The sequence below is a fragment of the Myzus persicae genome, unplaced genomic scaffold (genome assembly GCF_001856785.1).
Source record: "Myzus persicae strain clone G006 unplaced genomic scaffold, MPER_G0061.0, whole genome shotgun sequence".
Classification (NCBI taxonomy): domain Eukaryota; kingdom Metazoa; phylum Arthropoda; class Insecta; order Hemiptera; family Aphididae; genus Myzus; species Myzus persicae.
In genome coordinates, this window is record NW_019102414.1 from 652,157 (window position 1) to 776,128 (window position 123,972).

Consider the following 123,972-nt stretch of genomic DNA (forward strand, 5'->3'; position numbering starts at 1 on the left):
CATCGTAGTTATTCGTGTGTTGTTATGCGATCCCGTTTGGTGTGAGGACCGATTTCTGACCGCGACGACATCGCAGTCGTCCGATTTCCACCCGACGTGCGATGTGTGCGCCTCGCGAGGACAGCGACGACGACGACGACGACGTGAAACCGTTGAATTTTTTATGTCAAACGACCTTTTCGTCGTATATACACTTGAGCCACACCGCGCACATTATACGCATGTACATATAAGTATACGAACACGTACACGTGTATATACTTATTAGTCATTACTCGCCTATTAGTACACTATATATCTGTTATACTATATATATATATATATATACCCATAGCCTACACACGTACATATACGTGCACATATGTTTTTATAACCTGCCCACACGTGGTCGGGCTGGTATTGCATGAAAAAAATACGAACACGGAGGCACGCGTTTCCGACGGTGTCTTCTCTCGTCACACGTTTCCTCAAATCCGCACTACGTGCGCGGCGAAATTTAATATTGTACGCAGTGGTGGTAAGCAGTCCTTCGAAACGCAATTGCGGTGTTCCTATATCCTCGCAGGTCCTTCGGATACGGAGGTCCTTCCCGGTAGTTCTGCCGAAGCGTCGTACATGTCGCAATAATAGCATAAAGTGTGTGTTTGTGTGTGTGTGTGTGTGTGTGTGTGTGTGTGTGTGTGTGTGTGTGTGTGTGTGTGTGTGTGTGTGTGTGNGTGTGTGTGTGTGTGTGCGTGTGTGTGTGATGATTCCGTGGTCGCTTGAACCTGCAGCAGGCGAGACGTCTCGGCAAATAATTAGTCAAGACACGTTCATAATTTCATATGGTTTTGGAAATTGTTTAACATTTCAGTTTCTGTTCGTTCTCGGGATTCGAGGAAAGCAAATCGAAAAGCGCCTCGAATTTCTTGAAATATTGCCGGCAGGTTATATAGCTACAAAAGTGTGCCCTCCCCCTCCGCGTATTATGCTCTCAGCCCTACCACGCATTTTTCGGGAACCATAAAAAACGAAATAATTTTGTCACACGTCGAAATCGATTTATTCGTATTTGTATATAGCTTGTGACAAGACGTAAAAATAAATAATATTATAATACGATGACTTTCATGTGTCAATATTATACAGTAAGAAACTAAGAAACGTACTCGTCGCGTCGGTCTGTATAAAAAATAATGTCACGAATCCTGTTTAAATTCTAAAAAAACGTTTTCCTTGTACAAATGTTTTAATAAAAAAATTAGAATTTTTAAATATTATAGTTTCAATCAAATTTATGACATTTTCAATGCGATTAGCCGACTCAATACTTCTACATATATATTAATTTCCATATTACCTATATTTATTTGTAATAATAGTCTGAGTATAACAATTAAACTTGCTATAGGTATACCTATAGTAAATATTTCAGCCATTTTATGTTTTATGGTAAAACCGTCATCAAAGAGTATTATTCTTAAAACATAAAAAAAACTACTCAAATTTCGATTTAGATGCATTGATATTTTCAAAAAAATCAACTCGTTAACAATAACGTTCAAGATGGTATACCTATAATAGAGGTTTGTAAAAGTAATAGTTAGAGTCTCCACGGCCCACGGCCCACCGGATACTCCCCTTAAATGGCCTACGAAATCCAAGTACCTGTATATTTGAAAACATTCCGAAAATCCGAAATTAAATAATCGCAAATGATAAAATGATGGGAGGGTTGGGGGAGGGGGTGCCCTATGAATCGCCGCGGTCGTAATTATAGTATCATATTATACTTGCGTTCAAAAGTAGACCTTATTATGGATTATGCACAATACGCGTCTAAACTCGTCGATCGATCTCCGTCGATTTCTCATCCACTCGGCTCCGAACAATCGCATCATTTTGCCGAAAAACATAATATTTATCAACGTATATCGTTTATAATAGCCTATAGCGTTTTTATATTATATTATTGTATATATACTCGCAAATAATATGGCCTAGTCGTCTTATCCCATTTACATCCTTTTGGATCTCGTTTCGGATCACATCGAAGTCGGCGAATCCATCTCATGTGCTGCACGCGCGCCTCAAACGGAATAATAATATATTGTTATATTATTGAAAATGATCCCCGCTCCTCCCACTAGCTCTCTCTCTCTCTCTCTCGATACATAAATTACGCTTTGTGAGCTGTGCGTATAAGACTTTTTCGCTTCCGCGGAATTGTGGAAACGATTTGGCGAATTTTGGCCCACGAAAACGTTCAAAGGCAGCTGACGTTCATTACACGCCGATTTAAATAACATTTATTTCGAATTCTTTCGGAAAGCGTTCGCGTGTTTTACGACGCGCAATAACCACTTGTTTTCGAGGCCCCGAGACTATTCGATACGTGTTAAAGTTTTTGTATACAGATATAATATACTGTGTGCGCACAATATGTATAAACAGCTAGTACAATGCGCATTATAATATTCTACGCAGTGGCGATTACACGAAATGGATGACAACTCATAATGGATAGTGTGATTTGTGTTTTTATACTATTTTTTCCCCCACCAAACTATTATATTTACAATGTATAATGTTATACGAACAGTACGACATGTACAAACGTTAAAAAAAAACGTTACAGTAAAAACATTCGGTACCTCAACTAAGATCACGACAATATGAAATCACGTGAGGAGGGAGGCCTGCCAGTGTGGAAACCCTCTGACTGGGGAGGAATGTTTTTATACCACGCACGCGTGCATTCAATAAATAAAAAAATCGACTCAGATAAAGTAAAAACATTTAGCTCGACTAAGATCACAACAGTATGAAAAAAAAAACGTGAGGAGGGAGGCCCGCCAGTGTGGAAACTCTCTGACTAGGCAGGAATGTTTTTATACCACACACGCGTGCATTTAATAAATAAAAAATCTACTCCGGTACTGCACTATTAGACCCGCGTCATAACGCGTGCAATGTGCCCGTGACGGGGAACTCGTAAAATTAATTGAAAACTATTATTCAATATTATAGGCGGGACTTGGTCCATCCGCGTTCACTTAACATCACCATGTACAATTTGCGAACTTTATGCGTAATATTCCGTGCGAATCAAAACGCCATCCATTATTGTCAATGTGCAAATTGAATAATATAAGTTGACGTTGGCTCGCGGTACAATATTATAATACCATTTACGCATTTGCAATGCAAATTTCACTTTATTTCAATTTTAGAAATAAATTCAATTCCACGTAGTTATAGTTATCACAATATTATTAAGTTAACCACCGCACACTTCGTCGTTTTGTCATTACATCTAACGATATGTCGCAAAACAGTTGCAAAGTACGCGCCATATTTCAGACTTCCATATCTATCTATTTATCTGTCTATCGCCTAAATTAAATTTAAATTACTATACACGTAGAATAGCGTAATAAATAAGAACAATTTTTGTACTCTAAACAACGACTACCTGTATAAATACACGCATACTTGTCGACTTTTCGAGTGATTACTCATAAAATAAAAACGTTAAAATACGAATTCGCAAATAGACAATATTATTGCGCTGGGCCGATAGTGAAAATCGTTTACATTTATTTTAATAATACCGTCGAGTGTTCGATGCCAAATTAAAAAAAAAAAAACAATTTGAAATATTCAATATACCCTGCATCGAGCGGAATCCCATCACTCTGACAATAATAATATAATATATGGCATGCGCATTGAATGTTTATAATTGTATAAATATTATACACTATAAACCAATGCGATGTACAAACAACGAATATTAAAAACGTAAACATTAATGGTTATCGCCCTTGGCAAAAACAAACAAATATTCATGTGACGAGGGTGTTTTAAGAAGCGATCGAAATCTATATCGAAGTTTGCTCGACACTGTCACGATGCGATAGTATTAAACGTATATAATATTATATGCATAATAATACATAGTCTACTGTCGCTATATTTCTATGAGTATAATATGTCCTCGAAATCGCTAACATTTAGTTATTGAGTTTAAGCCCGGAATTAATATAGTTCCGTTTTCGAGAATGCCCGGGACCAACGATAACAAAATATAAAAGAGCGACGTAATAATAGCGACAAAAAAAAGTTTATAATTGAAAAAATGGATCAATCATTTGGAAGATTGGACTTTTTACGCTTTTATCGTTACGCGCGGTAACCCGCGTGGGATATCGTTTTGAGAGTTTTGTTATTTCGTTGTTGTTGTTATGACAGACGTATAGATGTTACGCGCTATTAATAAGAACAATGATCATAATTTTTTTTTTTTTTTTTATTTGCACCAAAGTAAAATATTATTTTAATATGTAATAGCTTGGGTTCAAACATTTATTTTCTTAATGTATTTCGGGAATACCGCCGTCATATAATACTGTCTCAGTTGGTTATTATTTTGTTGACTCACACTTCGGGTTTTATTTTTCTCTTTGAAATTAAAATAATAATAAAAAAAAAATATTTGAATAGAAGCGATATTTTCGTTTATACAAATTGACCCCCTCGGTCATTATCTTAACTGTGTCCACGAGTGCGGTTATAAAATTAAAACGAAACGAGAATTGCCCAGAGATCTTCTCAGAGCAAATCAAATTTAAAGTGTACGTTATTATTTCTCCCTAAGATTACCTGCACTCGTGTTCAGGCATTTCTAAACTCAATGTTCTTTATTTTCACCTCTTCATTTTGTATTCCACTCGTCTACATATACCGTCGTACTCGTCAGCTGTATAGATTGTAAATGTCCATAAAGTAAACGAATCTAAAAATTCAAATTCAAACGGTCCACAGTACACTCATCGAATTCCACCTGTACACAGCAGGTACCCCAACCCCGTTTCATTTAGGTATTATCTATGACCAATCCGTATCTTATGATATGATGTCATATCGTGGGACATTGCCAAAAACAAATATTTTACCGACACATCACCACAGTGTCTTCGGCGCGATTGTGCACGAAAACATAAAATATGTATCTTATCGTGCACATTTCGAAGTAAAGAGGGATTTTGATTTTTGCCGATTTTCTAAGAATACAATGTATCAATATCATATTATATATTATTATTATAAAGATAAAATAGTAATAATACGTTGATACGATATACTATTCGCCTCGTTTCTCGCATATATGTCGTAGGTACTATAAACCCACCTAATACAAGTGCGAGCTTGCAGTAGCAGTGTTATATATTATTGTTATTATTATTATTATTATTATTATCTATCACTATGAACTTGAAAGCAATGATCAATCATCGGATTCGAAAAACGAATCTGAGCAGCTCGGTTTGCTGTGTATAATGATATCATGTATTAGGTATGTGTATATTCCGTTGGACATTTTTCAAGTCTTGAGTGCTCGTAAACAAAATTTATGAATAAAGATTCCCAAAATGTATCGAATAATTTACACATGTCGTGTGATATGAGTAGATATTTGTGAGATTAAAATATAGAATATAGGTAAAATAGAGCCGTAAAATAATAAAAAACCGTAGTAGGTACGCGCCCTCTCTGTTGTACCTATACATTATAGGTACTATAAATGTACTCACTGCGCTCAGTATTAATAATAATCGGTGTAAATTAATGTGCACTGAAAATGATTGAAAAATGTATTATACAAAAAAAAATAAATAAATACATTATTAAACGCATACTGATATCGAAGTGATTTGGTAGGAATTTAAATAAAATGAACAAGTTTTACAATTCAATAATAATAGTCGGATGTACATTGTACGTGTTCCATGCGAGTATAATAATATAGTAAATAACTGGATAAATATAGCACATTACTGTGCCGATAAAAGTATTATTACATTAAACCATTTTTACGTTTTTTGATGAATATAATATTTGGTTCGCTGTTGTTTTGATACACATGGAAAGAAAAAAATATGTAGCATAAGCGATTTATTTTCTTATTTTTTTTTTTTATTCAAAAAATGTTCAGCAAAACATTGATTTTTAAACTTTGGTATAAAGTAATATTCTGTGTGTAATAATTTATTTCAACCGTTGCTATAGCTAGTCGACTTTAATTCGTTTTAATATTAAATACACAATTTTAGTTTTTATACATTTACGTTCATTAACTTTATTATCCGTGTAGTGTACGTGTATACATTATTATTCCACCATACGCACCATGTTAACTTTGCGCATAGTTAATAAAATCATAATATATAATGAAAGTTTGTTAGTCGGCGTTATTAATTGGAAATTTCACACTTCACGGAGACGGAGAGCGTTAAAACAACTTGAATGGCTTACTGTACGCGTATACCTCTCAGAACATTATAAAAACTAAAATAATATTAATCACTTAATTATAATTTTTTTTTTTTTTTTGTACCCGACTCGACACTTTTGAGTCACAAATGTGTGTACATATATGATATATTATATATACATATATACACGCATTTGCACTGCAGGATATAAATAATATCCTGCCGTTAAAAAAGTAAATACGTATTTATTCTCCCGCATAAAATAACACGTATACGCGTCACGAGAAATAAACGTACCCCATACTTGAGCAGTGCCTATAAAACAGAACTTAATTCATAATTTACGGTTCAAAGTTGGAATTGCATAGCGTAAGTATGATAAATACAACTGTATATAAATGTGAATTTTGTTTCGTCGTCGTGTACGGAGGAGCGAAAGTATATTATTTATAATTACAATCGAAAATAAACTTTGGACATTAATTTATTAGGCGTATATAGATGAAGACGTTTACACGGTGGCCGCGCGTATATAATCACAAGCTATAACATTGTTTATTCAACGTGGCCATTTAGTTATATTTACCTACGTCACGTGATGATTCGTATGCGTTTAAGTGAACATGGCGCGCAGTTTAATGATCGTAAACGTATTGCACATATTATGTCTTTCGCCTAAAATAACAGCTAATTATATGGTAATAATTGATGAATTATGTAATACGCATTATATGATATAAATATTGTAAACGGACAACATGTGTGAGTACACTGCAGCGTGTTCGTGCATATGACATGGCATATATTATATCACAAAATCTTAAATAATTAATAAGTGTAACACGCATAGCGTGATTACACCTACTTGTTGCACGCTGCAATACGCGTACCTATACCGCTATTGCTAGTTGAAAGAGTTATTATATTTTCTGTCGTCGGACTTGCAAGCATTTTGTGATCGATTGTTATTATTACAAAGTTTTGGGCTTGACGATTGTTATACACCTAATATAGTTTCGGCGCAGTGAGATCGGTTCGATCGTAGGACAGTTCGTCCTGAGGAATTTCCAAACTATATGTGCGAGCATATTTACGGGAACGGCGTGTTAACTATATTCACAAAAAATAATTTAATAAATGTACATTTTTACTATACCAAGAGGGTGGCGAGACCTGTTGCTGGCCATGTTCGTGTAATTTATGTATTTTTGATTTGAAGTAAATTTCAAAACTCGGTTTAAAAATCTCAGGGCTGGTAAGTTAAATATCCGCATAAAAAAGATTTTAAAAATGTAAATTTTTACTAAAGAATGATTAGTAAGACTTGTTTTTGACACCCTCGACGGCTGCATGTGATTTTGATTTTGAGGTGAAAGGGATGACGTGCGAATTTCAAAACTTGGCTTGCACGTCCACGAGTGTGGTTTAATAAATATTCACAAAAAATAATTTCAATAGTATTCATTTTTAATTATAGAGGTCCACCTGATTTGAATCCTCGGCCACGAAAAAAAAAAATGAATACATTTATTTGAGTTTAAAGTACACGACGGTGTTTAAGTGAATTTATAATATTATATGCATACCCACGTTAAAGTTTTGAACGTGGTCAATTTGGTACGCGGATTACAAAGGTAAAACTATAAGCTCGGGCGTGTAGGATAATGAGAACCAATATTAATGACTTGATTCTATTATAATTCATGTAATTGGAATTATTAATTGAATATTTATAAGATTGCAGTTGAGTAATAAACATATAGAATATAGATATATTTTTGTATAATAACATAATTTGCTGTACAGCTTTTGGTGCACTTGTGCATCTGAACATTAAGCATACGCATATAATAATATATTCTATAGTAAAATCGCATTTTTTTGTTCGGACTTCATCACGTGGAAGTATTCATATACTGATATAATATCATACGACATAATACAGGTATAAATATTATTATAGTATTTGTAATATTATGAATTATAACAAAGACTGGATGAAATTAATAAAACACATCCGGTGCATCTACATAGTGGTATGAAGGTCGTAAGTACTTATAGATAGTGCAATTTTTAAAAATTATTCCGAAAATCAGGTTGTTAGTACATGGATACGACTGTTTTTTTTTTTTTTAATAATAAAAACTCAATACTTTAATGATATATTTAATTTCGTATGTACCTACATGCATTCTAACAAATGCATTTGCCTGTATAAAATAAAACAAGTTTATTCATTTGAATGTCCATTCTCCGAGAAAAGTTGAAAAAAGTTTGATACGACATTCTTCGTGGCAGCATTTTCTGATTCGTTAATTATTTCGATAGTGAAAAAGGTTGAGCAGACGCTTAGGTAGTCAATTTTATACTGATGAAAGGACTGTTGGAAATGAGGTTTTCTTGCTCTTATCGCGAATTCGAATAAATTGTTAGGACGGCGTGTGGCAAGCAAATAATAATAATATAATAGTGAAAAGAACCTTTTTGACGTTATTTTCCAAGTAACTAACGGATAATATATATATACTATAGTCTATATTGTATGACAATTGACAGTACGTATTTAAAGAATAGAAGTCCGACGGAATGCAAATCAGAATAAATAAGGAGAAGAAGAAAAAGAAGAAGAAGAAGCGATGAACAAGAAGAAAAATATACAAAAGACTGCAATAGGGATATATTTACACAGTTGGACAAAAAAAAACTGAAGAACGACTGAAAGACTATCAAAACGTCAACGCTGAATTGAACTTTTAGCAGTATAATATATACACATCGCTTTGTACAAAACGCCCAACAATAATATTAATATAACGTATGCAATACTCTGTGTAGGTATACTGTTGTCGGTTTAATAATAGAAATAAAAGATATTACTCAAACACAGATTTATAACATTGTGTACTTTTAAATGTTCAAATCGCTGTGTAATTTTTCATTTAATCGTTATTAATGGTCAAATATCAGACAATTTCAATTTCAATGTCTATAAGGAATTATGCGCATTATATGTTTTCGATATTTTTTATTTTAATAATACAAATAATACAATACAATGTTCTTTTTATAAGAGCAACTTATGAACGATTTCGTATTACATTTCCAAGCATAAAGGCTGGGAAAACAATTATTTAGACGGGTACGAGAAAGACGCGAAAAGCGCTTGCGTATTATTATTATTATAGCAGCAGGTGGCCGAGCAGAATATTTATTGTTGGAAATCGTTTAATTTTAATAATTGTTTGATTAATCAAATCCATTTCCTCGAGAAAAAACCAACCGTGTTCAAGTGCATATAAAAATCTTCGAACCACTTGAACGTCAGTATGTGGGATGTTGATTCAGAGGGATATTTCGATTTTCGACTAAATAACTCGGCAGGAGGGGGGGGGGCTATATGGCCTCCAGGTTTCAGAGGATAAGTGATAATAGAAAGATACATTAAAATGTCGGCTTCTTTTTACATTTCTAGTCGGTCTAATGGTTCAAAGCATTGGAAAAGCAATGAGCATTTAGCCCGTTTCGTATCGGATTAATCGGTTATAGGTAAAGACCGGATTTAGCATATTATGCATATTCATATTTTTATAAGCTATTACATGCAGTAAATAGATTTTCATCAATCATAGTTAAACAAATAATGTTACAAATTTTTATTTTGCATATTTTTGCATATTTTGGGTACAAGTGCATATTTTCCATAAAAATGCATGTTTTTGCATATTACGTATATATTTAAATATTTTTATTTAATTTTATAACTGTATGTACCATTATTACCTGATATAACTGATATACCTGATGAAAGTACCCTAAGAAAGAATTATGTAATCAAATGTAACACAGATATTTTAACAAAAATACGAGAAAACATAGGAAGTTCATTCATATATTTTTGTATCGATGAAACTACTGACCCACGAGGCAAATATGTTGCGAATTTTATTGTTGGAAAGTTAAATGTTGATTCACCATCAAAATCTTATCTTTTAGCATCTAAAGTTCTTGAAAAAACAAACAATAATAATATAGCAAAATTTGTAAATGATTGTCTTAGAATATTATGGCCAGAGGGAGGTAATGACGAAAAAGTTTTGTTGATGTTATCCGATGCAGCCCCATATATGGTTAAGGCTGCCAAAAATTTAAAACCATTTTATTCCAATCTTATTCATGTGACTTGTACTGCTCACGGGATTCATCGGATTGCAGAAAATATTATGGATATTTTTCATGAAATAAACGATTTAATTAACAACGGAAAAAAGATTTTTTTGAAAGCTCCTTATAGAATTCAATTATATCATGAAATGCTACCTAATAAACCATTACCGCCCCAACCTATAATAACACGATGGGGTGCTTGGTTAGAATCAGCAATATTTTATGCAGATAATTTCGAAAATTTTAAAAATGTTGTACAAAGCCTACCAGAAGACGATGTAAAAAGCATTAAAAACTGTAAGCAAATTCTAACTAAATCAAATATAATTAACGATTTAACTTATATTAAAACAAATTTTTCGGTTATTGTTGAAAGTATTAAAAAGCTTGAGACTTCAGGTTTGCTACTCATAAATGCTTTAGAAATATTTGAACAAGTTACAAATGCTATCAATAATCTTTCAGAAAATGAAAATAGCGTATTAATTAAAAAAAAATGTTCCGACATTATTAAAAAAAACAAAGGCCTGCTAATTTCAAAAGAAATTTCTAAAATACACCAAGGTGAGAATGTTGACTTAAGTTCTTCTATCAAACACTTTTCCCCGGAAATGTTGTCAAGTTTTAAATATGCACCCATAACAAGTGTTGATGTGGAACGAAGTTTTTCTGCATACAAACATATTGTCACAAATCGCCGTCATAATTTAACTGAGATCAATATGGAACATATTATTGTTACTTATTGTTTTTCCAATAACAAATAAATTATATATTTTTTATCACAATCATAAATTCATAAAATATATTGTATATAATATTGTAGTTTATTATTTTTTTTTCATCATAAATGTTTTGATTTTATAAATTTTCCATAAATAAAAAGCTGTAATAGGTAATAAAAATTTATTTTGCATGTTTTGTGATATTTAAGTGCATATTTTCGTCATAAATGTTTTGATTTTATAATTTTACCATAAATAAAAAGCTGTAATAATCAAAAATTATTTTGCATGTTTTATGATTTTTAAGTGCATATTCAGAACTTTTTAAGTGCATATTTTAACATTTTAAATGCATATAAATCCGGTCTTTAGTTATAGGTAACAGCTGATAATTGTATTTCGTGGCTCAATGCTCGCACTGCAGATAAGATCTTTTTCGCTTATTTAAATATTAAGTACAAATTTATTGATCTCAGATATTATTATGTGTAACGTTAAATTGATCAAAGTTCCACACGCACTTATTTCATACTTGCGTGAATAGTAAAATATGAATTGTTCGCATTTTAGTATTTTACCCATTTCACGAAATAGAATCGTATTAAATTTGTTAATGCTATTTTTCTGACTTGAAAACTCTACAGTATATTGTTGTATCAATTTCAACATTAGTTGGGTTAATTAAATGAAACGTTTAATTAAAATGAAAAAATACAACTCGCTGTACAGAAGATTTCGAGTGTACCTTGTTGACTCGTCATTGGGTTCCTGTACCGCCTACGTGTCACTGTGATGGATGTGTTAAATTCGAGTCCAATACTAATTAATTTTACATGAAAAACGATTCTGCCGATTGGATATTGCGTGCGTCAGCCTCTAATTATCTATATAGAGATATTACTATTGGCAAATTTATTTTTTGTTAATGACACGTTACATTGAACTATTTTTCATCAAAAAATCACATCATGCTGTTTTTGAATTCTAGTCGATACCAGCTTGGTTACCGTGTAAAACCGTGTAGAACCGTGTAAAACCGTGTAAAAATTATAGCCATGCGATAAACAATTTATCTGAGTATTTTTTAAATTGAATTTCGTTTAGAATGTATAGGTAATAAAGTGCGGTGTTGGCCGTTGGGTACAATTTCTGTTTTCCCTCTGAATAGTTTTTCCTGGGTTATTTAGAAAAGTAATTTTGACCTTCCAATCTTTGAATCGAATTTTCTACCCTCATAGCTATCCTCATAGGTCAAAATCGATGCATCAAAAATATGTGCAACATTTCAAGTCGAATCTAAAATTAAAGCAATATACTGATATCGAGGCGCGAATAATGTTATATTTGGACTATCGACGTATATTATACGACCGCGACGTACAGACACTAAGAGCATAGAACAAATCTGATGGGACGTGTGGCGCGGAGACAATATAATATATACGACGACATTATGTCACAGCATACGCGTACGGAGCCCTAACTACTCGAAAATTGGGTCAAGTATAGGTATACTATTATATTTTCTACGATGGATAATACAAACGTATCACAGCTGAGGTTCTAAGGGAGCGAATGCGTGTGCTGCCAAATGCTGTACCGTCCGTTATATTTAATAATAATAATAATCTGCAACGAGGTAAACACATCAAACGCTGAAGGGCTTATAAATTTCAGAGATGTAGGTATGCTGGTAGGGATCATGAAATCTGGTAATGGCCAAGGGAATTAAGAATCATCTCAATATTTGATTACAAACCGGAAGATGTGACATTTGTTTAATAATTAAGTATTGTTATTTATACCACCATAGCTATGTCTATATATGTTATTATGTACGCATAATATAAGATTGTTATTCATCACACCGCGCCTATAATAATACTAACGAGTTAATTATAATAATTATATATACGGAGAGGGTTTTTTGAAGGTGAGCGGGCGGGTTTTCTCAAAATATCTTATGGTTTTTGATAATATTTTTGCAGGCGGTTTAAATAAATAGTGATTACACGACTGCATATAACCATAATCAATTTTGAAAAAAAATAATTGTTTTGTAAATAATAACCTTTTAAATTCGTTACACCTTTCAGCCGTTCGAACGACACCAAATTTCAAATCTTCAATTCCGTATTCTAAATCTGAATAATTTTCTGATACCTTCAATACCTGAAATATAAAAACAACATTTTGAACAAGTGCATCGGGTTTTTGTAATAATAGTTGTATACTTATTGTACGTGTCTATGAGTAGTCTACAGGTTTACTAATATCTGCAGTAATCGTTGTGTATAGTAGATGTAACAATCGTTTTTTTGTTTTAAAATATTGTACATATTAATAAAGTTGTTGAATTCTTCTGGGGGAAATTTTCGCCTATCATAATCAATAAAATCCGAATGTCAAAAATCTGTATGGATACGAAACACACTTCACGAGTTCGTAAGTTGTGTTACAGTTAAGGCTGTACAATCGTATAATACATGTACGAAAAAAAAGGAGCATAAGAGTAACTCTTAATATCTGCACACGGAGTTGGCGTAAAACATTAAAATATTCGTTTACGTCCGATCGTCGTAATGAAAAACGCGTCGCATCGGTTCTAATTACTATTATCGTGATCTCCTGCACACCGGTTCGTCCGCGAGAAATGTCATCGTTTAGATGCGGCTTTCACGTGAGCCGTGTGGTTTTTTACGACACGCGAAGGTATAATATTCCATATTATTATTATTATTATTATTATTATTATTTTGCGTATTATTATTATTATAGGTATGCGGAGCGCGGCATCGATCGGGACCGGGAAAAATTCCAAACGGGCCCAAGTCGATGAGCGTCGTGTGCGTGCGTGCTTGAGTATACCGTTTTGGGTCCTGTATACCATAACCTGGGTAGGTATAATACATACCTGCGTCATAAATCGTTATCGTGATTGTGTTTGCGGGACGACGAAGCGACGACGACGAGAGAGGACAGTGTGCGTGCGTGTGGGGGGAGGGGGGGCGCTCTGGTGTGTTCCACGTCGCGGAAACACCCGTCGTAATATTTTACCGTCCACGCGTTATGTGTGTGCGGTGATATTGTTGACGAGGCTAACCGAAATAACTGACTGAAAGTCTGCGCACTTGCGATCGCCGTCCCTCGTAAATTCACACCGAATATATATAATATAGTGTACGAGCTGCGATTAATTGTTGTTGATTTTCAATTCCTCGTTCCAAATCAGAGTATTTTTCGGAATACCTACTTTGTTCTTCGGTACATAGAAACGGAATTTCGAACTAGTTGCTTATAAGTCTCGGGCAAAGGTGGTATTTAAAGTTACGACGAGTGGAGTGGTAACAGAGTTCCCTCTAAATGCGAGTCCACTGCTCCGGCCGCTTGTATACAAACTCTAAACGCTTTTAACCAACGAGCTGACTGTCCGAAATTCGATTTTTATAAATCGAAACACTCCGAATAATATTCATGTTGTTTTGTAACTTCTTAAAATCATCTAAAAGAAATACATTGAATTACAGTGGCGTTTACAGAAATAATTATTAGTGTCTTGCACTCTTCTTACGTTGAAATCGTTGAACGGATCACCCCGAATATATAGTATTATGTGCTCAGCTATTACTCCATATCAGCGTTTCCCAACCCATGGGCCGCGGCCCACTTGTGGGCCTCGAGCAACATGGTACTGGACCGAGAACCATATAAATATATAATATTTAATATTATATGTATATTTAAAATAATATTATTAAATAGGTGCTTTTCGCATATATTTAATAATATTTCTGGTTTCAATAATATTTTTATCAAAATTATCTACACTCTGTAGTATCAAATTAGTGTATAATTAACGCTAAATATGGGAATAAACTGAATGTTGAAAGTGATTTAATTCTAATACTATCCAGTTTTCTTCCCGATTTTGATTCTCTCGCGAAAGACAAGTAATAATGTCAAAATCACATTAAACTGTTTAACTTGTGATTAAGTTTATTGAGTTGTTTTTCATGATAAACAATTGATTTTTTTGATTTTTTTTTAGTTCCAACAAGTAACAACTGATGTTCGTATGAGCTATTTGTGAGCGTCAGAGGTTTTTTTTTACAAAGTTGGTGGTCTGCAAAGCTAAAAAGGTCGGGAACCGCTGCTTTATTTAATATAATACTATCTCATTGCGATTATGCACACGTATTATTTCAATCGTTGTCATCGACGTGTATGTGCCTACAATTATATAATATATATAACAACTTTCGGATGTGTATATTATATAATACATTATTATTATGCACTGCAGAAAGCACCGGGGTGCGCTTAAGAGTCGTGCTCCAGTTGTCGGTATAGACGTTTTAAAAACACGAGCACAGGCCTGCAAACGCCCCACAGTGTGTGCATATTATTATTATTTTGTACCTATACCTCTACGCCCAGTCGTCGAGCTTGTTCGGTAAAAATTATTTCGATCACGTGTTCGCATTATATAAATCTATATAATGTGTACACAATATATACAATATACATCTCAAATAACTTGTGACCCGTTCCCTACGAGTCTGTGAATTTATGTGCATAATACATATATATATATACATATATGGGTATATATTATTATTATTATTATTATTATAGTGCCTATAAATATTAATAATATTCGAAAGCAAAGGGAATGAGTTTATGCGCTGTATAATATACGCTTTTGGTTCTCATTCGAAGATATTATGCGTAGGAGGTATACGTATAGGTATATGTGTAATGTATATTTTATAATATGTGTGTGTGTGTGTGTGTGTGTACGCCTAGCCAAAGTAAAAATAATTTTTAAATTAGACATTAGTCTGACGACGTTTAGGCGTTGTGTATTAGAATATCGTGAGTGTTACAAAAATATTAAATTTAGTCTGCAGTTGACTAATGTAATCCTTGTTGCGTATATGCGTATAATGCAACAAATATACAGAAACGAGCATATTGTATTGTCTCATGAAAACGAATGGCGTGATGTATGTAGGCACTATATATATATGATCATTATGATTATTACTAAAACTAAATCCTATAGTTGTAAATTATAAATGTAAATCGATTAATAGCTAAATGCGTATAATTAAGGCGCGAACCGTGTACAACACGACTTCGCCGTCCGTTTAACATATTTATCGAACACAACACTTGTACGTTTAAACTAGAATTTATACACAAACTATATTACTATATATTATACAAGATGATTTGACAAATATTATATCGACCCCCGTTTTTTCTTTTGATTATACATTCATTATTGATTACATTACATGATTTTTGGATTTTTTACGTATAGTTTAAAGAGCCATGTTTTAAAATGTGTTCTCTGTCTATTTATATATTATGTTCTGTTAAAAAAACAATTCCATCGAAGAAAGAAATAAGAACTGCGTAGGTGTACAAAAATTGTGTTACGTCAACACAGCAAACGAGATGATGATATTCTATTCTGATCAACAATATAATATATTATGCTCTACACATTATTAGGTACGTCGTGCATTCAGGGATATATGTGCACGACTATAACGCGGAGAACGAAACAATAACGAGACAAGGTTTCTAACCTTTGTGATTTCCCTGCAGGGTATACGTCATAACATTATCTAACTATATAGAGCAGCACTACACACGAAAGCAGACAACCTGTACACAGTCGGACGACATAATTATTACGTTTAATTAAAATGACTCGACTGCAATATAACTATGACGGCTAGACAGACGAGACAGACGAAATGTGTACATAAAAAAATATGTCCGAGAGGAAAACCGAATGGTTGAACGGTTTTCTAACAAACAGATGCTGCAATAACGGAGAAATAACGACGACTTCGATGTCACCGTAAATGTTTGACGGAGATAAATTGATGAAAAAATCAAGTCGAAATTCATTAATATTGTCTTATATTGTACACAGCAGCGTGTCCAATTATTATGTCCATAATGATACTGTCTCTCGGTGATCGCTATTCGACTTAAATTTGATTTGGAAATGGAAATAAAAACATTAGTAGTCGCATTGCTCCTTCTGTAATGAACAATAGGTAATTACTATAGTTGTACAAATAATAATAATAATAATAATAATAATACAGTGGTGTGCATTGCGACAAAATTCAAGCAAAACGAGTATTGTACCGTCGTTACCAATGAGACATTAAAGTCCATAGATATATTACGAAATAAAAATATCTGCATAGTTTGTTCGTCTAGGGTCATGGCTAGCAAACGATTTTTTCGGAGGAGGGGGTTTAGAGTGCCTATAAATATGTTTTTTACTAGCAAATTTTCAAATTTCAAATGTCATTTGTTAATTTCGAGTGAGGGTTTGAACCCTAAACCTCCCCCTGGCTACAGCATTTACAACTTGAAACTATAATTTAAACTTAATTAAATAGCTTTTTTTTTACTCATTGGTAACCAAGGTTATAGAAAATATGGCATATAGAAAATTCAGTACTAGTGAACGTGGTATTAGTAGTGCGTTCATTAATCTCGTATATTTTATACGATTGTTTATATGACTTTAGCATAAATTTTATTTCGATCGTACAACAAACGAACTAAACCGTTCAAGACAATAATGGCGTTGTTATGTTAAAAATGTCCAACTTACATACAATTTTTTGGACTTTCAAAACAGATGAAAGCAAATAATGAAAATCATAACCATGAACCTCTCGGTAGACCGAAATGATTCAGAGCACACAATTGTTGTCGACGACAGCTTTGAGAAAAGCAACTAAAAACCCACACAAAAGTCGAAAAACCAAGTAAAGTTTTAATTAAAAGTTTAGATGGTCAGTCTACTAGTCAATTAGAAACCACTGATTTGAAACATGCTAAAATAAATGTGTATAATGTCAAAGAATTTAAAATCCTTAACTAACAAATACAAACTGTTAACAAGAAGCTCTAGAAGCTTATATAAACCATAAATAGTTTCTAAAATAATGAAATAAAATTACAACAAAAGTTAACTTATGGAAAACTATACAATTATTGTGAAACTTAATGAAAATATCAATATGATTTTAATAATAACAAAAACAATGCGATGATAAATAAATTCAACCTGATTTTATAAGTTATAGAAAATTCAAAATACAAAATACAAATAGATATAAGAAAATATACATAGGAGACCAAAATAACCGTCTCCGAGAGGTCTAGTCTGAAAAGTAATACAAAATGGTGGGTGGGACTCTTTTCGCCCAAAAATTACCTTTCGTTTTTCGCCCAAATATTTTAAAACTACTTCCCCTTTTAGACGAAAAATATTATAGCACTTTTTGATCACATTTTTATAATATATAATTTAGAAAAAACTTACTTGCAGTTATTTAGCATTACCCAGAGAGTATAACGAGGAGGCGACTTTTATTACTCTCCGAAAATGTATTGTGTATCTTGTGCATTTAGTGAATTAAATGTACATTAAAATAGTTCTCATTTATAAGGTCGTTAAAAAAATTGTTTATAATTGTATCGAAATTGTGTTACCAAAAGTGACATTACAAAAATTGTGACACCAAATGGTCCTATACTATATATCATATAAGTACCTATACATATGAATGTCTTATAAGTTATAAGTAATATAAAATATAGGAAATTCGCTATTTCAGATTTTAAGAGTGATTTACAATAAGGCAGTGGCTGTGTACTAGTATACACAGTTATTCATACTATATATATATATACGCTTTTATTATTGATTTTAATGATGAGAATAATGATTAAATATAAGCTAGGATAATAATAAGGGTTATAAATTACAATATAATATTATGATATTGTAATATTTTATTATACATGAATGTGTGTGTGTGTAATTTATTATTATAATAATAATAATTATGAACGCAAGTATGTTCATGTACAAAAAATCCACGCCTCCCCTAATCCATCAAAAAAAAAGTCCTACCTAAAAATGTCTCTGGAATTACTTGATTAATTAAAAAAAATTGTTGTAGGTATCTAATAATGACATTAATAAGATCTTACATGTTATAATTACTATTTAATTACTTTGGAAAACTTTACGGTAGTGGACGGTGCACGCCGGAAGTGTTTAATTAATACACGAAGTAAGAAAGAGGATCCCTAACCAAACTACTAACAATTAGTTAAGTTGGTAAACGCTGGCTTACGAAACATAGTTTGGAAAGTTGAAGTAAATAATAAAGGATAATAATGGAATAATTAGAACCGGGGTGAAAGAGAAAATCAGTTTGACGCGAATAATAATAATAGTCTTTCATCAATATATTTATAATAATATAGTACCTAACCTATGTTAAAATATACGACTTCAAAAAGATTTTAAAGTACAGGTAAAAGTGTAAAACTTACGACAAGTTGACAAAAAAAGTTTTGGTCTCATGTACGAATAACGAAACGCACACAGTTGTGATTCGAGTCGCGCTTTTATTTTAAGTTGTCTCAGCACGTTCCGTTCGACGGACAGAAATGTCGTTGCTGTTCTGCGAAAACGTCGGTGTTGTGCCCTCGTCTGAGACAATCCGATGTGATGGGTAATGGATCAATTATTCAATAACTTATGGTATTTATTCTGGTATATTATCTGTAAAAAGACGTCATGGTTTACTGGTCATTTTTATAAATGAAATTGATGAGTCGTCTGTGGAAAAGATGTTTTCGTTTTTCTTAACAATATAAAATAGCTGTATGTACATCACCAGCAAAATGTGTTAACTTAATACATTTCAATATAAACTAGTTGTAATTAAGCACTCTCAAAAAAAATAGGGGGTCATAGTAAACCAAATTTAAACATAATATACTAAAAAACAACTAAAATGTGTGTAGCTCAGACGTGGCGGCCATAATACTCTCCCTTACAAAAATATAAATTATTCATAAAAAATTTTTAAAAAAAATCAATGAAATAGACTAATATACTATTGTGTATCAATTATTAAGTGCACTTTAAATGTAGATAATATAATATTGAGTATTAATACATTTAAACATTGATATCTGGTACAGTAGTAACTATAAGACAATTTATTAAAATCGATTTCTTTTATTATGTTTCATTATTTCCGAATATTATAATCAGTCGATCGAAATATTTCGCCGCCGCACAACGACTGCAAACTATAATATTATATCTATTAAGCGTATAATACTCGAGCATCGTGAAACGTATGATAATTTTGAAATATAAGTATATTGTTAGAAAACGGGAATCCAGGGTGATGGGAAATTAATACGATGGCGGTGTGTGTGTTGCGTGGGCGATAGTGGCAGCTGAATCAATCAAGGTAAGTTTGTCGTTGTTGACGTCGATGGTTAAATTAAATTATATTCAATTTGAGCGAGCATCGAACATTAAAAAGTTACAACACTGATAAAGGATATAGTTATAACGAAACTGATAATGGATATTGTTGTAATTATTATATTATATAAAAAACAAATTACAAGCAGACCAGTCTGCAGTCGTAGTAGTTGTTATTTATTTTATGATTGAGAAAAAAATATACGATAAGTGCTTACGATAACATTGTCTCATTAGCATATAAAAGAACGCCACAGAAAAACAGTATTCAGTTCGCTTATTGATATTTACAAGTAACATTTCATACAACAGTTTTTTAAATTTTAATTAATTTTATATTTCAAGAAATCATGAACAAAAGACAGTACAGTGGTGACAGTTCATCTATCGCAGACGAGAGACTTTTCTGGGACAAGTGGTTTGAGGCGGTCTGGAAACGAAAAGAAGTCAGCAGTACCAGAAAAAATGACAATTTAAATGATGAAACGACTATTGGCCCCGAAAGCAGCGGATCTGGAAGTGGGATGTTTGAAGGGAATGATCAACAACATATCGATCGAGACAGATCTGCAGTGGGTCGGATTTTGAGAGGTAATTTAGAACCAAAAACGAAGGGACGTCCAATGTGATTTGTCTAATTTTGATTATTCAGGTGCACTGTCCGTCACAATCGGTGGAGACGGTGACGACGCATCCGAAAAAATGGTCGGTGGAGGACATACAAGCGAAACCGAACGAAACCATGGCACCAACGGCGATGACGGCGATTTTGACTCGTTCGGTGACGACTTTGACGACGTCATGATCAGACTTGCGCGCACTATGCACACGAAACCTATTACTGGCCAACACCGATTTATCAGTTCCGTCATTGCGCCGGATGGACTTCACACAGTTCGCGAGTGTTTGCAGGAACTGGACAACCTTATCGACCGATACCCGCCGCGGCATTGGCACATCGTCGCCAGTCACGGAGACCACGTTCACGTCGCACACGCGTGTGCCTACAACAACGGTTCCTGTCGATGTCCTTGGCTCCTTCGAAGTACTTTCTGGGCCAAGGACGAAATACGTCGGCTTCGGAGCATTACCAGAGGAGTTGAGTTGCGGCCAATCGACTACGTTAACGTACTGCGGAACCTGTCTGAGGGCACTAAATTCCTCCACAGGATTGGTGGCTTCGCAGAAGACGGAGAATTATGTGATCGATATAAATGTCTATCGGTGTGTAAACTAAAAAAAATATTTGATAAAATTATCTACACGTCGTGGTTTTTATAAATCACCGACGAAATTATATTAATTATATTCGACCTTTAACTCGTACTAATAATAGGTACCGATAAAATTTTAACGACATAGAAATCGAACAACCAATACAGATTATTACATATGTATATAATTGTCTTATCGATATTGAAGTACAAACATATTTACACATCGATCAATCAAAGTCCATTTTTTTATGTAAATTATTAGTTGCGACTCCAGAAACTTTTTTGTTGGCTGATAATTTAAAATTCTTAGAAAACACTATTAAAAAATCATTTAACGAAAAATACGACGGTAACTCTGTTCGCACTTTCGCAGTGATAAATGCACATATCATAACGAAAGCAAATTAAAAGATAAAACCTAACCAAACCTTTTAAGAGTTGAAAAACACTATTCTTTACTAACACTTAATCAACGTAGCCAACATACTAAATGATAAATTGTTGTTACACAGGAAAGGAGATATGAGCGACAGAGAAAAGGAGGACTACTGGACGGGAGCAGACGTGAGGACTCGTGTGACTTTCAGAGCAAAGAACCTGTTCGTCAACCTGGGCAACTATATGGCGAAAAAGATGGCAGCGGGAATAGCAACGTCAAAAAACGCCAAAAAATTACGCAAGACTCTCAATTTCAGCGGCCGGCAAACTGGCCGTTAACGATAACACAATTACTTTATGAGTATCCTACGTGTCCCCCGGAAGATTTTCATTACATCAAAGAATTTTATCTGAATGATACCTTAAAAAATACACTTACTAACAATAAATACGTGAAACAAGACTTACGAAATTGGTGCGCAAAATTAGGTTTGTGGAAATTGTCAGATTTTAATAACTACTACAACGATCCCAATGTCAAACCATATTTTAACGGGTACAGTACAAACAACGACAACGTGTATTACGATGTAGATACTTCTGTAAAAATTGCCAATCAATTGCTACTGCATCAATACGAAAACGATACTGAACAGGTTCGTAATTTTTTAATCGATTTATTAAATGTAATAGACAAACGAGTTCCAAAATTAAATACACTTGCAATACACGGCGAGACAAATGCCGGGAAAAATTATTTTTTTGATGCTGTAGTGGCTTACTTTATAAATTATGGGTATCTTGGAACTATTCACAAAAACAACAATTTTGCATTCATGGACGCCGCCGATCGACGAATTATTTTATGGAACGGACCGCAATATGAGGCTAATCACGTAAGACAGGTAAAGGAATTATTAGCTGGTGAAACCACTAGAGTACGTGTGAAATATCGAGACTACGTTTCTGTACAAGGTACACCAATTATAATGTTGACGGACAAAATGTTATCTATATTTGAAATGTCTGAGCTCCGAAGTAGTATTAGGTTGCATCGATGGAAACGAGCATGTTTCCTTCAAGACTATAATAAAAAAATTGATCCTCGGTTTTTATTGAAAATGTTTTATAAATATAATATCCATGTATAATAATATATAATATTGCGTAATTTAATTCTTCACTAGTTTGTATTGCATCATCACGGTCGACGTCGATGTTTTTAACAACGTCACTTCTATATTCAATTTCCTTTTGATTATTTACTAAACGTTGTAAAACGATATCAGCCGGATTAATAAATGGGCCCTATTATCCTCTTGAGCAACGGCCTCTGTTGATTGCCGTGCATTTGAAACCGGTGCCGGAGCAATGAACTGATTATTGAAAGTTGATAACTCTTCGTAATATAAATCGGTAGGTTTTAAATTTTCCACTGCCATATTTGTATTTTCTAGTTCCACACGAGAAGCGTTGGAACGAGAATATGCAACCCGCACTCAAAGGCCGTTTCAGTTTCAATGTCCCATGTACATTCTGTATCGGTGAATTTGTCTGGTACAAAGTTGCATTTCATAATCGTCTTCTTTATACGGGGGAGGCAAAGCCGTAGTTGCAGTGAAAGTCCAAGAAAGTCTGGAATCCACCTCCCCCTTGTATGCAGTATTATAGTTAAACAATATAGTATCTATATTGACGTACACGGACTATACGGTTAGTCTAAGTATACAGATACCACGAGAGTTTTCAATAAGAAGGTACCTATTTTTTAATTCAATTAATTCCCTCAAAAACAACGAAATAGAAAACACAATCCAAACATATCTAACTTTTAAAATAATTTATTTCACTAAGGTTCCATTCGTCTTTTGATGTTAGTGCGAACAATTTTGGTGCATTCGTATAATTTTAGATTAATTTGCAATGAGCTAGTATATTATTACCAATGATAAATTATTAGTGGCATATAAATAGTGTAAATAGAATAAAAATATGAAACACGCATTTTTTGTACATATATTAAGCTAAATAAAACTTTAACGCGACTTACATATTTTTAACTTCGTTCAATAATATTATCCTTCATGGTCGTATAATAATTAGGTATGCTGAGATAGAATTACCCCTACTAAAATTATTCTTCACACTCAATGAAAAACTCCTGCGTCCGCCAATGAATACATCAAATACACGCGGGTTTATTATGTATATATAAGACTCAGCATTTCAAAATTGAGTTAGTAGTTATTTTCAAAACTTTTAACTTTTAAGGTAGGTAGTTGTTGTAGTTACTTTATTCAGAAATCCGAACCAATTAACTTATAGCGAGTGGCTTTTCACAACAAAGTATAACGGTAGGTGTACTTACAAGTTATTTTTCAATATGTAATTAAATTAATTGAAAAAGTTTATATTTTATTAAAGTTTGTCTTTTTTCGGTAGGTACGATAAAAATGTGTTTTTAAATTTGAAATACATCGAGCCCATAATTGTTCAGTTATTCTTAAAGTACTATTAATTTAATTATTATGATAAATATATGTTTGGCTGATTGGCTATATGCCCGTTGGCCATGATATTATAGACTTTAAATAAAAAATTTATAATATGAATAAATATTTTCTGTAATAAATAATAATATACATATTTGTAATTTGTATGTGGCAATGAATTAAAGATTTTTTGTTTAAGGCTTAGATTTTTATTGAAAAATACAGTTATATGTATAGCGTAAACTCTGAACCTCGAAAGTAACGAATTAAATATTAAAAACCTTACGTACCTACATCCGTTTTATATTTTTATAAACACTATATAATTACATTTTAACAACTCAAAAATTACTTGAATATTAATTTTGAAATTTCAAAAAGTCATCTAATTAACAGTTTATTTGAAGAAAAGCTGGCAAGTGGATGTCGCTCTGCTATACATTAGGTGTCTAGAAGGTCGCTGTTTATGGATGGTATTAAATTTGAATATAATATCGATATGTATATTGTACATAAACTTGTTTATGAAAAATGATTCTGAGCGAATATGGTGTATCAGTCTAGAATATTTTATATGGTTAATAGTCATTATTAATACGGTAGCCGGTAAGTTGAAATAATATTATTCTTAAATTATCAGTGATGCTGGAAAAATATTATGTACCTATACTTATGTAAAATTGAGCTTCGAAACCGAATTATAACAAAATGACTAAAATCGTTATTTTTGTCTTAATATGTTATTTTGTCTAAATTTTAACTTAAAATAACTATAAAAAATGCTGTGTCTGTTTATTTTTTATATTTTTTGGTTACAGAATAAACTACTTACGCAGAACCTTGTTTTAAATTTTCAATCTTTAGCTATAAAAGTTGAACATTTAATACATTTTTTACTACAAAATCATTTATCAATTTTTAATTTGAGAAATGTTATCAAAATTTGAACTTTAAAAGATTATTAACCTAAAACTTACTAATGTATTTTTCAACTGATATTGTAACAATATATCAAGAGTCTTTTATTCAATTTTCATGCTTCATGACCTAATCAATACAATTTTATTGACATTTATAGAAAAAAGATTCTATGAAAACGTCCTTAAACAGCTCAAAACGAGTAAAAAAAATATTTTGAAAATTGTATCAAGTATATGAATTGATAAAATAAACATACGGTGGGAATTTCAAGTATTTACAGTTACAACAAAATAAGAAAATCGCTACATGAGAAATCTAGTGAACATCCAATGTTATACAAATTTCAACTTCAAACACTCATAAAAAAGTATTGTGGACTCAACTTTTTTGTTAATTTCCACTAACAAAAACTTATAGGGCACATTGTATTATACTTTAAAGTTTTTTGACGGAGGTAACATTGATCGAAAAAAAACTTAAAAATTCCAAAAAACAGAATTCAAACAAACACTTTATAAAAGGACAACACGAATATTAGCGAGTTTGGTGAGTACACCTTGCATACGAGGTAGGTATATACATTCAATATTGCAATAATTCCGCACACGTACTGACTATCAGCTTTTCGGGATTAACCGCCGCAAATGTCTTCCGGATATACTACCTACCTATTATTATGTCGTAGTCGGACTATTTTAACGTCGTAAACTATACATATAGTATATATATATATATATTTAAACTAACACAACTACACGAGAATAGGTATCTCACACTCTAAGTCCGACCGGATATAAACGTCGCGGCGGACGTTGTAAGCACTTTTGGCAGGTGTTGGTGCCAAAAAATGAGCCAAAATAATTTGGTCGATGTCGAGTAACGGAGTAAACACGCGTATATAACTGTGTAGCATATACATAATATATATATATATATAGGTTCCTATGTATACATTAAATATTTACTGTGAGTATTTATAATATTAGATTTGTTGTGTTTTTATTGTTAAGGGTGGTTTTTTTTTTTGTAGTAACCGTAAGCAAAATATTATAAGACTTTTGCACGACGGACGCGAATGTTACGGCAAAGTAAGCACCGTACGTCTCGTAACCGATCCTTACTTGAAATTTGAAACAAATCCTAAAATTATTCGTCAAATACTGCGATGTAAAATATATTATTTTTAGTCGAAAAGCATCAAATTAATCAACATTGATTATATTAATAGCATTTTCTTATACTTTTTCAGATATAATTTTTTTTATTGGAAACGTTTACCTTTATTTGTGTGGATTTAACTTGATCAACTTCAAGCAACTATGTTCATCATATTTTCAAAAACACTGGGTAGAAAACCAAACAAATACCATACAGTTGTCCGATTAAAGTTTTACTGGGTGAAAAAATGAATATATATTGCTTCGGTATTTTTTTTTTCGCTGAGCGCTTGTATTATAGGGATCCTCTGTGCCGTTTTTGAGTGATTTAAAACAGACCAAACAAAAGTATTTATAACGTCATCTGCAGGATTCAATAAAAAATAACGCGTAGGTACCTATTATAATATTATTCTTTCGGATATATTGAATTTTAATGAAAGTGGCCTACCTATCAAAATAATATTAATAATTTTATTATATTTTATTAAAATCACCAGTTTATGGTGGTTAATATTTTTTTTTTTGAAAATGTTTGAGTAACTAAATTAAAACTGTAGTAATTTCTGATTAATTAATCATTAATCAATATATACTTACCAAGAATAATAGTTATGCCATTATGTATAATTATGTAATCATTAATGAAAAACGTGGGGGAGGGGGGAGCACGAAGGTAAATCACCATATATAAATTAACAAATTATACATATTTATTATATTATATTGAACGGACAAATAATTACTAGATATTATATAATATGCTCATAAATCATAATCAACCACACTGCAGAGCATAAAATATACAAAATATAATTTCAATTTTAAAATTAGGTAGCAATGAATTATAATAAAAATTATCTTACAAAAAAAAAAAAAAATAAACACATAAAATAGGTACGGTACATAGCTCCGAGAGAGAAAATTGTTGGTCGGGTTTTAAATCAAATTAAATTATGTGGGTAGGAAAGTCCCTATCCATATTGATTGTATTAATTTTGAAAATCCCGAAGAAGTTTTTGCGATGCAGGTTTAATAATAAATAGGTAACTGTTCTTATACCGCGCTTTACGTTATTTTATTCGAAATCCGGTACCCACTAGCAGTTTTATTCGGAAAATGTAATACCGAGAATAATGATAAAAACGCGACCGCACGGCTATATTTTCTGAAACCATAATTCTCTCCCGTCCATATTTGTTATACAAAGTCACGTACCTACGAAAAAAATAACCAAAAATATTTATTCAAAATTCTAAGAACACAATAACGTAATAATGAAATAAATGTATATATTTTTTATTTTTAAAGCGGAGAAAGAGAAGCGTAGAATAAAGCGAATAAACACGACCATCCAATTAAATGTAATGTTTATTATTTAAAAAAAAAATATCGTTTGACAAAATTATTTTTAGGGTCCCACAAATATTTACATAGCTCGTATAACAATAACAACTATTACTATGAGTAGTTTCTGTGCTCTGAATACGCCTCAATACGCCTATCCGTGAATAAATTTTACCTGTAGACTATGTCTAACCTACTATGTATAGTACCAATATCTACCTATTCGTAAATCATAATAGGTACGTTATTATCAGGGTTGGGATTTTATAGCACTTAAAATTGCGTAAATATGCACTATAATATGACCTTAACTATCGCTAAATATGTGTTATACGCAATAAAAACAACACAATATGAAGAGAAAAAAGGAAATTTATTAATTAATCAATAATCACTTATAAATTTGAAATTATTATAAGTACATAGATTAGTCACTCTGGTCAGAATCCCGAGGGGCTGTAAAAAAATTACCCAGTCAATTATTTTTAAAAATTTTAAATAAAAAGTAAGAGATTTAAAATGTTTACCTTGAGTGTTACGTTGAATTATTAAATGCTGGGCCAGAATTTACGGCGGCGGTTGTCTGCCAACAAAGTCTAATACGTCGAAAATGAACGTTCGACGTCCACTGATACAATTGGTTTGTAATTGAAATATACAATATCGCTACAATGCTACATGTAAGTTCACCAAGTAATTCACCAATATTTGTATTTTCTCCACCATTCAAGATATTTGAAATATGTTTTAATTTAGACAAACCACTATTTTTTTCTAAAACATTTTTTGAATTTGAGATATATAGGTTTACCACGTTCACCATTTAGTGTTTTCAGCGTTTCTTCGATATTTTCGATAATATTGAATGATGTGGCTAAGGACAGACTTTTTGCTTGCAATTTATCATTGGCTACAGATGAAATAGAACAATTTGATTTAATGTATGCCAAGTTATTTTCAAGATTAGGTTTGTCTAAACATTTTTTTGCTTTTTGAACACTAATCGCATAATAGGTGGCTGCACACGAGACGACTGTATAAAATGAATTGACTATACAATGTTGATAATCGGCGGTTAATAATCGCAGTAGAAATAGATAAAAAAAAAACCCAACAAAATCAGCAGATAACAAAAATTAGAACCAAATACCCATTACGAAATTATCTTAGTATTATATTATACCTATATATAATCGCCGTACGGTTATGTATACTTACAATTTATTTGATAATTCGATTGACAAAAATCTAAAAACACGTTTACTAATATATAATTCCATAAAATATGACAGATTTTGATTAAAAAACAGGTAAAAATGCAAAAAAGTCTCAAAAAACCCAAAAAAAACAATAAAAAATAAAAAATCATAAAATATGCAAAAAAAAGCAAAATAAAATTTTTAATTCGAGTTCTCTGTAGGTATCATGAAACAAGTTTTTAGCGTACTCTGCTATTTTTTAAGCATCTCAAAGACTTATGCAAATGCTATAAAATAACAACCCTGGTTATTATTAATAATACAAATATAGTATAAACATTTTTATTTACACTAATTTCCTCCCCCGAAAAACTGAAAAAGTGACAAGCGTCATCAACCCTCACATCGATTTTCATTTATTAGGTTTATCGATTTGAATAAAACTATAACCATTTAAACAGTTGGCGATTTATTTTACCTATACTCATTATGCCAACGCCAAGTAGGTATATAGGAGTATATGGTACGTATACCACACGACCCCTACCTGCAGCTTTGGGTGGCCAAGTAATATTTTATAAAATTACCTTTAGTATGTGTTATTATATTCATACCTATTCGGGCATGATTAATAAATTATCGAGTTAACAAATTTAAACCCTTATTAAAATCTATTTTGCTTTTAAATTGTTCTGGAGCATTATTTCCTACCAGAAAAGATACTGAAGTAAAAAATTAAAAAATTTTTATTGCCCCCGAAAAGCGATGACGAAAAAAACGAAAATTATAAATAAAAAAAAAAAACACAAATAGGTAATGTAAAATCAATACATTCATCGCTCAGCTCAGAATCTAAATCTATACTTAGGTACCTACTATATATAAGTCTATATATAATATATTATTGCCTATTACATTGGCTATTTTGTTTCTTAGTCGTTATTGATTTCATTTTATGATTTATATATGTGTATATATCGGCATAACATAACTAAAATAAGTTTTGAGAAAATATAATATAATTTTTTGTTACAGAACAACACCTGTGTTCTTTTAATGAAATATGAAATATATATATATATACCTTTCTTTAATAGTTTATGCTAATATCTAATAAAAAAAGCATATATATCTATACCTATACCTATACTATCAATACTATTCTGAATACGAGATTTGTTGCCATAACAAAACGGAAATGTGGTAAAATAATATAAGTCGAGTAGAGTGATAATATAATATTGAATAGTTACATTGATTGTTATATTATTCTTAAATGGTAACTAGCAGGTTTACACGTTGTTATTATTTAATAATTTAGGATTTTATATTTATAATTGGTATTTGGTAGTATACTAGTAGTTGGTAGTTGGTCCTCTATATTATAGGTGCCTACCTAATACACGGCTTAGGAACTATCGAATATTTAGATGCGAATTTTGTAAAAAAATTATATTTTATACTTTATTCGGTTGAATTAAGTGAATAACAGATACTTATAATAACCTACCAACATGCAGTGATTTTAAATGCCATGTTAACAACATTTTATCGTGTAAATTAAATTATTCGACATGTTACACCTATTTTAGAATAATGTCGCGTGACGGTAACCAATTACTTATTTCATAGGTACACGGTACACCTATTTTACAACTTTAATCAAACAATTAACTTTTTTTTGTTTTTCATAACTATAGAAGGGACTATGGCACATATATATGTATTATTATGAGTAATATGAAATGTATAATTAAATTAATAGATATAGGTACAAAATATATGTTAACGATTAGTTGATTTATTATTAAAATCGAGTGAACTCAATTGCTAGCATCATAGGACAGTTTAAGTAATGTGTCCGCTATTAGGAGGTTATTTTTACATAGTGTATTTATGACAAGGAATTTAGAAATGTCTGTTATAGTGCTACAGTGCTATTAAGTGGTGTCTTTAAACCTCTGTTCCACTTCCACACTGTACCCAGTGGTCAAAGTGGCTCAAAATAAGTGGGAGGATGCCTTTCATAATTTATATAGTTCTCATAATATATCGCTTAAGCAGTCGTACAAAATAAGTGCAGGGATGAAAAATGTGAATTATAAAAGGTGAAGGGATGCCTCCCACCGTATCCTCCTACTTCGACCACTGACTGAACGTACTCATATAGCAGTCACGAGGGTGTGCTTTCAGCGAATTTCGTGGGAAGCGGGGTAGAACTAACCCCTCATCAAAACGGTTTAGGCACAGGCTCACTTAATATTATATTTTTATTTGTAACAATTTAAAATAATTTATTTAATTTTAATTTTATTTGTACCACAAATATCTTGAACTAGCGAATTATCCCTGCCATTTTTATCACACGAAATTATACTGTCTGATTTGCCCTATAATCTGTACATTATCTGTTTTCGAACCCCTACCGAACCTAACCTAACCTACTTTAAATGATTTCATTTAAAGTATTTGCATTTTGCCCCGTCTGACCATTTTATACAGAGGAGGACTGGGAATAAAAATCAGCCCTAGAAAAACAGAAAATTCAGCCTACATTTTCACAGACCCACCCACCGCGAAATACCCTACCCTAAAAAGTACGTATTTTATACCCATCATCTATCAAGGCATCAACACTTATGTATGTACTATGCCGGCAATAATGTGACGATTTTTTGAGACAAGACAATTTTTTTTGAACGGTTTAGAAAAAATGAATATGCTTAGGACTATATTATCCATGCCACAAACACGATTCCTACAACCGCATAGTCAGACCAGTTTTTAGTTTATTCTCCCTTAACTATAGCCCATAGGCGGTACTATCGGGGGGGAGGGGGGGAGGGGGCAGAGTATGAAACTGCCCTTCCTACGGACCGTATCTACCAGTATAAATATATAGTTCCTTGAATCTCGGTTTTCTAACTCTTAAAAAATATTTTTTTACTGTATGTTCAATACGAATTTTGTTGCTATAATATACACTGACTCACAAGCATAGGTAATGAATGGCGGGAAAAAAATTAAATATAAATGTGAACACGCGTACCTGTACTCAAGTCTCATGCTCATTAGTAATTACCGTGTGGCGTGTACAAAATATAACAAAATATAATATATTATAATGAAAATAATGTCATAAATTATTATCATGTGTAATTTTTGTATAAGTGTGGTGTATATTTACCTAAGATGTTATACTTATACCCCTGATGTTTTAAGACTTATAACTTAACACTGAATATTATATATAGATGAGTTCAAATTTATACTAACATTTTTTTTCTATTAAAAGTTTTTTTTATATATAATTAATAGTTAAGCATAACTGCATAAGGCATAAGCCATATTCAGACATAAAATTATTTTTATTTGAAATTTTTCATTGAATAAATAGGTAAAAAAATGTTTCTTATTAATTGAGTCTTCGCATCCAAAATTGCCTATATTGGCTATAATAATTTATAAATTATTAATAACTAATTAAGAGTAGAATACATGTATTCACATTCATACTTAATTTTTTTTCTAGGCTTTTATTCAGTGGACTTTTTTTCCGCCTACTAAATTAATTGTTAAATAATCTAGGTGACAATGATCCAGATGATCAAGAACACATGGAGTTATAAGATAATTAAATAAATAAATAAATTCATGTTATTTTTTTTTTAAGTAGGTATTAGGTACTAGTCGAAAATGTGGACTAATTTAACAATATAAACAATTAAAATATTTTCTTCCCCCCCCCCCCTAACATGAGGGTCTAGTACCACCTACACCTTTAACCAGTTTGTTGACTATTATTCATTTGGAAGATTTGATTAGGAGGATAAACTCCAATTTAAAAAGCAGATAAAAAATCTGTAAAATATGTTCATTTACTGATTTAAATAAAACACATCTTCAGTTACAGACATAATATTAAATAAAGTTTTTACATTAATTTAATTAATATATAATGTAGATACAAATTGTTAGATATAAGTATATTAGATTATACAACTATATCAGGTAGGTACACTTTTACAATCATAATAGTACGTTTCCATATTTCCAAAATAAGAATTACAGTTAAATTTTAAAAGGTAATATTTTGGGAAACAATCGAATACTTTATTTTAGGGGTCTAAGCCCATGGCTGATATACATAAATGTATGCATACAAATCTCAATTCATGATATTAAACAAATATTAGGCTAGTAGGAACCTATTACGTTAATAAAAAGTTGTACAATACAATATAATCACAAAATTATCAATATTTTATACATTAATATAATATGCGATATCAGTGTTTGGAAAGAACGCCATTCATGCATCCACGATCATATTTAGTGCACAATACATGAGCATGAACCATGTTTATATTTTTAAGACATTCAAATTTATTTACCATTTAGCATATATTGATTAATAATATTGTTTTTCTGTTATAATATTTCTATTACATTTATTTGATTACGAATTATAAAAATAAAATACATGAAATTCCAGTGGGTCCGCCTCGACATATAACAACAATAATATAATGATTTCCACTATTTTATATTGGTATTACAACGATTCATAAAAATAATATAAAAACATTTAAATGGACGACCAAATGAAAGCATTCATTTTTCAAAGAACGTGAACGTGTTTATTTGAAAAAAATATAATAAACAAATTCAATTTTATAGTGAAAGTTCCAAACACTAATTAATTTTTGGAACATACATTTATATATATCGGGTATAATATGCCTATACAGATTCTTATCACATCAAATTTTCAAAATAAATTTATTTTACTTGCATGAGGACAATTAAACAATAACTATCAAATTTTATTTTTTATTTTTTATCAATTGAGCAAATATTTTGATTAATCTATTTAGTGTAGTTTTCTACCCAAGCCCAGTGGCATAGTTATGATTTTCATATGGGGAAAGGGAGAATATTTTTTCAGATAAACAACAGGAGCTTTCTCCTCCTCCTAAGTTTAAAGTATCCACGGTTATTAGTTTTTGAGTTACACCAAAAACAGAATCGGTTTTGAATAAAAATGTTCTCTAACTTATTTTTTTTTCTGATTATTTAAAAAAGTTCTGATAATTTTCAAATATTTTCAATTTTGATACCAGAAACCATTCTCAAAGTCAAAATTGTATAAAGTATTAAAAATCTGTGAACTGAAACAAAAATAATCACATAATTGAAAAATATGCATTCATTGCTCCGAATATAAAAGCTAGGGGGGGGGAATATATCCCCATATTATAACTACGCCACTGCCAGATCTGGGGATAGGCTGAATATTTCCTGATAATTTCTAATTTGTGGATGTCAAATATGGCTGACTAATTTACTGACAGTTTATTAAAAACAAATTGTTTAGTAAAAAACTATTACAAATTAAATCTCATATTGGAGGGCTAGCATACCCTGAGCCTACACTCAAGATACTCAGCTATGGATATATTCTTATAAGTATAATTACTTTAAAATGTATCACAAACAAAACTTCACTTTGATAAAAATGATACAAATTTTTTATTTACGTTTCTTTTTTCGTTCGTGGATTATCACATGTGTATGTAAGTGTCCAGTTGTTCGAAATGCATCTCCACATACAGGACATTTAAACGGTTTTTCACCTAAAAAGTTAGAATAAACTCATTATAATAATTTATTATTCTTATAATGTCTTAAGGATTGTTTTAAAAATGTATAAGCATAAAAATTAGGTAGGTATGTAATTTGTTAATCCAAAAAATAATAACCAATTACCTGTGTGTTGTCTCATATGAACTTTCAAAGTTGATGTTGTGGCAAATAATCCATTACACTGGGGGCACTCGGCTCGTTTCATCTTACCTGAATGAGTGATTTTATGATATTCAAGTGAACTCTTAGTGGCAAATGCTTTATTACAATCCTATTCATCACATTTATATGGTTTGTTACCAGTGTGTGTTCTTTCATGTCTTTCGAGATCGGCATTCTTTTTAAATATTTTTTCACAGAACTGACATACTTTTGGCAAGGGTTTTTGAGTCTCCATATTTAAAAAGATAATATTAAGATCATTCTTAAAATTGAAATGAGTTTATTACTTACAGTACTAATGGTTCTTTCTTCTGAATTAGTAGCAATATTTGGTACATATACAACTTTTGGCTCAGCTTTACCACTTGGATGATTTATGTTTCTCTTAACTTCATTACTAATAGTATTCTTCTTTTTTGATTTCAATGAACATACATTTTTTTTTCTTAGTCTAAAATGTAAGTGCATTGTTTAATGAAACATTAATAATATAATTACTTATAAACTTACAAACTCTTTTTTGCATCCAATTTAGACATTTTATTAACACATTTTTTTTTTCTTGAAGGGATCTATTTAACATAACACAAAATTAAGTAAATACAAAGTAACTCTCATATGTCCAATTAATTTACCATCTTTTTAGTGATTTCTTCTTCAACATTTAATGATATTGATTCATTAGTAGCAATTGTGACAGATTTTATTCCCTATAATATACAAATATATTATATTAATGGTTATAAAAAGAAAGTTTTATTATTATCAAGTAAATAAATATTCAAATAAGTAAGGTATAAGTTTTTAATTTTTGATATACTATAAAAGTATTCATACATTTTATAGCTAAAACCAATTACAGAGCAGCAGGAATTCATTGAAGGAATTTTAGTTTGACAACTATGTGATGGTTCAACATTTTTCTCTTTTGAGACATAGTATATACTAATTAATACTTGTTATAGAAAAAGAGGAATTCATATTTGAGCCCAAAAACAGAGAGAAAAGGGCTCAAAATTTCTAAAATATATTTAATTTTCCTAATACCCTACATTTTTATAGGGGGCTAATTAGCCAATAGAAAATATCACTAACTTACTAAGTTCTAACAATCAGTATAATATCATTAATTCATCTGTTGACATTATTAATAGTATAGTAATATATTAATTCGCAAGTGCTTAGCAACTTAAATTTATATTATATATATCTAATTATATATTACCTTTTTAGTGGTTTCTCTTACAACATTTAGTGATACTGATTCATCTTCAGTAACAGTAGTTAATAGTTCCTTTTCCTATAACATAAAAAAAAATATATATTAATTTAGCTTATAGAAATAACCCATATTCTAACACAAATGTAATGAATTAATAGTGAGCTAGTGGACCCTAAAAAATAATTTATTGGCCCATGGTTGGTCAGATTCTTTAGATAAAATTAACTGATGAATGATGAATGATGAATACTAGTATAATATTGATCAAGACTATCCAAATTGATGAGTTTCTATAATTGATTTGATTGAAAATACAAACCAAACAAACGTAAAATATTTAACTATTAATAATTATTTTAGTTTATTTAAATAAATTATACTCAATAATACTCTATGTTAGAAAAATTCAACGTGTTTACTAGTGATTTATCATATTATATTCTATACATAATGTTAAGAGTATTTAAAAGAAATACTTGGTTTTGAACAATGGCATTTTCGATTAATGGTTGGTCTTGTTTCTTCTTCAGAACAATAAGAGTATCACCTAAAAAATTTAATTAAAAACAAATATCTTCAGTTATGATGGAGCATACAACAATATAATTGTAAGCACAATCAATTATTAATTAGAGTTTAAAATTATATACAAATTGTTAGGATGTAATTAATAAAAAAAAATAGTTGATATTAAAGGAAATTTACTTATTATCTTATTTAAAGAGAAGAATATTTTAATGAGATTTAATACTAACTATTGATAAATTATAATAAGAAACCAGCACATTGATACATTAAATATTTGTTAGACCGAGATAACATATACAGGTACAGCATCCACTTAAAAGAATGTTGATCTGTATGTGTAAATTTCATCTTACTAGATCATAAGTAAGCATAATATGGCAAATTTTATAATAAGAGAAATCCATTCACTCAATTATTTATAATATTAGAACAAATTGAACTTAATCAAATTGAAAAGTAAGAATATTATATTATTATCAATGATCTCACACATGCATTTTTGTTTTTTATATTTTAATGTTGAAGCAATGATTATTTAAAATTTTCAAAATGTATAATATTCTTGAATTTAAATCTTATAGTAGATCAATACATTTTAAAATTTAAAATTAATTCTTCTGTACATAAAATTGATCATATTATAGGTTAGTAAGGCAGCGATAATACATTAAAGAACTAAGTCTAACTATCAAATGTTTAATTGATTGGCTTGTAATTTCTATTGTTAATAAAAATATAATACCATCTACAAGAGAATATGTCAAATTTTCAATTTCTGTGTGATCACTAGCTATATTAGAAATTGGGCTTAAAATGTTATCATAGTGTTCACTCTCCATCAAATTTAATCCAAATTCACATTGAGTAGTAATTGGATTGTTGCAATTCCTATAAAATATAATAAAATATATATTAAAACATATTTTTAATTAACTATTTGATATGTTAATTACTTTAACTCTGTATTATTGTCACCACTTTGCAATTCATAAGCTACTTCTTCGAGCCATTGTTCTAACTTTGAGGAATCTAAAAATAATATCATACAAATTATTTATTAAAATGTAAAAAATGTCAACATAATACAAATACTATTTGTTAGATTACTGAATCATAATTTTTATGAATAAAACCCAATCATCTATAACTATGTACCTCATTCAATCTGATACATGTATTGTAAATTACAGATTATGTTCTAGCCTAAGACTTCTAAGTATACCTACTTCAAATGGTTATCAGAATAAAAATCCTCAGATAAAAATATTTATGTTAGATATTTGGATTAATTCAACGTCTTAAAACTATTTATTCAATCAATTTTATTGAAAAATGTTGCGAGGGAAATTGTAGTTTAATGTTAATACTTAATAACAAGTATATACAACATGAGGTACATCTTTATAATACAAATTTTTTATCTATTAAAAATGTAAGGTTTATCCAATTTTTCCAATTTAAAAAATAGAATATGATGTTACATAAAAATAGTCACAATTTCCTCAAAATACAAATATTATCATTAGACAATGAACTGATTAAACCTGACTTTCTAAGATCTATATTTAATTTCCAAGAAAGCATTTAAAAGCATTTATAAGCCCCCCCCCCTCCTCCAAAAAAAAACAATTTTTTTTACCTTTAATTAAATGTATAGTTTCATCAACTGTTTCTCCATTCTTTAGTACTTCACTTTGAACATTTTCATGTACATTTTTAGTTTTTACTCCATGGAAAACATTTAAATGTTTACTAAGAGCATTAACACTGTTGTAAACACACGAGCACATAGAGCATTTATGAATTCTTGTAGCTTCTTTTTTAACAGCATGGCATTTTTTCATATGATTAATCAAATGACCTATAATAATTCCAATTATAATTTTTACTTCTAATCTAAACAATGTATTGAATCTAAAGTGCATAAATACTGTTTAGTGACCTTTTTGACAAAAACTCATTTCACAGAATTCACATTTGAATGGTCGTATTCCTTTATGTTTCATCAGATGTCTATTTAATGAATTTTGTTGAGTAAAGTATAATGAACAATCTTTGCACTATACAAAAAGAATAATAATTTCACTCCCATGTAAAGCAAGTATGTATGTATGTATAATAATCTAATTGTAATAAGTTTGTAAATAACTAACTTCAAATGGTTTTTCTCCAGTATGTGTTCTCATATGGCGGCGTAAAAGATTTGACTTATTAAATGACCAATCACAATGATCACATTTAAATTTTTTAATTGTATTGCTTGTTTTATGGATTTTTTTTAATTTTGTAGCAACCTTATGATATTTTTTCAATATTGAATCGAACTAAAATTAAAAATAATAAAATAATGATATGCGTTATAAAATCTTAACACAGTAAATTGATCATCAATATTTAAATGGTGAGTAATTTTAAAAATTGATTCATTCAAGTATTTAAATTTAGTTAGAATACAAGTTACGTATTAAAAATTGACAGTAACTTAAACTAAAATAAATATGAACTTTATTTTAATTAATAAATATTTTTTAAAATCATAATTTTTTCAAATAGATCATAATTATTTGTATAATTGCAAACTATTTTCTTCGTGATCAAGTTCTTCGTTATCCTAGGTACATCAAAAACAAAATATTAAACTTACTTTTCTGTGTTCTTTGATGTGCATTTTATATTCTGATATAGTTGAAAAAGACATATTACAAATTGTACAAGTTTTAATACAAGCAACAGATGCTTCTTCACTAGGATTAATTATATTTTCTTGCATACAATTTTCTTTATGGATGTCCAATCGATACTACAACAAAAAAATTGTATGGCACCATAAAAACATGAAATAAATTATAAAAAACACAGAAAATGTATAAAGTATCTGCTTATTAATCAGCTGTGACGTAAACAAACGACTATGGTTTATAGAAGGCAGTTAGATAATAAACTCTCTTCAAACCAAATGAATACACTTTTATTTTACTAATTACATGTTTATATATATTATTAAAACTACAAATGTAGCAACATTTACTATTTTAATAAATATTAATAAATATAAATTACTTTTTAATCACAATTAAGAAAGTATACATTGAATCTATTCAAATACATGATAGTAAATAGATAATAAAAAACAACATAGAATAAATAATAATTAAATAGTAATTACTATACGCTTACATCTAGGCTTTCTAAGAATTATTCATCATTACAATAAACAGAAATCACTGAATATTTAATATTATGCCTATAAATGAAAATAAATTAACAATAAATAGGTACCTGATTGTCAAATATTTTATCACAAATATTGCATGTAATCAATTCTTCGGTTTTATGAATTTTTAGGTGAGCCCTGAAGCTAGCAAAGCGTTTAAATTCTTTTTTGCATTTTGGACATTTTAAATTACTTGTTGAATGAGAAGCAATGTGAAGTAAATAATTATTCTGTAACAAAAATAATATTATATATATATTTAAAATAATATTAAATAATTTAAGGAAAACTATTAACACTTACATTGTAATTAAATGATTTTAAACATTTCAAACATTTAAATGGCTTATCATTCAAATGTTCAAGTTTATGTTTTTTATAATTTTTCCAGTTGTAAAATTCATGTAAACATAAATCACAAACAAAATGACCCTAGATAAAACATAAAAATTACTCATCTGACTAAAATCATTAATCAAAAGCTCACTTACATTAGTATCAACAGGACTTTTAGCGACATCATCTAATATTTTAATAGCAGTTGAATAACTATAGTTCCCACTAGTTATATCAGTGTTTATCTTAACTTGTAAATGTTCTGTCAAGTTATTACTGTCATTAGCCGTTTTCATTATATCCAAATCGGTTTTATTAACTGTAAAATAATAATTTGACAAAAAATTGCATTTCAAGTAAGTACAAATAATAGGCTATTATAAAGAAAAAACTAATTACGGTCTGTATAAATTTCTTGAAAGTGATCATCAGAATTCATAGTAAAATTAATATTTTCAATCGTAGATTTATCAGATTCTATATTATTTGAAACAGTCTGGATATCATTTATTTGTCCGTTAGAATTGATATGTTGGAATGTAATTATCTGTAAAGGAAATAACTCTATTAGTATTAAATAACAGAGAAATTTGAACAAAGGACTTTACCTCGGGGCCATTTACAAATAATGGTTGTTCATTAGTCTCTATTAAGAATGTTTGCCCCAACAACAAATCATTTAATGGAACCATGGCACTCATATCTTGACAATCATCCTGGTCTAAAACTAAACAATAAGTAATGATAAATAACAACCTAAATATGTAAATTTAGAAAATAAGCATTTAACTACATCATTTTATAATTGTGAGTTTATATTGAACAATCAAAAGCTAAGTCGCAACAAAGCCAATTACATGGATATATTTGAACACACAAGCAAAGATTGTTGATCAATAAACAATTTGTTATACAGGCAAGGAGCCCATTTTTTAAAATTAATATTATGGAAATAACAATGGACAGTTATTAATTTTGCTTTATAAATAATAGATTTGGTTAAAAATAGAAATCAGCAATCACAATCCATAAATACTTAACAGTCAAATCAAAGTAACATAAATATGACCCTAAAAACTCAAATAACTTGATAAAAAATATGACAATGTTTGTTGCACTGGTAGTATAAAATATCAGACTACATAAGATAAAAGAGTTTTTAACAATAACATGGTTTTTGTATGTTAATCTATTGTTTTTTTTATCTTCTCTAAAGTTTACATTATTAATTTTGGTACATTTTCAATTATCAACACTCAATACAAATGTTTGGCTACTTACTTATATCCGCACACTCGTCAGCTAATTGTTCAGGATGAGGGATCAATGAATGATCAGCATACGATAAGGTAATAAATTCTGAATTGGAATTTTCCAACATAATATCTAGTTGATCATCCATGTCTGGATGTCTGTTGAAAATAATAATGTATGGTACACATTCAGTCAATAGAAGCAGCAAATAAGTACCTATGTAAATCAAATTGAGGGTACACTTACTTGTCAGATATTCTTTACGGTTGATCTACAATATATAACGGGTTATAGACTAGGGTAACCAACATTAAATACTCTATCCGACTAATATGATGAACACACTGTGTAACTGGACATCGCTCTGACACACTATGGGAGACTTAAAAGTCGGAACAGTTGTACTCTCACAAATCGTTTGCAAATTGAAATATTGTACAACACATTACAAAGAATTTAAAATCAGTAGTTACCCAAAATGTCGGTATTTTCTACTGATTCCATAAAGTGGGTAGGTATGTCGTTTGTGTGGCACATTACATACACAAAGGGGTGAATATACCCCGAGAGCCGAGTGTTGTCGTGTTGAGTCATAGTGTTGTATGTACAACGAAGGTACTATATAATAAAATACAAAATAGGTAGTAAATAATCGTAGTATTACATTATTAAGTTTTAAATTTTAAATAATTTTAATGTTTATGTATTACGTCATTGTATTATTGCGTAGTTTCGTTATCACTGTCCAGTGTCAAGTCCAGACGCTTTGATAAAGAAGAGCGACGCCGCGAATTTGCCAATCAAACGGTGGATAGATAGCGCGGAAAACAGAAATCAATCATTGGAATATCCATCAGCTCATGGCTGTGCTCATGATATAGTCAATAATATATTATATTTTTTGTTATTTTGCGGACGGGACGAAGATCAAATAGGTATGTAATGAAATAGTGTTATGTTTTATTAATATGAATATGTTAAACGGCTATATTCGTTCTCCAATAAGCTCAAATTCGATATCGTTAAATTGCACCCATCGATTAGCCTTATCCTCCCCCGAAGGACACAAGAATCAGTAACTCAGATTTTGACAAGTACCAATAACAGTTGAACACGGAATCAATATAAATAATAATTTATCATCAGTTGTTTTCATTGACGTGTATTAATAAAATACTCTTCAAACCTAAGTCTATAGTTTTTTTTCTTTAAACACTACATTTACGTTTATTAATAACCTAGATGTCGCAGCTTATTTTGATATTATAAGTATTGTTTCGCACGATCAGTGTCTCATTCTATTAATTTTATCGATATAAAACCACACGTGTCTGTGATGAATGTGAAACGGTGCCTTGAAATCGTTTTTCACCAATGAGTAAAAATACCGCGAAAACCCGAAGAATAATTATTGCAGGTGACCATCTACCCATTGTCACTATAGGTCTTGGCCGCCTAATACATTAATTACTACGAGTCTTGGCGGGCCTCGCGTCATGTAGTTTTGGGGGTTAAAGTCCTTAACTCGTAAGTTCTTAATCCAATACCCGTCTAGTGTGTACGATCGTGTTTCCACACAGTCGAAAATAGTGATGATTCCAAAACAATCCTCAGAGATGTATACATTTCCGTTCTTGAGTTTCATTAGTGTTTTAAGCTGACAACTGAAAAAAAATCATCATTGTACAACACGTTTTTATAACTTTTTTTAACTCAAATAAATACCTATAAACGCGTTGTTTTTGAGCATAAAATATTAAAATCCCAGCCGTACGATGGTTACAGATGACACTATGTACGGTTTGCACTTCCGTTAGAACGATATTTTCGTTACTTCGTAAAATGCACTACTACAATATTTTTCAAAAATGTATTTATGTAACAAATTTTGAGATGCGTACTTCATACAAATAGTGTATGAAAAATTGTTTACATTTGGTGTTTAAAAATAGATTTTAGGTTTTGGTTCGGCTGATACTCCATCAGGAGTTTGTGTATGATCAATAATTTGAATAATATATTATTTTAGTAATGCAAGAAAATCTTTGCAATCAAGATCAACCGCAAATAAGCATTAAAAATGTAAATACCTATCTATTACCTAAAATTATTATTTTTCCCCAGTATTTTTTTTAAATAATAGGTATGCAATATGAATATAATTTATTTCCAAAGGAAAAATGAGTTAAATCTAATTATAACCAGAGTTAGGATGTTGATAACCTAAAAAACACACAAAAATGCCCTAAAAAAAATGCAAAAATGCTCTGAAAACTTCAAAAAATGACCTTAAAAATTATCTAAAATACTAATTAAGTAAGTGAAAACACTTATTTATAAATAATAATTTTTATTAGAGATATGGGTATAATAATGGGTGTAATAGTAATTTAAAATATGAATTATAAATAAATTAAGCATTTAAATAATTCAATATATAACACTCAAAGAGTAAATCTTATCGGAACGCGATAAATGTAATCACAACAAAAACCCCACAATAATAATATTAAAATTATTTTTTACTAATAGTCCAAATCCAAAGTTAGATTTTAAATAAATTAAATTTGTTTCCAAACTTGGGTGTAACATTTGCCCTAAAATCTATAATTTGTAAAAAATGCTCTAAAAGATGAAAAAATGACTTAAAAATGTTGAAAAATGACGTTAAAAAACAAAAAAAAGCCATTTATAGCTGAAAATGCAAAAAATGCAAAAAAATGCAAAATAAAATTAGAATATTCTGCATCAAGGGAGCATGAAACAAATTTTTAGCTAGGATAGCATTGTACAGAATAAAAGGAAAAAAAATGCAAAAGTCATCAACATCCTAACTCTAGTTATAACTAATAAAAGTTAATATACTACAATATAAGTGTCATAATATTTTATATTTTTACATAAGGTATTAAATATTATTATGTTATGATTAAATGACTTTTACCAATATATTATTTATTTGTGAAGTACTTCATTAATATTAAACAAAATTAAAATTACATATTGAAACTATTTGGTAAGTTTAGTTTAACAAATCTTAAGTTTCACACGAGTTCCGAACCCAACAGTCCCAAAAACCCCTGGCTAATAACCTCTTAGTTGATGCCATAAACAATTAATGAAAAAAAAAAAAATCTTAAGTTGTTTTCTGGGAAAATTGAAAATGTGTAGAGGCTGCATTCCTCATTGAATAAAACGTTGGTATATTTAAGTTTTTACATTTTTGTGATGATGAGAAATGGCAAGGGCCTGGTCAAAATATAGATTTCCCGGGCCAAAATGTTGCCCCAGTCCGCCCCTGCAGAAAACCTTTTTTGAAGTGCTGATGTATTATACCTACATATGTATTTAAATAAATAGCAAACAACTATAATATCAACTATATACGGAGTATGGTTTTTTTTCATTAATTAGCATTTTAAGTTGAGATGAGTGGAGTAGCGCATGTCGTATTGAAAATTCGGCTCATCGCTCATGCCACTTAATTCCTCCTATATATAATTTTAATGATTTATATAAACTTACATATTATTACGTCTCAAATGTTAATGCTTCATCGTGCATGGTGTTTTCGTGTCGACTAATGGGCAATGGCTATATTAACTATGAACATCGTGGAGTTATTTTTTTTCCCAAGTGGACTACCTAAAAAAACGGTGGAAAAACTTAATGTTAGGTTTATAAGTAAAGCTTAATAGGCTATATATGTACATGAAATAGACACCTACATAGAATATGTACAGAACCTGCAGAGGGTTTTCAAAAGCACCGGACCCAGACCCTTACCTGCGCTGTTTTTAACACTTTAAAACTATATTTTTGTAATAGGAAACTTGTCTTTTGTTGTGCACAAAACAAATAATTTAGCTGAAACAATTATAGAATTGTTTCACGATTTTTCAATACCCGTGAAACGCAACAACTGTTTATTATACCTTTAATAGTTATTAGGTACTTAAATGTTCTCTACTTATTTATAGAAAACCACACGTGCCGTATACAAGTTATAGTAAGTACTCACCATATATAGGAGTGTGAATTGAGGATATTAAAGTAGTATATGGACGTACATGTATGATATTGTACTTAAACTATGTTTAGGTCGCGGCCGTCAATTATCGCATTGCTGGGCAGCTACTGTGCGGAGGTCTGTAAATTTTAACTCCATAAGACTTAATCAAATCAAATATTTTCCATTTGTGCGCCAGGGCCGTTGGGTTATTGGAAATAAATTGCATTTTTTGATTCTAATTTTATTTTTTTTTTATTTTATTTTTTTTTTGGTTACTCATTACGTTTTATAAAGCATCTTTAATTAGTTAAAAATTCGAGTTTTAATTAGTTAAATAATTATAATGATATTTTTTTGGAAGACCATTTTACAAAATTTTCAAAAAAAATTGACAAAGCGTCAAGACTCGAGAATAATCACGTATACCGAAAATTGTCGACAATGTGCTATGCATACTCATTATACAAAATAATACATAAGATTGCGAAAAACATTAATTTATTGTTTTCTCAGAAAAATATTTTGAAATAATAGTTGTCGGTGTTCACTGTCTAGCCACCCAGTATATTATGTAAAATAATATTAATAATAATAATCAACTATGACTAACAGTAAATCTGTGGAAACTTCTACATCAAGACAGTATAGGTATATATGATATACTTTCTTATTATACACATTAATCTTGTAGGTCCATGAATTAATTTAAGTTAACGCAAAATAGCCGACTATATCATACTATAAAAGTATAAACTCGTACTATTGAACTCAATGTTTGTGCTCAGTACTGTTATTTATTTTAATTATTTCTATACCCAGCCGCGATATGATTATACTTTTCAAAAGAGATACAATTTTATTGGTATGTGGTCGTAATGGTAAGACCTAAATTAAATCATCATTAGTGGTTCTGGCCTCTGGGACAGCTTATAGGTTAGAAAATAATAGAAAATCGGCTAGTTTGCAGATTTCATATTATACTTGTATGCTACACCCGAAACTGAAGTTTGTGCCACCGCATATATTATGGACTACTTATGTAGGTATTAAATTAATATTCCTCAACAGTAGCACAAAAATAGATTTCGTCAACTATATTTCAACGTGCCAATGGTAAAGACCGCGTAGACTATAGAGTGACATGCCCACCCACGTCGAATTGGTAGCTATTTACGAGTACCTATATAAATATTAAATGATAGCTACCCAAATTATATATTATAAAATAAAAAATAAATCCTGAGAGTATGTTTCAAATTCCTCAACAAAATATTTTTTGAGACTTCAAATGAATAAAAAATGAACTCGAACGATCATTGCCTATAACTTATAAGTACCTAAATATTTAAGTTTATTTAAGTTTACATAAATGGTTAGGAGTACCACAAGGGTTCCCTCTCAAATTAATTTAAAAAATCTAAATACTTTTTGAGATAATGACCGTTAAATAAATCACCCTGTATGCTCAATTTACACCTATATACTATCTTTTAAATATATAATTTATCTACTGCGGCTGCATAATTGATCTTATAAATAATATAATAATATCAATACCTGTGCAGAGGCGTGGTGAGCGATGTTTACCTGGTGCAGTTGCACCAGTCTTAGAAATGCATTAGCTATGTGATATTATATTAAATTATTTATTTATTTATTATTTATTTACTAAAAATATACAGGCTTCCCATTTATGTTAAAGTAACAGTACAACAGTACAAGTATAATAGTATAATATTAAATAACTTAATTATTATATGTAATACATTAACAGATATTATACATGCATATACTATTTTTTAACTATATTCCCCAGAAGTAAATTAGTGTAGTGTATAGTGAATTTTTGTCACTAAACGCTACTGTCAATACGTCGGCATCCATCCCCTCTGACACTTAGAGTAACCAGCAAGGGTAGTTATTAGTTGGTACTTATAGTGAACTGGATTTAAGAATGAAAAATCTTCAATTCCTTTAATCTACCTTCGGTTATACCACTTCGCACTATTGTCTACCATACATTGACATTGATCAACATTTTAAAATAACACAAAATACTATTGGATTTTATATTTGTATCTAATGTAGACCAATATTATGTCAAAATAAACCGTTTTTACGAACATTTTAGATTTTATGACACAAAACACAAGATTTACTTTACTGCGTATATGTTATAATTTATTGTGAGAATAACTCGATTATACTTTATTTTTTGTGCGTACAATACAACTTTAACAAATTGAAATCCACTCGAAATCGTTTTTCGAATGCCATCAGCTTTGTTGTGATTCGTTAATAATAATTATAAACACCATATTTTATTTTACCAACTAAGGACTAAACAGTAAATTTGAATCTAATTTATACATCTGTGACCTGTTGATTAAATGTCAGATTAGACTCATTTGTTGCATTGAATTAGAAGGTTTTCTTATGTTATATTATATACTTGTAATATATTATACATTTATACTACCTATAAATTATAATATAGGTAATAATAAATTACATATAATACGCGTCCGTTTGACTGCACGGTTGTTACTATATAATCGCATCGCCACGTGGTTTTCAATACCATTGTAGACTTAATAAAAAAGTATCATTGTCTTATGTGAAAAAATTCCATTCGATTGCGTCCGATGGATATATTATTACGTCGAATGTACGTACCCGATTGTCTTTTGAACGTATTGTTTTATAATAAATTGATTAATCGATAGTCTATATTATATTATATTATATATATATTGGTACTATAATATTAAGTAGTCAACTTCACATTTATTACGAACCCAAGATATGGCCATGTGCAATAAACAAAAATGCAATTTGATAGTACGAGTTCACAAAAAACATCAGTTAACTTCAGTTCCGTCCAGTCCCATCGGTTTGACCGATTTGCAGAAAAAGCGTGCGGAAACAAATATTTAATAAACTAATTAAAAAAAATAAAAAACCAGCTGACAATTATAATATATTTCATATTATATCAGCCAAAGTTTAATTATCACGTGCCGTTTTCAAGTACCAGATGTCGATTCGAACTGCACTTCGAAGAACATATTCGAATATGCATTGGTAATAATATCAGTGCCGCAGTAACTGGGGGTAATGCGTGTGATACGTCACCCCCAGAACACCGGAAACTATTTTTTTCGGTGTCGGATGTATAGTTTATTTAGTCTATAATGTTGGTATTAATTGGGACATGTCCCGTACATTTTAGATTGCGCGTTTTCACTGTTATTGGGATAGAGATTTTAATATCTCGATTCTTCTGTTCGAGATTATCTACCGAACTCTGATAGAATGCTGGGTACGTATGCATGATATACATTGAAGCGTATTTTTTATAAAAATAACAAATATGTCGGTGTGGATTGCTATCGATACTGTGGGACTTAAATGTTTGTTTATTTTGTTTTACTCCTTGGGACAAACATAAGAAATATGACGTATACCAAAATTAACTTTTGAGTTTTTACTGACCGTAGACGTGAGACACAAATAACAGTCATGTCTTATATAATTACGACAACTTGACCTCTGAGATCTGCAGTTTACTCATCCGCAGCTATACTAGCCGAGACGGGCCACTTGTTAAAAATCTAATAACACCCAATCACACCTAATTATCTACCTATCGTCGTGACGTTTTATATTATTTAACTTGGACTCGTGCGTGTACAATATAGAGTGGTGACCAGGAAGTCATCGATTTTTTTGCACGCGTACTTTTTCTTTTTAACGCGGCCGGACCTAACCGGACCAGCGATCGACACGAGACATATAATATAACACACAATAATGATATCATATTATATTGTTATTTATTATTTTATTTCTCGTCATTTCAAAAGTAGGTATAGGTACGACACGACGAAAAACAACGGATACGTCGATATTAGGTATGCTCACACGGTGTTAACGCGCGTATACACTGCAATACAATACTAAAAATGATCGTCACTATAATAATAATAAGTATACACATACGTGCCCGCTCGCCGAGTTCCTTGACCCACCGATGAAGCGGGTCGTCGTCGGCGGCGGCGGCGGCGGCGGCGGCGGGCCTGTTTTCTTGGGAGACGAGTCAGCGGCACGTTGGTCTTCGGCGCGCGTGTGTGTGCACGACGGGCGTGTGTGTGCGTGTGTGCGTGTGTGCGTGTGTGTGCGCGAGCGCGCGTGTGTGTCGTGTGCTCGCTCTCGTATATATAATATAATATAATAATATGTATAATATGGTCGGTGGTTCGTCTGGCCGCCGGTTCAACGTCCGGAAACAGTGAAAGTGGTCCAGTTCGAACACGCCGCTGGGTGTTCCGGGGGTCGTTGAACCGTAGCCGCGCTCGCGACCGACGACGACGACGTATACAAACACGCGGGCGGCACACGTATTTTAGTGCACTAGGACACGGCGACTCACACACGCGCGGCGCACACACACGCACACACGCATACGCGCCTACAACGTACCCTGTTCCCCGCCTCGTTCAACCCTCTCCTCGGAAAACGATAACATAATAATATTGTAACAACGCTGCAGTCGTCGGTCTGTGACGACGTGTGTCATGTAAACCACATATTTGACTTGAGTGTGTATAAATTTTAACTGTTTTTTTTTTCCGTTGCCGCCCCCTACCCCCGCCCCACGTCCTTACGTTCTGCCGTAAGGGCACTGAGTCAAGGTTCATCGCGTCTATTATTATTATTATTATTATTACGTTACGCGCGTTTTCGTTGTTCGTTTTGGGATATTTATTGTATCCACTACAATACGACTATTATTTTTATTGTACCTATAATAAAATTTAAAATTTATATCACAATATATAGATATGCGTCTGTAATATAGCCGATAATAACGTTATGCAATAGGTATATACAATTTCTATGATATATGAAACTTGGGTTAGGTTAGGTTATTATTTATTTTGCATCGAAAATTAGTCCGCGCAAATTATCGTAAATAAAAATAAATGACACTCCTATAATAGGTAGGTATTCGAAAAATATAAGTCCGGTATGACGTCGCGGCTATTGATAATTTTAAGATAGATATCTATTGAATGCATAGTCACGAGATATATTTGTTATGCGATTTAGATTTTATATTTATCTTACATGTATTATACAAATGTACAAATGGTGTAGTAAAATTGGCATTCATAACGATATCGTATACGTTTAACCTAACCACCTCACCTAAACATATTGTAACACTATTGTCTATTGGTATGTATAAGACAAACGTAATTGGATACATAAGACCAACCATAATATGTTTTAGAAGTTGAATTCTATGACAGTAAAATTGCTAAATAAAATATGAGTCGTATAGTACTTGAAATAACAAATCGTATTGATAGATTATGTACAAATATAATAATTATTTTTTATATAGTAATTCTAAAATCTGTAAAGTTATTTTTATTACGATAAAGACAAGTGATGTTTGAATTAATAGAAATATTAGAAAAAAAAATATACAAAATTATTTTAGATTAATGAAATAAAATATAAAATGTAAAAAATAAATTAACCTCCATACAAATGTTATTGCTTATTACACATTGTAGTAAATACGAACTTTTTCGTATTAACGTTTTTCACAAAATAATAATAACATTGTAAACTACCTACGAAATTAAGTAATACAACATTAACCTACAAATTATTTACAACAGGAAATGGTTAAGAATTTTTACAAATGTTTATGGTGGCTATAAAAAGAAATACAATATTATATTGTACAAAAACAAATAATAGTACCTAACTATCTAAGTATCTGAAACATTTTTAAAAGTCTTTAATTTATCGAAATTAATTTAAAAATCACAAAATTATCTGTTGTGTATAACCTATGAACTATTCGAATTTTAAAAAGATAATTAAAAATCTAAATTATGTCAAAAAAATATTATTTTTAAATATCTTTTTTTACTGTTTGAATTTTGAACTAACAACTCCTCGGAGACAACCTTCGTATTCTTCCCCGAACAAATACCTACATGTATTCTTAACAATTCCACATGTTATTAACATTTAAGGGTTGGCCATATTAGATTTGTTTTTTTATACTGCCATGTTCGGATAAGTGGAATATTTTGGAATCTTGATTCACCCCTCCTAATTGGAGGACAAATGTACAGTTTTTAGATTTAACCCAAGATCTAAAAGGTTTTAGAGCCTAAGATTAATTTTTAAAACATTTTGTATTTATTTATAATTGATTACATTCCAACGTCGAAACAAAATATTAAAATATGCTGAGTATATATATTTCTTACTGTATAAATACTTAAATAAATTATTTCTTCTCCGCGTGGTGCGTTAAACTTATGAGTAAGACTTCACCAATAATTATTAGTGTTCTATGATTGTTTTACATGGATTATTTTATTCTTATTTATTAATAATTCATTAGTATTTAATACGTAAATCTAAATATTGGTACTTATTTTTTGTTTGATTTGTACACCTACATTTTGATCATCAAATAAAATTGAATGATTTATAAATAATATTATGTAATTAAAAATACACCACGTAACATTAACAATAAAAAATACATATTTAGCGCATTTATTTCCGCGATACAACTTCTAAACTAATTTCACTGTTGAATAATACTTTTAAAAAAAATAAGCATATAACCTATGTTACTACATAAAATAATACTATAAATAAATAAATAACAATAATAATACGTAATATAATGCTATAAATTAATATTTGTTTATAAGTGTGGACATGTATTGAGTATAAGTTTGTCTCGTTCAAGGACCCCTTTCTCTTGTACTTTGTAGTTTGCAAATATATCCAAAGAAGAGAGGTCGAGTTAAAAAAAAAATAGAAAAGGATCTTGAACACGGTCCAAAAAGATCAATAAACTTTTAGTCAATAAAATTATTAAAACACCGTTGTACCCTGTATTGCCTATAGCCTATAATGTTACATATTATTATGAGTTATATATAAACAACAATTTCAAAAACGTTCGACCTTGCAATATGACATGTTATATAAGCATCGGTTGAATGTTTACTTGATTGGGATATTATTATATACGTAGTTCAATGTCAATCGCTCATATCAGAGGCGGATGTTTGGGCCGTGGTCTCGTAATTTGCATGAGTGCACAAATTATCGACGTGTTATAAAAATATTGTTTACAAACAATATACCGAAAACGGAAAAATGATCAACAGGCACGTTCCGAGGGTATTTATTTTTGGCCTACCGTATAGGCCACACACAGCCGACCAAAATGTATTTTTCATCGCACGTGATCAGATGTCTCGATGAAATGTACGCATAAGTAAATTCGCATACGATACATAAAGTTGTATGTACAACTTAATTAATAACTATGAGTTGCTTACCTTCTCCTCACCTCGAAGCACAGTAAGCCTTCAAGACGTGCCGTCCCGTCACCCCTTTTATAACACTGTTATTTTCAATACGACTCGCTGTATCCAAGAAGGTTTGTATAAGCTAATGATTATAGGTAGGCAGGTACTCGTTTATCTATAAAAGTTCATGAACATTTATGTATGCAATATAAATTATAATAATATAGCTATATAGGTACTAGCCATTTAATTTACATGATAAATCCTTGTGACCTACATCGAATATAATGATATATCATTCGAATACTTTTCACAACTGCAGTGCTCGGTTCTTTCAGTGCTATGGCGTCGTGTAGCCAGATAGCCTATAGGGTCATGCGGAAACCTGGTATACTGTCAACCGCTCGCCAATACTTCCTTTTAAGTCTTTTGGGAGGATTGACAGGCATTTATGCGACGGTGATAGATTTGTTGTTTTGTAGATTTGCTATAGTGTTTATTGATAACTAGTATTAGTTAACTAACGCAGGCCTCCGGGTTGTTTTCGAACACATTGTCGATTATATTCTTTGTTAAATATCTAAATAAAATAATCAATGTTTCTTCGTGAAACTTTTAAATTTTTTATACAAAATTGAATATTATCTATAATAATCCTTTAAGCTCAGACATTTTTTCCGTAAGACAACCAATGGTTAAACTACTGTAATTGATAAATAGAATAGTTTCCTCTAGTCCAATCCGAAATATAAAATACAATTTGAGTTTAATTTATTGAATACAAATGAGTCATTTTTTTAATAAATCAAAAAATTCACAAGAAGTCCGATATTTTATTTTATGATTTTGTTAGTAATATTCGTATATTTTTACGATAGAAAACGAATTTATATGCAAATAAACATGCATTAGTAGCTTAAAAAAAACGTATTTAAATAAATATAAACGCATAAATAATTATATTGTATTATTGTCATCAGAAAGCAATTTCAACATATCTAAACAAGTTATTAATAGTAAACATTTGTGTAGCTTATAATATTTTAAATGCTACAGAACCTTCACTCTGAGTATCCGCGAATGACTAATATTGTTGGTATAAGTTCAAATACTAAAATGGTTGTAATTCTAACCATAATACTACTATAGGTTATACCATTGATTATAATATCAATGGTTATACGCACCAGGCTACCAACAAAATATGATATTATACTTATTTTTGAGTTATATTCTTGTACGAGTTTTGTTTAGTAAGTTTAAATCAGGTTAAAAAGTAATTTTAGCTTGATATCTTGAGGGAAAAATCTCCTAATGACGACACTTCTGGATACTCCCTACATTTTACTAATATTTTTTTTTCAAACAAAAATCTTCAATTGTTAAAATATTGCTATATAAATATTTATTTATTTTTGAATATTTATTCTTCTTAGTTTCTCACACTGATTTCACATCTTATACTCAACTCTTTTAGAATCGTATTCGTAACCCATTGATTTTAAACGTATGTATTTACAATAATAACATGGAACTTATTATATAGATATAAATACATGAGCCATGAGGAATCTCTGATTTATTTTTTAAGTCCTAAATCAAAGTTATAACTTCATCTGCAGAAACCTCTGTCGAATAAACCACTGTTTTCAAAAAAGTATGTACCTATCTAAGTATATATTGTTATATACTGCATACATGTTGAGGACCCCTTTCATTTGGAGGTTGTTGGCATCCATCTTTCAAGGGAAATATGCTCCTGGATTTAAGAATCACAGTTGTAGACGACTTGGTTAAGTCAACGTCCACCCAAGGACAACTATAGGTATATATATATTATATATATATTTTTTTTTTGAGTTCGTTATTCAAACCCTGTTCTTCTTTCGTTAATTTACATATTTCCCATCTTGGTAATTTGTAGACGCCAGACGGTCATCGGCCTTAGGTTCAGGGGTCAATGCATTTATGGATTGGTATCGTCATTGGATTTTACTGAAAAATTCTTGGGCGACTGAATAGGTGAATGATCTTATATATATGGTTTTATAATGTTTTATAACAGCGGTACGTTTTATTTTTTAGATGCACTTTTTGTTCTTGTATAAGTGGTAGTAGACGTCAAACTGACATAATATTATGAAGTTGGTATGCGCATAGGTTTAAATTATTAGTGTTAGTAAAAACGTAAAATCAATATCTTAGTAAAATACATATCATGGCACACCGTGTCGGTGATAAAAAATAAACTGAGGCACAAAAAATATTTTTGAAAATCCGGAGAAGTCGCTCTGCTGTATAGAAGGTGTTGAGTGTATCTACCACGTCAGTCGTCATTGTGTAGCCGTTAGGTCACTGTTGTATGGCGGTGTTAAATTTGAATTCAATGATAAATCATTGTATTCGATGACTAACGATTTTTATCGCAGACGATCTGTCAGCATATATATATTTTTAGGATATTTTACTATATTTTTATAATTTATATTCCTATTAGTACCTCAGTACGTTGAACTAATCGCATATTATATTATATGATATAAGTAATATATTATTTCATATAAATATATAATATTACTAGCTGTTATAAACTTAAAAGTAAATATCTATCACTTGAATATGAAAAGTTTAAAAATAATATTATTCATTTATATTTTGAGGATTTATAAATCGCTATGACAACTTACGTGGGACCTCATATTCAATTTTCAAGTTTCCGTATCAGGGAATAAAACATCTAAACTAATAAATAAATGTTTATATAAAATTACATTGTATTAAATACTATACATTTCTAGTAAGTTAATATATATGCTCTTCTAGTGATTGCGCCTATCTGTGCAATATCGTCCTAAGAAAGACGGTTTATTTTATAACAAATACACATAAATTATATTAATATGTTACATAATAATTTAACCATGTAAATGTGTATTGTAGTATAAATACAACCATGTTAAATACCTGTACATATTACATTATATATTAATTATGACAGGTCTGATAAGAAATATTGTAATTTTTGTTATTAATTTATAGTTATAAGTTATAAATCATGTATGGAAACCAGGAACTTACGCGCTCGCAGAGTATTATTTTTTTCAATTTCCACAGTAGATTTCCTTCAATTCAACAATTATTTAAATATCAATTCTCAGTTCAATTTTTAAGTAGTCTATGATACAGGCATACCTACTTATATAGTTTAAGGAAATAACTAATTTATTAAGAAATTTATGACTGTCAACATTTATATTTATTTAGTAGGTATATTATATATATTGTAATAATTATTTAAGCATAATGTAAAATCACATCATTCCGCAATAAAAAAAAATATTATAATATAATATTCTTATATTATATCGTTAAAATTATTTTTTTGGATATTAACTTAATAGTAGTTGTATCGAAAATTATATACCTATAGTATAATTCACTGCTGGTAATAACTTACTAATAGTCATATTATATATCTACCAAGGCATGGGCCGATCCATGACGGTGGGTATGCATATTTGTAGGCTTGTAGCATATTCGGGCAATATCCTACGAAAACGTTTTTTTCCCATAATTATTTGATTTTTATAAACAATTTAAAAAAAAATAATATTTAGATTTGATTATATAATAACAAATATACTTGGCCCAAACAAATTTAATACCACGTGAATGATTTTATGTGATTTGAATGGAATTTATAGGTACTAAACGTATGTGTTTTTTTAGTAATAATTTTGGCTCTCTGGCAAATTAATTAGTTTCAATTCGTTGGAACGGTTTGAATATTATAGATGATTCCTGCAAGATTCTGGAATAAAATTATCATTATCGCATCAGGCACATCTTTGTCTGTGATACACATGGTGCCATATTGGATATTTTTAAATCTGTCAGTATTTTTATTTTGAGGAAATATTACCAATTCTAAATGTTTTTTAAAAATAGTCGACATTTTCAATCACAAGTATTCAAGTACATGATTTGCATGACACGTTCAATAAATGCTTAGGAGTTTATAGGGTCATTTTTAGGTATTAGGTATGCACATAATTTCTTGGATATCGAACATTTTTTTCGAAAATAAAATTATTGTTCCATGGATTTTAGACATAAAAATGTAAATATTGTATTTTTGTATTTTTTTTGTGCCAAAACCAAGAACGTAGTTAAATGTATTCATGTTTAATATCGTTTATTATGTCGTTATGTATAATATGAGTGTGGATATTGGATAGCTCCTATACATACAACTAAGTTGTTTATTTATATGCAGTTTCTGTATTTATTTATAACCAAAGAAAATGGGTTAACCTTTGATAACTTAAATTATATTTATCTAACACTTACATAACATAATATACGTAAAATACATATTTATACGATACTTTTATGTCGGCGTCCCGCGTTCAATACACCTATTTTAATAATGGAATACCGCCAAAGACCTTACGTCAGCGGTTTAATACGTAAGTATTTTTTAAAAATATTTTTGTTAGGTACCTGTTTGAGGCCCGAACGAGGGCAAACCTTAATAATATACATAATATATTTTATGCAAAAATATGTATATAATATATATACATAAAAACATAAAAAAAATGAAAACCTCTATCAGTGAAAAATGATTTGTGTACAAATATATTATTAAACTGCGTATTGAAAAATTGGCTACAATTTTATATTTTGATGTTATACATATATTATATATATAAAAAAACTCGTTGGTATACATAACGTCGGATGATCAAAAGTACGCGACGTAATTAACGTGCCCAAGGTCTGAATGGGATTCCGTTCTACGTCTCGACTGTATATATCGTCCATGAACCGTATATGCGTCTGATATTATTATCTCATAATGTATTATTCTGAATATGTTAAAAGTATCACAAAAATAATATATATAATATATGACCTTGAAAAGAATTCGTTTTACTTTCGATTGAAAATAATTGTTTCGTGAATAAAAAATAACGTTAAATACACATATACAATTTGTGCAAAACTCGCTATCACCGACTTTAGAAATTATTAGAAATATCGAATAAGAAAAAAAAATAAAGAATTATTTAATACTTAAGTATCCATTTATAATTGCTGACATACAATACTGTAGTATTTAACTCAATATTGTACCGATCCGACGTATTTTCTACACAAAATTGTTGATATTGCTTTCCACTATTTTCTATACTTAGGTATATATTTAAAATAAGTACGCTCGATTTTCATTCTGCAATCAGACAATAAAGCCTAAAAGTTGTTCACTACAAAAAGAGAGAATAAAAAAACTTATTGATGGAAAACAGTATGAATTTATTGCGAAAATCCCTTATGTTTATATTGTTAACACTTTTATAAAAATCAATTACGAATTTATATACTGAACATGTATTTTAACATTTTAGATACTTACTGAGTTTATCTACCCACATATAGTTCTAGTGTTGGTTGCATAACGGTGCAGCTATAAATTGTATACCTTAAATAATTATTGTGTTTGACGAGTGATAATCATTTTAAAAAAAATTTTAAGTATTAAAAATATAGTTAAAAAAATTCATCTAGAATTGTATGGATAAAAATGAAAATAATAAGCCCCGTTGCTTTCACGTTTTTATTTTAGTAGTTCCCTTTAATTTTATAATATGTTATAAAATTAAAGGTGGTATTAAAGTCCTCTTATAGCGTCTCCTCTGTAATATAGTATAATTTTACCCACAATTAACTTATGTATGATAAATATTCAATATAATATAACACAATTTACGGTTAAATGTTTTTTTTTTTTAATATACAAAGTAAAAGGTTGCCTAAAATTAAGCTTAAAAAAAATTTTGAAAATCGAAGTACAAAATTACACTAATATATTATTATTAAGTATAAAATTGGTTACACAGTTTACTAGTTACTATTTAAAATAAATACATTTATGACTTTAAAAATTAAAAGCAAATCGAAAATACCTATCTGTATCAACGTGTTTTTATACAAGATTTAATAAAATTAAAATTAATAAATAAAATATTTTTGAGACGTCATAATAGAGGGAATTGTTCCTCCCTCTTTGTGGTGGTAACCCCTGGTAATGTTAATTCATTAACAAAAATAAAAAATTATTTATTCCTAGTTTACACACATACTTAACTTTAAAAATCGATGATATACTAATAAATACAAAGATTACTAACCTACCTAAAATATCTAGGCAGAGTTTACAGTTGATGTTTGTACAAGTTGTTATTGTGAGCTGTATTTAAATCGCTCATTTTAATCATCCCCTCGAAAAAAATCTGATGCACAGTTCACAGCTGGTACCAAATATAAGATATAAAGTGTTATAGGTCATAACTCATAATATTTGAGTTATACCTTCTGATGTGAGCCACAAATAAAATATTTTGATTTAATTTTCCGGTGAAGTTTATTAAAAATAATATCACATAATTTAAACAATTTAAAAAACTACACTTAGAACTATGCGTCTATGTTGTAGTTACTCTACTGTACTAGCGTTTAAATTCGAAATCTCCATAAATCATTGGTTTTTCAACAACGACTATTAAAATAGTAAAATGTTCTATTTTCTAATAAATATTTTATTTACAAGAATGTTTTTATGTTTTGTATGTAAATAAGAACTTTCCAAAAACGTAAATATTATAACTCTTCATAAATCATTTATTATTTGTACTTTTTTTCTGATCCCAATAATATTGTTGATTTGTTTTGTGTGACAAATAAACAATAATGATTCGAAACTTTATCGTTTACATATAAATGAGAACCTACAAAAGCAGTCAGTATATTATTTCTTCCTATATTATATTATATCCGCTATACTGCCTGTACTTATACATACTATCCGCGTGGCGCAACAACTAATTATTGAATTTGCATAATATACGGCCTAAGACGTCTTTGCACTTCGGTACTTATGTCTGAGATTAAGAAACTTGCGTATATTTGAAATGTATGTTAATACACTCTCTATTGATATTATTACTGCATTAAAATTGTAACTAGGTAAAAGCAAAGATGAACGGCGTACTTAGGTATCACAACAAAACAAGGCCCACGTGGCACATGGCCCTCCGGATATTCGAATAACTATGTTCCAAATAGGTAGTATAAATTACTTGTGGTACCTACCATGCGTCGGATGGGTACCTCCTACCTATAAATTACTCAAATACCATAGATGAATCTATATAGTGCAACATATATAGGTACACGTGCATATGTGTGTAATACTGCAGTGTTTAATCCATAATAAATATACCTACTACAATTAATTCGTCTGTAAATACCGTAAAGAAATGACCGGACTTGAACCAATGACCATGAATATGTTTACATTAGCATATATGACGATTGAACTATGGAGTATAAATTTAGAGACAAGGTTAAAAGTGACGTTTTACAAATTTGTTTATTTCGTGAATGTTAATAACAATTAAAAGTGGTAAATTAATAGGATTTCGGATGTTGTTTTTCGTGCGATTTTGCACCACGTGAGTCATAGTTATATCACCATCATTGCGTGACAAACACGTGGTTTCGATCGTAAGTGAATAGAGAATATTTACAACACTACAGGAAATGGTAGGCACATTACATAGTACATTTTGAAACGTTCAGTACACTGTATCGGTACGTTAAAAGAGCGTTTATGCAATTGAAGAATTTAGGAGCGGTTGGGAGGCATAATATTAAGATTGTTTATCGATTATACATAATGACATAAGGTATAACACTGTTTATGGGTACAAGGAACTCTTTTTTTTGGTGGAGAAGTCGAAGCTCTTTACATAATAATATAATTTTTTTTTTATAAAGAGTTTATAACGCAATCTGATAAGTTACTTATCTTTTATCATCAAATTCGCTCTACAAAATGGTAATATTAAGAAATATGCCCTTAAAATCACTAAATATGCAAAAAAATATGCACAATAAACTTTTAATATTTTTTTTCATAATTTCGTGAAAATGATTTCAAGCTTACTTAGAAATAAATGTAATATAAAAAAAAAAAAAACATGCAAATGCGACAACTTCCGAGGCCTATAATGGTATAAGATTAGTGCTGACATTATTTTTGAGACGAACCACCGATTTCACATATAACATCCGCATTTCAAGTAATTAATGTGAATATTATAATCCTATCTTATTAAATGGAGTATATTATGTATAACTTGAACAGTTACTTTACCCATGGTATATATATTTTTTCCAGGCAAGCGATGGGGACTTGGCCATACGGGTCAGTTTTAATAGTACTAGATTGGTGTCACAGAGGTTTCTAATGTTCGTTTTCAATACAAAATGTACGGTGTGCAAGTTTTGAGGCTGAAATAGTATATTATATACTTACATATCTATATGTATTATAATATATATTTATATATACTATAATATGATTCCTTTATAAGGCGATCTGAACCGTTTTAGATACGTTTTCAGCGGTATATAGGTGCACAGTGCCCGTAATTCGTACGTATAATTACGCGAGCTTTACAATTATACAGCCAATGTTTAACTGAAGATACTCTAACTAGTTTTTTGTCTATCCGGAGCGTGTGTAACTACTGCAGAACACTTTTGCTGCAACATAAGTATATTGCGATAATAACATAGACTATTCGTGTTTATAATAATTATTTGGCTTGTGCATTGACTTTTGCCGGTTCATGCGCTGTACTATACGTGTTGGGTACGTCTTTCAAATATTGTGATGTTGTAATGTAGAGAACGTCTGGATAGTTCAATGAACCGTTTTTATTGCATACAATATAAGTATAACTAATAATTGTCTCCACGTGTTTCAAAACTTATATATTGAGCGTGCATAAATAATGTACCTACCTCATACCTATGTATAATATTGTATACATACAGGATTACTTGTTAATTTTTATTGAATTTGTCACCACAAACAACACACTTTTGCTAAGTGATTTGTTCGCCATTATTTAATTTAAATTTCTACGTAAGTTAATAATATCAATCTCTAAATATAATGACTATGTGACTATACACATATAATACCACTAAAACAACAAGCTAGCAATTATTAGATTTACTTTTGCTCATATTTTAAAATAATAAATGTATATATACATAAATATTATTTAATTGTTTTTCTAGTTTTTCAATATCATACATAATAATTGTTACTTCAATTAATTCAATACATTCACTAACTAAATAGAAACCAATGTCCTTAAATATTGTTGAATGTTGATTATTTGCGACTCATATCAACACGTTTTATTAATTATTCAAGTGTGCATATTTTTTTTAGGTCAACATTTTATAAATATTAGACATTTTTATCAAATATTTTTTTTATACTGAATATGATGTAGGTAGCCAGTCTCTTTTTACGATCAATTTAATCAAATATAAATATGAACTAGAGGCTAAATAAATTATAAAATAAGTAATCATTATTATATTATATTATACAATATTTTGAATTATTTAATAAATTATTAAAAGGCGACCATGAATATATAGGCACAATTTCGGTGTGATGTTTAATGAAAAATGAAAATGACTTTGCAGACATGAAGCTGAAGAGAAAACGATAACTGTCCCTTGACGACATTGGTAATCGGAATAAAAATCCCCGGAAAAAAAAATCCACAGACTACAATATTAATCACAAAAACATGCAAATTATTGAACAAATATTTTTTTAAACTCTAATTACCTAGTGTAATTACCAACATTATTAATATTTAATAACAAATATACTCTTATAGGGTAGTAATATATACTTCAAATTTAGAAAATGTTCAATTTTTATAACTAAGGATTGAAATTTAAAAATATTACATAGGTACTTAAGTTTCTTATAATATTTTGACTTTAATGTAAATAAAATATTATTAGGAAGCGTTTTTACAAGTTTCACTTTATATAGATGAAATATTTAAAATATTATAAAATAAGAATAAAATAAAAATAAAAATAAATATCAAACAATAGTTCTCTCACTGTAATTATTAGATTGTCTCCTAATAAAGTGTCTTACCGAATAAAAAAAAATTGGAATATTTATTTTGTCACTCACAAACCTGACACAAAGTTCAATAATTTGCATGTGAGAGTAATATTGTAGTCCGGGGATTTGCCGACATCAGATGCAGGGAGCATATAATATATGTGTATTATTCATGTGCAAAATATAGTATTCAATATTCGTGATAAAATATAACTGAGTCCGCTTGGAAAAGACCCGTGGACGTTCAAACATACGTTAGTGGGGTAGCTAGGATTTTAATTTTTTTTTTTTTTGGTGTGGGGGGGTCTAATTATGTGGATACACAGAGTTGGTTTAACTAGGGTATCTCATAGATCTAAGTCCAAGAATTGGTGAGTTAATGATGATTTGTAATTGACTTAAATTGATAGATAATATTCTAACAACTTTTAAGTTAATAGTTATCCTAATTTTTTTAAACTCACTTTAGTTAAAAGTTATGTGGACAATTACAACTAACTTACTAACTTAAGATAAGTTATTTATTTATTTTTAATATATTTATAGCCAGTTATATGATTTAAAATTATAAAAAGTAAATGTTTATGCAATACCTATGTTTCATAAAAATAATAAATTATTGTAATATATTGCTTATTATTTAATTATCTATAAATTAACGAAATAGTATTTGATTATAATTAACTAGTTATTTATTAAGTTTATATCAATAAAAATAGGTAAAGTTAAAATTTAAATTTTTAGAAGTTAAGTTAAAATTTAACTTAAACTTCTTAATTTATATATACCCAGGCTTGAGTTTGAATGCCGAAGTTTTAATTTAGGGTTCAGTTCCTGTATGTATACAAATGTGTACTTGCAGTAATTTGAATGAACCTTAAAACATTTTTTTCATTTTTTTTACACATTACAGCCCCTAAGCACTCACCTGGCTACGCCTCTGACCTATAACCCATAAATAGGTACTAAGTAGTAAGTATGTGTTTACACAGTCTCGGCGTCTCTACACGGGGGCCGTGGTTAAAGCCATATCAGCTATAATTACATTTTCGATGCTGTCATGAATAAACAAGAATGAGCAGGAAAAGCCTCGAGGTCTGAAGTATAAATTGATATTAGTCGATTCATCGATTTATCGTTGTTTAAACACTATAGAATGGTCCCATACCAAAAACGCGACCCTTATTAACGTGATTGTTTTACCGAGGGCTCACTAGGATTTTACAAACCTACCATTTTATAGTATTATATACACTATAAAGTATAAATTATAATTTAAAGATGGAAAAAAACAGTTTCCAAAGCATACGAGATTCCGAATTATGATAGTATTATAATCATATCAAGTGACTGATGAGCCATAATGTGACTTACCTCGCACGCCAACATGGACGCGCAATGATCCTCCTTGGAATCAGAGGGCAAGAGCGTCGTTTCGTCTGGTAGACTATAATTTAGGTGATGATGCTCACGAATACACGCGTTGTCAATTAATTATTTATTGATTCGATTAGTCGTTTCGCCGGAATGTACGGCTGCAAATCACTTTAAAATCTATTAATATAAACAATACGCGCTTATGCTGATTGCGGACGGTGACGACGTTTCCCAAGACTAGCTAAAGGAAAATATTATCACTTTGTCTAGCTCGTCGCTTGTATACCGTGATCCGTGAACATAACATGCTATAAATCCGGGTCTTGTAGGCGACTTCACATTGCTCCGTAAACCGTGAAGCGAGGAAAACAATTATCCGTAATTTCTCAAAATTTTAGATTTTTGCGATGAAGTGGCGAACATAATGGTATGTGGTAACTGACTTCTTGTTATCACAATGAAACAATCACCTGTCCTATCAGTTCAAATTCGTATTTGATAATTATTTTCATAACCAGTAACCACTTATTAATTGTAAACATTTGACTCGGGTAGGATTGAATTATACTTTCTGGTATCTGCAATATAACATTTGATCATGGTTTATACTTATAACCATTATGGTTAACCGCTTAAGTAACCGCAAGATTCGGCCAATCACAGCTCTGAATTTTTTTCCGGGAATCACCGAGGCTCACGGTTTACGGAACACTGTGAAGTGACGTTACTCTTTTGGTATCTTATAATAACCAAGTTGCAACCGAGTATACCTAAAAGCTCAACTTTTATAACAATATGGTTACCGATTATAGCCATAATTGCCAGGCCCTCGCGTAACACGACACAAGACGTAGCTGTGAATCCGGCTTAACTTTTTGCACGATAGTGGAACTGACTTAATACAAACAGCGTTTAGAATTTAAATGTATTTTAGATTTGTAGAAATCATATTGAAATATTAACTACCGAGTTCAAATATCATACAATTTCACTTTTACTCGATTTCTTGAAAATTAAAAAGTTTTTTCGTTTTTATTCCTTTAATAAATATAATATTATGTGCGATAATCAACACAATTAAGATTGTTAGAGCTTAAAATAATAATACTATACGACAATGTCATTAGTTGTTTATCATTACTTTTATTGTTTTTATATAATCATCAATAATTAAAATATTACTAGCTAATTTATTATTAATACGAACAAAACTTGTTGTCCCAATCCCAATGGTAACTTTTAAAATATTACAATTCTTTTTTAAAAACATAATTTAATCCATCCAAAAGAAGGGTTCTTACTTGTTATCGTGGTTAACATTAAAAAAAAATCAATTTTCACATGTTTTTCAGGGTGGTTTTGTTTTAATCTGTGGATATCCATTAGTTGTTTCATGTTTTAAATAACAACTATTCATTAATGTGTGTATACTTAAATCTGAATAAAAGAAAATGAGTCGATTTATAATTATTAACGAGTTTAGATCAGTATAATAATATGTACCTATATATAAACTGAGTGACTGACACTGACTTGTAGATGACTGTTAAAAACTAAAAAGCATTCATGTTGTAGTAGCCGATACCTAGACGGAAAACGAGGTTTTATACTGCGTAATAAATTATTTTATTAATAATTAATTTTGTACGAGCCAAAAGAATAATAGTCGCTCTCTTCAAAATTATTTTCAACAATACATTTGTACACACGTATACTGTGTACATATATATATTATATACTATGTAGGCATGGCTACAGTCTACCACTTGGAATGTACCCTTATAATTTATAAAATGATTCTCGTGTCCGTACGAAGTGTATTATATTATTCTGTGGGTTCGACAATTAATAGGTATAACGTATAGAGGTGCATATAATATAATAATATAATGGGAATATATGACTCTTTGAAATCGTCGACATTCCAATAACGCATTGGGGGGAGCGAACCTTTTTTTTCGTCTCATAATACGTAGGAACAATACCGAATTCCTTGTAGACTGTTCACCCCAATGAGTGTAAACGTGTTTGCATCGGATTTCTTGGAATTGCAGACCCTTCGTACATAATATAGGACTTGTTTACATCAATGAAAGTAAAACCGGATCTCGTATGTGGTAGACGAGTCTACGTCTTGCAGACGACCTTATCGTCTCATTAATGTGTCTTCAAGGTTTTATTGTCCACGACGTCTGTGGTTCTCATATCCCATTGAACAGTTTGGAATCGGTTTAAAAGTTCATAGAACTCTGGGGCGACTACTCCACTGGGTTTTAAAGAAAAAAAAATACGATTTTTATTCTGTATTCAAAATAACAAACTATTAAACATATATATAATTATACGTATTGAACATATTATTTGTATAATAATATTATGTTTGTATAAATGATTTAATAAATTGTCGATAGAATAAAAAATGTATAGTATCCGTTCCAAGATTTTTGTTATAAGTACTGATACTAAAAATTACTATTCCAACATTTAATTTTTTTTACCAAGGTAATAAATTTCAGAATGAACATACATTGGCAAAACATCAACTCCTCGTTATTTCAATAATAACAGAAAATTAGCACTACAAACATTAAATTATTATCATGATTAGGCTTATTCTCAAATTTCGAGGTGAACTACATGACACTAAATGAATAATATGTGATGTTTATAAATTTTGTCTATCGAGCAATTCACGAGCAATTCACAACAATTTAGGGGATTTATTTTTAGACAATTTTTTTGTAGCAATATTGTAAGCAATTTTGTTATTTGTATGTATAATATGTAACTATACGTAATAATTTTTTTTATTCAATTCGACAAAAATCCATTGTATTGCGAATCGATCATTCGGTCAAGCGCGCTTAACGCCGCCACAATCACAATGTACATTAGGTATTCATTCAAATGATAATGTACCTACAGAATGAGTATTATCTAATGTGGAATTTATGAATCTGATTTGGTAGAATAAACGTGTAAGACAATTTTTACTGAATATATTTACTATTTTTTTTCCTACAGCGATCGACGAATATTTAAAAGTGAAATCTGCAGTGTGCTTTATACATATTATACTTTGTACGTTATTTTCATTATGGTCTTTTTATGCGGTCTGTACCGACAAATGATTTTGAAACAAATACCTATACAATAATTACCGATGTCGATATGGAATTACAATAATCCGCCGGCTGCTCGTGGATTTTCTGCTTTTTTCACGCGTTCAAAATGGGTTTTTTCTTTCGCAAAACCATTGTATTTTGACAATGCACTATTATATTATATTATTATAGACGTTGGTACCAGACACAATACCGTCATAAATTCAGATGATCAGATTAACATCAACACATCATCATATTTTCCACAGTACGTAGAATCGTCGTCAACAAGAAGGTTTATATTGTGGTTTAGTGCCTGTACGCGTTATAATATATCGACTACAATCAAAAAACACCATTTACCAACAGGTAAGTTTTTAATGAATATCGTTTGTCTTGTTCTATGGATTTAAATTGTGTGATTCCAAATACACTAAAATAATCTCTTTTGAGTAAGCACCCTATACCGTCCTTCCTATCATAAAATATCGGCAGAGAAAAAAGATTTAAGACGACGTATTACCTGTGTATTTTATGAAAAATGTACCTTTGGGAAAATTAGGTTCACTTTGAAATTAGTTATTTTTTGTCTATATTATCACGGTCTGAAGCAGACAAAAACTCTTTAATATAACCTTTGAGTGATATTTTTGGTAGTCAACAGTTCAATCTAGTTAGTTTGAGCGGGAAATGGTGTTTTAGGTCTCGACAATTTCTTTACATCAACGACGCCCTTGTGGTTTAGTGATTTTCATACGAATTTAGACACGATTTGTTTATTTTCACGGTGACGGATAAATGAATGATTTTCAATATTGTTGAAAAATATTGCACTCTGAAATCTTATATTATAACAATAATAATATTAACGCACACACGTGTTTTTTGGGGGGCAAAATCATCCCGGCGGTCGCTTTCGGTACATTTAATAATGTGTTTTTCTTATACTTATATTTTCTTCTTTCCTCAGGTCAGATATGTAATTCAAATTTAATACATCCATTACAGTGATCTACTCGAAATATTCTATACATAGAATATTCTTGAGCCCTGTGAATTCATATTTTTTCTATTGATCGTGTATTTAATGAAATTCTGATTTATTGAGAGTGGATAGTAATAATAATATTATTATTTTTTAGAATATAAAATATAAAATTTAAAGCGAGCAAAAAAAACCAAAGCTGGAAAAAATATTAACTTATTACTATTATATTAATACTGCTTTTAATTTAAAAAATTTACTATTTTATGTATTTTCGCAAGGCAAACTGCTAGGTACATGGAATACGTTTTTGGCTTAGCCACATTGCAATTTTGAATAATTTTTTTTTTGACAATCATTTAGCATTAAATTACCATGTATTTCAGTATTTGCATGCTAACTCTTATAATTTACATGCTTTTATTTTAGCGTGAAATCAAAAATGAGTTTGGACAGCTGTAGATATAACGTACTTATATTAAACTATATTATTATAATAATTATATTATTATACTATTGTACTATATTTAAATACTTATTTCCAAATATTTCTTGAGCAAATATTAAGCATTATATTTACACAATCAATCCCAAAACATCTGAAACTCTACCAGTTCGTTCCCAAAATCTTTTTTTTTTTAATTCTAACATGTCCCTAGCCTCTCTTCCCCACAAAAATAGAATAGAACTAACTAAAATATCCACCAAGTTATATGAGCGATAAATCGATGATTAACCTACAAGAAATACCAATAATTAACAATTACTATAATAGCCTTATAAAATTATAGTTTTATAATCTACATACCTACAACTAATTCACACAATGACTGATATCCACCCAGGTATGGGTCTACAGCAAAGATCGAGGGAGATCTATTTAATAATACACCACATGAATAATTATCTTGTACAGGTAGGTGGAAAAAAAATCCAAGGAAAAAGGCCAGAAAAAAATTAAATATAAATGTAATCACCTGTTCCTATACTCTACTCCTAATTAGTAATTAATAATTCATAAATTATTACAGCCAATATAGGACATTTTATATGCGAATTCTCAATTAATAAAAAATTTTTTTTTACCTATTTATTCGATGAAAAATGTCAAATATAAATAATTTTATGTTTAAAGATGGTTTATGCTAAACTATTAATTATATAAAAAAAAACAACTTGTGTTACTAAAAAAAATATTAATATAAATATGAACTCGTCTATACATAATATACAGTGTATTATATTTTGTTATAGGTACACGCCACACTGTAGTTATTAATGAGTAGGGTAGAAGACTTGTAGCTTTAAAAAACTAACAAATATGCACTAAAATATACAAAATATGCATTTTAAAATTATCATGCATATTATAATGCATTATAAATATGCATTAAAAAATAAGATTATTTGTATGAATATATTTTATTTAAATTTTGATGTTTGCGACCGACGTTCCCGTGGACCGTATTGAAAATATCTTACGCATGTGAAGAATATCCGTACGTAATAAAATTAATAACCAGAAAATAAATCTAATCGACAATCCTCGAGACGTGTCTCTAGAAAAAAACATGCATGTGGGAACAGTCAACCACCATATTAATATGAGCAAAATTTAAAATAATTTTAAATTCAACATTATATTGGTTGAATATTAAATATTTAAATTAAATGGCAAAAATATTGATAAAATGACAAATCATTGAAAATATGCATCTTAAAGTATAGAATCGAAGAAATATGCACTAAAACCAAAAAAAAACTCGAAATATGCATTTATATGCAGAGTACAATTTCAAAACTAGCTTTGTTTCAAACGTATTTGTTTCCTACTCTGCTATTTTTGTGATCGTGCAAAACAAATATGCAAATGCTACAAGTCCTCTGCCCTACTAATGAGTAATGACTAATTATTAGGAGTTGAGTATACATGTGTTCATATTTATATTTAATTTTTTTTCTGGGCTTTTTTCCGAGGCCTTTTTTCAGCTATTCTTTGTACAGTGCCTCATGTCTGGGATCTAAATGCCACAAATGCATAAGTATAGATTTTATTACCTATTTTTACTTTTTTTTTTTATTAAATGATTAAATGATTATTTATTAAGTTAAATGGTATATTCTTCTTAAAAGAAAATGGAATTGTGTGCGGTGTAAGCTCTGCTTATACCCTTATTAAAATACATGTGTATCTTATTATTTTTTAGCGATACAATATTACAATATTAACAAAACAATATTTTAGTCTTATATATTATAATAATTAAACTGGTATGTTCGCATGTGGTACGAATATTTTATATTAACAACTTCCTTTGTTATTTTCTTATGTCGTGTTTTGGAATAGCACACGGAATGCTGACATTTGAATATTCCGGACCCCGGTGTTTAGTGTTAACATTTCTTTTCTTTTTCCATACCTATGATATTATGTCGTTTCGCAATCGCGTAGATATACCGTTCGAAATCCGTTTTTTTTCCGTACCGCACCCGCCGGACGCATTCTATATATAGTTTGTATCTATACATTATTTTTTCGTTCACCCGCATTTGGGACGCAATCGGTAAATAATATAATAAATATGCTCCACTTTACAACCAGTTTTGAACGGGACGCGATCAAAACACGGGGAAGGTAAAGAACTATGTATAAATATATTATAAAAGGTCGAAATGTGTCGTGAACGGAATACGCTCGCGGTGTGTGCATTAAAATAAAAGAAAAAAAAAATAACCCGGCGTGACATATACCTACCGCAACAGAAGTCGGGTGGGCAGCAGTATTTATACCTACTGCCCCGCTAGCGTTACACTTGAGCCCGTATATATTATTATATTATCATTCAATATTGCATTTGAAAGCCATAATAATAAACATAAAATCATCGCATTCGCCGATAGTCGGTGTATCGCCCGGTATCGGTAAGATATTCCATCGTGGCCTGTAGTGATCGTGTATAATATGGGAAACATCGTCTACTCGCAAACGTGTAGGTTATGAACCGCTTGCTGTCATTTTTTATCGAAAATATACGATAGCGTATTCACATAATAATATATCCGCCTAAAGAAACCATTGAGAATAAATGTAAAAAATTACATTTATATAATCCATGTATAGTGCCCAGGTGTTCGCGAAACTATATCGGAGCCAAATCGAAAATGTATATAGGTAGGTATTGCTGTATAATATCGGTAGTATGATATACCAATGATTGGGTTTGTCAATCGACGTAACTGATTTTTCTTGCGAGACAAATGTAAAAGAATAAACTTTGTTACCATTTCATTCGTGGTTTATAAGTACACACTCGAATACACACTCACGAACAAACGACTGCAGTCGTTAGCATATTATGCTAAACATAAAACTTAGAGCGGCGCTTAATATTTTGCCTCTTGCAAAAAAATCCATGAATCATACATGTATATATTGGGCGGAAGGTTACCACTTGTCCGCTTACCATGGTAACGATATTAAACGTTTTAAGCGTTACGAAAATCGGTAAGAAAAAAAGTTGTAGCCAGCTCAAAAACATAGGTATTCGTGTTAGAATCGATAAAACTATAAAAAGTTGTGTATAGAAATCGTGTAGCTCAAAAGTCAAAGTTATCCTGTAATCTTTTCACACATCGTCCAGATTCGATGTAATTCAACACAAAAACTATATCTATAATGTTTTTAATTGTACAGATTGTAAATATTCTATTTGTTTATTTATTTATTTATTATAATACATAAACACTATTAAGTGTTATATAGTTTAGTTACTTACATTGCATGTCACACTACCCACTACACTAAAATTGTTTTACCAATCTGAAATCATAATTTTGTAGGTGCGTATATTATTGTATTACAATAATTTATCCATCAAATCGTAACAAGGGAACATAAACAATGTTTTGGATCATCGGTGTAATATTATTTGGCGTATTGTATGCTGTTCATCTGTGGCATTCCAACAGAAACTTACCCCCAGGACCTTGGGGTGTTCCGATTTTCGGCTATCTGCCGTGGTTAAATCCTACCAAACCTTACGAAACGTTCACGGCGCTGGCTTGTAAGTATGGGCCGATTTACAGCATTCAGATGGGGAAACATTTTGCAGTCGTTATGTCGGACCCGACAATGGTCAGAATGGCATTAGCACGGAACGAACTGGCAGATCGCACCAACTTCGAAGTTATCAACGAAATAATGCAAGAACATGGTACGTAGTGGGGACTAACTATACTAGGTATCTAAACTTCCTTTGAATAAGACTCAAATTGTATATACTTATTATGACTCTTAAGCAATATCCTAAAATGGGTATACATTTTAAATTTGAATAATCTTTATAGGTTTGATATTTGCACACGGACCTCTTTGGAAAGAACAACGAAAATTTGTTTGCAATTGGCTTAAGGTGATCGGCGTAACCAAGTTCGGTGATAAGAAAAATAACTTACAATTACTCATTGCCGACGCTGTGTCTACTACGATCTCGGTAACATCAGCTGCTTTACACCGAGTCAATTATAAATAATTTAAAAATATTATATGTTTCTAAATGTAAATAATATATTTTTTTAGAAATTACGGCAGTCGAATAATTCTCCGATTGACACGGGAACATTTTTTCTAGTACACATAGGAGATTTCATAAATCTCATAGTGTTGGGTAAAGCGTGGCCAGAAGATGACCCTAATTGGATTTATTTACGAAATTTGGCTGAAGACGGATCCAAGAAGTTTTCCATAGCTACTCCATTGAGTGTTTTGCCAATATTGAAGTTAGAAACGAATACAATTATTAGCATTATATCCGTATAATGTTTAAAAAAAATAAAAAAAAATAAATTTTATTGATGTAACTGTCTTAGGGTGATACCAAAATACAGCAATACTGTTTTTGAAGTAATCGAGGGAGTTAAAAATACGCATCTCATTTATAAAACATTGATGGAGAAACGAGGCAACGAAATCAATGGATGCGACGATCTGATGGCCATGTTTATGAAAGAAATGACGAAGAGAACAAATGACAAGGTTTCCCATTACTTTACCGAAAAACAATGTTGTTTTCTTCTGTCTGATCTTTTTGGCGCTGGTGTCGAAACCACCGTGAATACCCTGAGATGGTTTCTTCTTTATATGGCTTTACACCAAGAAATACAGGTAAAAATCATGTATTTTTTAAAAACATTACTTGATTATAGGGGAGTTATTATATACACGGAGCCATGTAACAGTCCTTTACGAATATTTTAGTTTTTATATACATGTGGTTTATACACATCGTAAAAAATGCAAAGAAACTAATAAAATACTGGTATAAAATCATCTGAATATTATTATAAAATGTTGCTTGTAGGTTAACTGCACTGGTAGGTACAATGTACATATTGTATATATTATAATGAATTATGGTATCAAATTTAAATTTAATTAAATTGTTTATATGCTTATAATATGATCGATTTTAATATTTAATATTATATATATATTTATATCATGAACACTTAATATAGGTATATAGACTTTGTAAGGGCAATAAAAAAAAATATGTAGATTATAATTTACAAATGTCTTGAAATTAATAAAATAGTAGGTAACATATATAATTATTATGATTTAAAATAAATTATGAGAATTAACTTATGTTTGTAACTTGTAAGTTACCTATAATTATTACGTGCAAGATAAACTGTATGTATAAGAATCTAAAAACATATAATAAATACACCAGCTAACAAAAAATCAGTGATAGCGTTATATTGATATAGTTTTAACTTTTAATAAAACAAAACATTTTTAGAACGACTTACAGACATTACTGGATTCTGTGTTTACCGATGGCGGCATAATAGATTTAGAGCATATAGAAAACATTCCATTGCTAAAAGCTTGTGTGGCCGAAACGATGCGATTACGGCCGGTAGCTCCATCTGGAATACCTCGGTCAGTCAACAGCGAAATTACGATTTCGGGATACCGCATACCAAAAGGGACCATGATTTTACCGCTGCAGTGGGCGATGCACCACGACGAAAAGTATTGGACGGACCCGCAGACATTTCAACCGAAAAGATTTTTGGACGACGAAGGAAATATGATAAACAACAAAGCTTTCATGCCATTTCAAGCCGGTTAGTTATTATAGAAAAGTGGATTTTTTTTAAATGATTGAACCAAGTAGTCAGTATGTAATGATGTTTTCAGGTAAAAGAGCTTGTGTTGGAGATACGCTTTCCTACTGGATACTCTATTTATTCGGTGCAAATATAATTCATAATTTCAATGTTTCTACGGAACCCGGTCTATCCGAAAAAGAAATCGACACCATCATGGACGGAGTGTTTGGCATAACACTCAGTCCGGCTACGCATAACATTGTTTTTAAATCTCGAGTTTAAGATGAATCGGCTTACTGCAATTTGTTTTTCGACTGATTAAAATTATCTTTAAATAAATATAAACGTACAACAATATTGTCTAATGAAATGATGTCTAATCTACTAGACATTTTGGATATAACCCATCTACATATGAGTTTGATGATCGCCAAATTTATATTTTCTAAGCCGCCGACTTGACGTGTATGTTTTATATATCTATTCTACAATAATTTTACACGGTGATTTCGCATGTATTTTCTTATGTAATATACGTTTTCGTCGAATCCGCCGACGTCACCAGTAACGTTCGTCCATACTCTATAACTAAAAATTACTAATTATTTAAAATGTGTATCGAAGAAATCATGACAATTATAATTACGCGCACGTGTAAGGCGTATCACCTGTTTGTGATAATATTACGATGGTACATCGAATCTCTCCAGACACAAACGAGTGGTGTGAACGGTTTTCACTAGTCTTTGTGTAAGCAAATCTGAAATTAACTAGTCGATAATTCGCAATATGCATAATGGCGGGAAAATTATTCCATTAATGTAGGAAGTGTAATTCCCAAGGAAATTGTAATACTATAATATTATAAGTAAGTAATATAACTAATAACGCAAACATGACCGGTCTGGTCAGTTATATAGGTTATATTGACAGTGTTTACTACACCTCATGGTGTCTACCGGCGAGTGTTTTTATCATTACCATAATAATTCATATTCATATAATAATAATAATTTTTTTTTCAAATATTTATGATGATAAATAACAGCGGCGTCCGGCGGTGTATTTAAATAAAAAACGGTTTTATAGACTTATACTACAAGACGTATAACTCGTAATTCTTACGAGTCGAGAGTTCTTTTTTTTTTTGAAAGCTTGAGAATATAGTACGAATTTGAATAGCGATACAACCGATATCGGCTTTTGATCAACACGTGAATACACAATAATAATAATACGTTTATGAACTTGGACCGGTCAACAAGTGGCACGAAAAAACAATGCAAAGCATAATATTTTAATGCAAGTTGTAACAACCAATGGTTTTTCCGTCCCAAGCATTAGAGTGTAGGATATATTATTATTGTTTACAGACGGTATACCTATTTAATATATAATATTATTCTGATTTAGAGGATGGCAACGAATAAGTAGTATTGTTTATACATCGTATATTTTTATTTGACGAAGAGTGTTATAAAATTTTTCTCCATCGCCCCGAAAACTACGGTATAAAATAATCGATGGTCAAATTTAAATAACAGGTTTTTTTCGCCCAATAACCCAAATGAGCATAAGAAAACAGACATTTTTCGTTCGTATTATATTCGGTAGGTAGGCCACTAGGGTTATGTAACGTGTCGTACATATAGAATTACGATTTACGAGTATTATCGTCCAACATAATAATATTTGGTTAATGTATTTTTTTGGAATTCTGTAAACGATCCAACATTTAGTCGCTGTGCGATATCGGTGGGTAGGTATTGCGAATTGCGATGAGTGCCATACCCCCGTACCGTGTAAACTAGTTTGATTTTGGTCTGCCGTTGATAATAATAGCTAGTGGTGTAAAAATATTGAAATTTTTTTGTTTTTCGTATTAGGTTGTACCAATCAACTGAGTACACCTAGAACGGTGCGAATTTAATTAAAGTATAATTCGTTTATGTATTAGGTGCACACGTTGCGTATACGGTATAATATATTAAATAATCCTTTGTTGTATAAACTAGCAATATTATATAAACATTGCTCATTAAAATGCAAATGCATCGTTAGCATACTACAATGATAAAATTAAAAGATACGGAGACATTTGAGACTAATAAATAATTAAATGAGTAGGTACTGGTGACTGGTGAGTATTGAGTATAGTAACTTCAAATTAACAATAACTCTAAAAAATGGTTCCATAATAATATAAATATTTTGTATAGATAGTGTATTGATATTAAGTATACCTTAATATAAAAAAGTATTTAATTTGTATTGACTATTTCTAACGATGTTTAATATGACACTATTAATTATTACCTATTATAGAGGTCGATTAAAATGCAAAATTGATATTACTTTAAAAAATAAAATAAAATAAAAATAATTAATATCCACGAAGAATGAATACTTGAACAGTGAATATGTCAACAGTTCACATGAACACTTAACTATTTTTTTAATTTTTTTTTTTTCGTTCGTCATAAAATCCATAATAATTTAATCGATGATATATATATAATATATATGATATATCATACAAGACAAATCAAATAATTTTATATACCAAGTGATTTACTATGCTCAGAACACCAGCTATACATACAATACGTGTCCAGATATAAATCGTATACTACTTAAATTGATCATATATTAAATATATTTGTATATTAATTAACTACGAAGGTAAAATGTCAACGAAAATTTAAAATTTAAAAACTAAGGGCTTCGAAGGTTCACAACCTGTAGAATAGTCGAATTTCGTTTATTTCTTTGATTTTTTTAAAATATCAAAGCTCAGTTTTTAAAATGATAATTTTTTAATCTAAAATATGCATTTGGACAGTGCACAATATATTTTGATATTTTTTTGAAACGTATTTTTCAAGCAGTATTTAAAGAAAAATGAAAATACATGCTTTGATCCGACCTGAAAAAAGTTCTCATCATTCAGACAGGATATGATATACCATATAACCCCCCCCCCCTAAATAGGTATCGGACAGCAGAATAGTGGTATAATGGAATACTTATTGTTGTGTTACATATTATTGTTTAAAATGTATAAGTTATATGTATTGTTAAAAGTCCATTTAGTTGTATTAACATTCAAACACACAGTAGTAGATAATGACGAATCAGTTAAAGAAAAACTAAAATGTTATGAGAACTCTCTGGTCTCCTACAGAAGGTGTTTGCTCTTGGAGACTAATTGATGTATCCAAGGTCTTATTGAAGTATATGTTTCGAAATGAAAAATGAAATTACTTACTTATACTCACGCTACGAGTCAATATTTCGATGGAGTTGATTCTTGAGCCTACACGTTAATACAGTGCGATGAAGTAATGCAGTAGAATAATAAAAAAATACAAATGACTTAGGGTTACAATACTTACTACAAGCGGATGTCGGTTTAAATAAGCTGATGTGATTTGATTGAGGTGATTATTTTTTCATCTGATGTACCACCAACAACGAGTTCTCCATTAAAGCGTCGAGCGATCACGCACTTTTTCGATTGGAAATATTGTCCATAAAGTACTTTTGAGAGGTCATAGATAATTTTATCGCTAATTTCCTCGAGCGTGGGAAAAATTTCCCGACAGAATATTGCAAACAAAACGCTGAAATATTATACAATACGTCAACGCGTTTTTAACGAAATCGAAGTCGGTTATTATTACATGTTGAATTCTCTCAGCTATATATCTATACGCAATTTGCAAATCGCAATTTGTTTAATATCATACTATAAGACCTAGAAATCGAATACAAGGTTAACTTTATGGTATAATAATGTATATTATTATTCCAACTATAGAACTTAAAAAGCACAATATACTAATCGTTCGTCAAGTGTAATATCGCTGGTGAATGCTGGCTAAATCGTCTAAAAAATAATTAATAACGATTTTATTTCCGACGCGTTATTCTCTGGATTTATTTTAATAATATTTTATGATTTGGAGCGTTTAAAATTAACATTTTTTAAACGATATCGTTTCCTTTAAACTCGTATATTATATATGTACCTATTTATTACTGTGTCAACTATTAACAATAGTTAATGTTTAATTAAAATGTTAAATCTTTAATCATTTACCTAAATATTGCAGTTCTTGTAAGTGACTTAAAATATTACAAAAACCAATTAGGTATGCAAATCAAAATCAGCTCAGAATCGCTTTTCGAACGCGACGGATTCATCATCGCTTTCGAGTTTGTAGTAATAGTAATAATAACGATAATAATTCACACCATGCAGTAATCTTCATGTTTTTTTATAACGCCAATATCCATAATTTTGTTTTTTAGTCTATACATAATATGTTTTTTACACGCCTGTCAGCACTTTGTTGACAAATAAACACAAAAATGACCACCATAGACGTAAGTACACTTATACACTACCAGAATAACTGCAAGTATTATAATATTATTGGCTCGGCCATGCAGATTTTCACTGGATTTACTACTTTCTCACGGATATTATCACACAGAATCCAAACGTGGATGATTTAAAACCACGTGGTATTATGCAGGAAACCTGAGGTGTAAAAAAAATTGGAAGTGTTGGACAGCTATTTGATTTAAAACGACTTAACGGTCTTAGTCAATTAAATTGTCATTCGTGTCGTATTAGTTGCGTAGATAGTTCCCCTGAAGTAAATTAATTTAACAAGTGATTGACAAAAACATTCAACATTTAATTTTAATAGGTTGCTTGTACATTGGTAATATATATAAAAAAAAACAACAATTATACCTTAATACTAAATAAAACACTACATCAAATAATTTTTATAAAAAATGGTATATGGCACTAAGTACATAAACATATAAATAGGAAAACATGCACTTGTAACTACTTTAAATAAACAAATAAAATCGTTATTTTTTAAAACAGTATAAATTAAACTAAACTAGCTAATCAATAAATAGTGTGGTTTTAAATAATTACACGTTAGAAAATGTATTTAATTTATAGGGAACCACGTAAAATTGGTAAATAAATAATAAAACATTTTTAAGCTAAACAATTATTATGGAATATAACTCCCAACAAACACATAATATTCCATTAAAAATACATAAACAACCTAAATGAGAGGATCTGAGAATAATAATGAAATGAAATCTACTTATTGCGTGCTTTCATGACGACCTTGAACGATTGTGGAGTCAGTGTGATGCCGACTTGACCGTCCATGCTAGGTAATTCGTCACCATCCGGCAGACATACATCGAATTCGTGTAACAAGGTTGAAAAGAACAAATATAGTTCCATTTGAGCTAACGTCTCACCCAGACATTTTCTCCGGCCTTTAACAAAAATAAATCAAACATGAAATTAATGACGATTTCATAGGTATAAAACATTATCACACGTGTGGGTAGTGCAAAATTAGTATAATAGGTAGGTATGTGACTACATTTCGACGTACAGTACGATACTATAATATTATTATATTATAAATGTAGAAAAAAAATAAATATCTTACCGACTCCAAAAGGTAGAAAACAATCGGGTTTTTTCACTTTGCCTTCGGCATTTATAAATCTCTCCGGCTTGAACGCCTCCGGTTCATCCCATAAGTTCGGGTCGTTGTGCACAAAGTGTTGTAAAGGTATGATCTGAGCGCCGGTCGGTATATGGTAACCATTGAGTGTTACATCACTGTTGAAACAATACAAAACTTGATGAAATGCTCGGACGTATGTAATATTTGACGGCTAACACATTACATGCGAAACGAGAATGAACAATTTACCTGGTGGTTGCGTGTGTTGTGCCCAAAGGCGTGATACTCGATTTCCGCAGTACTTCGTACAAGGTGGCCTGTGTGTAAGGTAAATTGGGGTAATCGTCGAGCACTGGCGATTTATATTGACCCACTACCGAATCGATCTCGTCTTGCACCTTGGTCATCACATCCGGATAATGGAGCATGTACACCATGGCCCATAAAATCGTGTTCTTAATGGTCTCCATGCCGGCCGAGAACAAGTCGCCGAGAATCTGCTGGACCTGCCTGTTCGGGTCCAAACCCTGAAACAGTTGGTCCACCGTGCCAGCTTCCTGGGAGCGTTTGATCTCCAGCAAATAAGCGTCGACCAGGTCCCGGATGGAATTCGGATCGAACGTGCTCTTGTGCTCTTCGATGATGTTTTGAAAGTATCCGGCGATTTCACGATGGTTGTTCTTGATTTTTTCCTGTATGTTTCGCTCGTCCGTGATGTGACGCCTCGGCAAAAACAAACTCACCGGCCTCAACATGCCGAACAGCTTGAAACCTTCGTCGACCATGTGCATGTACCGCTCGAAACGTGGATCGTTCGGTTCGAATCTAACGCTCATCGTCAACGAACTAATCACGTTGGTGATGGCGAGACACAACGAACCGGCATTTAGATCTATTGGTTTGCCGTTGGTCTTGTGAAATGTTTCCGTTAGCGTGGATACTTCGATCTGCGTAAAAAAAAAAAACACACACACATTTTTTTATTAATTTACATTCTTCAGTATATACACGCGCTCGAGATACTCGAAAATATTGATCGTCGTGTCCAATATCTGGAGTTATTTCGAGGTATATGGCAGCAAATTATTTATACGGACGTCACTTACCATTATCCGATTTTCCATGTTCAATCTGTTGTGGCCCGTGAACGTCATCCCCATGTGTCGAAGTACCAAATGCAAAAACTTCCTTTGCGACTCCCATAACTTCCCAGTACTGTTCACGGCTCCTATAAACATAAAAAGTAATGTTTCTAATAACAAGTCTGGTCAGTATGGAAATGACACACAGTAATTTTTTATCATTATTATTATTATTATTATTATTATTATTATTATTCTAGCCATTATTCGCGTGTCCCGCACACGTTGTGTAATGCAGTAGTAGTAGTAGTCGTAGTAGTCGTAGTAGTAGTAGCAGTAGTAGTAATAGTTGCAGTATAGTAGTGGCAGTAGCAACAGTGCGGGCCACGTGATTATTTAATAATTAATATTGTGCCGGCGTATAGTATGTCAAAAAAAATTGCGACATAGTTTCAAAATATTATATACAACGTGCATGATAATCTCGTCATCTCGAGGACACGCGCTTATATTTTTTATTTCGATAAAAACTTTACAAAAAAAAAAAAAATTTAATGACTTACGTCGGCGCGCAATGTACAATATAATATCATAGTATTATTATGCGTTTAAAATGTCTAATTTACGATGTAACGATGACGAGAGAAAAAAAAACCCCCATGGTCGAAATAAAATTGCTGACAACCTCTTAAATTTCTGTGCTGTTATATCGGTCGTATCGTCGCGATAATAATACCGGGAAAAAAAAAACCTTTACGCCCGTCGATTTCTCGCGCAATACAACGGTTATATAAATATCATCATAATATTATTATTATTATTATTATTAATTAATTAATTATTATATATTATTCGATGGTGCGCGGCGCGAGGACCACTTACCGTATCCGCCGATGATGTCCATGTACCCGTCGTTGGGCCGGCCGGTGATCTGCTTCATGTCGAACGCGGTCTTGATGAGCTTGTGGTCGCTGAGCAGTATGACGGTGTTGCCGCGCTGCGTGAACGAGCATATGGGCCCGTACCGGCGGGCCAGCTCGTTGTACTTGAGGTACGTGCAGTGGTTGGACAAGAACGGCGCGTACCCCAAGAACGGTACGCCCCACGGCCCGGGTGGCAGCGTCCTCGCGGCCCGGAGCTGCCGGTACGCCGAGTAGGTCAGACCCAGCGCCGCGGCCACCGCGTTCAGCCACAGTTCGCGGCTGTATCCGTCGCCGCCGTCAGACATGATCTCGGTCGTCATCTCGCGCCGTTTCCGCCGCCGCGCGGAGAGCCGACGATGTGCCCGGTGCGAACAGAACGGGCTGACGGGCGAAGATGTATAATATGTTTTGCGTGGGCGACGTTTGTGACGGACGGTAAAAATATAAAAAATTTGTCTCGGACGGATATTATATATGTATATAATATATAACAATATTATTATATTATTATGTTACGAAACGACGTTTTTTATTTATTTATTTTTTAACGTACGAAAAACACACCCGACTGCAGTGGTAACGGCGAGCGCGCGAGAGTGCAGCAGTAGGTACGCAAAACAGATATTATATATAATATAATAAAATAAAATATATTATTATTATTAATAATAATAATGCTGATGGTGATGATGGATAATAATATAATAATATATATGTGATATAGCAGCGCGTAAGTACTCTGCAGCCAGTGTTTACGCAAGAGACGCGTGCGTCGGAATCGAAGAGTTGGGATCACTTTTGAAAATAATCGTGGGAGAGTACTTCTTTTGGTCTTTTATAATATATCGGGGTGTCGAAAGCCCATATAGTAGGGATAGGCGTGTACGTGCGTGTGTGCGTGCGTGCGTGTGCGCGAGGTAGGTACCTCGTATAATACATATTATATTATATACGCGGGTACAACAGGTGTAGGTATATAGGTATATAGGAATAGGTATACGCGATATATACGTATATACTACACGTGTGCGCGCATGTGTGTGAGTGTGTGTTTTCTTTCTTTTTAAACATTTTGTTGTTGTTTTTTCTCTCTCAGACCAGTGCGCTGTCGGTCCGACAATATTATATGTATATTATTGAAGGGGGATACCCGCGACGCGCGATCCGGGGCGGCGGCGGAGGAGGAGCGCGAGAACATTCGAGATTTCCTTCCCTTTTTTTTTCTATTTCGTGTATCTCACTTTTTTCTCTCCATCGCGCGCCGCAACTGGTATACACGTACCTACCTATACGTTTTTTTTCACTTCGTCTCACTCTCTCCCACACTCACACCCGACTCGGTCCCTACTCCCAGCGGTGACGACGGCCCAAACGGCGAGTTTCGTCGGGCCCCAGCGGTTGTCGCGCGGACAGACGCGGCCAAGCATTGGGCCGGCGCACACCGCGACCACCGATCATTATTTCATACACGTTTATACATATACACGCACACTTGTAGATCCTCCCAACGGCGAGCCGCGCCGCGCCCACAACACATGTATTTCGAACGAACGTTATTTTGATTTTTGATTTTCTTCGATATTTCACGCTGCACATGTAAATATAACGTAATAAAATAATAAAATAATGTATAATAATAGTATTTGTATGTGTTTGTTGTGTGTGTGTGTACATACGCGAGTGTGCGTGTTTTCTATCTAATTTCGATTTTTCGACGTATTCTCGAGAGCTCTGAAAATAATGTTTTAGTCGTTCAAATAGTTTATTAGAAAACCAAACATAGGGATATATAATAATAATAAATAACCAGAACATAAGACACCAGAAACGGCAAGTTGAAATTGGGGACTTTCGCTTTAGACATTTTTATATGTACCAATATTAACGGTCATTTTCACAAAACGGGTCTATTATATTGTTTTGTTTGTGTTTTTAAATATGGGAAAATAAACATTTCTAACCGTAGAACTTTCGTATAATATTATGTATAGGTAATAAATAATAAACCTACACATCTCTATGCCTGGTTTGTTGTGTTCAATGTATTTACCATAAGTACTTTTTAGTATTTGTTGAGTATAATGTTTATGATATTTATTCGATTGAATATAAAAAACAAATGATTATTTCTTGTAAAGTAAATAAATATTGCATAAAGATTATGACGTAAAGAAAGAAATAAATACTGTTGATCATTAGGATTGGATTATAAACTATTCTCTAAAAGATATATTAATATATTGTAATACTAACTATGATCGATAGTGCACTTTGAATATTATAGATATATATCAGTAAAAATATAAATATATTATAATTAAAAATAAAAATAAATATAATAACATTTTTTTCAGTTTATTATGTTTTTAGGAAGCGGATTTAGAAAAACAAATTTGTTTATAGGTAGTACCTATCGAGTTTCAATTTAATTTTTTTGTAAATATTAATATATATATTAATAACTAATGACTAACGTAATAATGGACAAGCTCTAATATTATTGTGATCTCTAGTACCGTGATTAATCTACCAGAGGAACTATGTAATACTTAAACAGTTCTAAATTACTTTGAGTATATAATTATTTCATTTATTTACATTGTATACAACCAGAAAATGGACTATATTACTATAGTGTTAGCTGATAAGATAATAGAGTATTTACACACAAATAATAAATATATACTTAATATTTAATAATATTAAAACACACAGAAATGGCGCAGACATAATAATTGAGAATATATTTACTTACATAGATTGATACTAATAGAATAGGTATACGATTTTATCAGTGGCAAATAATGGGTGCAAACGTACAATGATCTTTAAATAATATTTTTTTTACTACTGATTCTTAATGGGAGTGATGAACCGTTAAACATGTTTTGAACTTTGGAACATATTTTTATGACAATTCATGGGTTCTGTAGACAATGGATAGAAATCTAACTAAGATTCTACAATTGTCTAATAAAAATGATAAGTAGGTATTCACTTTTCAGGAAAATAGGTTTACTTTTATAACTTTTAATTAAAAAAAAATTAAGCCATGAATTGATCAAGATTCGAAAATCTCAAATTAGTTACTCAATAATTTGTTATGTTAACGTTTTAAAATTTTAAATCACGGTAGCTAGTATCGAATATTAAATGTTGAAAAGAATTATGACTTAATTTGGATTTATTTAGTATGATTTATATTTGCTCCAAGTATAAAATAATTTAAATTTTACCTAATTATTTACTATATTATAAATGTTTAACCAAAAAGCTTAGTTGTCATAATGATTTTTATGAAAAATCATATTTTTGTAAAAAAAAACATCCTATACAATACATTTTTTTTTTGTCTAGCACCGCTGAAAATTGTTTTTCGAATGCTATGAATTATGATGGTATAACATCCTGAAATTAAGTGGTAAATATACAAGTTTACAATACCTGACTCTCGCATATGTCGTATCCTGTTTTATTCGTATTTTTATAGAAGGTAATTCATGATATTTTGACACTACGTTCTGACAGCGTTTAATTATTTTTGTATGTGTCTATAACATTATATTCTGCAACTTTCTGGTAGATTAACACGTGCATTTTGCTAACCCCCAAAATACATGTTATTCTATTATTTAATTTTCATTAGTATGAATTTGTGTGACATTTTTAAAATTTATGTGCCAGTATCATTTTACTTGTATAATTATTTTTTTATGTTTTTTACAATCTCAAGGGAGGATATGAATTGTTGATTATTCACAGACTGCGTAATATAGCGGTAGAATAACTTTCATCGCTTTATCATAATAAATTTTAGATAACATAAATATGGGGGGGGGGTATTACACCCTAGTCCCCCCGTGAGCATGTCTCTGACAACCTCAATCAGGATTTTTCCAATCGTGTTTTCTTTACATGATTTGAAAACTTGTATGTGTGTTCAGAGAAATAAATAAATGCATAAACTTGATATCTTGATATTATCAAGACTTAAGACATCCAACATTAAAAAAAATGTTAAGTGATATTTAGTAACTATAAAATGTTTTTGTTTCATTATATATACAGTTCACAACATACAAATAAAGAAATAATAGGAAATATTATTATAATAGTAGTACATTACTATTTCTTACTCATTAAATTTGTAAAAGTATAGTATTATGATATTTATACATGATAATTTATAGTAATAAAATAATACTAGGTAAGTACCTATTATAAAAAAATAATTATAAAATAACTAATTTACAATTTTTAACCCAGTCCTTTAATAATTATTAAATCTTAATTTATTCTCCATTAAGTCGTTAACTACCCATTTAAAAAAAAATTATTTGTCATATTTTTATCCTACATATTTAATATAAAGTTGTATTCTTATATTTTGGGACTTAATTTAGTCTTAATATGTACTATAACTAGGAAGCGGATTCAGGTTTCTACATGTATTTTTTGGCTTTACAGCTTTTGCAGCTAAACAGCGGTAAATGATCCGTACAACTTATTCAATACAGAAATCGTAGGAAAACATGTATTTTGCATATTACAGCATATTCTAAATATTAAATAATAATCAGCCTATATTTAAGAATATATTGTATTATTTGCTCACAAAAAAGTCATATTTGTTCATTTCTCGAGCAGAAATATTTCTTCGCACAAAAAAAAGGTTTTGTTTTCAACTTGAAAGAGAAAAATGATACACGAAAGAAATTGTTTTATAATTTGTTTGTAATTGGAAAGACAATTTTTTTTATTTGTTTGATTGTTCTAAGTGTAACAGAATTTAAATAATTTATCAAAGAAATGGTATGCAATAATTATTTTCAAGTTTAAGTATATTATTACACGGTGTGCAATAAATGGATGATAAATATAAATATTTTAAACTTTTAAAGTTTCATATTGACTTATACATTTATACTATATACTTTACATAATATATTTCTATTGTAACTAGTGTACACATTTTCAAACTATTTGATGTAAAAAAGCATATTTTCAGCATATTTTACCAGTTTGAGGATTATTCAGAGAAAAATTTAAAGTTTTTTTTAGAAAATATTAGAATTATATTTTAAAATTTTAAGAGCTTAATAATCTGCTCTTTAAGTCTATAACTAATAGCCAGTAGGCAGCCATAATATATCTCTTGACACTCATAAGTCATAACACAACATAAAATATAGTACATGGAAAGAGTTGGTGACAATTTGGTGCTAATATCGATATTGTGTACTTAATGTATAAATATTAGTAATATAATAGCTATTAAATGACAAGTGTCTGTCACAGAGTTTTATAATACACTAGTAAATAACTATACATTTGGTAGCATCAACGCAGTGTGTATCCTGTTTTGATTGTCGTGTTATGACAAATGAGTTATTATTTTATTTTATTTTTATACGAGTTCATAATTAGGTCCCAAACATAATAATATTATGGAGTTGAATCTCGATAACTCGAAAACCTCGATAACTTGAAAAATACACAAGTTGAATGTATTATTATTCCCCTTGAGATTCAAGTTTTTGAAACTCGACTGTGGATAATATAATATTATTAGACTTAATAATTATTTCATGACTAAGTTTTAACTTGTAAATTAGTTACCTATTAATTTATTATACTAGGTAGGTAATATCATTTATAACTAAATAATGCAATAAAAATCATAACAACATTTTTTTTTAAACATTACAAGTATGTCTGACAGTCTGAGTCACTGATAAATCGCAAATAGTTATTGGGCACACATACAAATTCACAGATTAAGTTAAGGAAACACGAGCGAAAAATTCTGATTGGGTTCAGAGGAAAAAGTGAAATAAAATTAAAAAATAATTTTTGAATGGTAAAACAGGTGGGCAGTGGCCAGTGGTTAAAGCATACAAAAATTCATACCAAAAGTTTACGTATTATTTTTATCAAAAAGAAATTTTTAAATTATATGGTGGTGGGTTAGTGTAAGAGAGAGGGTGTTGGAAAGAAAATGTGAGAAGTATTTTTAAATAAATGTATCTGCTGGTAGAACGTGTGGTACAAAAATATCTGTCTTAATTACATAATTATACAAATTCACACTAATAATGTATACTCAAAAGAAAAATTTAAAAATATGGTTTTTCGGTGTTGGGGTGAATCATTTCAATATCGTAACCACGATATTTTTTCAAATTTTAACTGAAAAAATGCATAGTAGAAATAATATTACATTTGTATTTGGCACAGAATAATATAGATAATATCACTAATTTGTAAGCCAAACAAATGTTTTTTGTTAGATAGTCATTCTCAGTATTAAATTTTAAATTGTTTGAATATCTTGTTATGTAATACATAATGGATTATTACTCTATAATTACTACCAATACATGAAAATTCTTAAAAATCACGTTACTAGCTACCTCATTTTATAATATTCAATATTTGAACAATTATCGTACATACCTCAAGAGAGTAACGCTAAAATCATGAGCATAGAATTGTGCTGGGGCTAAGTATTGCTGCCCCCCCCCCCAAATAATTCTTTTAAGCCCTCTAGGAATTTCGCAAGCAGTTCCGGCAGCTTCGTTGATACCACAAAGAAAAAAAAAGGCTAAGCCCCCTGGCCCCTATATAAATTCATCAAGCGACGCTTATGATGCTGTAGGTGGTGATTATAAACAAGGTTTTTTTTTACTGTAAGACAGGTTGGGATAATGTATTATACATCATCAATGTTTTTATAGAGTTAAATCTAGTTAGTTATTGTAGAATCAATGGTTATACAAAATCACAATTTTACGTTTAATTAATATTGTATAACATGCATACGTAAATGTATTCTTTAATATAATAATATTAGTTTACAAATTATATGTATTTATGTCCTATATATCTAAATAGTAAGACTATTGAATGCTTGAAGTCTTGAACATACTATTACATTACATTACAGCTAATTTAATCTCTACACGTTTAGTATGTGTAATTTGTGTATTCAAATTTGTTTTCTTCATTAAACAGGTATAATTTTTAAGCTTTAATGAAAGTCTTTTATACAATTATTATTAATTAAATGCGGTGTTCGTGTATGTGAAGAATGAAATCATGATGTATAAAATTCAATTTTGAGTTAAAAAATTCTAGTTTGATTACTATTTTTTTGATTTTTCTAAAGCAAAGTCCACGACTTCAAAGGGCATCGGACGACACAATTGAACTTATAAATATTTACAAAGGTTGAAGTTTGTGTTTGGCTTAATTTCTTATAGTAGGTACTATACCCATCTAAAAAGCATCAGATTTTATTTAAAAATTTGTGTTTTGTATTTTCTTAGAAAAATGTGCTTTTAATAAGAAATCAAGAATTGTTCGGACATTGTACAGGTCTAAATTGAGAGATTCTGACATATGACAGGGCATACTTTAATAACTATTATATTATTATAATATTCTTTATTTTTTGTCATAACTAAAAAATTTTTAAATGTATATCAAATATTTATCAACATGATACCTATTTTTAATTTGAACTTTAGTAACAAACATACATTAAACGTTTATACCTTCATTGAAAAATCCTCCAAAAATCAATATTAGTAATGATAATTACTAAATGTAGAGAAAAAAAGTAATTATAAAGCCATAATAATAAACGTTAAGTTCTGTTATACTACTATAATCAGCTTAATATAATTTATGTATTATTTACCTGTACCTAGAAATTGTTTTGTTTTTTTTGCAATTACTAAAATAAAAAATTCAATTTTCTCTCAAAATATTGACGAATAAATAACGTTTGACGTAAGAACAATAATCTATAAATTGAATGTTATAAAAATAAGTAAAAAAAACATCAAAACAATAATAAATTTCATTAGTCTTTGCATGACTATTTTCAATCGTATTCAAGGTACAGAGTACTATAATATATCATTAAATACCTAATATATAATAATGAACTACATATCGATAATCATTTTTAAAGAATTTGATACATTTAGAACATTTATGTAGCGTATAGGCTCTAGTTTAAAATCAAGAATTTAAAGGTAAAAGTTGGGTGCCATAATATTAAATTATTACCTATTTCTGTCTTTTAACCTTTGAATATGAGAATTCATTATTATTATTCACATACTTACATATTATAGTATCCAATAACTTATAAAAAAAATTGTTTTTATTTAACTGAAAAAAAATGCTGATACGGGAGTTGTATTATGCATACTTAGTCACTTGGCCACTTGGGTAGTTGGCGGTACGTTCAAATACTTAAAAAGCAATACTTAATTATAGTTATCGTGGCCATGGCGTTTATAATCCGATTATGAGTATTATAAATTTATAACCCATCATTGATTTAGCAAAAAAAAAAATTCTGTGCAACCTAACCTAACCTAACCTAACCTTTAGTTGAAAACGAGTGTCAATTTTTTTTTCGAAATTAGGAACTTTTAAAGTATAGTTAGATCAAACTACTTTGTAAGTAAAAACCTTTTAAAGACATCAAGTCTAACCTGTGAGCATAATGCTAAAAAAACATACTGTTGTAGAACCTATATAGGTACCAATTATATTATATATTTATAGTATGTACTTTGCCACTATGAAACTAATATCCATTAAAAATACCATGACCACTGACATATTATGATATTAAATTAGGTATGTGTCAATGTCAAAAATACATTTTTAACTATAATACTCTGACACTGAACTTGAAATCGAAATTATGAATGACACGACGGTTGAAACCGAAGATGAGTAGCGGTTGATAACAAAAATATTATGGAAAAGTAACGATGACGACGACAACAACAACAACCACAACAACAACTACAACAAAAACAACAACATAAATATCATGTCGACGGCGCCGCTGTAGTTGAGTAAGGTTGATGTAGGTACGTAGAGAAAAACAATGACGTCATTATACGTCGGACCTACTCGATTTATTTGCTACGTCGTCGTTGTCGTCGTCGTCCGTTGGCCCCGTCGCATATTGAGTACTTATACCTTATATACCTACGTCATCATATAACGTGTATAGAAACGAAAGTATATATTAGTAATAATAATAATAATAATAATAAATATATGTGACGATTACCCCCGTTTGGGTCACGTCTCTTCTACCGCTTCCACCGATTACCGTTGTATCGATACCTAACTACAGGGGTCACGAAATCAGATGTACATATTATACCACCTCTAGTTATGTGAGTGTTATACGTCGGGTGCAACCTTTGACGTAATAATATACCCAAGACTCGAATCCCTATATTATACTATTAATTTGGCAAGAACGAATTTCGATGGATTTATAGCTGTATTATTAAAATTATTAATTTGTTTCTATTAATTTTACGGTACTATATTATGATACATCGATGATATCAAACATAAAGTATATTACTATGTTATTGTGGGTTTGAAAATTCGACAATAGTAAAACCAAATTTTGTTTACGGAAATACGAAATAGAATGTTTGGATGCCTAAGCCGTCTAGGTAAATCACTGATATAAGTAATAACTAATAACAAATATAGGTATACAGTTTGATATTATAAGCATGATCGCCTTATTTTATGCTTAAAATTTGAGAGATTAGTTTTTGAGTAATATGAGTACTAAAGATAATATGTCTATGGTCGTAGGCATAAATAGCCCAATTTTTTAGGGGAACTAAAGCCCCCCTCATCAATATTTTCTAAAATTTATTTATGCTTAGTACTAAGTACTGACTTTTGAATTGGGGTGGGGGACTAAGTCCTTCCAAGCACCCCCTCCCCTATTTGTGCCAATATCTATGGTAATGGGTTAAGGTATGGGAGTTTAGATAATTTTAAAATGTCATTAGTTACTATTGATCCATCAGCTATCAATATAAATAATTTATAAAAATAACCCAAGTATAATAAATACTACATCCAATATCATATATAGCTTATATTTTTGTAAAACCATTTTTAAGGATTATTATCCTTAACATAAATATTTTAATAACTCAGAAACTACCTATAAGAACATTGATCTAAATACATCATTATTTTCACGAAAAACATCCGATAAATAATAAAGAATAAAAAAGGGAGGGGGTTCATTTGAAAATGTTAAGCATGAATTGCCACAGGACACTCCTTAAGACTTAAGTAGTACAAAAAATATAAAAATAGGGCATTTAGGTAAAAATTAATATTTGAATAAAACGGGGGTGATCATGCTAAAAAATCAAGTTGTCAATTGGAATTTAAAATTTAATATCATATAGAGTTTAATGTTAATTACAATTTCGTAACACGTTTACAATATTTAATATTTATAAGGTGACATCTATCTATATAGAATATAGACTATATTAAAATTTATAATATAAGTAGTTTTACCTATACATTTAATATAATTACATTTTTAGAAAAATTTTATAAGCAATAACAATTATTTTAATCTTGTCCAGACTTTAGCTGCTAACATCATTATAAGTATTAGGACATAAGGTATTCACTGATTATGTACAGCCGGATTAAATTTTTAAATATTGTACTCAAAAATGGCGAACTTTTCCTGTAGTTGTATCAGTTATGTATTGTTATTAACCTAACCTAACCATCGATACAATTATGAACATTTCGGGTTCAAGGTTGTATGTACCTAACACATATGTATATGAGATTTCTGGTCTCAGCCCTCCAGGATACAATGACCGAAAACAATATGATATGTGAAAAGTTAGAATGTATTAAAATGTCTGTCATGCTCTTTTCTTATTAAATGTATAGATTAAATAACTAAATTGTGTACATTTGGAGAAAAAATGTACTGTATTATAATTTTTTTGATAAAGTAAAACTTTTAAATATTGTTATTTTAAAAATGATACTTCATCAACAACTAACAACCATATGCCTACTAATTATTCAATTTATAGGTACATAATATAGTTTAAATGTATTGTGTAATTGAGCCACGTGTTTTATTATTTCATTTACATCTACACTAGGGTAAATCATTGCAAATGCATTTAAATTGAAATCTGTGAACTTTATGAAGTAATGACGTAGGTAGATATAATAGTTCATTACACCTAGTATACTTTCTGACAAGACGTGATAACAACATATTAAATATTACATTATTGTTACATATAACATATAATATATTTACATGTATCAATGTATGCAGTAAATAAAACATCAGTATGAATGTATGAAATTGTGTTAATAGATAATTATTTTTAGAGAACATATTTGTTCAATTTTATTTTCAGATTAAACGCTTTTTTATTAAAGCTGAAAACAATTTGTTATTTAATGCAATGAGATGAAAACAGTTATTGCATATATTATGTGCAAACTGCAAACATACAGTTATCTATAGCGTGTTATATTGTTATTTTAACATTTTAAAATCTAACTATGAATGGCATTGACACACTTCTATCTCAATCAAGTACCGTGCGGTGAAGAATACTTGAAAAAAAAACGCTGATACAGTGATACAAAATTTGAGTGGGGCGGTGGTCTACTGCAGGGTGAGTGATTTTATATTTTTAATTTTAATAAATTCAAATATTGTGTACATTAATTTATAAATTATACATATAATAATACATATCTTTCTTAAACCATTTAAAAAACAGTTGTATCAACACGTTTTTATACAAAAACTTTAAAGATTTAGTTAAAAATGAGGACCTGCAGGTTACATTTTTTTCGCCGATATTTCGCAGTTATCTGAAAAAGTACAGATACATTTGGAAATCTTGTTTAAATGTTTATTCAATCTCTAACCGGACATTGCTCCGTAATTTTTCAATTGCTTTACTATCTATAAAAAAAGAGTGTAATATGCAGAGTGCAGACGTAATACATTGTAAAATCAGTATAAATATTATATATAATAGACACATAGCACATGGATCTATATAACTATTAAAAATAGGCAAAAGTAGATACTAGTCAGTAGTCACTGCTCATTAGATGTAAGTTATACCTATTCGTCTAGGTAAATATTATCACAAAATATTTTAAAACTAATAACTTGTTTAAATACACAAATAATATATTCTCAAATATGAAAACGCAAGAAAAGAAAACAATTTACCATAAAACCTTTTCGAAATCCTAGGACCCCGCAGAAATAAACAACAAACTTATATTTTTTTTAATACATCATAATTATACATATTAATTTAGTATCTAATACATTTAAGAAATATAATTTGTAAGAAAAAAATGCAAGCACTCTTTACTCTAATAACCACTGTCGTTGAAGCAAATAGATATAAGTAATAATAATGTATTAAATTTATTTTTGTACACCAACTGATGAGTTACAATTAAAATTTCAAAAAATATTTTTCGGTAACCTTTCCACATGTAATTTTATTAAGTATTTAAACTTTACTAACAATTGTGTTTGGGTATAGGTCCTACTACAGAACGTGAATATTTTTTCTGGTACCTACATACGTATAGATAAGTATACATAGTCAATATAAGAATTTTGTGTTTGAATTATAATTATTATTGAGTAATAAAATATCACTTCCTATGAAAATTATTTCAAATACCTACTTTATATGTACAATATTTAAAAAGGGAACACCCTTCGTTTTAACAAGTAAGTATAAACTATTAAATAATAATTTATGGGGTCAGGTAAAAATTGATATAATACTTTTATACCTACACAATATATGGCTAAATGATAATCATTTGTGCCAAATTACAAATAACTATAAAGATTATGTAATGGCTATTTTTGACAATGTTGAGAATGCCTTGAAGTTTCACTTGACCGTGTTCACTGACGGTCGACCACATTTCGTTGTAAAATAACATTCCGCATCAGATTGCTGTTATTGGCACATCATTCACGTTGTATTCCATTAAATCTTCAGTCTTCCACTTTTTTTTAGAAATTATTTAACATTTGTTTTTTGTGTTCATCTAATAACATTTTATGGTATCTTATAAAACGACATCATAATAATACCCCGTGATTCTAATCCAAGTATCCCAATAATCAATACGAATTCGTGCTTCTATTGCCACTAACATTATATAATACGAAGTATCCAATTGGATGGGTACCTATTGCTGCAGGACAGTTTAATTATGCAATTGACATTTCGTATTTTAACAATAGTAGTTACCAGTTGGTAATACAATAAATTGAAAACTGTATTCAATAGGTGTATTTTGGTCTTTGCTAACTTTCATAAAAGTTAATATTTCGCTTGGCCTGCAATAATGGTATCTACTTCTAAAAGATATATTATAATTCTAACCACGAATACACAATTGTTTATTCATATGCTAACCAACAATTAATCATAACCCATGACTTCAAGTTCTAACTGTACAAAGCAGAATAATTTAATAAAATGATATAATAGTTATCAAATTATTAAACATAAAGACTTTATGTCATTATATTATACATGTATTATATTTCCAACATATTATACAAACTATTTGTTACATTAATTATTACCTATTAGCTTATTGCCTATTTTTATTTGTATTTGTGTGTTATACAATTTTTAAATAGTCATAATAATCAAACCATGAGTATTAACATGATGGTTAGATATGATTATTAATTATTATACCTACCAAATTCTTACATTATTTAATATCTAACCTAACAGTTTCAACAAATAAATGTTCCGTTTTAAAAATAAAAAAAAATTCAGGTTTTAAAAAGATATTTATAAAAGTTAATAACGCTAAAAATATCTTATGAACAATGACCAGTGGTCCGGTTTTGTAATTTTATACTTCAAACGTGTACCATAAAAGAATGCGGTCAAAAAGGAATGGATACATAGGGATTAAACAAAAAATATTAGGTTAGAAAAAATTGAAATAAAATGTCCAGTGTATCATCTTTAGTGTATCAAGTTGTTATAAGCTAATAGATTAGTAAAGTGCGTTATTTTTTTTCCCTCTAATCAGTTATCAATAATAGCACGCATGGCAATAAATCAACAGTGTTTATTTTATGCGGTTAACCGGTCTTTATAAAATTAAAATAAATTGTAAACGACCCAATAAAACTCCTCCCATGTATAATAAAGAACAACTCTTTTCAACATCAATTTCGCACCAGTTGCGTTTAGCGTTGTATTAGAAATAGATTGCCGCACAATTATTGAATAATAATAGTTATATTAATATATTAATATATGTGTTTTAAAATTTTAAATCACTTGCCAAACATTTAACAACATCTACCTAAATACCTACGGACCTATAGATTAGTTTTTTTACAAATTTCTACAAAGTTACTAAGGATTAGTTCTAGTTTAAATCCTAAACTAATAGAACTTTCCAGCTTCTATATTTTATTTCGGCAATTATATTTTATATTTATCCACATTTACATGTAAATGGCTGCCTACTATATATAACATGTATTATATATACATTATATATACATTCAAATATAAACTTAACCCGGGATTTATAATACATTTATATGGTTTATTATTTTTATATTTTATAAATAAGATAACTATGTAAAAATTATATTAATTAGTAAGGTAGTACCTACTACCTAGTCACAACTTTAATTTGACCGATTTTGGATTTCTTATTAAAAAATAAATGAAACAGTGAGCTAATAATATTAAACTAATACGTAAAATTATTGAATATTTGAAAATCAATTATAATATAGGTAATATTAATTGTTAATATTAAAATGTAGGCATCTGCCAACTAATAATAGCAAATCGATTAAAAAGGAAAATGCTTATAATACTTAATCAACAGCCTTATGGTTACTCACCAAAAAATATAATTGGTTCCTTAATACTACATTTTTTTATAAACTAATAATAAAAAATCCAATCAAATTTCTAATGCTGATGGTAAAAATATGATCTGAATTAATTGTTTGGACTATTATATTCAATATTTTTTACTGTTTTATGTAAAAAAACTAAAAACACAGAAAAAAATATTTTAAAAGAAAAAGAATACATAGATTACACTAATACAACGATGAATTCCTAGTACTTATAATATATCTATAATTACATTGAAAATAATAAAGGTTAATATTCTCATGAAATATCTAGTACTTGCATTCGTGCTTACATCAATATTTAAAATTAAAATCGTATGGCGCATAGCTCATTTCATTAATTTTAATTGAAATTATGTTTTTAATACATTATATCATAAGATTTGAAGTAAGTACTCTTGAGTATAATATTTTGTGGGCGTACCTATTTCATGTTAATATTAGAAATAGCATAGGTACAATAATCAAAATTATAGTTCTTGACTATTAGCTACTAGTAGAATCCGCAACTGAGCGGTGTGTGTTATTTAAACGGGTCAAAGACCTGAGTAACACCAGAGAGAGAAAGTGAATCGGTACCCATTTGACTACGACACGCGTTCAATTTATTTACACGTACACGTGTTCTGACATACGCGTTATAGATATACCAAACCACCCCTAAAATTTAGTACATAATAAAAAAAAAACTTAAATAATTCGTTCTTAAAAATAAAATATGAATGAATCAAACTGTCCACTATTTGTAACTCAAACGAATGTTGTCGGATTTTTTTTCGAACTCACAGCGCGATACTTCGATAACCTTTCGGTATATTAAGTCAACGAACTGTAAAAATATTATTTTGAAATATTTTTCAAGGTTTTAAATTTATCTGTTGCTATATTATCGTAAAACATGTATGTTAGTAATCGTATTAGTGTATTACGATAAATAAATTATTGATTAGCACCCCACACATATATCTGACCTTAAGTATTTCTGAATCAAAAAAAAGTTACTCAATCTGTATAAAAAAAACAAATATAAGATAGAATAATATACTCTTAATGTAGAGAAGGTTAGTAACCTTTTTTTTTATTAGGTACATAGTTACATTTTTATAAATTAGCATGTTTTTGACAGCTAGTTTCAATGAGCATCGTCTTTGCGGAGAAAGTAATACTTCTAGCAAAATTCTGTTAGTTATATGTTGTGTGGGTCTGGTTTTCCCCTCTTAACTGATTTTACAATCCAAAATCTAGTAGCAGTGGTTCCTTAAGCCGGTTTTTAAACATATGTTTTTTTTGTGTGAGCAAATTTATAGTTTACAATTTACGTAAAAATTAATGGAACTAATAATGATATATAGGTATAATATGAATATATGATACACATTATCAAACGGTATTAACATGTTCTGTATTGAATTTACACTGATAAAATTTTTAATTTCCTAATTATCATAATTGAGATTATCACCTATAGATCCTCTAGAAGGGACTTGATAGGTACTACCTGTCTTATATTTTAACTCTCGAAAAAATATCTTGCGCTGTAGGACTAAAATACTTAATATTCTGCATAATATATAATTACATAACTGTTAGTAGCTTATACATATATATATATACGTTTGTAGTAATATAATTTATTATTTTAATAACTTTAATATTATTTGAGTTATTCTCATTTAGTCTATTCATCATTGTATGTTATATAACTGTAAAAATTATTATATGACTACATTTTTACCTAGATGTACTAATATAAACGTCCATCTTATGAGATATTTCGTAGAAAATATTTTTAAATTATCATAATGTTTCAGCCGTAGTATCTATACAGATAGGTGCTATTTTAATAAATGTCAATAATTTATTAATTTTAGTTACCATCGTGGTCAAGGTGAGTTATATTTAGTAAGCAACGTGAAGTACCTATACATAGTTTTTTTTACATAGGTACATCGTAAGTTAATAATACGAATACTAATGATATCCTATAACCTGCGCAACGCATCGTGATTTTCAGATTATAACCTTTCTGCCCATTCCTTATTTAAACAAGATATACATAACAAACAAGGTTTAGGTAATATCCGTATTTCCTCTGAACGATCATCCAGGCCCATAGGTATTGCGTGACATCCAACCACCATACAGTCAACTGTATGAAACCAAACGAACCGCATTGCTGTACGATGTGAGTTTGTGACTAAACATTTTTAATGAACTTATTTGAGAGTTTTTTCTTTTTTGAGAATATCTAACTCTTGATAATTTAAATAACATTATAGTGGTCAGGTTGGATGTCTGGTTCCATTCAGTGTGTCACTGTGTCTAATGATGAACTGGTTTTTTTTTACCAAGCGGTCAATGACCTCGAACACTAGAGGCGACAGCACCTTTTCCTTGCTGAAAGACAGTCAATTTGAAGCGAACTCAACTACTTCTGACTACTGTACAAACAATAACTGCCTAAGTATAAAAAAATTAATTTAAATCAATATTTGTGGCTTGATATCATAGTAAAATTGTCACACATCGTATAGAATTGATGCGAAATTAGGATACTAATAAACCATAGGTAATATGTATAGGCAAATTAATTGTTAGTAATTAGTATAATAATAATTTGTTACAGAAATACTAAAGATTAAGTATTAGTTTTTTAAACTCATAATGTATGTATCTTAAAACATATATACAATATTATACTTATGCTATGTACGAATATGAAATTGGAATACCTAACACCATAACTGCGTGACTTTTAAATCTTATATTTTTATGATTATAATATTATACAGGTGAACAAATTTAAATTTATTTTATTGACATTCATATAGTAGAACAAGTTCTAAAAAAATAAGTATAATTTGTATTTATTTTATTCTATACATCACGTTGTCACTAGATAGGCACCTCCTAAAAATATTTATCTGCTTGATGCCAGCGAAAAATATAAATGTAGAACACCAAATATCTGGATACATTTATCCAGTCTATATTTATTATTAATACAACATGCATTTTTCTACACAAAGATAAGTACAAGACTTAATTTAAATTAATGATAACTTATTACATATTAAATTTTGCTTCTTCGTACTGCGTGATAAAAGTGCAGCTTAACTTAATTTCTTAGTTATAAAAGTAGTTTATAAAAAATATATGACTGATAGTTAACTGATTGTTTCCTGGATTACCGTGCACTATATGTAGAATATTTGATAATAATTATAAAAATGCTATAACAATAAAAGTGAAAGACAACGGACATTTTTCAAAATATTTATAATTCAGCCAAAAAAAAATGGTCAAATAAATTTGAAAGTATTTTAAGTGTTACGTGTAGGTATATATAATGTATATAGAGTTAGATACGTCGTAACATAGCTAGGAATAGTATGGCAGTAAGTCGGGAAGTAGTAAATGAGTTGAGAATCTTACAGATATCGGATGGTACAGGTTTGAAATGGCTTGATACTTCGCTAGTGGCATACAGTACTTACACCATAATATATCCTAATGGATCCAAACATAGATTTATATAATACCGATTTTGTATAAATCGAAAGTGTGAATGTATTCAATATAAATATAAAATATGTAGCATGTAATATAGTCGGCTGTTAGGGGTTTTACATTTTCAATGAAGGTAAGAGTTCGAAATTAATCGTTAGGGAAGTATGATACCTTTAAATGATATTTGTAAAGCAAAATATTTAATTTTTGTTGTATTTAAGTTAGGGGAAATGCTGGTTTCACTAATTCGAGGTTATTCTGCAGGGCTAAAGACACTTGGTTCTGTATCCTTCAAACGGCTTTATGCGGCCGTAAGTCACATCACGATAAGCATCATATCGGCATAACTTTACAAGCGAACTTAATGTATTTATCATTCTCAAATACTGATACTCTGATATGCGTTAAATATATCGAAAGAGAGGTCTCTTCCTTGTGATCTACCAGCTGAATTGGAGTAATTTAAGAATAATCCTATCGAACTAGAATGTTGCTATCATGATATTATGAATGTATTAATAAATGGTGCAGGTTTATATAAATATATTTTGGGTGTAAATCTAAATTATTGATAAATTTTATATTCTAAGCAGAGCCTTTATCATTAGGGAAAACGGGTCATTTCGTATTTTTGTCGTCATTAAAAAATGAATAATTGTAAATCGTAGACTATACAATACAGAGTGCAGAGACTTGAATTTGTCGGCAAATACATTTTATATTAGGATTTTCTTAAAATTTGGTTCTTATTGTGCTATTTATAAATTTAGTTTAATTCAATGTACGTATAACAATATTTTTATTTGAGACCAAAAATGATTGAAAATCGAATCTCAAGAAGGGATATCTAATAAAGAGGAATCTCAACATATGACTTGTTCTTGCTAAAAAATTATTTTATTATTACAAAATATCTAAAATACAAAGTTGAATTTTTTTTTAAAACTCGAAAAATTGCAAACTATTTCGTATTATTTAAAAATGTATAAAGATTAAAATTTTAACATCTAATAAGAATTGAAAATTAAATTCAAAATTGCTCATAATTTTTTTTTACTGGAAATGAAAAAAAAATAAGTCTAGTGACACGTTATTTTTTATGAGCGATTGAAGTTTAAATCTTGACGACATTGGATATTTAAAAGTACATTATAACGATTTGTCCTCAACCGATTTTTATTATTAGTCAAAAAGTAGGTACTTGAAAATATTGAAAGTTGCAACATTTCTCTATAGGTGATATTTTTTAAATTATAATTTTCTGTGTACAATGATATTTTCAAAATATTTAGAATTAATTTAAGCTACATTTACAGGCAATCAAAATTAAAATTTTTTCTTTAAATGTTGATCGAAATGCTTGCACATTTAAAACAAGATGTTTCTAAAATTTTGCATAATATATAGCCATAAAAAATATTTAAAATACATAGGCTCAACTTTTTTTATATCCGTTTGAAATTTAAAGCTTACATTTTGACAACATTTTATTTTTAAACAAAAGCTAAATATTTTATCATTTTGTTTTACTTCAAAAAATATTATTCGTAGGGACTTGCAACACTTTTCGCTACTATGTATTTACTATAGATACACAATTAGATATACAAATTTAAATTAATTTTCAACAATATTTATACAATAATATTATTATTACTTTTATTATATGTGAGATTTAATTTTTCCAAAGATTAGTTCAACCTACTAGTCTCCACTTAGAATCGTTTTTCGTATGCAATGATTTATCATTGAATTAAAATGTTACATATTCATTACATTGAGTGACCCTCTCAATGACGAGTACCTCTCGACAACTTCTATATAGCAGTGACTATTCCCAGATCATAAAAAAAATTGTTTTAAAATAACGGTAACTTATTATTTGTTTACTTAAATTAGAAAAATTAGTATTTTTAAATAAATTAAATGATAGTAATATAACATTGTTAACATTTATTATTTATTATTTTAAATTATTTAACATTTATCATGTATTATATATACAGGAATAAAATGATATGTATTTTTTATTAATTTATTATTCACATTATTATAGTATTTATATAATTATGATAGTCTTATTGTAATTGTGGAATACTTATACGACTATACGTCTATTTATTATTATTAGTACGAAATATGCTTAGGTAAAAACTAAAAACCTTAATTTTAATTATTAGAGTTCTTTTTATATTTTTATAAGTACCTGTATAGAAAATATTTTTTTTAAATACTTATCCAAGCTTGAATCAAGATCATGTATAGATAAGTAATTTATGTTCTCATAATTTTATCAATAAATTGTATAAGTAGTAAAATATTTTTTTAAATAAATATTACTAAAAGTTTAAAAATAGCCTAAAAAGTGTACCGCTATTGTTCATATGTGATAGGAAAGTACATATACATAGTTTAATATACCTATTACGCATGTGCAAGTCGTAAGACAAAATATTCGAGTATGTTGCGTCCTCTTAAGATGAATATTGAATATTATGATATAAGAGACAATGTGACATGATAATTTATTAGACATACCTACTCCGTATATAAATATTAATAATATTAATATTAATTTATACGATACAACAGTGATAATAAAGTACTGGTTAGGTATACATATTTTCTTATACCGCTGAAACCTAATAGATTACTTATTAAATATTAATACTTATATAAAAAATGAATATTATGTAATTTATAATTTTATCTTGTACTACTACAAAATAACACAATGCCTATAACCAAACAATTAAAAAAATTAATTGAGTATACATTTTAATAATAGGTACTATATGAAAACTAAAAATGTATTGTATTTTTTTCTAATTGATTATTGAGGTAAATATAAGTATAGGTAGGTACCCATTCATTTATTTGTGGTACACACTTTTCAAGGTGATACAATATAAAACGTTACGTAAAACATCCTTACACATTTAGCTGCTTTATGATTTCTGAACAATGTAATCGAATAAAGACACTTACTATACGTCTACACTAAAAAAAAAATATTTTATTAAAAGAATTACAATTAGGTATTTACTATGAATTAAATATATCTTTAAAAATATTAAATATGTACAAGTATTTAATCAATTCCATAATCATATTATATTCAGTGTATATTTGTGTACTATAATTTTTAGGTATGTATAAATATTATCAACAAACCAAGGTATTGATATGTATAGATTTCACAATTATAATGTGTTCAATATTTGTTTTGTTTGTATGATCTATATCTGTTGTGTCTCATGTGTACTTCAAAGTAGAGAGATTCATAATTGCCATATAAAAATAGCCATAGGTTAAGAATTTCGTCTAGTTGTGATTTTTTTTTCTCAGCCATTCATCAAAACATAATAAAAACAATTTAAGAATTTCAATAAAATAATTAACTCCACTCAATATTTTAAAAAAAAATATCGTGAATCAATCCAGCGAATCTATATTACATATTAAAATTATCTAATTGGCTAAAATTTAAAAATTAAAACAGTTAACTATAAATTATAATATTATGTTACATAAATATAACAATAATTGGCTCACTTTTTCTTAACTACCTACCTATATAAAATATAAATATAAGAAAGTGTTATTGTCAATACTCACTTATCGAATGTACCAAAATGTCGACAATAAATAATCATATTACATCTGATTTAACCCAACCTCAGTAAAACTTCAATAGGTACCTATTATTCCAGAAATAAATAAATATTTTTTGGGGTATCTCAATTTTAAAGATATACTGGCATATTTTCGTATACCGTATTTAAGGTATTTCCATACCAATACCAAGTGGCTAAAATACATCCTTGTCCCATTCTACAATGATGCATTGTATTACCACTAATACGGTCGTTATACAAAAATGTAGATCGGCGCCACTGATTCGACATGGTAGGGGCATTATTATAAAGAAATAATAGGTAGATATAAAAGAACTGATTACTGATCACCACACAAAGTATCGTAGTCGCGATATTTTCTTGAAATTACAGTTTATTTTATAGAACATTTAAAAATAAAAATTGAATATTTAAATAATATTATATTAAAATATATAATTCGTAGGTATATTTCGTTAAGTTGAAATATATTGAAATTAAGGAGCGTGTAAATCAAAAGTCTGAAATGATTAATAAAACGGGAAATTTCACCTAGACAAGCCCAATGAAAAGTTTATTATATTTAACTAAACCAAATTTATCCTTTAAAACTTTATTTATTATTTATTTGTGTAGCTTTATTGTCAGACATTGTTATTTAATTTAATTACATTAAACAGTGATTAAAAACTATATAAAACTAAAATGGCGAGGAGAACGAAAAAATAAATTATCTCTTATCTATAAACACGTGACACCAAATACCTAAAAACTACTCATGTTTACACTCTTGCGGAAGGTATAATGTAATAAATGAACATGGCGTAGAGAAATTAAATTAGAAAAAAGTTAATAGCCTACGGGAATGGCTATAAGTAGATACTGTTGAGAAAGCAGACAACCTAATCATGATTTTAACACTGTAAACTATATGTAACTGTTAACAACTATAGATAAAAAACCGAAAATATTTTTATGAATAATATTATTTAATAAATATTATATTAAGTACTTATAAATGTAAATTTAAAAATTATTTCACAAGAACGATTTATAAATGCTGTATAAAATATCGTCATTAAGTTTACTATCTATTTATCAAAAATTGTAGTACAACACATTTATTATGGAAAAATAAATTCCTACATAGAACTTAATAATTTAAATAAAGTTTACTTATTACATATTATCTATATCATATCGATAATATCATAGCCTAATATCATAGCCTTATATGGCTATATCCCTAAAATCATAAAACAGCAAGCGCAATAAATACAGTATTGTAGCAAACTATCCTATACCTCACCTGGCTGTGAACTTGTAAATCATAATTGGCGGTGGAAAATAGACACTAAATTTGATACAAAGACGTTTAAAACTAGGCAATTTAGGATAGGTATACATACCTTTTTGTGAATAATGTGTACATTGATAAATGTTATTCTGAACATTTTAAGACTATCATATTTTAGATAATTGTCTTACCTACTTACCCATGATAACTCTTTTGATTAATACAAAAATCAAATAATTACATGATCCAACACTACCATTTTCATAAATTTACTCGGATTTGTGTAAAACAGTTTGATTTACCTACCATGTTTAAAAAAAAAGTTCAATCTAGATGAAAAACTGAAAAGGATTTAGCTTGCACGCATCATTATTCATTATGATCGGAATCCCAAAATTAACTCGACTAAGTTTATCCAGTAGGTATAAAAGAACTTTAAAAAATTATTATTGACGTTTTTGATAAATTGGTAATAAAGCTCTCTAACTTGTAGTATCATTGTAAAAACAGTTTATAAAAAAAATTTATATTCATAACCTAAATACAAAACATTAAATCTTCTTTGGGGTTGTGTACACAATTTTAAATCTTGCAATATATTTTGTTTATAAACCAAGCCAAATTATACGTTTAAACAAATTCAAGATCAATTTTTCAATATGCTAATCCCTTATACCAATATTTAATACTTTATAAGATATGAAATCAAATACTCAATTTATTTCATATTTTATATTCTCTCGTATTCAAGTTGTTCCTACAGTAGATACTCAAAAATTGAAAAAATATTGTCGATATCATAATAAAAATAATATTTTTCATCCTTGAAACGTCATTTTTAAGCAATTTTATTATTTATGATTTATATGTACATTGTACTTATATAAATAATACTTAATAATAATACTTTGATTAATGCAATTTTTATTTGTACTCCTTATGTCTGCACTTTATATGTAACAAAATGTACAGTTTATTTAGAAAGAACATTGAATGAAATAAATGATGAAACTAATGATGAATAATCTCGGTGACACTAATTTTCCGGGTAAACTATGAGTCTGTGGATAAAAAATAAAAAAGGTCCACCCTAAATTTTGTAGTGATAATCCGGCCTTCAACAGAATTTATGTCAAGGCTACACATCGCCTGAATGTTATTAATATAATACCGATCAGTTAGAATTCAATATGAACGCATTCAATTATTACAATAAAATAATTTTCCAAGGTTAGCTTGATGGTTTACACTTAATTTTGGGATTATTTTTAGATTTTAATTCATCATTACAAATTAATTGAAACCAAATTTAAATTTATTAGTAATATATGATTATAACTATATTTACAGAAATGTATGTTAGGAACTTATTCAAGATTTATTTTTTTTAAAATAATTTTTACTTAGTCCAAACAACAACAAAAATAATTAATTTGATCATTTTTCTCAACAAAAGTGTCTTTAAGATAAATTATATCAATGTCAAAATCGTCTTCTGGTGATAACCTAAGCCCAATATTGAGATTAGTGTATAAGCTATAGATACGTTTTATGTAACGACAAGGGCGTAATATTGCACCTCTCTTAATATTATATCATATTTTGAAATAAAATACGGGCCAGGGTCAGTGAATTTTAAAATCTAGGTCCGTTATTCAATATAATATATAGATATTCTATTATTTATAAACCACAAATGTTTATGTTAATATCGATGTGTTATCAAAGATCAAACACTTATATTTTAAGTTTATTTTATATAAAATATACAGATAAATTAAGGTACAACTGTACAAGTTAATTTACAATAATATCCGGTATTAAGACTGAATTATTAATTACCTACTAATTAGTATAACTTGGGTATTGACTTTTGTAACTAGATTTTATTATAAAAATAATAAATAATTTCAATCTTACTAAAAGTAGTAGGTATATTATATGTTCCTATGAAAACTTATTCAAAAATGTTGAAATACTGATAGTTTGAACTACTGATCCTCAAATATCTTCTATAGACTATAAGTATGGATATATGTATATAAAAGTTAGGTAACTAATTCATTTTAAATTTAAACTATATATTATATTAATAGGAATTATGATTGCTTAAATTGTAGGTATATGTTTTGTATACACAATGTATATATTATACTATAGATATACTGACTTCAGGGTAACATCAGCGGAGGGGGGGGGGGAAAGTAAATATACAGACCAAAAATTGGAGATGATATTAGTTTTAATTTTTTTTTTCGAAAAAATAACAAACGTTTAGAGAAAATAAGAAAATAAGATAGTTAAATGTATTAATATTTTTATCATAAATTAAAAAGTAGGTATATCTATTAGCTATATAAGTAACAATGCATAGACAAATATTCTAATTTCTAATGTCAAAATATTATATTATATTAATCGTTAATGATAATAGTACGATTTAATTTTATCACAGTATGAACGCATTTTGATTTGTAATAATATATAGTCTTTAATCGTTAGTTATAATAATACGATTTAATTATATCATAGTAGGTAGATACGCAATTTTATTTGCTGTATCTATTATAGTCTGACGTAAAATAATAACAAAACAATTACATAAATGTTAGACGCGTGTATAATATAAAATATATATTATGCACAAACACAACAAGTTAAACTCTCTGTACGCTCATAGATATAACAATTTGTTAAAAAAAATTGAAAGAAGTCAAAGTTATAATGAAGTGATTTTTCAACTAAATAGTTTAGAGTGAGTATATTTAATTTATTAATCAATCATTGGCATATGATTTTAATTATCAATGTTTTTAATTCGCACTAATTCATTATAATTATATGTCCTTTATAATGTATATATTAGTCGAAGTAATTGCATTTATTAAATATATTACTTGATATTGGACTACGCCCGTTTTTATAATAAATACGCGTATACCATTAGTTACGTCCCTATATTATATTAAAATAATAAAATAAAACTATACCTAGTATGATTCCATAAAGAACTCTATGCTAACTGTCTTAAAAAAAAAACAATAGAACTTAATACACCATTTTTGTTAAATACTTTTTCAAATTAATTGTTTAGAATTCAATAATAAAATGTTTACCTATATTAAATAATAAAACACAACAAACTAAATATTTCGTCAAATTAATAATTTTAAAATTATTTAGTTTTGAAAAAATTTTAAATGGGAAATTGGACGTGAATAAATCAAAATCATCAATGAAATAAAACTTCTTTAATTTTGTGAAAATTTTTTAAAAATGAACAAATAATTAAAATAAAAATCCAAAAAACACCTTATATTATAAATATTATATATTATAAATTCCAGAAACAGCAAAAAAAAATAAAAAAAATTAGTAATAAATTAAGATTTGTATATTATTGAAACACATTTTTATCGTTGAAAGTACTATCTAACTATCTAAAATGTTACAAAGTCATTTGATTATTTAATTTAGATTTTTTTATTTAGATTTTGATATTTAACCTTGAACTTTTTTTTTGTGGCATAAATTAGATTGTTTCCAATTAATAGTGCCTATAGTTATTAATTTCGCAGAGGCATAAATGTGACGCAAAAACATTATGAACACGTGCCATTATTTTCACCTAGGTTAAAACAGGACATTGACGGCACTTGTTTTTCACAACTAGCGTTTGTATTACGTGCTCCAAAATCAAGGGAAACCGCATGTTTTTATATACCTACTACTTAATGTTTACAATACTGGTATAAACCTATAGACCCTAGTAAACTACTTTGAAAATCATATAAAAAAAACATAGGGAGCTAATAATTTAATGATTTGAAAAACTAATGAGACATTTTAACTGTCTACATTTTTTATTGATTAACTTGCTATATTTTAAATTGTTTAACCAGTTGGCCAAAAAACCGAGATTACTAAAAACTTACTTGAACTTTTTATAGGAAAGGTGGCAAAATAATATTACCTAGTTCTTACATATTATGTTAAATCTTGTTTGAGACTCATTAATTACGTAAAGAAACTGGGAACTAAGGTATATAGTATGAATGCTTTTAAAGTGTAATTTTCCATCCTTGTTTGTTATTCATTCTCAAGTTAAGTAGATGTTTCAATGACCCAACATTTTTTTTTTTTGAAACATAAATCATATTATAATTTATATTTATAAAAATATTAAGCCAATAAGACTTTCTCGCTCTGTGCAAAATCTAAAATTATTTCCTATAATTTAGTTTATGGTTGACCGGTATATTATAACCTTCAACTCAATGAATATTGAAGACAATTTTCCCTGTTAGAATAAACTGACACCTAAAAGTACAATAACATTTTTATATGAACTGTTGCTGCAATTGCAGTAATAATGCAATATAATAATTTTGCAAGGTCGTGAATCATCTAATAATTGCTGATTGCTCTATCCATTATAGTTTTAGCTGAAGGTGTTTTCCGCATGCCATGACATCAATGTGTTGAAACATTTGTTAGCTATTGTGGTAAACAATAATTGCAGTTTATAGAATGCACTTATTATTTTTATGAAAAAAAAATTGGACTATCATTGCACGTTGAGTAGGCCACTATTTTGGATGGGTCGTAGAGTGTAGACTCTGCACAAGGTCGCGGGTATATTAAGTAGAATAGGTACACCTGCTACAGAAACTGGGTGTTGTCGTGTAGGGCCTTGCTCGCTTTGCTCACCTCTAAGTATGACTACACGTCATTATGATTAAATAATAATAAGCAATGGTTTAATGATAAATCATATCTACCATTCGAATAACAAAGCTCGGTTTACTACTTTATAGTAGGTACCAAAACCGAACCATGTATGGTTTTCAAGTCGTATTTCGAATTTTAAATGTTTGTCAAAACCAAAATTTGTAGGTATTTGTATGTAAAATTGACCATAAATATCTTTTAGGTTCACTTGAAAACTACATTTTTTACAATTTCTATCAAAATAACTGAGTATTTTTAAATATTCAACGATATACTTGAATGATGTATTGTCGTCAACTTACAAACATATAGGTACTTAAAATATGGCAAATTTAAGTTCAGCAGGACCAAATAATTTGTATTATTATAACTTTAATGTTAGAGTGAAATAGTGAATCAACATTTGACATACACTATCAATTTTAATGTTGCGGACATTACATACAATGTTTGAAGGTCAGTTTTTACGATATTTAAAGTTTTAAGTGAGTTATAAGCATCTTTAGTTAAGATAAATATTTTACATACCTACTCGTATAATGTACAATGTATAATGTAGTAGAATGGGGTAACTTTGATACCCATATATTTTTATTCACTTGAATACCATGATGATTTCATTTTTTTTCATAAAATGAAGTTACTTTGATATCATATTAAGAAATATAGGTATCAAAGTTCCCCACTATGTTGTGTAACTTTGATAGCATATTAAAAAGATTGATATCTCAAAAGATAACATCAGAAATTTAAAAATTAAAACTTTTAACTATTTATCATAACTAGCTGTAACGAATATTTAAATTTAGGAGTTATTGAGTATTGTTAATACTACAGGAGTTATCCATAAAACAATAAGTAAAATTGTCATAAAACAGTAAAAAATTATCAAAGTTACCCCATTTTAGGTAAAATAATATATTAGTCACTTTACAATTTAAATACAAATACCGAGGTTCAAACACAGATAATGCCCTTATGTATCTTTATGTTTGATAATAGATTCATTCTAATATTAAAAATAACAGTACACAAAATTGGTTCAGCTGGACGCAAATTTGCTATGTTTGGTATTTTTTTTTTTTTGCATTAATTGGAAAATATACAATCTGTAATAACAGTCACAATAAGTATATAACCATGGTGATCCATGATCGTAGAACAAAAAATAATAATACAACTAGCCTGAAATCTTGAAAAAATAGCAGTAACACACAGACGTATGTTAGTAAAATGAAAACAACAAATACAAGTGCGATGATCTGTTAAATCGTAAAATAATGTATAATTTCACCACACTTCAGGTAGGTAGTTGATTAATTAATTGAAAATTATGCTCTAAATTTCTATACTAACTGGTAACATTTGTATCAAATTCTCAATAAGTTAACTATATTTATATGGGTACTACTATAATTCGTTAGAGTTAGTTAAATAAAACTTTTAGAACACAGAACTCTGAAACGTGATCATCGATCATTACACAAAAATAAAACAGATCAATAAATAAATGGTAAGTTATTATGTAATATACAACATTTTCCAGATATATTAAACCATATTATTGTATAGCATATTATGTAATATAAAAAATAAAAACAGTAAAAATGGTTTATTGGAGGTATTTGATTATAGGTATTGATAAAAATTATATAGGTACTTACTTACCTATTATATACCAGATAATTTATCATGCATTCATGTGAAATACTATGCAGTTGAAAATTAATAATGAGTAGTAAAATGATTATGTTTCTTATATAACTATAAAGACACATTATACTTTAAAGCTGCAGGTGTGTCCAGTCCACTGCACACAGTAGATTTTAATGCGGCCCTAACTTTAATTTCAATACTATCAATTAATTGTAGATAATATTATTGGACATTTTTTTAAAAATATAAAACTACAAAATATTAAAAAATGAAAGACACTTCAAATTAATGTAATAGTACATGAAAGTGTTATCTTTATTGGGATCCCCGGACCCAATAGTTGGATAACACGGGTGTCGGGCACATATTAACCAGATACGGGTGATCAATCAATCAACTCGGAGCGATTTCGAGAAAATATCATATTATTACATGGTTGGAGATATGTATTCAAGGCATTTTTGATCAGTAACCTTCATTAGATTTTTATAAATTATATCTAACTAAAAGAACATACCATCCACGGGATCCACGATCACGCATTATTCATATCTTTACTTTTCGGCAGTACCTATATATTTCAGAACAATTGTTTTCAAGAATGGAAAACACCAAGAAAAGGAACTAAGGATCGACCAACTATATCGGACAAACATCTTGAAAGTTGTTAAAGTTTAAAATATCAAATAGGTAAGGAAAACATTCATTACAATTCGCAAGCATGTGATAATTTCGTTGATGTACGAAATGTATGCAAAAGGTATGAATCATTTAATGCTAATGGAACAGATAATATCAACTAGCAACCTAAACTAACTCACTAACTATAACCTACTTATAACAAAATTATATAATGGCACTTATTTATTGTTACCAAAACTATAGGTGTGTTCAATTAAATGAATATCAATATATTTATTAATTAGGTACAATGATGTGTTAAGACTTTAACAGGTCGAAAATATCAAGCTCTTATAATTGTATACAACTTACAAATAAAAGTATTGGAAAATCATTTATAAACACAGAAATCTCCAAAAATAGGTTGAATTTAATGGAAAAGTAAACAAAAATGTTTTACTTTAAATAATAAATCCAGATAATAAAAGCTTAGATTTGTTTTGAATAAATAAGTAAATACCTATAATCTATATGTAACAAGTTAAGTAATTAAAATAGGTACATAATTTTCTGAAATTAAATAGTTAAATTTGATATTCGTTTAGGTCTCTTCTCGTAATTTTATATGAGTCATATATATTTGAATATTGTATATGATTTATTATAGCTATAATAATAAACATAAATACCTATAATTTATATTTATATATTTTTCAGTATTGACCAGTTGTACCAAAACATCAAGCTGTATACAAAAAAAATGTGGTTTCCCTTGATTTTTGTGTAACTACTTAACACAAACATCAAAGTCAGCGGTGGAAAACAAGTACTTACCTACCTACCGTCAATGTCCTGTAATAACCTAGGTGAAATTGGCACGTGCCAATCATTGACTTTAAATTATAAGGTGGATAAGGAAAATCACATACTATGAGAATGCTTTAAGTTCCTTGTTTCTACTTTATACTTAACGCAATTTATGATCCTAAAAATATGAAAGTATAATCGACTATATTATATATCTTATCAAATTTATTTCTTAAACTCTTAAATTTACGTAACCTACCTCCCATAAGACAATAAACCTTAAACACTACATATCTAGTATCTACTTAACATAAAGTAACTAATTAAATGTCATTTTTTTTTTATCAGGTACGTATATTTTATGAATATAACGTGATACTTATTAGGGTAAATAGCGTTTTAAAATTGTGGGGGAGGGTTCAAGCTCTATTATAATAATATTAAATAAACTTAAACAAATTAGGAAATGTTTGGGGGCTTAGACCTTTAAGACCTATCGTACCTATAGTGATATTATACACATTATATAGCATAATAATATTTATTGACCTATACAATTTTTTTAATAAATTTTTGAATAAGGGCCTACTTAGGTTCCTTGTATTTAAATTTTTAAGCAGCAATAAATTATTTTATTTACAAATTATTTCTTGTATTTAGTTGTCCTTTAAGTTTTGTTTAATTCATACCTACAATACGACCCACCAGTAAAAACAGTTTTTATAAGGCAAATTAAATTCATCATTTTTACTATTCTAATTACACAATATATTAAACGATTTATTTGAATAACATTTTATTTAGTGAGGTTTGCTCTTAGGAATTAATACATTTTAATTGAAACATAAGGTTAATCAAACTATTTTGTATACAACCAATACGTGAGTATATTAAATATATAAAAAATTAAATCGACAATTTTTAACTATATATGATAAATTTAATAAGGTTATTGAATCTCATTAATTATAATATACTAGATACCTACCTATAGGAATCTCTAAACAAATAATTAATGAATATGCTTAGAAAAATAAATAACTAATATTTTTAGAAAATGTATGCTAACAAATTGGCAAATACATAAACGCTCAAAAGATTGATACCTACGCTCGTATTCAATAACGCGCGGAGGCATAAGCTTATAAATTAAATGAATAGGTCTATAGATGTAGGTATACAATATCCAAATATCCTACACAATATACTTAATAACTTATAAGTAACAACTATAATATTTAATACCTACCTACTACTGCAGTACAGCTGCTCTGCTTCAGATGTTATCGTCGCATTAAAGGAGGCTCCAGGGAGGCCCGAGGGCTAGAAACTGGAATCCCTCCCAAGCCCGTATTTCTAAAAAAAAATTTTATTGTTAAAACAAAATTACAAAAAAAAACATACTAAAATATCGAAAGTTTTCTGTAAATTATGCCTTAGCCCTCCTCCCCAACTATGTCTCTGGAACTGCACCTGCATAGCATCCAGTAGCGTAGCGAAAGGATTAATAGGGAAGAGAATAATGTGAATTTTCAAAACAACCGAAAAATCTGAAATCCACCACGCCACTGATAGAATTTTACATGAGAAAATAAATTTGCACTGTATAAGTAGTGATCCAATAAAATAATATATATTTTTTTTAACAATAGATGTGCAAGCGGGTAGGTACTCAATGGTGTCGTGTAAGTAGTGGGTGGGTCACTGTAGATAATGGATGTGGTAAATTTTAATTTTAATGATATAAATTCATTATACCTGCCATCTCAAAAAACAATTCTGAGCGAAGATAACCTACATTAATTAATATATTATATTAATATTTGATATATTCATACATTGTTATTAAAGAACGTATTTTACTAATAACACCTAATACAGAGATACCTAGATTGAATTAATTTTCTCCAAAAACCTTGCATTTGAAAATGTTACTATAATGTGTAATGTGTATAAAATATAATAATAATATGCTTTATTAGTTTCAAATACCTACCCGTGAATAATGTTTTACAATTTAAACAAAATAACTGAATTATTATACATATATATTACTATACAATTACTATACACATTAATTATTATATTGTATTCAAATGACTTTCAGCATAATACAGCCAAGTATCGTGCCGGGAAAATTGAGACATCGTTTCATATTATATTATTTGTATAGTGAATTTATACTGTAAATAGTATCCGGGATTTAAATCAATAAAATGCGATACCTAATTGTTACAGTTCTTTGAAATATCATGAGACTTTTACACAAACGTGTTGTTTTAAAAAAAAATATGAAATAGATAACTACTTACCCAAACGTTGTATTCATTTCTGGTGTCTGAAAAAAAATGCCTACCAAGACATGTGCAGTGTGTACTGTAGGTACCCATAATCTTTCTTCCAATTCTCATTTTAAGTCAGGTAAAGATACTATAAAAACGATTTTAGTTACAAAAGCGCTCTAAAATATTGCGCATCTTATCACACACACACAGACAAAGATCGGTATTACCATAATTACTATGTTCGTGGTATCGACTATCGGCGAGTTCGTGCGTCTTCTCCTTTTATTCGTATGAACATTTTATATGGAAACAACAGTCACCTAGTTTATCATAATAGGTAGGTACATTAGTTTTTATATTTTGAGTCTATGAGCTATACAATTATACGGTAATTGTCTTTTGACGTAGATACATTTTGAAAAACGAACAATAGTTAACTATTATTTTAATTTATTAAATTAAGTAGGTATTACAGTTTTTTATATTTCGTATTTCTCGACCTTACCGGGTATAACTTTTATTTTTAAAATACAAATTTTTACCCGAAGAAATGGCACCACTGGTGTATTTCTGGGCGATCGTCAACTCCGTCAGAATCATATTGTTCCATGTCATCAGGATACCGGTTAGATGAAGAGGTAATGGAAAGGTCTAATGTAAGCTCCGCAGGAGTATGGCTTGCTTATGTAAAACCTAATAATACATCTCAACAAAATAAGCTTAACAATTTAAAACTAAATAAAAAATGATAGTGTTAGACAACGTTATAGATAGTTATAATAATGGATTTATATTTGATTTAGAAGTTTGAATATCTACAAATTATATCACATAATTTTAGTTCACAACTCAAAATGTTTTAACATAACATACCTAGGTAGGTAAAAAATTGTTGATTTGATTGTTGTTAAAATATTTTTGAAGTCTTGATGAGACAGTCTCGCAGAGGTGTAGGTACCACAGAATAGACTAAATTTGAGTGTACTATCGAAAATAAAAATTTTCTTTCCAACGCACATAACAGTGTCCAAGAAAAATTGAGTTTGGAACACAGACCCTACACTATGCACCTACTTGTACCAGATAAGAACTGTGTTCAACAATAGTATCACGAGCCACGTAACAACCACGAACTAAGATATTAAAAAAAATCAAGATATCTTAGTCTTAGTTCATGGTAACAACATAATATCGCAGCAATGTAGGCTATCTTTATGAAAAAATACAATAATCTATATATCATATACTGCTACCCATCGTATATTATATACACTACCGAATAAAAATCCCCCGACTACAATATTATTCACAAACACATGCAAATTATTGAACAAATATTTTTTTTTAATTAGTGTCAAATTAGTGATTACATAATTATCAATATTTAATTACAAATGTATACTTTATACTAATAATATCGCGTCGTAGAATACTGCGATATTATGTATAATTCTGTAAAATTAAATAACTGAAATGATTTTTTTTTTCATCTGGTTAGGTTATTTTCTATAACATTTTGATAATATTACATACAATATGTCTATATAAGAATAAGGAACTTCAAATGTTACCTATTCTAGTGTAGTGTGTGGTGTAGTACAACTTACTATAGTATCTATAATATTAGGTACCTTTGATAATCTATAATATATATATCAACTATACTTTATCTGTAATGGGCTCACGAACACAATTTCGACTCGCTATCTTAGAATAAATGGGAATGACCATGATCAAATATAGTATAGTACAGTAAAAATTAGCAGCGATTTTCAGTGGACCACATAATATTATAGGTCTCAGTACACATTTCGTTCATGATACAGAAGTACAACAACTAAATTATAATTAAAGATACTCCATATCTTCATTTAACCAAGAAGAAATTAACTGACTCATATTTTTTTTTATTTATTAGATAAAATAGAATATTTACAGAATAGAAGATTTATATACATACAATAAGTATATTTGATAATAATAAAGGAACACCATGAATGGCTTGAGGAGGGAGGCCCACTAAGGTGGATACCCTCTAGCTTGGGGGAGAGAGTTTTATTTTTTTAATTAGTGCAGTTCGGGATTCAGGAGATGGCAACACCAGTGTCTTTTTAGTCGACGTGGGGGTTTATTAGGCATGAAGTCACTGGCCAAGTTGGAAATCAATGGATTTGTGTGGTTAGCTGTTTTGGTGTGTAAATTTTTGTAGTAGTTTTTGGCTGTTTTAGAGACTGTTTCAATTTTAAGATCCTTATGTAGTGAGAGGTTTGAGTGACTGTGAGCAGTGGCGGCGAGATATAATACTATTTGAAGCAATTACTTCGTTGTCTATTATAGGTGGGTGCCGGTGGTTTAATTGTAACACCTCAGTACAATTATTTTCATAACAAATATGATAATTAACATAGTAAACTATCATTTTGATGTAATAAAAGGGATGGTCAGTGGTAAAAATATTAAGAATGTACAATTTGCTTCAAAAGCTCAAAATGTTTGCGCCATCACTGACTGTGAGTAATGTATCATCACATAAAGTATTAGTCGAATTACCATAGGAAGAACACGTAACACAAGACAATTCGAAACCACAGGGGTTACAACGATCCTTCAAAACCGGCGTGTAGAAAAGAATTAGTCATTAGAGGTATTTATATATTTGTTGTATTATATTTTTAGTGTTAGTCGAGTACTGAGCATTTTTCGAATATTTTAATTTTTAACTTGACTCGACTCGAAGTTAAAAAACAATACTCGTTCATATTGCTATAAATTGTTTTTGAAAATACAATGTCATTGTGTGTGTAAAATATAATAATATTTTTAAATGACAACTTGAAATAGGAAAAAACGGGTTTATATATATTTTTATAGATTTTTTGGCTACAGTATTAATTACTCATAAGAATTCTCATAAATATTTTATACTGTAATCAAAAAAATCTAAAAAATATATAAGCTAAGTTATTTTTGCAGATATTTTAAGTTCAATTTTTTACGAAATAACATATTAAAACGATAAGAATTTTAAAATTTCGATTTTTATTAGTTCTTTAGGTTTATTTCAGTAGATATTTTTGTTTTAATAAAGGTAGACTAACTTATGAGGTTTCTTGTAATCTTGTTTAAAATCAATACATCATCGCTCCGCTCAGAATATAAAAATAAAAAAATATAAAATGTTTAGGTGAATGGTGCTATACGGAGAAGAACGATTTTTATTAGATGATAATGGTCCAGATGCGATTTTAGCAAGTTCTAATACTTGGTTCATGGATGGAAATTTTGGACTGGTACCTGAATATTTTAAACAACTGAATGTATTTTGAGTTTAAAAAAATTCGATTTTTGTTATAACTGTTTACCGTGTTCTTGAGCGGAAAACACAATTTACTTATGAGCATTTTCTTCGCACTGTAATGAATGAGTATGAAAAACGGGGAAAATATCCAGATCCCGTTTATATAAATATGGATTTTGAACTAGCCGTTATGAACGCAGCAAATCTGATTTTAGGCAGCCATAATACGATTCAAGGATGTTTCCAACATCTCTGTCGGTCGATATTTTGAAAGTTGCAAAAATTAGGTTTGTGCGAACGGTTTAAAAAAATACGAAGTATTCCGTGTTCTGTACTATGGTTAGTAGTTTGGCTTTCCTTTACATGAAGTTAAATATGGCATAGAGTATTTAATAAAAAATATACCCACTGGAGCAGAAGATTTATTAATATATTTTGAATAGAGACGGACGATTCCAACATTCGTCTTCGGAGGATTAATCCAGTTTTCCCACCTTATATACCAAACAACCATATCAAATGATGACAGCAATAGACATAGAACATATAGACAGAAGGTTGGAAAAATCGATTTTCCCATTTAATTGGTATTAAACATCCCACAGTTTGGCATTTAATAAGAAAAATGAAATATGAAGTTGCTGCGGATTATGAAATTATTAGCATTGGATGGAGTTGGAGAAAGCAATAAAAAAAATAACAAACTTGGACAAATGAGGACGACGGAAATAAGATTACAAAAATTTTGTGTCAGATTTGTGAGTGATAAAATAAATATTCCAGATTATTTGAATTCAGTAAACCACAATATTAGGAGATAATTTTATAATTAACAGTGCCACAGTGGGTGAACTATTATTTGACAATAATTATTTTATTATTATTATTCGACGTAGGTATGCAAAATATATATTTTTTTTTTTTGAGTACCTAGTACATACATTCAATAATTTGATAATTATTTTAATTTTAATTTTATAAATATATCTGTATAAAGTACAACTTGTAAAAAGGCTTCTTAATATTTTAATTACATTATAGTCAAAATATAAGAAACGTTGGTAATATTTTAAAATTTGAAATTTCAATCCTTAGCCATAAAAATTAAAAATGTTCTACATTTTAACTTTTAAGTATATATTACTCAGTATAAGTATATATTAGTAATTAAATATTAATAATGTTCGTAATTACACTAAAATATTTATTCAATAATTTGTATATGTTTGTGAGTAGTATTTTAGTCTGGGGATTTTTATTCCGATTACCAGTTGCGCTTTCCACACACTCATTCCTTGTCTAGTAGTATAATGTCTATGGTTTGTAATTACGCTAAACGCGTAGGACTCTGGGAAATAAAGCTTACTGCGATTTATGTGATGAAAATTATAATAATACATTTTTATGTGCTGGTAGTACAACTGGAGATCAGTACTTTGAAATTAAAAAAACATTCATAATATAATATCAAACCAACATGAAAGTAATAAAACTCAAAGGTATGTATTGTACAATATGTCATGATTACACATATTGCAGTAATAAATATAAGACCCAGAAATTTGACTATAATAGTATAATTTAAATATTTTGAAACTTCAGTAGTGTTAGTTCCTATAGATTAGTTTTAGTACCTATTATTATTATAATATTAATATTATTTTTAAAATGTTTCCATAACAATATATCAGTATACGAGTATATTGGTATATTTTTAATAAAAATGCTTAAATGTTCTGCTTCAACATCTTTTGTAGTGGGAAAGTGAATCTAATTGGTACTTTAGGGGGTTGAAAGTAAGTTCTTAGTTATTTTCAAATGAGTCGGGAAAAAAAAGAAAATCAAGAAAAACGTGAAATATTAAACAAATCCAGTTTTTAGAGACTAATATACTATATATTTTCACTAGTAGATGTTAATAATAAGACGATTTTCATTCGTTAAGTTTAATTAGGTACCTAATTATAATAACTTTTAACATTATTAAGAATAAATATGAATGTTTAATTTTCAAGACAATTGTATGAGATTGTATCATTAATAGCCTAACATCTGTGTTCATAGCCGTAGCAAGTTAAGGGTTCATTTGTTAGGTTATTTATATTCTAATCCCCCCCCCTCCAAAAAACCAACATGTTTTTGGTGTCTACGGGCCAGTGACTGTGTAAGGACTAAATATTATATCATTTTTTCGGAGTAGTTATTATTTCCGTAGTTGCTATAATTTGAATAAAACTTAAATCTATTGTGTAAGTAACTTAGTCAAAAGTTACTTGACATCACATCTATTAATAAATATAAAAGTGGGAAGCGAAGTATAAATTAACGAATAACTAACCTAGCCTACCTGCGTAGTATGTATCGATTGTATCTACCTAGACACTTCAACACTTAATGTATTTAACAATAGTTTCATAATAATGAGTTTATAATTTAAAAAAAAAACTCAATTTGTATAGTCATACACCATGTATTTTCATAAATTATTTGATAAAGTAAAATTACAAAATAAAACGAAACATTTTTGGAAGGAAGGTACCTCTAATGAGAATTTTCCCCTCGTGGACTTTGGATAATGTTAAATTATTCTTAAAAATAAAAATTATTTGTACACAATTCATAAGTACTTACCTAATATTTTCACACTAATAATATTCAAAAATCTGCGACCAATCATGCATTTATTTATAGGTACATAGAAAAAAAGGATATTACTTGTTAGTTGTTATGCTCGCACTCGTAGTTAAATTCTCTCTATAAAGGAACTCAATATCGATGATGATAAGGAAAAATGTTTTTGACTAAAATGCAACTGTCAAAATCGTAGCCCGATGGCTGATACTATAGGCACTAACATTAGATACCTATCTATAACCCAAGATGGGCGACGCGAACACCTTTTTTTCGGTGGGTTGTTGTCTGTGGAAAAAAAAACTATTAAGTACCGAGCATAGACTTAGTAACTAAACTTTAGTTAATAAATCTATAGTAAAGAGTACGGACCATACAAAATAAGTAGATACTGTCAGCAAAAATATAAAGGTATGTATGGTGCAAACTGCAAAAGATGGGTAATGAGAAATAATTGTTGCACCCATCCCCCCCAATTTAATTTTAATTTGGCACCACTGGGTACCTATATGATACAAATCTTTAATACCTACACCTAAGAAAGTAGGTATTTTTCGTGTAGGTTAAGTGACGATGGTAAAAACCTTAAAATTCAATTTTGTATATATATTGAAATTATTGATGTGCATCAGAGGGACCACATTAACCAATAAGCCGAACAAAACAATACTAACAAAGTGCCATCTGAGAATTGAAAATCGCTAATAGTTATAGAATATTTTGTTTACATCACTGATAAATTATAATAGTTATACATGGCCATACAACAGTATAATCCTAAATTTAATGTGTAGATACAAGCAAAGAAAAAAAAACCAGAGAAGTGTGTACCTATATTATTCTATATAGGCACCTCACAATTTACCAGTGGGTACAAGACAGCTAAGAATAGTTATGTATGTGTTTATAATATATTTTATGGACTCTACACAATTGAGTAACCTAAACAGACTAAAATGATTGAAGTAGATTTGTGAAAAATTGTATAATCTGAACATAAAAATGTATAATTTATATTATTATCTTAGGTATATATGTGTAATATATTATTTATATTCAACAGTATTTGGTATGTCACCGGTTAGTCTAACAAAAAGTATCTATATCAATAAGGACAAATATATTAATACATTATTACGAGTTTATTACCAATTTGATATTACTTTATAATGAGTTATTATCAGATAAAATTAAAAAGTAGATACAATATCATGACTTCTGACAATGGTCAATAAAAAAATGTATTTATGACCAGATATCAACATTTTTTTTTAGAAAAAAAAATCTACAATAATTATAATACTTTACTTTTAAACTATATAGATCATACAAAAAATATAATATGTATAGCAAAAAAATTTAAATACTTCAAGTAAAACAGAAAAACATCTTAAAATGTTCCTAAAACAACTACAATTAAATAGGTAGTATGATTTTGTTTAAAAATATGATTGACAATGTGTCAAAACAAAGTACACAAAATAGATGTGATAAGTACAAGTTATATTGACAAAAGAAAAATGACATTGGAATATATTAAGTGCCCAATGGGTTAATGGTGATTAGAACACTAACATTTATTTCTTTCAAATATCAAATTTCATTGTTCAATTAATTTTATTGTTAAGCTAAGTGTGCAAAAAAAAATCTATTTGTCATGGCCCTATTAAAGTTACTTATTAATTAAAACAAAATTGACGTACTAATTTTATAACTTAGGCTGTAAGAATTTAAAAAAGAAAAAAATCTTATTGATGATTTTCTGTATCATTTAATAAAATGCTCTCTTAATAACTAATCAAAACAAATTGTTTTATTAAAAAGACTTAAATTGCACTATTTTTACAATATTAACACTTAAACATTAAAAAAAATTAATATCTTCACTACAATTATAGGCAAAGATCAACAAATTTAACAAGAAACAATTTTTCACTGTACAATTTTTATATTTTAGATATTCATAATTTAATATTCTATAATTAAAAAAAAACGAAAATAGTCCTCTAATCTATAAAATTGTGTATTCTGATTGAAAATGTAAATACATTTCTATCATTAACAAATAATAATAAAATAAAACAAAAACATAAATAAATAAAGAGAACAATAATTATGAAATGTATAATAAATAATCTATTTTTTCTAAAAATGGTATTAATTATTAATTATTAATATTGTAATTTGATTAGAACACAATAACAGCAATATGGCAAAACATGTAGTATAATTAAATGTATTTACAGTAAAATTGTATTTATTTGTATTTTTTTCTAATTTAATACATTGTAAAAAAAAGTCTGTAAATACGAATACTGTGACTAAAAAACATAGAATATCAAGAAAAAAAGCATAGTACCAAATATCTTTAAAATTACATTATAATTGTTAAATTAGTTTTAAAAAATTAATTACGAAAATACTAGTAGTAGTTAAAAATAAAAATAGGTAACACTCTTACACAGGATAAATAAAAAATAATTGATTAAGACATAATGTTGTCAAATGAGATGTGTAAATAATCAAAATAAAAAAAAAATTCTCAGAAATAAATAATATATCTTGAGCGAATTCCACTTTTATATTAGAAATTTAGTAATAAATTTAAATCTACAAAATATATGTACGAAAACATATATTATGTAAA

The 123,972-nt window shown here is 29.4% G+C and overlaps 4 protein-coding genes, 1 long non-coding RNA gene and 1 pseudogene across 8 annotated transcripts; 3 read left to right on the forward strand and 3 right to left on the reverse strand.

Annotated features, from left to right (window-relative positions):
• The first annotated feature begins 20,701 nt into the window (after positions 1-20,701).
• Positions 20,702-24,054, forward strand: LOC111032096. The gene is made up of 3 exons (XM_022312305.1): positions 20,702-21,077; positions 21,139-21,710; positions 22,216-24,054. The coding sequence occupies exons 1-3, from the start codon at positions 20,837-20,839 to the stop codon at positions 23,230-23,232; spliced, it is 1,830 nt and encodes a 609-aa protein (XP_022167997.1). The 5' UTR covers positions 20,702-20,836; the 3' UTR covers positions 23,233-24,054.
• A 9,069-nt stretch (positions 24,055-33,123) lies between these two features.
• LOC111032097 (zinc finger protein 107-like) lies at positions 33,124-42,283 on the reverse strand. Of its 2 annotated transcripts, XR_002604281.1 has the most exons (20): positions 42,033-42,283; positions 41,587-41,775; positions 40,914-41,032; positions 40,705-40,852; positions 40,461-40,624; positions 40,273-40,401; positions 40,035-40,199; positions 39,400-39,555; positions 38,909-39,079; positions 38,698-38,815; positions 38,395-38,616; positions 37,709-37,784; positions 37,498-37,643; positions 36,704-36,774; positions 36,231-36,305; positions 35,641-35,715; positions 35,516-35,577; positions 35,297-35,456; positions 34,967-35,234; positions 33,124-34,833 (listed from the first exon to the last, which is right to left on the reverse strand). XR_002604281.1 is itself a non-coding variant. In XM_022312306.1 (19 exons), exons 1-19 carry the CDS (start codon positions 42,151-42,153, stop codon positions 35,115-35,117), a joined length of 2,487 nt encoding a protein of 828 aa, XP_022167998.1. In that variant the 5' UTR covers positions 42,154-42,283; the 3' UTR covers positions 34,965-35,114. The 2 variants fall into 2 exon arrangements, 1 of the variants encoding a protein (XP_022167998.1); XM_022312306.1 differs by lacking the exon at positions 33,124-34,833 and having other exon boundaries at positions 34,965-35,234.
• LOC111032099 (cytochrome P450 306a1-like) lies at positions 41,072-74,974 on the forward strand. 3 transcript variants are annotated; one of them, XM_022312310.1, is made up of 9 exons: positions 41,073-41,654; positions 42,290-42,494; positions 67,352-67,800; positions 72,257-72,630; positions 72,764-72,909; positions 72,996-73,195; positions 73,286-73,580; positions 74,221-74,551; positions 74,625-74,973. In XM_022312310.1, the coding sequence occupies exons 4-9, from the start codon at positions 72,318-72,320 to the stop codon at positions 74,816-74,818; spliced, it is 1,479 nt and encodes a 492-aa protein (XP_022168002.1). In that variant the 5' UTR covers positions 41,073-41,654; positions 42,290-42,494; positions 67,352-67,800; positions 72,257-72,317; the 3' UTR covers positions 74,819-74,973. The 3 variants fall into 3 exon arrangements, with proteins under 3 accessions (XP_022168003.1, XP_022168002.1, XP_022168001.1); XM_022312309.1 differs by having other exon boundaries at positions 67,624-67,800; XM_022312311.1 differs by lacking the exon at positions 67,352-67,800 and having other exon boundaries at positions 41,072-41,654; positions 74,625-74,974.
• Positions 74,975-79,224: 4,250 nt separating this feature from the next.
• Positions 79,225-82,882, reverse strand: LOC111032098 (cytochrome P450 18a1-like). The gene is made up of 5 exons (XM_022312307.1): positions 82,023-82,882; positions 81,165-81,286; positions 80,308-81,005; positions 80,038-80,213; positions 79,225-79,858 (listed from the first exon to the last, which is right to left on the reverse strand). The coding sequence occupies exons 1-5, from the start codon at positions 82,381-82,383 to the stop codon at positions 79,674-79,676; spliced, it is 1,542 nt and encodes a 513-aa protein (XP_022167999.1). The 5' UTR covers positions 82,384-82,882; the 3' UTR covers positions 79,225-79,673.
• A 212-nt stretch (positions 82,883-83,094) lies between these two features.
• Positions 83,095-116,642, reverse strand: LOC111032101. The gene is made up of 6 exons (XR_002604282.1): positions 116,270-116,642; positions 115,939-116,089; positions 115,624-115,716; positions 115,424-115,541; positions 114,361-114,467; positions 83,095-83,794 (listed from the first exon to the last, which is right to left on the reverse strand). It is a non-coding gene; the product is annotated as an uncharacterized LOC111032101 (long non-coding RNA).
• Positions 116,643-117,079: 437 nt separating this feature from the next.
• Positions 117,080-119,502, forward strand: LOC111032071 (annotated as a pseudogene).
• Positions 119,503-123,972: the final 4,470 nt, after the last annotated feature.

Coding starts and splice junctions, on each gene's coding strand:
- LOC111032096 (XM_022312305.1), top strand. CDS start 20,837: ATGAACAAAAGACAGTACAGTGGTGACAGTTCATCTATCGCAGACGAG. Junction 21,078..21,138: donor AGTGGGTCGGATTTTGAGAG/GTAATTTAGAAC, acceptor TTGATTATTCAG/GTGCACTGTCCGTCACAATC. Junction 21,711..22,215: donor ATCGATATAAATGTCTATCG/GTGTGTAAACTA, acceptor GTTGTTACACAG/GAAAGGAGATATGAGCGACA.
- LOC111032097 (XM_022312306.1), bottom strand. CDS start 42,153: ATGACTCAACACGACAACACTCGGCTCTCGGGGTATATTCACCCCTTT. Junction 37,785..38,394: donor AACTATACATTTAATTAAAG/GTAAAAAAAATT, acceptor TATTATTTTTAG/ATTCCTCAAAGTTAGAACAA. Junction 35,578..35,640: donor AAGAAATCACTAAAAAGATG/GTAAATTAATTG, acceptor TATGTTAAATAG/ATCCCTTCAAGAAAAAAAAA.
- LOC111032099 (XM_022312311.1), top strand. CDS start 72,318: ATGTTTTGGATCATCGGTGTAATATTATTTGGCGTATTGTATGCTGTT. Junction 73,196..73,285: donor AGTGTTTTGCCAATATTGAA/GTTAGAAACGAA, acceptor TAACTGTCTTAG/GGTGATACCAAAATACAGCA. Junction 74,552..74,624: donor TTTCATGCCATTTCAAGCCG/GTTAGTTATTAT, acceptor TGATGTTTTCAG/GTAAAAGAGCTTGTGTTGGA.
- LOC111032098 (XM_022312307.1), bottom strand. CDS start 82,383: ATGACGACCGAGATCATGTCTGACGGCGGCGACGGATACAGCCGCGAA. Junction 81,006..81,164: donor ACATGGAAAATCGGATAATG/GTAAGTGACGTC, acceptor TTTTTTACGCAG/ATCGAAGTATCCACGCTAAC. Junction 80,214..80,307: donor ACAACACACGCAACCACCAG/GTAAATTGTTCA, acceptor TTGTTTCAACAG/TGATGTAACACTCAATGGTT.